Genomic DNA, 144,179 nt, shown 5'->3' with positions numbered 1-144,179 from the left:
TTGAAATTGGCCCTCCATTGAGGGGGAGGGTTGGTACAGATAAGCACCACCAGTCCCTTCCAACCTCAATTATTCTATAGTTCTATGACACGAAGTAACTTTCCTACAGACATATTTTTCACTACACAGCTAAATTAAAGACAAGGTTTCAGCACCCCAGTTCTGTGCCCTCTCTACTGCACCAGTGGTATGCCAACACCACGGGGCCGAGGAGTGAGCAAACCCACATTTGGCGTCAGGCAAGGGTTGCACATTTCTTCTCCATATATAACACAACAGATGTGCAGCAGCATCTACATTTCCCATGTACTTCCTGGGAAGACCTGGAATTTCTGAAGAAGGGGAAAATTACTGTAGGTATGTGATAGTGTGTCACAGACAAAATCCCTACGTGGGCCTGTGCAGCTGTGGAGGTTATGTAAAGGTTGTTGGCAAAACAAACATCTTTGCAAACTGAAGCCAGGCATGCTCAATATCCTTGCCCTAAACCTTCAACTGGAATGCAAAATACATTTTGCCTTTGAATATGTCTTTTTCAAGATCATCAGCCTTGCAATATTTTTGCTTTTCATCTCCCCTCTGTTTTAAAAATGCCCATCTGCTCATCTCCCAAGTATAAGCATGAGAACATTCAAACACAGCATTTGGGGGAGATTGTAATAGTCCCAAAGCATTTCTGACACCTCATCCAAAGCATTAACATTTTCTTTTGGCTGATGTGCTCAATGTTAAAAAAAATCCAAAGTCCTCTTTCCTGGTGTGCACAGCAAAATTGTTTTTATGCTTTCTTCTTTTGTATTTGATGTTTTCATAAACATGTGGAAATGCCAATCTTCCACCTCCTGTTTAGGTAAATTTGTCAAATAAGAAAAATCTATGTGGCTTGTAACTTTTCACATTTTCATTTGTTTATTCATTTATTTTCTTTTCTTTTATTTTAACTTTCATGTATGTTCTGTGTCTCAAACCGTACTTTTCAGGACCTCACTCAAATTATGGTCGCTTCTGATATCACATAGCTCTGCTTCTATCCAGTAGTATTCATAATTGGAGGTACAAAATTTAAACGGAGAACTCCCTCTGATATGTAAAAGAACAGCAAGGCTTCTACTGAATCTTTCAGCCATGTAGAATCTGGGATAGTGTCCAATATCCAGGTTCCCTTCATATGAGATTAGACATGTTGATTACATGTGACCAAGCGCAGATTACCAGTGACAACAGTTTTAGCACCTCCAACCACTGTTTTAGGTTTTTTGGCCTTATAGTCTACTAAGCTGATCCCCCAGACGTTTTCCAAGAAGCTCTAGTAGCTTTACTGTTGAGGCTATTTTTCATGCAAGAATCCTGAGTGGTGAAAATATGCTGGGATGTGAAATAAGCAGTACTTTGTGTAAGTCTGGTTCAGCATATAAGTTACTGAAATCATGATTTGGAGAGGAAACTGCAAACCAGTGAGAACTGATTTAGTGATGGATGATGTCAGACTGCAATGAAGGGAACACTGCACATCATCAATCGTTATTGATCAGACCATGTTCAATGGTCTCCATCTTCTTACAAACTCAGCTGTTTCATCAACAGACAAGAATTGCAGTCCTAACCCCACTGTCTGTCTGTCTGTGAACTCCTGGATTTATGAAATGAAGAGAAGGGATAGTAGCAGCAGTGCTATTTGAACAACCCCTGTTGTAACCATTTAATGTGCAGTGTTCATTGGAACTGCTGATACTGGTGAGACGTGTAGCAACGGCGAGTAACGAAGTGCCAACATTATCATTGCGGCCCTCATAAAGCTATAAAATGCTGAACTAGTAGGTAGAGACAGCCTTCAGTAAACTTTTTGTCACTGTAAAGAGCTGCTCATCCTAAATGAGGTACCTTAAAAATTGTCCACTTATTTTCCTAGGGATTACAGTTTCTACAAAGACACCTTCCTGAGTCAAAGGCAAGCATTAAATAAATCAGTCACCTCCTAAAATGTCCATACTCTAATGATTAACCCAGATGCCGACTGTTACATATGATGGAGATCAGTGGTTGCTAGAGGTCCAACTACAAAACTGGCACAGTTTCACCACCAAAAACTCTGCTAACTAAAGGAACATTTAATGAGCAACAGAGGAAATTCATGATGGCCTTGAGCTTTTTGCAAGATAAACACTGTTCTGGTAATGTTATTCAGTAGAAGAGTGTTTCCTTTCTGACGCTGGCTGTGCAACATGAAACTGTGTTGTTACTCAACTGGACAACCTAGAAAGGGATAGATAGAAACAGCTGTTTGATGGTCAGGGAGCTTCTATGAACTAAAGAGAAGAAAGAGGAAGCATGACTGCCCAATATAAGACTTTGAGGCCACACTAAAAGTACACTTGATGAGTACAATTTTCTGTCTTTTGAAACCTTGGCTATCATTATGGCAGCAATGAATCAGAAAGATGAAGGAACGAATAAGTTTCCTGAGAAAGAAAGAACAGGTCATTGAGCAGGAGATTCATGCTAGGCAAACGATGCAACAGTGAGTGCTGGGGGTGCTATGAAGAGTGTGATTTAAGGTATTGATCATGCACAAAACTTAACAGCCACTTGCACACACACTGATCCTGACTCATTCATCCCAATGGGGAACTGGCATCCTCACCAAGGATTCATATCTGATAAAAGACCAGTATTAAAACAGAGACATCTCTATATATTAAACTATTGCACCCCACAACTCATCGCTTCCCCAAAGCCTCCTTGCTCCTTTCTGCTCTTTTCATTACCAGGCATCACACATTTCCCAAGTTCCTACTACTCAGAGACTCCCAATTTTGCAAGATTCCCACATAGTTTCCTGACCTTCCACTGTTTATCAGCACAGAGTTCCCTAGATAGAGGAAAGAGGAATAATTCTACTACTAAAAATGAGATTTTAGGAAAAAGGTAGAGCTAGGAGAATGGAGAGAGCAGCTATAGCAAAGCCCCTGCAGAGAAAAGGAGATATGGAGAGAGGCAGTGCTGGGACGGTTATTTCTGCTGGTGGGAGTGAATAATTGTAGTGGAGTAAATGCTAACTGTTGCAATTGGACCCCAAGCAGTTGTTGATTTCTGGTGTTTATTTTCGAAAAAGAGAGACATAAAATGGCAAGATTGCAAGGAGATGAGGAGCAGCTATCAGCATGTGATGTTATTTATATACTATAATGATGACAGAGAAAACATGGTAATGGGTACACCCACACTGGAGCGTGGGTTGGTCATTCAGTTTCATAATCTAATCTTTGCACAGTGCATGTTGATTCTCATTTCATGATATCCACCTACTACCTTGGGTGTATACCTCAGTGGAGAACACAGACTGTGATAATTTATTAGCATAGGCAATTCTGACAATCCCTTGCTCTTTCCAGAGATTCACAGATCTGCAGTCCAGAAGGGAAAATTACAAACACCTAATCTGACCAGATACATGACATGGACCATAGAATTTCCCATGCCAGTTTCTGGCTTTCAAATGCCACTCCGAGCTGACTTACAGATTTTGAGTGAAAGAAAAATCTACATCCCGAGATGTTTTGTTGCAAGCCCTCAGGGGTAAAAAGTACCTAGTTTCAAGTTTAAATGTGTCTAGTTTCTGTATCAAGGAATTTAATTCTGTTGTTTTGCCTTTGTCTTTTCTTTCTACCATCAGAAATCTCCCCATGAAGGTATTTCTAGACCTTAATCAAGCTATCTCTTGGCCAGTTCTCTCAGATAAATCAAATGGATTCCTTTATTTAATATCTCATTGTACAGCAGATTTTCCCAACCTAGAGTCATTCTTGAGCCACATATCCTTCGGCTCTGTCAGCACAAAGTTTTAGTCAATCACATGTCATATTCTTGAAAGTTTTGTCAAGCAAAGAACACTTTGACACGAAGAAGGGAAACTTCGCTATAGCTATGTGAGGTCCATTCAAACGTCTGCAGGTGAAGACAGAACACTCCTCCCCTCCATCTTTATTCAGCAGTAGAGCTGCTTGTTTTTCTCTTCTGGGACATGGCACATGTGCAGTCCCTGCTGTAATGCAAATGCACAGATGCTCCTGTCTGCCACTACCTTTCCCGCAATAAGCAACTGAGAAAGGACAACTCTACAGTCCTGCTACAGCCAGTAGCCTTGGCTGGACATCAAGGGAGGAAGAGGATGATGCCAAGTTCACACCTGGAATCTCTTGGAAAGTTTTTCTCTCCAGAGCCGACCTTGGAGTAGCACAGCTCTGCAGCAGCCCAAATCCATGGTAGCCATAGACTGTTGGAGGGAGGATAAGGTGGGATGAGAGCCTGACTACACTCCACTATGAGTTATTATCACATGCTGCAGACAACATGTGGTGGTTTTTTCCCTGCCTACTCCTAGTGGGCCTAAGACCTTATTCTGTTAATTTTGGTGGGAAATGTGATGAGTAGGTGAATATGTCCTTTGAATTGGTATTTCAGGCAGAAAAGATTAATTTATGTATATTTGAAAATTGTTGATGCATTTCTTGATTTGATTTCTTTTGGATGATTTCCTACATACCCACACATACACCAAAAAAAAAAGGACAAAAAGTCTTTTTTGGCTGCTATACTTTATATTTATCATTATTATGGCACAAGGCGTTTTTTTGCAACATAAACGAGATCTGCTAAAAGCTATCAAACAAACTCCTTTTGAAACTGAAGTTTCCTGTGTAAGTCTGGGAAAAGTATTGCCCAGGCAATAGCAGTACTAGATATCCCCAGTTCACACCATAAAGTTGTGTCATCAGCCTTTATTTATAGAGAAGACCATATCTCAGTTATCATTCTCTTTCAGTCTTTCCATCCTCTGTTGCAACTCTGAAAAGATGAACTGCCCTGGTATTTTTGTGATGAGGTTGTCTGCCCGTTTGTAACTCTGTTGAGTCATCTTGTCAATGTTGTCAAATTTCAGTGCAGACATATAGGAAGTCACTGAAAGGGAGTAAGTCGAGAACTGATTTGAGCTATTCTTTCTGTTTCTAAACCAAATATCCTCAGGGCTTGAAAATGTACTTCCCTGAAAATCCTCACCAGTAAAATAGTATTTCAAATGGCTGCAGAGGTTCACATTAGAGCCACAGGAAGTCAGATTTAGACAATGAACGAACCAAAAATCCAAAATTTAAATATCCAGACTTTGGGAGTGTTTGGGTTTAGTTCTCACAATTTCCCTGTAATCACTTACTTTAATCCTTGTTTCAAATTAGTTCCTACCATTTCTCTTCCTTCTGCTCAGTCCCTATTATTTCTCTTTCCTCTTCAGTATACAAAAGTGTATATTTGGCAGGAATTGCAGTCATTGTATATGAGGTTTGGGAAATGTGCAAAGGGCAATTCACTTCTACTTCCTGTCTCACTACACTAATTAACAAAATAAGAGCTAGAACTTCAGTTTGAACTCGAAGTTGATTGAATTTTTTATGGCAATGACAAAGAAGCAGCTATAAGACTAGAAAAAATATTTCCAAAGAATATCGGAAGGCTAGAACAAATATTGCCAAAGATCAGCATGGAATTTGCACTATCAAAAAACAGAAAGATTGTCAGAAAACAAGCTTAAGGGGAAGATATCAATTGTCCTGAAAATATAGTCAAAGCTCCACATTTATATCTGTTGTACTTAAATCAACTTTCTGGTATCTACTGTTAACTATCAAATTATAATTAAGTCTAAAGAGAAAGTTAATAGTTGTGCCACATAAACTCACTGCAGTCTGCTAAAATTAGGGACCTGCTCATTTACCCCAAGACACTCATCCCAGGACTGATCTCAAGCCTTTGACAAGAAACATTCTGGCAGGGGAATGTGCTATGCAACTAAACAGAGCAGCTCCATCGCGCACTTTGGGTTGTATGATTTCCTTTTCCTTGGGTGCACTCCTAATTTTCAGTCTCACCAGGCAAGTCCATCATTACTTTTGGAGGCATGATTTCAGCCTAACATTTATTTAGTTCAGTCTCATCTAGTCACTAGTATGAACACTTTCTTGTACACATATAATTAGTTACCTTTGGAGTATATTAATAAAATGTGTCATGAAGTAAGAGAAATAGCCTCTTCTCTAGTGCAAGTACACATTCTAGTGGTGAGCTTATGTCTGCATTACCAGTAAGCATTGCTTCTTAGCAATGTACCTTGTAACTCTTCTTTCTTCTACCTCTGAAAGACTTCTTTTTTCTTTTGGCTCAGGAGACTTCAAATCACTCCCCATGATGTCCTCTTGACATCTCCATGATGTCACTTAGATCAGGATAAGCACTTTAGATTGCCTTAGGAGTTGCTAGTATTGTTAATTTGGTCTCTTCTCAAGACTGTCTCTGAACTCTGACTGTCCTTTCTCTCTGCCCTTTCCTTCCTCTCTAGCTACAACTCACAATGTTACAAGACGACAGTAATGATGATAAGACTGTGCAGCAGATGGGAGACCCCTGCCACATGACCTGACCACCTGTGCCACACTGGGCAAAGCTAATAAAGTTAAATGACAGCCTTCTTCACTCCCACAAGTGAATTTGACCCAACAAAAAATGTCATGTTTTTCAAATTTGTCATGCACCTGGATAAGGGTGAGTCCACACACTTCAGAAATGTTCATCTGTGTCATCTATGATCACATGGGACAGCTCTTACCTTGGGGACAGATCCATCTCCATCAGAATTTATATTGCTCTCTTAAACATCCGTTGTGTTATATGTATATACACACACACACGCACACTCCTTTCTATTCAGATCCCCATCATCTAAAAAGCAGTAAAGACACTGCTGACTACTCTAAGCTTTCCTTGGTGCAAGCAAAGGTGAGGACATTAGCACAGTTTTGGCTAGGACCAAGAGTCACTCTCTGATTAGTAAGAGCAGTGCCACTGCCACTACGTGTGCCATGTTCTTGCATCTGAGGCCACAGCACAGTGACAGATAAAGTCTGTCCAGAGGCTATTCCCTTCCATTTGGCAGTGGCAGACTGGGTTTGGAAGGAGACATTTAAAATTCTACTCTGCTTTCACTGCTTTTGTGTTTTTCTTAACCTCTTTTTGAACTCTTGGATAAAAAGCTGTGAACTGAAGCACAGAGAGCTCAATTTCTGTCTTTTCCACAAAGATTTTTGCTCTGCAGGAAATAACTCTTTTCTACAAAGAGAATAAACATATGAACTACTCAGACCTAACAATGGTCATATATCAAAAGGGACAGTGTGAAGAGGGCATGAGGGACTTATTATATGAATGAGTTTGTTCATCCTGAATAAAAGCTGGCATCTTCTAATAGACCAAATTTTCTTTTCCAGAACACAGTCCAACTAAATTGACACACTTTTGAATACAGCCTCCTAAACAAACATCTTTGTCTCTTTCTTCTAGAAAAGTTGCAATTATTATAACTATTGTAGATGGGAAAACGATTTGAAGGGAAGCTGGCAGGTTCCAGGAAGCAGGAGGAGCTGGGTGTGTGTATCTTGATTCATAGGAAGGTTGCCTTTATGATAAAAATGAAGTATGTAAGTCTTTATGATCACTTCTGTTTCTGAAAGAACTGCTATAATATAGATTATATTTTGTTATCAAGATTATCTATGACTAAAAATTTAAATAATCTAGATCTTACACAAATCAGTTTTTAGAAAAGTATGCAATAATGCATATTTTACTCAGCAGATATACTGGGTTTTTTCAGTCTGAGACAATTCAAAGCAAGAAAATAATCCTGGGTTTTCCTGGATACCATGCTGCATTAGCCTACAATTTGTCCTCCATACTTCTGGGACAAAAGACCTTTCAAGCCCCAAGATGTAAAAGAAACAATGCTAGTTCCTTTAGGTATAGTTTGGTCTTAGTGATTTAGGAAGCCATTAGTACAACAGCAAGCTAGTCCTAGAATGGACTGCGTGCCAGCTGTATGACAGATATTTGCAGGGAGATCTGCCCAGATCTAAAAGCAACTGTACTCCCGACTGTTCCCTGTGCACGTCTTTAAGAGCAACAGAAACACCCATACAGTCAAACAATATAAATAAATATGTTTTTTAATGCTGTCATTAAATCAGTCTGCTTTTGTCTCCTGCCTTTAGTTCTAAGATTTTTTTCTCTGCTAAATCCAATGTTTCCACCATTTTGTTAGAATAATACTTTTTATCTCTGTTCTTCCCCTCTGCCCTTTGTGCAAATGTTTAGATTCACAGACTTGGGAAAGGAAAGTCACAAAGGTGGGGAAGACTGTGCTAGAGACTATCCTGTCTGATTTGGTATGCCTCAATTTGGTGGGAGGCAGCTCCTCTCTCTCCTCCCCCGCTGCTCAGATTCAGACATGGACTGACCCCCTGTGATCCCTGTCAGGGAGAACAAGTCTCATTCTTCTCAGGTCTCTCTGCTTCCACTTTCTGGTGGCCTGCCCCATGCTTTCAGGCCCTCTTCGGAAATCCATTGGCATACTTCTTAGGCACCATGGAGGGAGAAATCACCATCCTCAACTTTGTGAGCACTCAAGGAGCCAGTGGACTGAAAGGTTGTTCTCATTAAGCACTTCAGAACCTAGGCCTAGGAAAATCAATGATTTATCTCTTCACCTTCGTATGTTTGGTTTTCCCACTTTTTTCTGCTGTATTTTTACTTTCTCCATTACTATTTTGCTATATATAAAAAAAATGCAGCATAAATGAAGCAATTGATCAACTGATCTATCTTCATAGCATTTTTTCCACAATTCTCTCCAGTGGAGAAGTTTACTGTGTTTGTTAACAACCCAAAGTTTTTAAGATACAAGACCTCTGTGTTAATGAAATCTGTATTAATAAATACTAGCAATGTATCCATTTCAAAGTTAACTGAATACATGAATAAATAACAAAATCTACTAGTACTACTGGAAAGCCAAGAGGAGAAATAAGATATTATAAATTATATAGTCACTGTCCTTCTTGCCCTTACCTGTCTCTCTGATATTGACCTACTGACTGTAAAGGTGTTATCAGATTCCTGATCTGTTTCTTATCTGTTGTTGTACTTTTACCATTACATCTGGCATTGTATGTCAGTCTTAAGCATCCATACTGCTTAGGATCCTGGGAAAAGCTACTATAATTGAAGAACCAAGGTGGTGCTATATAAGAAGTGATCCTGAACAACAGGAGGCCACAGGGCAAGGTAGCAAGTCTCTGCCACCTTGGGATTCTCTTGCTTGCTGTGCAGTTTCCATATTTCCATCGCACTCTACTTTTTTAGCCATCATAGTTACTGCTTTCAGTTTTTTATTATACTTATTGTCATAGCAGAGTGTTTACTACCTGCCTTATTAATCTTGTCCTCCTGTCAATCTCCTTCCCTTGAACTTCTACCCAGTCCCATGATTGAACTCTGAACCTCCAACCTTGACAATATCAATTCATTTTGCAGATAACTGCCACGTTGCCTTGCTTTGCCGTTTTCATGTGGTCAGATGAAGGAACCGCTTTTATGGTACCTGAGCATGAAGTTGCTGAAGCACTTTTAGTTCTACAATTTCTGAGCAGTGGGATTCCACTGCTAGTCCTTTGTGGAAAGATGAGATCCTAAAAAGATGGCAGACAGGAAGTATGGCTGAAAAGTTTAAACTCTTAGGTGTAACACTGTGCAAAACACAAAGAGCAATGAGAACAAGAAAATTTTACCAGAGAAATAGGAATATTTCACCTACAGGTTTTGCCATCAAATTCTGCAATTATATAATGATACACAGGAACATAAATGTTGCTTTACTGAACCAGAGTAACAGCCCATCTAGTAAGAAATTCTGTCCCTGAAATTAGGTCCTATCAGATGCTTCTGAGGAAAGCGTCAATCTGCCCCATTAGAATAAAACTTTTTTCTTCTGTAACCACAGGGCACGAGGAGTTAAGTTGTCCATAAAGATTATATCCCTCATCCATTGCTATTCTCCTAGCACGGTTGTTTTGCATATCCTTGTGATCCATGGCACACTCTTTGAACCCTACATTCACATTTTTTCCCCTACTATGAAAAGGCACTTCCTATATCCTACAATTAGTTTCAAGTTGGTTGTCATTTCTGAAAACTGCTTGATTCATGAAGACTCCTACAACAGGGCAGAAAACACTTGGAAATAATTTTTTTTCACAGGCCTAGTACTGAACAGTAGTAGTAAGTAAGATCATCAGCTCATTTCACATAACCCTTGGAACAGCTATGAGAAACATGTAATCGTTTTCCTTCGTACATTAAATAGGTGACTTAAAAGATTTGCACTCCATTAATAGAGCAATAAACAATAGGTTTCCATGGAACAATATCTAATTTATACCTTTCCTGTTTGCAAGCCAAAACTTCCAAAAATGCTTTTCAAACTTCAGATTTTCTCTCTTTTTAAATTCTCATTTCTATAATCTCTTCCTATCTCAGTGAGATAAATATCAGTCTGAAAAGCAGTGTTCAAGTAGCTAAATAGACAGAAGAACCAAATTAAAAATTTGCTTCTTCCTTTAATTCATACACTCTGCGATGAGGCCATCCATCAAGAGTGAACTATCTCAGGATTGATCACTAGTCTGGCACAATGTAATTACTGAACCAGAAGCATTGTATTATACAGCATGAAATGAAATTGCAACTTTGCCTTCCACATTATGAACCAGTTGACTAATGACAGAGCGTTACAATTAGAAAATATGGATGTAACAAGGCAGGGTACTCCACAGTCTCCTAATGTGTGGAATAAAACTACTGATAGTGTGAAGTAGGGAAATTAAAAACAGTAAAACTGTAATAGAAAATAGCAGTGGTATTCTTAATAAACTGTAAAAGGAGGGGATGGAAGTGTCCTCTAAAGTAGGACAAGTTAAAAAGGTTTATGGGTAGTACATGAAAAGGGCTTCTTCTAGTCTTATATCAGCAGATGTATTTTTTTCTAATGTGTTTTATGAAATCTGAGAACTGATGCATTAATTGGCAATAGTAACTGTGACCCAAATCCGGACATTTTCCTTTAAGAGTCTAGGAAGGAAAAACAAAGAGTCCAGGACTAAGAGCTGCTACAGGCACAGGGCCCGGCTCTCTGTTCCCTGATTCCAATTTCATGCTGTGTGAGTGACAAATGGCTAGATCACAGTGTCATCGCAAGATCATCCAGTGACAAAGAGCCATGGTGGCATAACTAATGGTTTGAAAAATCATCTTTCTGGTATAATTTACCCCTCCCCCCAAAAAAAGAACGAAAGGAAATGATGAGGTACTATAACTTGCTCCAGGTCAGTATTGAAAGCGTTCTTCCACACCTTCCTCCTTTTATTGCCTAGAACATTCTTCTTCAAATTAGTTGACTATCTAGGAAAAAAAAAAAAGATGTGCATTTATTTTAAAATAACTCTTTTTTTAGCCTTGATAAAAATCCTTTTGTAATCATATCCGTTACAAACATTCTGAACCACTGATGAAAAATAAAAGAGCTAACATATGGAAGAATCTGACCCATTTATATTTTAGCTTAATCTTATCTAAAAACTTCAACAGTGCTTTAGTGATGCAGGGATTTAGACTTTCAGTGAAATCTAGGTTTGTAGGAAGCCATAGTTGCTGTTGTTCTCACTCTGCTAGCTTCTTAAATCACAGTTATTTACCTCATAGCTATTTGCCTCCTTAGCACTTCGGACTCTTCAAAAGCTCTTCCTCTGATTTCTGGATAATCTGTTTACCAGATAATGAAGCTCTTCACAAGCCACTTAGCCAATGGGCTAATCTTAAGTAAGAGATCCATGAAGATAACTATACATATAAAGCAAGCAGCTCTGGTCTTTTTTCTTGTCACAGCACTGTGCCCATTAAGCCCTGCTACCAATTGCTGTCAGAGTACTCTGAGGGTAAATCTGTGCTGCAGCCAAAGCTGTGACAGCAGCTTGTGTAGCTTCAAGTTAGATAGGTGAGGTATCAAGAGCAGTAGCTGGAAACTCAAACACAAGCTGGAAAACTCAGTCAGCACTTTGAAGTAAATATGTAGCCAGTTTACCTATGTTGGTTTTCACTGTGCTATGGCTGATTACTGGCATCCGATTGCACTGACATAGTTCACGGTGCCTAGCCTGGATTCACTGAGCTAGATTTTGGCATCTGAAGTTAGGTGAGATGATTCTACACATTGTACTTGTTTCAAGTCCTGAGTTAGAAAACTTGGGCATATTTCTGTGAGTTGTAGTCATACCTTTCACTACAGTGTAGACATGCATCAGAGGGTCTGCTTTTCCATGAATTTTAGCCTCTTTGAAAGAATATTGTTACAAAGGGCACAACATTTAGACAGTGTACTAACAAAGGTGGTGGAAAAGATGAGCAAAAAGTAGGATGCCAGACCATGACCTGCAGCATCATATGCTACTTCAACCCCAAAAGCAAAATTTTGCAATGCATTTTATCTGACTGATCATCTGACTGATTGTCATTTTCCAGTAGGAAAAGCTGGAACACTTTGTCTCCAGCAAGGAAGGACACAACTCATTCTAATACGTCTGTCCAATATGATTTTAATGTGTTCTTATTACTCCTAGAGAATGCTGTCTTTCTAAGGTGCTGTCAGTGCCTGAAGGCACCAATAGGCCCTAATGGTCCTGACCAGCTTCACCTGGGACCTCCCTGCACACCCCTATCTATAGGCTCTGCTCAGAGCTCAGCTCTCCCATAGGAGTGCTGGTCTCCAGTCTGTCTCTGGCCTTGCCTCCTGGATAGACCTTGGACCTGTGCTGTACGTAGCTTGTCTCCTGGATGATCCCCTCGGACCTATGTTGCACCTTTATCTCCAGCCTTGTCTCCTTTTGCTCCTGACTTCACTCTCTGGATGGACTCTGGAGCTGGTTCACCATTTGCTATGTCGAGGGCTGTAATCGATGGACTCTGTTAGCAGCCCCTGGCTCTGCCCACCCTGCTCCACCCCTGTGGGACAGCACCCCACTGGGTGAGGGCATTGCCTACACTGGGTCACCCTCAGCTCTCGGATTGCTGTCCCCTGAGGAGCAGCCAGCACTGCTGCTCCCTGACAGGTGCCTGTTTAGCAAAGCTCATTAACATGTGCAATGTTAAGTGCAGGACAAATGTCATAGATGCAACTGCATAACAGAGTCTGAAAACAATGAAGGTAGAAAGCCTGAATGAGAAGTTAATTGTGCCACTCTGATGACATGAAAATGTAAAGGAAGGAGCAAAAGGAAATGAGAATAAAGATAGAGGAAAACCTAGGCTGTATTTCACTCCTTACCAACACTTTAATAATGATGACTGCCCACTTTCCTATTTTAACTGTTTATAGTTGTGCTAAAACACAAAGTTCTCTTATTCTAAAATATCTTATAAAAAAGGAAAATATACTACAAAGGGTTTTTTTTTCCTAATTACAATTCCTCTTTGTTTGATTTTTTTTTTTCATTTTGGTCCCAATAAAATTCTGCAAGATCTTCTCTAGGAAAGAGTAGATAGGTAAAAACTGTTTACTTCCTCATAAATCTCTCTCTCTGACACTTCCTTTTATAAAAGTCCATGATTAATTGCCAGTGAATTGCTGGCTTCTTTTTGCCTGTCCTTGCATATGTGACTGCTTGTGCTATTGGCAAGACAGGTTTTAGAATCTAAAAGTTTTTGAGATGCATTCATGCAAGAGGAAATAATTTTGACGGAGAAATTCTGAACTGTAAAATAGCTATTGGATGTTTTCTGATGCCAGAAGCTTTCTGGGAGGGCAGCTTCAGATTGTGAAGCTGATCTGACAACCTGGCAGGGCTACCTGTGCTGTACAAATGACACTGAGCAGCAGAATGGTTCACAGTGCAAAACAGCAGAGTCCTGAGCAGGATGGCTAAGCTGCTTCCTCCATGGCTTCCTGGGAACAGACAGTAAAGGGGAATGAACTCCCCATGCACAGGGATGCACTGAACTAATGTGCTGGGGTGGGGTCTAGTAAATAAAAGTAGGTCAAAAAAGCAAAGGCAGCATCTCACGTTTACACTATGTAGTTTACATGTCTTTTCCCAAGACACAAAATGTAAAGGTAAGTCAGCTAGCAAACTGGTAACACCGATGTGGAGAAATAGGAAAGATAAATGGGAAAAGAAGTGAATACTCTCGTTTCTCCTCTTTGTGGAATCATAGAAAATATAGCTGGAGGGCCAGATCTATGTCACTCTTAACATGTTTGCCAAATGTATTTTTAAAATTGCTGACTGACGAAGACTGCACAGCTTCCCCAGGTGATCTATTCCATTCCTTCCCGTCCTTACCAGCATTTTCCCTCACAGCTAGTCCAAACACTCATGGCTGCAATTTAAGTTTATTCTTTTGTGTCTTGTTGGCAGCACTCACAAAGCATAGACTATTCCCTGCAGGTTTTTACATATTTGAAGGCTGTCATGTCTCCCCTCAGTCTCTCTTTTCTAAACTGAGTAACCCCAGTTTTTCAATCATTCCTTGTGGGTGATAAATTTTAATACCTGTGATTCTTCTTGCCCAGATTAGGTAGGAAAGCAGAGCGCTCCACCTTTTCTCCCCCACAAAAGGAGAAGAAGGGAGAATATATCACCATGAGGTCTCTCTGGAAAATGAGCAGCGTGCCCCACCGCCCCTGCCCCGGCAGCTGCCGTTTTGTCAGGCATCACCACCACGTGCCCGAAGGATGCGAGTCCCTTCCCCGGCAAACTCCAGGCTGCCATTTTGCTTCAGCCGCCATTTTATGGCACCGGTGAAGCGTGTTCAGCCCGCTCTGACCCATCACACCCAGGTGCTCTCAGGCAGCCCCGCGATTGGCTGCCCGGCCAGCCCCGCCTCCCCAGCTCCACGGGAAGGCCTCAGAGCAGGGAGGGCCTCAGAGTAAGTGGAGGGGTGGCTGCCATGTTTCAGCTGCCCTTTCCCGGCATGGAGTCGCCATTCTCGACGAGGTCACGACCAGGATGTTTCCCTGCAGCCCCATGACTAGCTGTCAGGACCAGCTGCCCCTTCCGGTTTACCCAGCAGTGCCACAGAACAGGAAGCCCCTGCCCTCTGCACGGGCAGAGGCTGCCATTTCTGTCCACGTCACACCCCACCTGTTTTCATACTGCTCCGTGTCTGGCATGTGGCTCCTAGTCACGTGCAAAAGCCCCCGACGTAGCAAAAGCCAAGAACTCATTGTTAGTATGCTGGCATCCCCCGGAGCCTCGCTCTGCTCTGCTCTGCTCTGGGAGAGCAGTCGCAGCTCTCTCAGCCTCTGGCAGGCAGCAACCTAGCCTCCAGTTGCTGCATTGCCACGCATCAGTCCCTTTTCTCCTCAACACAGAGACTAGCTGGTGAGTGCCGGGGCCACCGCGGGAATTAAGGGCTTTCGTGCCCTGGGTAGCCAGTGTGCATAGCGCAGCTCTACAGCAATCTTAACTCTCGGACGAAGTTGGCTTTCATCAGCGTGTCTACTTGTAACTTCAAGAATGCTCTGGCCGCAAGACTAGAATACAGTTGTCTTTACTGTGAGGCAGACACAGCATGGTTCCCCGTGGCTGGAAGATGGTGTCCCTGCCGCGTGAGGCCGTGTGTACCGGGACCGGTGGCCGCAAGGCCGCAAGGCCCCACCTGCAGAGCTGCCGAGAAGGCAGGTGGTTGGGCTGGGGCAGCGCTGGCTCTTCAGGGCCGGCTGTAAGGGTGTTGTGAGCGGCGCTGTGACTGCGAGCGGCCTGGCCTTTGCTCCGGCCCAGTCTGACCTGCCCAGCTGCTGCTCTCAGGAGCCGCGGAGCTGGGGGACGATGCTGGCTGGCTGCTGCTGCTGGAGCTGGCTGTCTCCAACTGTGCACAGGAGGCTGTAAGGAGAGGCAGGAAGGTCAGGAGCATGGTCCCACAGCCCCAGGACAGGGGAGGCCAGAACAGTGCCCCCCGGGAGGAGAGAGGCTCTGCCAAGTGCCCCCTGAGCCCCACAGGCAGGCCTTGCATGGCCCCTGGCTGTGGCATGGGGGAAGCTGTGGGGGGGACAGTGGGGGGGGTCCTGTTTCTGCTGTTACCAGTGCCCAGGCCTGCGTAGTCGTCACACTCCCAGGTGGCTGTGGTGACCCTCAAGGGTAGCGTTGGTGGGTGCCCCGGCAGCACAGGAGAAGCAGAGGAGCAGGTGCCAGGGCCTGGGAAAGCAAATGCATTGGTGGCAGGGGCAGCCCAGGCTGGCAGTGACATCAGTGAGGCAGCCTGGCAACTGTGACCTGAGCAAGAGGGTGCCCGGCAGAGCGCCCCAAGCAGGCCCCAAGAGTGAGTGCCAAGAGTGCTGCCTCCCAGAGCCCTTGGAGAGGTGAAGAGCCTGGGCACAGCCCCAGGCAAACGCTCAGCTGCTTGGAGGACCACGTGGTGTGTGCCAGCAGGGCATTCCTCCTGCCCTGGCAGCTCAGCATCCCCATAGCAAAGGGCTATGCCTTTCTCTGTCCCTCCTCCACAGAAGGCAAGCCACCCACCTCGCTAAGACCTTGACACCTCTGCCGAGAGTGGGACTAAAGCACCTGCCCCCACGTGGGAAGCCAGGAAATTGCTGCTGTGGTGACTTACCCTGCTGCTTCAGCCTGTTCTCTGCCTCCTGCACAAAGGCACCAGCTTGCATTGCATTGGTTGTGCCTCTGATACAGTTCTGCAAAGGCACCGTCTGCCTCCCATGTGGGTTGTCTGCAGGTGAAGGAAAGGAAGGTCTTGAGCCTCCCCTGCCCCTAGGCAAAGGAGCTGCTGGATGTTGCTGGCCTGGCCTGCTACCTCTTTGCTCTCATGCCCTTCTCCTGTCTTGTGGGCACCAGGCAAGGGCAGCGGAGAGTCAACCTGATGGGGACTCGGATCCCCAGGGAAGACATTTCCAGCAGGAATTTCTCACTGTCTTTACACTGGGGGCACTGGAAGGAGAACAGCCCAGCGCGCAGAGCCTGTTGCTGCAAGAGAGGCCCAAGCAGTGTGAGCGGGACACTGCTCCCAGCTGGGCACCTGCCAGGCCAAAGGGGCACGGAGGGGGCCTTCTACCTGGATGCAGCCCCGGTGGAACCACGCGTGCGAACACGTGGGACACACCATCATGTGGTAGGACAGCTTGTCCTCCACAGGCTCCAGACAGATGAGACAGGAGGTTTCCCCATCCTGCTGTGCCTGCACGGTTTGTTCTGGCCGATGTTCCCGGCAGAAGGACCTGGGCGGAAGATTTTGGAAGAGGGGGGGCCTGGTCAGGATGTGCAGAGTCCATCCATGTTTCTGGACAAGACAACCCCAAAGGCTGCAGAGGCTGGCTGCTCCCCCGGCAGGGTGCGCATGTCTCTCTTCCCACTGCCGCCTTCCCCCGGAGACTCTCCCACCCACGGGCCCCAGCATCAGGTTCTGTCTGAGGCCTGAGCATCAGGTGTCTGAGATGGGCCCTGGCGCGCTCACGCCGACCCAGAGGGGGACGTTGCCTGCAGAGAGGAGGCTGGCAAAGACAGTGGTTTTCCAGCGTGGTGCCAGGAAGGCATCCCCGCCCGCAGGGGCCCGAGAACAAGGGATTGCCAGGGTCTTGCTGAGAGCAGACCTTCCCACTCTGCTCCAGCAGCCGGAGCAGAGGCAAAGGGACGTCCAGGAGACCTGCACGCCCTGCCTGTGGCTGCGGCAGGGCTCTTCAAGGGTCACTGCGGGGCACAGCAAGCAGTTGCCTCTCCTGCTTGGCCAGTGCTAGCCGGAGGGTGAAGGAGGTCTGCAGGGAAGAAGAAAGTCTGCAGGGAGGTGGGCACCGCTGGCTCACATGCTGCAGAGCCACCTCAAGGCCTGAGGTTTCTGCTTCTGCCAGAGCCTCGCTGCAGCTCCTGAGATTTGCGGGAGTGTTGCCTAAAGCTGCCGGGAAACCCCAGGATTTCCTTCCTGGAAACACAGGCTGAACTCGCACAAACCCGTCCCAGCACAAACCTCCCCACACCCCTGCTAGGTCTTCACCTTCTGAGTTGCCCGCTTCACTGTCCGCCTGATATCTGCGGGAAGGAACTCCTCGGCTCCCGTGTCCTTGGGGCATCTCACAGGGAGCCCGCTAGCAAGATACTGAAAAACAGAGAAGTCCCAGAGCTTGCTAGGTCAGGGAGACATGGCGCGTTGCTGGTGGATGGTGCTGAGACCCTGGCGAGAGTGCTGGGGCAGGCCATGCTCAGTTCCCTGGCGCTGGGTGAGCTGCAGTGCTGCTGGACCTTCAAGCTGCTCCGCAAGAAGCAGCACAGAGGTCTGGCAAGGTGGGAGCATGGGCTGTGCTGTGGGCTGGGGAGGCACTGGCGGAGAGTGCCCTGGCAAGGGGCTGGGGGACCCTGCTGCAAGCAGCGCTGGCCTGCTGGGCCTTGCTGAGCAGGGCACACATGGGCCATGGTGGGGTGGACGAGGAGAGCCCAAGCAGAGCGCAGCCAAGGGACTGCAGGAGGTGTTGAGGCGGAGTCAACACCCCCAGAGCTCTTGGGATGGGATTTCCTGCAGCCCCAGACCCAGGCGCACCCCCATGCCCCCATCCTGCCTGTCTGGCCATGGAGATCGCAGGCTGCTGGGCTGGGACAGCAGGGGGAAGCTGAAGGTAGCCCCAGGGAGACTCACCAGGCAGTTCTTATGGGTGCAGAGACCATCCCTGTGGCTCTTCTGCCCATAGATGTCCGGGTCAGAATCAGCCTGGCCACACAGCACACAGGCTGTGGAGGGGAGAGCAAAGGCCACAACCCCTGAGCGCCTCGCAGGGGCCTGGCAGAGGGTCCTGGAGGGCTTACCCCGCCAGGACCTGCTCTGTCCCAGCTGCCCAAATGCCCTCCTGGTGCTGATTGCTGCCCCACCGCTGCCCGACAGCCCCACGCTGTCCCAAAGCAGGGTCCTGCCCCGGCCTCTGGGGCTGCCCCGCGCGACCTGCAGTCGCCTTCCCCTTGCCTCTGCCAGCCCCTCTTGCCCCTTCCCAAGGCCCCTTGCTCCCGGCCAGCCCTGGCCTTGGCTCCCTGCACAGCCCTCCCTCCCTGCACAGCCCTCCCCGCACCCCAGTCCTGGTGTGCAGCAGAGGACGGGCCCTGCCGCAGGACCGCTGCATAGCTTCTGCCTTCCTGCCATCGCACCGCTCGCAGCTGTCCACGGGCTGCCCCACAAGGCCTTCACCCAGCGGCAGGCTGCAGGGAGCTGGGGGTGGCTCTGCTCTTACCCTCCTCGAGTCGGGGGCCTTGCGCTTCATGGCACACACAAGGTGGGTCACCGGCGAGTGCTCCGGAAAAGCCCTGGCCCAGCCTCGCCGGGATCTCTGCTCCAGACACTGCTGCACCGACCCTGGGGAGCAGCGGGGCCGGGCTGGTGCTTTTTGTACCGCCTGGGCCACCTGCGTCACCCACCGCCACTGTGACACACCGCCGCTGCCGGGGTGACACCAGCCACCACTGGGACACTGCCACCGATGAGAGGGCTTCACTGGCTGCCAGTGTGACAAGCCACTGCTGCCGAGTTGACACAGGCTGCCACTTTGACATAGCGACAGTCCCTGGGGTGGCACAGGCTGCCACTCTAACCTGCTACAGCCACTAGTTTCATGGAGCACCACTGTGACAAGCCACCACCTGGGTGTTGCATGGTGCCGCTGTTGCGCCACTGTCACTGCCACTCCAGAACAAGGCTGTCATGACAGAAAGGTTTGACTGTGTCTGCTATGCATAGATGTCTCAAATACCTCATGAACTCTAAACTGGCGCTGGACATTTGTCTGTAGAAAACTGAATGCTCTCTGTACAGAATAATTCAAGTCTTTAAGGGAGATGTCTCCTGGAGTTTTAGATATCTTAGCATATCTTGCCTGGTACAAAGATGCCTATTTACAGGTCTCCCCGAGATCCTGTGTCATGTATGTCAGCTCTATGTTCATGTCTCAGGTATGCTAGGGCATCTAAAATGGCTTTTTTTAAAAAAAAGTTTAGGTATTTTAGTTTTTTCCTACATTTAGACATCTAAATTTAGTTGTGTATGATCTGTTACTGAAAGGACTGTGGGGAATACAGTTCTTGATCTAGTGGTTACAATTAATCTGAACTATTTTAACACTCTTTGTCAGCATGGGATGAACACAGTCCTAGAAATGCTGGTTTTCATTGCAGTTTAGCACTAGAGATGATCCTGTAATTATATAAATAGAGTATTTCATCTCACAAGTTGTAATTATATGAATAAATGTTGAATTGCTTATTGCAGTATACATATCCTTGAGAAACTCCTGAAAACATAATGACTGCCAGATTGCCCTGTAGGAAATAATGTTGCAACACTGTACCAACAATGTAGCTCAATGCTATATCTCATAGGAAAGAAAAACACATTTATTTTGAAACACAACTTATTTCAGTCTGTCACACTTGTACTCTAATACCCGCAAGCACCAAGATGTGTCTAAGCAGTCCACTGAGCATTCAGGCACTAAGACACCTGTATCCAGGTAGTCTGTCCAGGATTGCTTGCAATAGCATGGAGGACAAGGGCCATGAATTTTCAAGCCCTTCTCCGCACTTCTTATGTTCTTTGTTTTTAGGAGTGTGCTGGTTTGGGATGTGTCTCATCTTACCTTCCAGGAGCTGGTAGTGATGAATCTCTCTATCCTGTCCCACATATGTGAGTCATCAAGATTTAGTAACAGTTACCATTTCAGATCTTGTTGTCCTGAGAAACTGCAGATAGATGCGTGCTAGGATCTTGATGATCAGCTACTCTAGGTGTCAGCAACATATGCAATTTTTATAGCCCTTCTCCTACTGGTATTTTACACCCATGCATTCACATTCACTCTCCATTCATATCAACATAAACATTTTTATTACAATTTTCCACAGTCCTAGAAGATTTCTGGGCTTCCATTTCTTTATACATTGTAGGCACTTTGGTACCTGCTGGCAAAAAATGACAGCTAACTTTTATGATTCATAAGTTTTCTTCTCAAAAGTCTCCTAAGCTTCTGGTGTTGCCTCTTGGTAACAGTGGTAACTGATACCTGGAATATGCAGAGGTAGAAGACACAACTCTGGAGTAATGTTATTACATGTTTATTACCTTGAAATCCCCAAACCGCAGGGGTAACCCCAGGAACCTTGTGGGGAAGTGACTGGGCTGTCCCAGGCACCACAGAGCATTGGCCCATGGCAAGGTTCAGGAGTGTGTGGGTGTAAGGCGAGCTAATAGGTTACAATATGGGGTACTGTGCATGTGTTACAGATAACAAGGGGAGTAGTGATTATTTAGGAATACACAAGTCCAGATTGATGCCTATGTCGAAGGGTCACGACCTGCCATTCGTTATGGGTTCTGTACATCAGGTGTTTTGGCAACTGGAATGATTGACTGGTCAACATGCTCCTGTCTCCTTGCCAACCTTCCACTGTTTACCTGCTACACCCATCAATATCTCAGCAATACATTAAGGTAAACTTTTCATTTTCCTGTCCCAGGATTACCAACAAAGATTAGAATTCACTCCTTTCCATGCAATCATTTCAATCAATTCTAATCTGATTCAGGCTTCATATTCTCCCTCTCTTTTTTATGGTGACCTTTATGGTATGCCTTCCCACTTTCTCACCCTCCATTATTCACCTTACATTATCCATTTTTGTCCAAGACAAATTGGAAAAAAGTTTGAGAGAAAGGGGAAGAGACACTTGCCATTGGTAGGATGAACAGAAAGAAATCTATTGAGCTATGGAAAAAAGTATTTCCTCCACTTTTAAATAATATTCTAAATACTCCTTCTGTGAGTTGTCATAATACTCTTGTATTGGTTAGGATTGTCTTCCATAGCAGCCCTAGCACGATAACCAGTTTCAGATACTGTGGTTCACACAAAGGTAAAATAAATAGATAGTTAAAATGTGTCCTGTATGATTCTGCTTGTCCCTAGTACATCTCTTGTATCTTTACAGACTAGAAGAAAGCCTAAGAACAAAGATATCTGCTAGACTAATAACAGAATTCTATTTTACAAAATTGTTGCAGCTTAGTGGAATCTTATGACTCAAGTACACTGGTAAAGGAAAATGCTGTCCCAAGGCAGACACACCAGTGTGGAAAAATTAATGAAAAGCTTCTTACTTCCATCATGTCTTCAGTCACAGACGTGTCTTCTGCCAGGTATTTCCTGGTTCACTGAGGAAGGAATTAGTACATGACTGCTTCCTGCAGGAGACAAAATTCTAAGAAGGAAAAAAAATACTTAACGGTAAACTGCATAGCAACTGAAATATCACATAGGAAGTTCAATAGTCTAAAAGTTCATTCACATATTGTGTACTTCTGAAGTCAACACTATGACAATAATCTATAATCTATACTTGTTTGAGGAACAACAGGCTCTCATAACTATTTCAGTAGAATCATAAAGTACAAGGTTCATCATCAATGTTCCAGACCAAAATCACTTTCAATAAATCTTATTTTTCCATCTTAAGACAAGATAAAAATATTCACTGATAATCTTTAACCATGTCAACATTGACATTTTTATGTGACTATTACAATGTGAAAAAAAAGGAAACAGGAGGGAATCATATTATTTAAACAAATTATTTCAATAGTTCTAAATACATGAAAAACATCAATATTTCCCAGGGAGAATAATTCAATCTTCATTCAGCTCTAGTCCTTGTTTCTTTTAAAGTGCTTTGTTGCTGCCTGGTGTAAGCTGCAGCTTCAAAAGGGGATTTATACTCCAAAAGCTTCCCACCTCCCCAGGAGCATAGGAAATGACTTTTAACAGAAGTAGTGGCATAGAAATGTCTACTGGCATGCTCCTGCTACACATATATAAGAAATGAAACATTGGCCGATCAACAGAGAAACTTTACTAACAGGGTATGAGGGGAGTTGGTTGCTAGTCAGGCTCCTCCAGCATTTTTCCACTCTTTTTCTTTTTTTTTTTTTTTTCCCCCTCAAACACTGCTAACACATCTATGCCCCTTCTCCTTTCTTTGACTGCTGCAGACCTGGACAGGAACACAAACAGATCACAGAACACTTCTGTTCTCCCCCTTCTCAGTCAGTCTTTTTGAAGCTTTCTATAAGGTCATCGAGCTAAGGCCAAGGCAGCACACAGAGCAGCAGCTTGCTCCCTGTAATGGTCTGACAGGTAGCTAGCTGTAAGATCCCCCACAGCTGTGTGACACTTACCTCAAAATACAGTTTCTGATTCACAGGCCCATCAACCAGTTCTTCAGGTTCACACGGTCTTTTCTGAGAATCCCTCTGGGGCTTTTCCTCACTGTCCCCATGCACATGCTCTCCTGAAGCTGGCATTGCGTTCTGGTTTCCCATTTCTGCAGGCAGTGCTGCCTGTGTCTCGCAGCACTGTGCAAAGCCTGGAGTCCACCCCAGTAATGCTGCATGGTCACCCCACCAGGCTGGGGCCCTTGGTGGCCTTCCAGGACAGACCCGTAGTCCTCAGGCTGTGTCCCTAGCTGTTCCTACCCCCCACCATTTAGATGCCCCCTGCCCCTGTGAACTTCTCCCCAACCCAGACAAGGTAGGGCTTATTAAGCAGCCTTGGGGGGAGGGGGGGGGTGGGACAGTGCCATGATTTAGTTTAATTATTTTAATTACTTTCTATTCATATTTAATTTAAATGGACTGAACACATTACACTGATGCCATAAAATGGCAGCTGAAGCAAAATGGCAGCCCAGAGTTTGCTGGGGAAGGGACTCCTGTCCTGACACGCTCCTGGGTTGTGGGAAGGGGCGGCTGCTGCTGCCAGCCAGGCCCAGGGCAGCCCCTAAGCATGTGGGGTGATAACTGTTGTCCTTGTGCCACTGGTCCCTGCAGTGAGTCCACTGGCCAGGCTGCCTCTCGCCCTTCCACTCCAAGCGGGTCAGGCTGGCCTGGGTCAAGTTTCAAAGCACTTTGCCCGCGGGAGCAACAGGAGGCATGCTGGGTAGCGCTAACGGGGACAGGGGGCATGCTGGGTAGCGCTAACGGGGACAGGGGGCATGCTGGGCATTACTAATTCCTCTAAGAAGATGTGGGGCCCATCTCCTGAGTCAATAAAGGAGAAATGGCAGCCTGTGAAATGAGAACCTACACTGGGCCTTAAGCTGTCACCTGTGTCAAAAGTCTAGATGTTTTCATTTATCCCAGATTTCAAGGTTATTACGTTCAACTCAGGGGCGGGGGGGTGAAAGCCATTGCATTTGATGGCAATTGTCTCACACTCTCTGCCTTAAATTCACTATTTGATTTCAGCAACAATGGAGAAGAAGTATTTCCTCCTCCCTCTTCTCCCACCCATAACCCCTGTCAAGCTCCTGATTGACATCAAGTAGGATTTTCAAGAGTATTTTTGTGTTTGCAGAGTATCAGCCCTGGATCTGATACTGTCTTCTTGGAGTGCTCTGCCTTTCTGAGAGGGACTTCTGGGGGAGTGTGAGTTGGAGAGGCAGGTGACATCGCTAATGCTCATTTGTGGCAAATGAGCCTGTAAAGTTCTATGAAAAGGCAAAGAAATGTGAGTTGTCAGCCTGTGTTCCTACTTGCAAAGAGGGATTTTATCTGACAGATTTAAAAATTCCTCTTTTGGAGGAGGAGGGGCAAAATATGAACATGGCCAAAGCAGTGAATATAATTCATCTGGATTTTGAAAGGTAGATTATTTTGATAGATTGTTGTCCAGTTCAAGATTAGTATATACAAATCAGGTGCAGTCCTAGATTATTGGAAGAACTAGTTTAGTAGCAGTATTTGGGGCAACTTTTACCACTAGGCAACTGGAAAATAGTGTGATTTAAATGAAAGTCTGTTCTCATATCTGCCTGAATTCTACTTTAGAAAATTCAGAAGGCAAAACTTACTTTTCTTTCCTTCTTGGGCCCATCATCCTATTCCACAGAGCTACCTGTGAGACTGAGAGAGACTTTTCCAGCACCCAGAGACAGCTGGAAGAAAGTTTTGCACAGTCTTGCTGTTGTCCTGGAAATAGCAACAGGAGTAACATAAAGGACACCTTTATCCAGTCACACAGTTCCTCTGCAAGTAAGTGTTGGAGAACTGCTACATGCTCTAGAGGTTGGTCTGTCTAGTGCTACCACTATCCAAGACCTCCTGGACTACGACTACTGAGATTGGGTGGGTCCCATCAACTGTCCTGGTCAATGTGTAGCCTCTCCATTGCAGGTGTTCAGCTGTAACCCAGGCCCAGCACTGATAACAGCCCAGCTGCCTAACCTTGGCTCAGACTGATGAGAAAATTTGCAAGTTATGAGAAAAAGCTGAGAAAGTTTCTGGAGAAAAGTCAAGCAAGATAAGAAAGGTAAAACTACAGACAGAACTAAGATTTTTGAGATAGGTATCAGTAGCGATTTGAGAATTTAAGGAGAAAAAAAAACTATGAACATGGAAAAGTTAAAAAATCCTAAAGGAAAAAACAAGGAGTCAGAAGATGGCAACTCAGGACCATCAAAGCACCATTCCAGGTAGCCCTGAAGGCCAACCCTTCTTCTCCTGACTGATGCCTGCCTGGTTAGCAGAGGCTGTTTGGATGCCCTGTCAGAGGTGATGAGGATACTAATGCTTAGCCTGACAGCTTTTTAAATCCTAACTATTGTTCGCATTAGACAATACATATTTTCTACTTGAAGTTGTGTATATGCTGCTTGCAGAGTCTCTTTGTGCATGCTGAAAGTTGCTCAAAGTAGCCCAGAGAGAAATAACACATGACCCCTTATACTCAAGGAAATGAAGTCCATGTTGAATCATACCGTGCTTTCTCAGGTGTGTCCTATTGGAGTATGGCTGCTGCTCATCCCAGGCTGTCCAGTGGTCAGGTTCACAACTGTGCCCTGTGAGCCTCTCTGGCTGTTTTTAGTATACCGTTTAAGCATTAGCAAGTCTGTCTGCAAATTGTGTTGTGAAAACACCTGGATGCACTTTGCTCCTCTTCATCAATGTCTTAACCTTGCACAAATTGATGAGACACACCACCAAAAACAGGTGATGAGAAACTCAGTGGGGTAGCCTTTATTTAACCTTCATAATTCAGCCTGCTGGCCTTAGAATTACTGGCTAGAAAACCCTTTAAGGAGTAGCGGGCATAATGACATTTATTAAGGTTTGAGTAGATTTTCTCCCTGCAGTGAGGGAAAGCATCCTAGCACACACTGAATGAACAAGCTTGTCACTATGGATCTTCCTGCTGAATCTCAGGCTGCACTTTTCCCCTCACCTTTTTCATGTATACATTCCCATGAGGCTTCACAGAGCCATGAGACTGGACATCAATGCATCAGAAATAAGCTCAATAAGAAAGCTCCCAATAACCACTGGGGATATTTAAAGTACTTTGTTTCATTACTTGTCTTGGCAAAACACCACTGGGCTGCATCTAACTGCTATGACTGGCTTTACCCACCTTCGCTTTTACTAAATGTTTGATCTTCACTTCTCTCCTTTTTTTTCCAGATATTTGCCCCTTCCTCCATATGTATGTGGTTTCCTCCATGTCACTTAGCTTACATATACTCAAAGACCCTTCTTTTACGCAGGAATCCAAAATCTCTCTCTCCCCTTGACATAGGAATGGAGTTCAAGTGTATGTCCTGACTTTGGTGATGTTTAGATGGTCTAAATCTTGCCCTTAGACTTTGCTATCAGGATTCCGAATTGGTAAATCAAGCAATTAAGGTTTAAGATATTGCAGATTAGTATTTGAAAGAATGACATTTAAATTTAAATTACCATAAAATGACTGCAATTTTGATATGAAAAAAGTGAGCTATAAAATTGTTGTATTAAACTCTGTAATTTGCTCTAAATTTTATGTTGGAACTGTATTTTCAATTATTTATGACCATACTTAATTTCACCATTTAATATTTTCAAAGTGGTTTTGTATAACCAAAGGATGCATCACTTCCCTAGGAGGCTGAATAGATAGTTAGGAGGCTGACTAGATAGTTGTTAGAAAAAATAATTGCTTGCTTGTTGCTCTATTCACATTTGGAGAAGTGTTCAAATTTCTGAAATAAAAACCAAATCTTTCAGATTTATCTCAGCTAATTTTTTTTCCAAATCTTCAATGTCCAATGTAAGATGCAAACCTTCATCCTAATGGTTAAGTCCTTCAACTGAAATAAAAGATGAAGATATAGGTGCTCGTGTAAACTAGCACCATAACTACATCTCAGAACAGGAGCCAGGCTCCACACCTGCTCCTTCCTGGACAAGTATTTTGTATGCAAAGGACTACAGAAGCATTCTCTGGCCTGACACGGTCCTTCTGGTCACTAATTTTTGCATTCCAGGTTACATTGACACTCAGTCATTCCTACCCAGCCATAGTTCGGCACTCAGAACAGTCTTCTAGAAAGTGGGTCACCTCAGGATAAGGCAATTACAAAATCCATGTTAGCATCTGGGCAAATTCCAGTACCTCTATGCATTAGGCAATTGCAACAAACATTCTGAATTGTCTCTTCCATGTTTAAAAAGGGAAAGAAAAGTCATTTCTCCAAATGAAGAGAATGACTTAGACATGCAAAGTAAGCTACTTCCGGTGTAAACATGTTTGACACACATAAGGTAGTCACTTACTTTGAGGAAAAAAAAGAAAGAATTTCAGATACACTTCCCTCTAGGGCATTTCTATCCAGCTGGTTTGTCTCCTCTTTTCCTTTCCCAAGTACTGGTTGTTTTGAATCTTATTTTGAGGTGCCTTGTCTCTCCAGTTTACTACACAGGGAATGTAGGCACTAGCAACTTTGGGCTGTTAAAATGTGGAGCATCCAGGTTCCCCTACATATGTAGCCCTTTGGTTTTCTCTCTGAAGAAACATCGTCTCAGGAGCAATTTTCGGTTGTAGCAGTCAAATTTATTTCCACTATAGAAGCACACTTGTTTCAGTAATAAAAAAATAACATTTTCTTTGCAGAATAAAAGTAATCCTGTAGTGGTATAAATATATTTACTTGCACAAGAATCCATGCAAGTCACACAACACACACTCAGATTTAGTCTTCTGATAATCTTAAGTTTCAAGTGGAGTTAACAAAAGCTAGCTGTTCATAGAAAGATGAGATATCTAAAGTTTGGCTCAGTTGGGATTTAAACAGATATGTATATGAAATCATAGAAAGTTTCCTTGTTCTTTATTTTAAATGAATACATCACTTACGAAAAAAACTGACAGCCTTCAACAATGATCATTTCTGTTTACCTAATTTAACACATACTGTATGGTGTCAGCCATTCAAGCTTCTTTATGGTGCCTTATTGAGATGATCTTAGTCCTGGCCAGGAAGAACTAACATCAAGAGTAAGCAGCTCAGTGTTCCTTAACACGAGCTCTGCCTTTGACTTCACTCCCAAGACTCCCATCATGAGCTACTTCTTTCAAGGAACAGACTGGGTCTAGCAATTTACTTCAGGGGGTCATCACAGATTGATCTGACAGCAACTATTTCCTGCTACGAGGTCCCCGTGCTATATTCAAACAGGCAATCCAGATGTAAAATACTCTATATAGCATTATTAATGACCTGATACATCCAACAGTCAAGCTTATAGTAGGTATTATTGATGTGCAGCTTTGTCTAGTATGAATACTTCATGCAAATGAAAGGATACACTATCTTCTGCACTCCTACTCAATTCAGGTCATGGAACAACAGGAGACACCACTGTAGGGAATTTAACCTGTACTTCACTAACTCTTAGATAATTCCTGAACTCTTCTTTCAATTATGGGGATAGAAAACTCTGAAAGGGGGAAATTAAGTATAATGAATCAATCACATCATAGCTCTGTGTTACTGTGTTCAGTTTACATTATACATATTTAGTGTGTGGGCTATCTTCAGCACCATGCCCTCACAACATATGCTGATTTATTTTGTGGTTCCTATAATTTCAGGGAATTACTGTTATTGCAGTTAAAAAAAAAAAAAAAAAAAAAAAAAAAAAAAAAAACCTTTGATTTTCAATGTGTCTGTGGGAAGAGGACACCAAAGTATACAATACAATACTGAAGACAAGTGAACATAACATTTTGCTCTGATATACTAAAAAGCAATTTCATACACAAATTCCATTTATATAGGCACACTGACTTATTGAGCACTATTCCATTTTCAAAAGTTCAACATCAACATTCAATTCTGGACAGAAGAACATTAAGCCCCTAGGACAGTTTCAGTATTAAGAAAAGAACTACCTCTATTTACAAACATCAAAACACTAATTTTATGCTTAATTAAGTTAAGTTTACTGCAAGTGACCCTCTCTCTGAATTCTAAGACGCTCTTTTTCCACTTGCAAGCGTTCCTTCTCAATCTGCAGCTTCTCTGACTCAAACTTTAAGAATTGCAACCTCTCTTTCTCTAACTGCAAACGTTCTTTCTCAAGTTTTAACTTTTCAGTTTCTAGATCCAGAGGCTGCATGATGGGTTTCTCTATTTGAGCAAGGTCATTTTCTAGGGCAGGTTTTTCAGCATGCAGAGTCGCTAGCCTCAGTTTCTCTCGTTCAATCTGAAGTCGCTCCTTCTCAAGCTGAAGTCTCTCATGCTCCAAGTCAACATGCCGTAACCGTTCTTTTTCTATCTGCAGGCGCTCCTTTTCCACCTGCAGCCTTTCAGCTTCAATGTCCAGTCGCTGTTTCTCCAGCTCTACCTTCTGCTTCTCTAGATTTATAAGCAAGTGAGAATCTTCGTAGACTAGCCTAGCTTGAGCAGAGCTTAGATTTCCAAATTCTTCAATGTGACTGAAATCTGGTAGGTCATTTTCTTTTTTCGAATCTGGTAAAACTGATGACAAAATTTCCTCTTCTTCCTCAATAGGAAACTGCAGAGAGGAATGCAATATGCAAGAATTATATTCAAGTCTCTATACCATAATAAATCTGTTACAACCAACCTCAATGAAAACAGCGGGGGTTTTTTTGTTTTTTTTTTTTTACCATCTTAAAAATTAATCCAGAATTGTTTTCTTACATTCTGTGGAATAACCATGCTAGACCAAAGACTGTTTTATGCTATTTTACAGGCAGAGAAATATGCCAGATTTACAAGTTACTTTTGGTAACCAAAAATGTAAAACCAGTTCTTCAGTGGACATGTAAGAAAAGTATAGGGGAAAACAGTTTTTCTTTTTCATAATTTTATCTTTAAACAAAACAATGCATGATAGATACTATAGATTATACAGAGCCACTGAAAGAAAACTGGATTTAAAAAGCATACGTTGTTCTAATTTTTCATATAGCTCCATGACAGTTCAGTGAGCCACTAAGCACTTGTTGTGACCAATCATTTATCAAAGCAGCTGGATCTGCAGGCTATTTGGTTATGTAAATTAACCCAGCCTTCATTAAGATGAGGATTTCATTTCTAAAAACATTTAACATCGTTCTATATTTGAATTCATCTGACTTATTTTGCATGCTCCTTTCAGATTGCATTAATTGATCCATAAACACGACTTGTTAAGCCAATTTTGTATTGACTTGTTCTTCTCAAAACCATTTTTGACACAGGCAACTTAGAGGCTAGCACCATTGTTCTTGCCAAACTGTAACAATTCATGCAGAATTACAGCCCTTAATGGGCTATAAATTCAGAGTGCATCAGGGATCATCATGTCCCACTGAGTATGGTACAAAGGAAAGACAAACTGAGGAAGATAAGGGTTCAGAAAATCTTAAGACAATGAGATCCACTGCCAGTCCTCTGGTATTACAGAAAACAGACACATTTCTTCAGCAGTGGTCATACAGCAGTCTCACTACCATTAAACAGCTTACGCTGATAAGTACAACCAACATTCCAGTACTCATCCCAAATGAGCAAAGATAGGATTTGCTCCCAAATCAAAAAAAAGTTCATGTACCAGTTTTTAAAACAAGCAGTATATATTTGTAGAGGCAGACCAAAACTACCATAATTTAATTCCAGCTGGCTGCCTCACCCAGGACAGTCATGGTACTACCAATAGCACTAACCTTTGTCTGCTGGTTTCATAGCTGCTTGTCAGAATTAACACTAAAATTCTGATAGACAGGAATGGCTGGTTGACTTATTCAGGTTAAAGTTTCATCTCCAGTGGGTTCATTTTAAGAAATGCAAACAGCATTCCATCGTTCTGTATCTCCAGGTTACAAATATTTTCATTTGTGAAAAAGATGCATTTCTCTCCTCCATTCATCCATAAAGACACCCTGAATATTAAAATAACCACCGTTTCCTTCAATACATGTGTATCTTCATCCTACTGACTGCACTAATTCCTATCTATGGCACACAGAATTGGAAAATATATGTGCAAATACATATTCAAAGTTGTGTGGTATTAGTTTAATAACCAACATCCAAGACCGTACACATAACAACAAGTTCCTGGATTTGAATGCCATCTCTCTGATACATGCTTGTTTCTACAGATTCCTTAATTCACACATTCAGACAAAACCAGAAACAGATGCTATCAAGAACAGCAAAAAGCCCCATGCTGAAGTGTAAAGAAGGCCATACTGAATACAGCTAGTGTCTCCTAATCACTTACTTCAAAACTCTGTGGATCCTCCTCTTCCTCTTCTACTTTGATTTCTGTTAAAGATCCACCTGCTTCTCTGAAGTCAGTGATATTTTGCCATTCAAAACTACATTCATTTGCAAATCCCATTTTCTCATCCATATCTTCATTGAGAGAGTCATCTAAATCAGATGAAGGAAAGTGAAACCCAGCACCTACTACTTTGATGTTTGCGTTCAGACGTTTTCTCTTCATGAGTGCTCTCCAATCAAGGTACCGTCTTTTCACTTCTGTCCCTGTTCTTTGCTCTCCTTCACCTACAGCATTCACACATTCTGCTATTTCCTCCCAAGCTTTCCGTTTCATCTCATTAATTGTTGTATTAAGTTGCTTGGAAAAGAGTACTTCTTTCCTTTTTCTGATTTCCTTAAGGAGAGTTTGCGTTTCCTGAACACTAAAATTGCTTTTCCTTTTTCTTTTTAATTGTTTCATTTTTTCCAGCTTTAAGCTAATAATTTTACCACAACAGATTAAAAAAAGTTTTGACACTAATCAGTTATTAATACAAATAAAATTTCAAAAGCAATTAAAGTAGTTCACTCAGTTCTTGTGAAGTAAATTTTCTCTTCACTTGGTAGTATTTTCTATTTGTCAGACTTCCTAAGAGAAAAAGAGCAAACAATATAAATCTCAAAGATATGCAGCGTATATTTTCATTTAATGAACTTGACTCCTAAGTCAACCAGTTTAAGAATACGTATTCTCAACTGATCATTCATCTAATAAAAGAAAACAATTTTGTCAAATTCTGAATATAAAGTAGCTATAGATGAGCTTCTCTAATCTCATATGAATTATAAATCCATTAATATATCCGTGTCACAAACTGTTAAGGTTGAGTTGATATTTCCATTATAAAAATATGGCTATTTTCCTTTGGCTCGTACAGTTTTGCCAGTCGAGATCTGCTTAAGGTTAAATTTTGTCATACACATCTTAGTTTGAATGTTAAATTATTTCTAAAAGAAGCTAAATTGTTATATCATTAGTTCAGAAACATAAAATGTTTGAGTGACTGAAATTTCTTAGACACTTTTTAAAGCTATTTCTATGTTGTTGTTGTTTTTTTTAAGTAGATTGATATGAAAGGTTGAAGTTTTAGATGCACTTCTGATTTACTTTAATCACAAAAGAAAAACTGGAACAATTCTGTTGAATGACAGAAAACAACTAGTACTACATATTCAAACAATGCCATACATCAGAGGTGTTTTAACAGGAAACAGATTTAGGAATAAGTCATTACAAGACAATGTTAAAGCCCTCCTTCATCCATCTCTCACTGCATAACCACCTCAACCCATGTCAGATGTGATCACAACCTGAAAGCTAAGCCAGTCCTCTATCTTCTGCAGTAGCTAATCCTGCGCCTGATTCTGAAGGGAAAGCTAAACCCCATAATACACTTGACAGATTGTGAACAACTCTACAGAGACAGTGGAAAGTTTGAGTGGGAGAAACATATGGGAATATTAATGCAGTGATTAATACATCATGTACTGCATTACAAAAGAAAAAAAAAAGAGACTGAAGAAAAAAAAAAATTCTTAGCTGGATTGCTTAGTAGAAGTCCACCTTAGGATTTGTTTGGAACCTTCTTTTGAAGCACCTGCTAACCACCACTGTTAGCAAAAGGCTTTAAACCAAGGAGGCCAATGTTTCACTATTAATCAATACAGCATTTACAGTTTCAAGCTGTTATGATTCTTCGTTATTTAATCCAACGTGATTTTTTGTCCTCGTGAAGCATATGTCTCACAAATTATATATTTGATTGCTATTGACTAATGGCTACTGGATTTAATCATTAAACAACAAATGCTTTTTTCCCCCAACCTATCCAGGCTGTTTATGTTGCTAAGTTTTGCTTTTTCCTCCTGTTATTTTCCTAAGGTTGGTTAAAACTTACACATCAGCACATTACACAAAAACTCTCCATACTGTGGATAATACATATACTATGTTATACATTGCTCTCCATCTGGTTCCCTTACAAAGTTTTCTATATCAAATAACATCCTTTTGCACTTCAGCATCTAAGCAGAATGGCATCAAATATTTTATAAAATGCTGCCTTTAAAAAAACTATTTCCCTGTTTTTCCTGGTTAAAATATTGCCCTATTGCTCCCTACTGTAAATTCACTGACTTCTGATGCTTGCTACCTAGCAATTATGCAAAAGCCAGCCCCAAGAAGAAACCAATTTCACAGAACATAAGCACGTATCTACATAGACTACAGTACAGTGCTATCATGCGGTTACTCAACAATTTTGAATCTTCAAACTCAAGCTGGAAACTACATGTTACTGTTTCAGATGCATAAAACTTCCTGCCTTTCTGAAAACAAAGTACCAATCTATTTTAAGGAAAGCGAAGAATTTAAAAAACAGCATCACCTACTGATTTTTTAACACAGACTCTTAGCTTGACATGACCAGTAATAATAATAAATTTTGCAGTTTTAAAAAAAGTCATATTTATAGCCACAACAGAATTTTATCTGCTGGTCTAAGATAAAATTTTTCTGAGACCTTTTATCTGATCATTAAGCTTCTCCCTTAGCCTTCAATTATTATGAGCTTACCTTGAAAAGATACTAGGCAGCATAATATTTACTTCAATCTGGAAGAAAATCAATTTATTTGGGACTTGCTGTTGCTTTTTTTAACCCAAATTACAGTGTTACTGCTTTTCTTCTGTTATTATAGCAATTGAACTTCTTGACCTATCTATCAAACTCTAAGTTCAGCTTGTTAAAGTTTTTTAACTTTTAAAAAGTCATTGAGCAGCTTAATCTTTCAGTAAAGTTACCAGTGCACTGACTGGAGTGAAAGAATTGAGACTGCTTTGGGAAGCATCCAGAGTAACTGCCTTATTAACAGTGACTGATGGATAGACATGTCTCCTCTTCTACACTGATTAAAAACCATTTAATTCACTAGAATTGGAGAAAAACACATGCTTAGAGATACAACCAAATGCTATCAAATTATTATTAGTTTCAAGTTAAGTTCAAAATGATCACATTGAGTTTATATAGCTACATGATGGCTTTAGTAACAGTTCTTCCAATACACAGAACATTTGCATCTGTCTGATTTCAGGGTCTGTGTGTGAGTGTGAGAAATATTCAGAAGTATCAATTTTGAGTTTGTCTTCTAGGTAAAAAGAATTATATAGGATTTCTACATACCACATAGTTTTCAGAATAATTAATTTTGGATATGTCGCTACCAAGACATTGAACTTTTGCCTAAGACTTAGTTCTACTTACTGACATCAGCAGAATTACACATGCTTGATTTTTAAGCATGTTCTTAAGTAAACATTTAAGTACTTTGCTGAATATGGGGCAAAGGGTCAGATTTATCAAAGTATTTGGGAATTGGGTATGTCTCTTGGGGTACCTAAATATCAGGCTTGACATGAATAAAGCTGCTTTCATCTCAAGAGGCATACTTCACGAACCCTTTACTTAGCCCTGGCTGGGATCAACACTGCAATGGTTATTCCCCGGTGGCAGGGAAATCACAGGATTTGAGAGACTGATATGGCCTCTCTCCTCACCTCTGCTCTTACAAAATTTCTCAGTGCTACCCCAGCAGGGGAGAACAGGCACAATCACAGGCAAAAAAAAATTAGGTCTTCACATCAATTTTTCATCAACATTATTTTCTAACTGTAATTCTACAGAAATGTGGAAGACACAAATAACTAACCTCTCATCTTGGCTGCAGGGAAGGTTACAAGTTAAAATGCACCAATGTCCAGCTGTCCTGTGGGTCAACCTCCTTGCACAGCTTGCAGGTGTTCTGAATCACCTGTCTGATCTCCCCATCCTCTGTGGAAATGAAGCGCCTAATCTTCGGTTTTGGATTTTACTCCACAAGTCAACCAAATGACTGACCTTTAAGCACTGCAATACCTAACTTGGAAACTCTTGGCATCCATTGTCCTTATTATGCAAAATGTTCTTTCAGACTTTTTTTTTCTTGAGCATGTCTAATACAAGCCCTTAAATTTGTAAGTAAAACTCCTGCGAGCCTTATTTACCTATTTTTAAAAATAAAGTAGAAGCTAGTAGTCCTGAGAAGTACATCTTACCTTTACCACTGGTCTTTCTTCTGTGAGAACATACTGACCCATTAAAGACATTTCCCATCTTATTAATCTAAGTCGGTGTTAATAAATTTTCTTAACAGTATATTCACTTCCACAGTTGGATCAACCCAATTGTGGGATTATTTACCTTTTTAATGTATTAGATAGAAAGCAATATTATCTAATGAAAGCCAAGGTTTGGTATATTCTTGTTTCTGACATTGCTAGTTGCTTTCTGGGAGATTACTTTTTAATGCAGAAAAATGAAATGTCATGTCCTCAAAGTATTTAAGGGACAAGAATGGTAACAAGACAGGATTTGTACATATTCTAGATACTTACAGAAAAAATGTATCAGCCACTAATTTGAAAGGCATAATTTACAGAGACATGACATAGAGCATGTATAAATTTTGCTTTGATACAAAGTCTAAGATATTAAGTTAATGCATTTGGAAATAATCGTAGACAAATATTACAGTCTTTGAAAATCAGTACTATAACTGGTCTACATTTTAGTGTCTTTGGTAGAGGATTCCACAGCAAATAAAGCTTGTTGAGTGAATCAACTTGCGAAAAAGGGCAGTCCACTTGGAAAAAGGATGTGGAGATAAGAGCAGAGGTGGGAAAAAAAGCTTTCACTCAGATCAAGCCACTTAGACCACTATGAAGGCAAAGGACCTCTGCAAGCAAAAAATCCTCCTCAGGTGTACGACCAAGAATACTTCTGATGTGTGACCAAACTCTCAGTCTCCTCACATGGAATAGCTGCAGCGTGGTCGTGTGAGAGAGGAATTGCTAGGGATATAACAGAGGATGCAAGCAGCTCCCATTACGTGATTAGCCATGTACCCATCACATGGCAAAGCACTTCTGCATGACAGGTGCAAATGTAAAATGCACATTGGTGCAATTTGGGTATAAATGTGAAGTGCTGGCTAGAAAAACAGAAATGATTCTGATCATGTGGTAACGTAGAGTTCTCAAGCGGCTCTCAGGAAAGAGCGCAACAAGAAGCGGCAAGCGAGGTGGAACTCTCCCGGGCTAGACCCAACATATGGCTGGGGGAGATCTCATCTCTGCACTGAAGAAACTGACTGTCAGTGTTGAAATAAGGTAAGTATTGCAAAACTGTATGGAACACTCCCAAAATACATGAAACAAACACATACAGAATAACTTTGAAGTACTTAATGGCAGAGGCATCCGCACTCTGCTCCCTGTGGCTCCTGTCTCCTTGGCTCACGACACACTGCTGCATGAGCACCACCTGGAACGGAGCATCAAAAAACCACCACCACCACCAAAAAACAAACAAAAACAGAACAAAGAACTACCCATGGATAAAAACATTCACCAGGACTGAAGCAGAATTGGTTAGCATTAAGCTTGCATTATCCTTCAGAAATCTTGACTTTTTTTCTTTTCTTTAATGTGGTATTCCCTGTCTTCGGCTTTTTCCACTCTTAGAGGTTACAGTTGAAGAAATAAGCTTTACCCCAGGACTCACAACCTGCTTTCCTAAAACCGTATCTGACACTCTGAGGCCTTTGTGCGATGCGACTAAAGCCGAAGGCTCGTACGACTCCCGACGGACGGCTGCGCTGTTTGGGGGCGAGCTGTGTTTCGGTACGGACAGAGGCTCCGGCAGAGGCGGCGCCGGGTGCTGCTGCGCACGTACAGCCCAACCGCAGCTCGCAGAGACACCGCGGCCGGCAGCGAGGCCAGGCCCAGCGCGGCGCCGCCCGCTCCGCTCGGTCCCACGCAGGCGACAAAGAGAGGCGGGCGCCGGGGCCCGCACCGCCTGCGCCCCGCGGGCGGCGGCCCTCCGGGGACGGGGGGGAGGGGGGCAGCGCGCCCCCCCACCGCTCGCGTGGGTCCCCGGGGAGCAGCGCGAAGCACTCACCTGCGCCCAACTCCCCACCGGGTCGCCTGCCCTGTAGCGGTCGCCGCGCTCTCATTGGGCCAGCCGCCTGCCTGTCAGACCTCTCCGCACAACTATTGGCGGGGTGAGACTGTCATTTCTCTTCCGCCCCCGCCTCCTCGCCGCCGCGACTGGCCCAGGTGGGCCGGAATCACCCAAGCAAGCGTCGAGCCCCGCAGGTCCCTCCGCGACGGGACTTCTGCCGCGCCCCCACCCTCCGCCACCATTGGCTAGAGCTGCTGCTTGTCCGCCCGAAGCCTGGCGGTGAGTGGCTAGACCCAGCAACGCCCGCCTTCTCCCTACAGTGGGCTTCCGGCGGCGGGGAGTTGGTGGGGCTATTGCGGCGCTGGATGGGGCCGCGGGGGTCGGTCGTCGCCTCGCCGCTTTGTCTGAGGGAGCGGCGGAGGCTCTGCGGGCGCATTCGTTCTTCCCCAGCCCAAGCCCTGGTGGGGGGTGCCCGCAGTAGCCCCCGGGGGCTGGTAGGGGGCGGGAAAGCTGTCACAGGAGGCGGGCCGCGAGCGGAGCGGGGCCTCCGTCCCCGCGTGCGGTGGCGCGTGGCCGTTGCTGGTGGCCGTTAAAAGGCGCCTGGGAAGGGGGAGCCCGGGCTGCGTTTCTGCGCTGCGCCCCGGGCCGGTCGCTGGCAGCTAACGGGCCGGTCGGGCCGGCGTTGCCTGGCGCTGCCCCCGGGCCCTCGGCCGCCTGGTTTCCTTCTGTGGTGGTTGGTGCGGGCACAAGCTACCAGCGCGCTGGATTGTCTGTGCTGGCGCGGGAACCTGCTGCTGTCCAGGGTCTTCAGAGGTCCAGCGTCCTGCCTTGGGCCTTTCCGCTGCTGCCGGGGAGCAACAAATAAAAGAAGCGATGAAGCCCGTTATGGCCAGGGGGTTGTGATGGCTAAGCTAGTGCCTAGCAGTGGCTCAATTCACGTTTCTTCCTACCCTGGGGGGGTTGGGTGTTTTCTGGGTTTTGTGTTTAAAATAGTTAAATAACATACTGATGTTTTGAAAAGTGCTGCTTACCTAAGCCGCAGTGTCGTTACTGCCCATATGGGCAAAACGTTTTTGTGGAGCTTCCTATTGGGCTTCTCCCTTTTGTCTCCACAGCCATGCAGGAAGGGTCTGGCATTTGCTCTTTGCATTAGATCTTGTTGCCTTGGTAACGTAACCTTTGTGCAGAGACAAGGCACTGCTTGCAGGCAAATAGTTCAAAATATATTTTGGTGAAATTTGCCACCTTAATTCGGCCCAACCTGACCCATACATTTATTTGTTTGCATATATATTAACAGAATTACTTGCTGAATGCTTTTAAATCAAAGTCATATTCAGCATTTGCAGTTACACATTTTGACTGCACAGATAGATTATTTGATTAATACAGCTTCTGATGCTTGTAGTTGTGATGATGAAATTAAAATTTAATTTAAGAGGGTATTTTACTGTTTCACTGAACAATTTTGGCAGTAAACTCCTTTAAATATTTACAGAAGTTAAGTGTGAAAAACCTTATTTACATACATGATCAGTTTGGCTGCCATACTTGCACATTGTGTATTTACTATCATAAAAATTTTAAAAAGCAAAATAGCAAAGATTAAGGTACCAAGACTATGCCACATTGCTGATAATGTATTACATGGTGATACTTCCTACCAAGAATCATGCATGAACTAGGCTTTAATTTACATTATTAACTGTATTTTGACAGTGACCAGATATAAGATGTAAGTCTGTCTAAAGGTCTTGCAGAGCTAGTTAAAACTGGATTTAGGTGCAAGCAATAGAAATAGGTGGAAAAATGATAGAGACTGAAAATCATTACAGTCTGAACCTCTGCCCATCTGCAAAAATGATTACTGCTAGTTATACCTAATTGAGTATGCCTTTTTATTGTGAAGCACAAGAATACTAATTATTATTAGTGTCTATTAAAATCATTTGAACTAGATATATAGGATTTTGTATGGTAGTTGTGCACATAATTCTGAATAGCTCCCTTTCCCCCCCATTGTTATTCCATTATTACAGAGCCTATTAATCACAGACGAAAAATGTTGGTATGGCTTCCCCCATCAAAAGTTCTTGGACCTCCTTTGTTCACATGAGCCCTCTTGAAAATACTATTATAATAGTAGAATCTGTTGGTTTTGTAAGTTCCTAGCAATTGTGGGAATTCATGTTTGTACTTAAATGTAGTGATGATAATAGCAGAAGATTAAAGACAGGAGAAAATAATCTGAAATTTATGCTGTCCAACCATAAACTTACATATGATTCCAAAGGGGTTTAAAGACAAAGATCAGTGTGTGCTTGTCAAGGTAGATGGATTAGGTCTTTCACAATGAGAAAGTTCTGTGAATATGCCCTCTAATAATAAGTATTTAACTCATTCACAAGGTCATAAAATCGTTGTTGTTAAGGAATAGCAAACTGAAACTGTCTAGAGGTAGCCGCTTAGCACAACTTACATAAAACTTGCTTAGCATGAGTAGCTAAATTTGCTGAAGCCTTAGGCTGCACTTAGATAAAATAATGAACTTTTACTTAGTCCAGTAAGAAGAGGGCCTCAGAGCTGGTTCAAGCTGGGAAGATAAGGAAGTTACAAGCAGTCTGCATTCCTGCGTCTCACACTCCGAAAGGGAGGGTGTCAAGGCTTTGAAATAAGACCAGTGCAGGGCATTAGGACCTTGAGGAACAAAGCTTTAGCTCACTGCTGGGGTAGTGTTAATTGTTATGATTTAGAATCACCTCCTCCTCCTTCTCAGGACCTTGGGAGACAACAGTAAGACCCAACAAGAAATGAAGGTACAACCGTCAGCAGAAACTGCAAGAGTAAAGATAAGGGAGAAAAACAGCCTGCCTAGGAACAACGATGAGACCCAATAAGGAGCAGGAGACCCCAGACCTAAAAATTACTATTGGTCTGAACTACTGCGTGAGGGGTGGGAAACTTAATTTGAAAAAGCTATAATTGCCCAGGGATTTCTTTGTTCGGGGTCCCTCTTCGGAGGCACTCAGCTCGAGCTGTAATTACTGCACGCGTGTCATTAAAGTTTAATTATTTAATTTGCTTTGATTGGCTCTGAACTTTTCTGCGGGAACCTAGGGTCGGGCCCTGTTATGATGGCCGACAAGCCTAATTTCTGTAACAGTTGTGTACAAGTTAAGCAATTTTTTAGGATATAATATTCTTTATCAGGAAATGCTTAATAAGAAAAAATATACTTGGTTTCTTCTAGAACACTGAATTCTCTAAGTAGCAATTTATATTAAAATTTTAAATTGAGATTACGTATTTTCAGTGTTGTAAATGGTACCTGATAACATTTTCTAGATATTACTTAGACTATGCCCTCTTAAATTTGACAAACATCTACAAATCTTATGTAGTTCTGGAATACGCAGAGAAGTAATCTTATAATAAGCAGATGCTAACCTACATTACATTTTTTTTGTGGATTTATTTTAACAAGGAAATCATTTCTTCTGGCCTGTGATTCAGAACAGTAGTTAAGCCTGTATTTTAGTCTGTCAGTAGTCTTGAAGTAAATGGGAATATTTATCTGCTTAAATTTAGGCATGGAACACAAATTAGGTACTGTATGTGTAATATACAGGCATAGGTCTTGATTCTGCAAACATATGTATATTGTGATTGTCTCCCTTATTTCAGATAAATCAGTAAGATTAGTCACTTAGCTCACGTTTGCATTATAATACCTTACTGGTCAAGAATCTCTGTTTAGATAAACTAATGTTTACACATCTGTTTACACTGGCAGATGATCTGGTGCGAAGCACTTAGAACTGATATGCCTGGTTAGAGCCAGTCTGGTGATGTTAGGAAAATGGAAGTTCTGCAGGAAGTCTTGGAGCGGAAATGATCATCCTTGCAAAGGCTCTTCACAAAGCTTGTCAGAGCAGGAGTGCAGAGGTGGGACTTGTAGGAGGAGCTGCTGGGAGTGGAAGTAGAGCTTTCTTCTCTAGGCCATAGGTAGAGTGACCTCAAGTCATTGTTTGGCTTTTCATTATGAACTGGGCCATTGACCTGGAGCATCCCAGAATAATTTAGCACCTAAAGATTGCCTAAAGTGTGCCAAACAGGCCTGTGTCCCACAGGTGGCAACTCTGCCAAGAGTTTTTGCATTCCCTTCCAGCCTTACACTCCCTCTGCATGCAGTATATTTTGGAACACTCCACTAAATCCAGACTCCACTTCCTTGCTTCTGATCACCACAATAAATCCCATGATGCACTCTACTTTGGATACAAACTATGCAAGTCCATGGTGGGTTAAGGGATTTTGGATTTGTCACACACATATATGCCCTGTTTTCTTTTGATTATGCACAGGGGGGCACAAGTGCAGCTTTCAAATATGGCAGTTACTCTTTCACTGTTTGATGTGAGGTTCTAACATGGTGAACATTGCTGGAGTGCTTTGTACATGTCTCCAAATGGCTTCTGCTAGTTCTGGGGCACAGGCTTTGGAACATGGGAAGGTTAATTTTTCCGGCTTTAACTCGTTTTCTCTATAGAGAGGTTTGAAGGTCACTGAATTACAGGACTCCCTCACTTTGTATTAATGACATTTTTGCATTCTTTGTACATGAATTTTAGAGTAAGTGGCTTATATCGCCTTTTATGTAAAGCAACTTCTAAGTAATATAGAAGCCCATTTCAGTGAGAATAAATACGTAATTATTTGCAACAGTTAAATTGTTAAAAATACTGCACACCAATCTCATCTAGACACATCCAATAAAAAGAAAACAATTTAAGTGAGTCTTTAAAATGGTAAACTTATCACCTTTCAGCAGACTAAATCAATTCAAAGTCACCCATTTAGCTTGGTAGGAGCAAATTGAAATACAAAGGATATACAAAGGATATACAAAGTCCAAAGATAATTTTAAAAATCTCACTGCAGTTTTTATGCATGCTAATTCCATTCTTGGTCATAATATAACATACAAAATGTTCTCCAGCTAACAAAAATATTTAGTAAGGAGATAACCTAATTAAAAATGATGTAAAGCCTCTGTATTTTGAAATTCACTGTGAACAAAATCAGACCTGAGAAGGATTCAGTTGCTCAGTGCTTTTATTTCACAAAGGAATGAACATCTCAACAAACATATAGTATCATATTTTCCATGTATCAGCAGAGCCCAGGCAGCAGCAAAATGTTACTGATCTGTATTCTTTATTGGATGTTAGAGGGGGAAAAAGGTAAATTAAACATAATGTTCAGATACAGATATTGTCAAATATATTCCTGGTTTAAATCTCTTTTAATTAAAATAGATCTTATGCTGCCTCTTGTTGGTCACATACAAATAGAACCATCTAAAATTAGAGTCAACATTGCAAAATGTAGATAGCATATCCTATACCCTATTCCAGCCCCCTTACCTAATACCTAATAGTCAGAAGAGGTATACAATTTTCTTCGTGGAGTAATACCAGGAATAAATCTGACCCAGTAAGCATACTCCATTTTGTAAATATAATGAATTTTTAACTGCAGTAAACTGACTTACTACTAATACATTTAGAATATAGAAAATAAATTAGTGCATAAATAATAATCATTAGGGCTGTGCAAACATAATATTCCAGTATATGAGAATTATTGATATTTATTTTAACAACTTAAGCAGTATGATAACATTACCAAAATGCCATAATATTTTGATAGCATTCTTTAAAAATTATTATCCAATAAAATAATTACTGGATATTAAAACCCCACATACGATATATTATCTTCATGTATACTATACTAGTCATGCTGCATAATTTTTTTTTTACATGTAATAGACTATTAGAAATGTTTTGGTTACATCATTTAAGTGCAAATATTAGCATATACCTTTACATGCAATTTATATGTTTTAAACATCTTACTATTTCAGTGAAAACATAGGTAACAGTTAAGCTTAGTCATTATGGACTATTTTTAGAGAAATGTACTTTTGCATAAAGTACTGTGAGCTTTGAAAAATCAGAAAAGATATAGAAAAACTTGATTTGCACTTTTTTATATTTAATTGCATAACTTTTGTGTAAAGTAGACTAAAAATATATTTGATGCAGACCTACTGCAGTAACTCATGCAAGTAATCCCTTTTGAGTGGTCTAGTTGACTTCACTGAGATGTCTTATATCATTAAGGATTAATCACAGGATTTGGAACATATGACCTTAATTATATTATGAAGCCTTGCTTTTAACTGTGACTTTCTAATACAGCTTCTTCTGCACCCAGTTCAGCTATCAGACTTAACCCTCCGTATGTGGAATTGTGGCAGATGATCTTTTCTCTTGCACGAGAGGCATAATACAGGCTTACCTACATAACTGAAGAAATACATATTATTTCACAGTAACTTTCCTTTAAGCAATAGTATAAACTGACATTACTACATTATTTCCTGATCACTGAATAAAAGAGCTAAACTCCACTTGAAATGCATGAATGATTTGTCGGACTGGGAACTGTGACTAGTTCCTGTGCAAATGTAGCATAACTTTAGAGTATTAAAGGAGCACATCTTTTTTCTAAATGAAGCTTCATTCAGTTTTCACTATATGTATTAATAGTGATGAGTAACTTACCACATATGTCATTGCTCTATCCAATGTCATACACCAGAGACATATACATATAGCACGTAGCTGCTAGATGGAAGACTGCCAAATAAAATTTAATGTAAGGAAAAACGTGGAGGAAAGAGCATCACCTGAATCACTGACTTAGTGCTGATTATATAACCCAGCAGTGTGGTCATGACAGTGGCAATTAAAAGTAATCTTGTGATTCTGTAGTCTCTTCCAATTTGCATAGCTATTTATACCCATATACAGTGGGCAACGTATGTGACTTTGTTCATCTTTTAGTATTTTTCATGAATTGCATACTTAAATTACTCAGGAATAAAAACAACAACAAAGCACAAGCAAAGGAGAATCAGGCCCTCTATTTCTGATGAAAAGTGACAAGTTGCAATAATTAATGGTCAAAGAAGTCTCTGTTAAATTTTTAAGAGCAAGAGCAACAATGTTACTTTGAATAGCTTTCTTAAAACTAAAACTACTGTTCTACTATATAACTACTTGCATGTCCTGCTGTTTCAGTGGGAGGGAATAGTATTCTCTCTCTCTCCCAAACTATTCAATACATTTGCTATGCACTAACAAAAATTATTTGTGTTTTGGTATAAAAATGCTTGCATTTCAGGGTGATGATTGTGAAAGTTACCTGTCTAAATATAGTTATAATATGATTTGAAGATTCACTATGAAAATAGCAAAATAAATGTAGAGGTTCCCTAGAATCCTACAACAAGTTGTTTACTTCTACAGAACTAACACATCTTAATACAAATTACTAGGGGTGTTGAAGGGTTCCACTCTATTAACATGTTCCTCAAATGTGCATAATTTTCACATACATCTTTGTGAAAATCTTTATGGTGAATGTTTAAATTTATAAAGATATCTGATGGCAAATTATAAATGAGTCACAGGATCAGAGCCTTCCATTGTTTACTGTTTGAAACAGAAATATGTCACTACAAGATACTAAGCTTTAAGTTTCAGTACTGAGCTTGACTTTTGCAAAAATATATGCAGTGGTGATGTGATGATGAAATTACCATGGTTGTCTTACACTATGTGAAAGATGTTTGAGACATCTCACTAAAGTCTGTTCATTTTTTAAACTACTTGGAAATGACATGCTCAGATATTTAGTATCATTCTGTCTGGCATAAGATAACTTTACTGTTTTAAAGATATTTTATATTGAACATAACGGCTCTCAAAATTTTATTCAAATAGCTGGAAAGAAAGAAAATTCTCAGGCTGTGGAAGATTACTAAATGAATTTATGAAACCTAGCTAATTCCAGTATCCTTCCATCAGACACAGGTCCCACTTTGTATGCATGAGCTCAAGTTTACTTTATGGCATATGCCTAGAGGAATATTAATACTAAAAGTCCGTGACAATTTAAACATTATAATAGAAGACTACTGAAAGTTTTCTCAAGAAATATATTGTGTAGTATTTACCATGTAATATTTTTACACTTAAAATTACCATGAAGTACAAGATGAAAGTGTTTTAATTAATTTAAACCACTATGTACATTAAAGGAATTATTTCACTTCAGAAATCCTATTTACTTTGACTTAAAATATGGGGCGTTATTTTTGTAACTTAGTATTTTATACGCAACAAAATGCAAACTTTTCCTGTAGTTAACTGAAGCAACAACTAAAATTGGTATTACTGCAATAAGCAGCCTAGTGGCTTTAGTAGATAGCACTGTAGACTTAAGAGATGGAAGACTTCTGCTAGAAAACAGCCTGAAATGTTTTGTTCTTTCAGCCTAGCTGTAGTTAACAGCATGACGGAGGTGACCATCTGTACAGTGAAGTTACCGTATGAATCATTCACCCTGTAGAAATCCTGTCCACCCTGCAAAAATGTTGTCAGAGGTTGTCTTGCCACAGCTATGGGATGAAAACAAAGTACAGCTACTACTAAGGCACAAGGATGGAGAACAACTGGTCAAACTGAAAAGCTGAAATAAGGTATAGCAATTATCAGTCTCTTCAAGTTAGATGCCTAGATTTAATGCTGTCAAGGTCTCTTTGGCTTTTGCCCCTGCTAAGGTTGTTCTAATAAGATAAAACTGACAATGAATTCCTCTAACAGGTTTATGATATAAAAAACCTAGAGAAAACAACAATAATTCAGATTTCCTTTAAACTTCAGTTACATAGAGAAAACAGTATCACAATCAGTTTTCTTGCTCAGCAATTTTTCTACTGGGACACCTGTGAAGACTACAGAAATACCAGGGCACATATTAAAAAACAAATTCCTTATGACTCTGCTTTTCTGAAAGTAACACCATTTTGCCAATTATTCAGATAATTACAGAAAAGACTTTCACATGAAACTAATACTTTATATACAATGACTAGCATGAATGACAATTTTATGGACCCTTTCAAAAACAGTTCTATAGCATAAAATTTAAACTGAATATTTAAAAGAAAAAAAAGTTTTTCCTGCAAATTAATAGCTAAAAGTCTCTTCTAAAACTTGTGCACTTAAATAGATTCTTTTGACTCAGGAGTTTCAAAACTCTCCAGAGCAAATTGTCATTACAGATGACCAGGGGTCCCTATATTTATTAAACTGAATGACCTGACAGTAAAACTCAGTTAAGGCTCTTGGCATTGGTGATACTTCTTCCCATTCAGACCTACTACTGTGGTAGACTTGAACTTCATCTGTAATTTCTTCTGGAGCATAATCACCACCTAATATATAAATTTTATCTTCTGTTCCAACTGCCCCTGCATTAAAGCCAGCACATTCAAAAGATCCTTCCCCTTTCCAAACACAGGTTTCTGGGCAAAAACTGTATACCTTGTAGGTGGAAAGATCACATATATACAATGTACAATTCACTGGAACAGCTTTGATTAAAGTTGCATGGAAAAATTGTCCAAATTCTGCTACAAGCTCAGACCACTGATCAGTCATAGCATTATACTTAAAGAAACAATCAAGAGACGGATTAAAGGCATCAGTAATCTCTACTTCTGAGCCAAGGACATAAATTATATTCTGACATGCACTTGCTTCTGGATAGTAGATACCTCTTGGTAACTGGCTTACAGATTTCCAGTCTTTGGAAAGAGGATTATAAGATTCTACATCCAAAAGACTTCGGGTTTCTTGAGCTCCTCTGGTCTTTCCACCTATTACAAACAACTGATTTAAGGTTACAACAGATGTGTGCATTGTCCTTGGGTTTTTCATAGCTGACACTATGGAGAATTCATTGTTGACTGGACAGTAGCACCAGGTTTGGTCAGTGGCATCGTGGAATGGTTCAGCAATATGAAGCCTGACTGTCCTGTAACAATTCCCTTTGCATCCTCCGGTTATAAATATTTTTTCTCCATAACTAGATAAACTTGACCCTGGAAGATCAATCATATGTGTATGTGGTAGTTCTTTCCATTTATCTGTTTTGATGTTGTAGCAAAACGTATGTCTGTTTTCTCCATCTTCGTCAGTTTTATGAACAAATATATATTTTTCTGTTGTTGAAGGACGTGCATCTGGAAACAGTCCACTAAAGTTTTGTACACTTTTAACTGCATCACTGATTATTACTGAGCAATTAGCACTCTTGAGTAACTGTTCTTCAGAGTGCAGAAAGTCCTGTAAAGTCTTTTCAGGTAATTGATGTAGTCTCACATTTTTAATCAAATGAGCCAGATACTTCTGTCGTGTTTCTAAGTTATGTTTGGTCCATTGAAGGACAGCTTTCAACACGGATTCTTCCTCAGGAACATTTAGTTCATCAGCCTCAAGACATTTTTGTAATATCTCGAAATTCATCTCCAAAAAATCACTTGATCTGAGTAGCAAGGAAAAGTGATGCTGTGCAAAATCTAGTGCATGATCAAATAAGCGGATGGAACCGTAACTTTCTGATAGAGAAAGCAACTGTAAACAATTCACAAGATCAATACTTTTTATTAGAAAGTCACTGCAAGCTTTGGAAAGGAGTGAAACTTGAAGAAATGATGACAGCTGGAAGAGCATTTCCACATTATCATTTGTTATCTCTGTTTTTCCTGTATAAGCGTAATCAAGAAAGGCTTTCACTGCCTTGGCTGATAGATTACTAATAGTAACATTGCCATCATCTCGTTCTTTCATATTAACTTCAAACATGGCTCTGTGAATAAAATATAGAAGATATACACACAAATTAAAGAATATATGCAGTTTATCTAGCAAACAAGAGGAAAAAACTGATGTGAGAGGGAGGAGAAAATCAGGGTGGTATAAGAAGACACTGTGGTGGACAGGATTTATAGGGCTACAATGTTAAGACTCTCAAAGTTAAGAACAATACATTTGGTTGATATGGCAGATAAAAAAAAGAAATGGTAATAAGAGCATATTCAAAGTGATGGCTCATAAAAATTATATTGGCAGCAGTGTTTTCGATGGATTTTCAGGGAGGGAGATGAAGCCTACAGCTTTCAAGATGAAAGAAAATGTGAAATTGTTAGGGGCAGCATAAGTTTCAACAGTTTGAAAAAGAGAGACTGATAAAAAATATATAGTAAAAAACCCTCATGATGTAGATCATGCATTGTGGATGAATACGGAAAGTTAAGTTAAAAAAAAGGTCTTCCAAATTACAGGCGGGAACAACTGGTAGGATGCATGGTGGGTACATTCTCCAGATATAAAAATGGGGGAGGGAAGTGAAGGAGAAGGGGGGGAAAAAAAAAAAAGAGGAAACGATTCTTGGTTTAGAGTTGACAGAGATGTGTACTGGCAAATATCAGAAAAAAATGAGGTTTTGACATAGGATTGGATGATATAATGAATCTTGCACAGAAAGTAAATTGTGACTGAATACAGAGATGATGGTTGAAATTGTGGAACAAACATCATTAAACCAATAGATTTGTGCAAATTTTATTGCAACTTTGACTGGTTTATTACTAAATAATATTTAACTTTTGCACACAATCTAACATGGTGACCATAAGATAATTAAGGGTTTGCAAGCTGGTAAGTGCTGGCAATAGAATAGTGCTGCTATTTCAGTTTCCCTAACTTCCAAAGCCTAACTGTCATGCTGTGACAGCAACAGCTCCTGAATTTGACAAAAGATGATAGTGGAGAAAGACGTAGGCAAATGATTCCAAATACTGAGTATATAATCTGGCTTTTTAATATATCACAGGTAGTTCCTATTAAAGACAGTATTATATCACAGTTCTGTTATACAATTAGTATCTGTATAGTATGTGATTTTTAAAGTCCCATACTTTTATGAAGTCAAGGAAAAAGTTCACTGTGTATAGCATGCTCTTTGAGAAGTAAGCATCAGGAAAACTAGGAATTCCTCTGACCTCTTGCACAAGCAGGTAAAATGATGGTAAGAAATTTACATCCCAAAGACCTCTTTGCATATTAAACTACTTGATCCTTAGAAAAAAAATAGTTTTTTATTTTTCCCTTTAATAAAAATCTCTGAATGATAGAATGAAATGGAAAGGATGCTGGGTGCTTAGGAAATGCGCTGAAGCTTCATTTACATGCAATAGCAACAAAACAGTAGGAGAGCAAGCTAGGAAAGGGCTTTGATTCTGAAAGGTAACAAGTACAAAGCAAAATGTTGCTGAATCATGGGTTTACGCAATCAAACTAAAACTAAGAAAAGCCCAAAGCCAAGAAAGAAAACAAGTATTTTTTGTTTTAAAATTTATCTAGTGGACCTAGGTGCTTTTTCTTCCCTTAAGATAATAAATACGCCTTGTATTCCAGTACAACTTAGGAATTTGATGGCTGTTATTAGCAACTGTTCGATGCAGAGAGAGGTCTCTCCTGGCAAACTTAACCTGGAGAGGTGGTGAAAATGCCACATATGTTACCATGTGCTTAACTTCATTCTAAAATATTACCACAGGAACCTATTTCATACTAATATTCCTTTCTACCACAGTGTCTTCTTCTGAAAGGTGGCTTTATGGTGTCAAACAGTAAATGCTTGAAATTCAAGTAGTTCTGCATGTAGGAACAAAACCAAATCTGCTGCTACAATGAAGAAATAGTTTATCTCATTTGCATTTCTCCTTTCGTCAGTGGTCCTTAAAAAGAGAGAATTCAAAATGATTATGAGAAAAAAAATATAGTAAGTCAGACAGAGGATTTCATTTCGGTTATGAGAAAGGCACCAAATTCTCTCAGCTTCCAGTATTCTCCCTTATTAAGGAAGTAATACCTATTTATATTTGCTTCCCAGTAGCTTGAATGCTGCAGATTGCATGTACAATTGTCCTAAAAGCTGCTGCAGAAAGACGAAGCACAAAAAGTGATAGATGTAATCTTCCTAAAGCAGTTGCTCCAATTAATGTTCTGATGCACTTTTTTTCTGAAGAAAGTTGCAGTAAGAACTTGTTTTCAGTTAAAGCAAAAAGCCAGGAGAGGCATCAAGCTTCAAGCATCACAACATGTACTCACTGGGGATCTCAGGATTTCAGTTCATGCCAGGTACTAAGCCAATCACTTACGTTTTCAAAGACCAAAAGAGAATCAAAATACTGGGCTCAATACAGTTGACCAAACAGGTATGTCATGCTGTTTTAGATAGCAGACAGCATCCTGTCTGGCCTATAGCAACCTCTCCAAAAGGATATGCTTCTAGCATGTGTCCTGTGTCATATATGCCAAACTCTTGCAGGTAGCTTGCAGGATACACACCTGAGCATAGCACCTGACACCTACGTATCAGCAACCGAATCAAGTTCACTTATTCATATCCAGAAGCCCAATTTTTCATTGCTAGAGCATCTTACCTTTGTGTTTCAGTAAAGAGTGTACTTAGAAACAGACTTGCAGTCTGGATTTGCAAATCTGAGCCTTACTAAAGAAACAGTTAGCAAGGTTCTTCATAAACTAACATGAAATGACAAAATCCTATATGCGAATGATCTGTCTGTCCCTTAAGAATGAATAGGTTCAAGTACTCGAAGGGAAGATCACAGATCTATTTCATGTGCTCTTAAGACAAACTGCACTATACTGATCACTTATCTCAGACAAACAAAAACTGGTTCCCTCCAAAAACATGTATAATGGTTCAGAATAACATAACCATGCAAGACGTATTCCTAATCAACCTGTTAACATTTCATAATATAAATGTGTCAGAGTACACAGGTCACCCCACAGAAAATCAAACAATATTCTTGTAGGCCCTCAAGTAAAAATACAGGCAACAGAGAAAGTCTTGAAGATACATAATTTGTGTCAATTCTACCTAAGAATGGACTCACACAGTTATGATTTTACATTCGTATTTCAGAGTAACAGACTGTTGTTTGAATCTCAAATTCATAGGGTCCTCATGTCACTTTAGAACTGCAAACAGGTGTGTCTGGGATATGATTAGGCATCTAACGCTGCATGTTTGCTTTTTTACTGTCCCTAATATGATGTTTGACCACTTTGCTCAAAACTCTGAGGGCATACATAATTACAAAAATTATAAAATAAATTACCACAACTTATATTCCTTCCCTCCCTCCCAGAGGGCTTACAACCCATTTCCCGCAAATTTATGCCAAAAGTAGGTTTACCTGAAAAAATCACTGCATGCTGCCAGTACACAACGATGACAAGGAATTATTTCATCTTTCACAAGAATTTTAAAGTCAAAAAATATATTTTGTTCTCTGAACTTTTGTAATACTTTTAGAATTTGTTGTCCATGACCTTCAGCCACTAAGGAATTGATTTTATTTTCAGAAACAGAAATTCCATTGCAAATAGGTCTGCTAATGTAATCCCGTTGATTGGCCATGTTTTCTTCAGTCTATTCCTGAAATGGAAATGGAAAAATAAGTAATTGATTTTACAGTCTTATTACATTGAAAAAAAAATCAATATGCCATAAAACAAACAAATTCCTAGCACTGAATTTGGTTTGTAAATCCTAGGCACAGTTCTAAATTTGTTTTATTCAGTGACTTTTACACTGAATTTAATTTGCTTTTAATACTTTGCAAATACTTTGTATATACTTTGCAAAGTATATACACACCGCATACTTTTGAAAAGTAAAATAGGTGATATGTATCAGAGTAGCTCTACAAATAGTACCCACCTGTAGGAGCTGTTTTTTTTTCAAGAGTCAATAGGAAGCACACCAAGGAGTGTGTTACAGATTTTAATGGTCATTTAAAAGGAAGACTAGTCCTAGGCTTACACCCCCAAAAAGCCCAAATTCTTCCAATTTGACATAAAATGAAGATAGAAAACAAAAATTTGATTACATATTTTTAAATTTCAAATGGCTCATCTGCATATTACAAACCACTAAACCCAAAGCAGACCTGTGGTCTTTCTAAAGCGTACAGTCCAAGGGAAATATAAATTTTATGAACTGGTCTAGACTTTTTGCTAACTTGATTCTCATTCTGCAGTCCACACTAAAAATATGGAATACAAACAAACACCAACAGCCTGGCCTAATCACAGAGTTGCTACGGTTTGCCAAGTGGGGTCATTTAAAGACAGTTTAGTTACAGTGCAACTTTGAGTGCTTAGTCAATTGATACTGATTCTACCCTGCACCTCTGATCTTGCAGGTGAAGCCCTATGTTTGCTTATGGCTTATGCTGCACACTATAAGCTTTGTTTACAATGGCTTAAATTAATTGGCTTTGGAACTGATTTAAATTTAAGAGTGGAGTGTCTCTTTCTGTAGATAAGTTTTTCCAGTCAAAATCTCCATACTTAAGTGCATGGTTTGAAAAGTAAGTTGGGCTTGACTATTTTTTGAATTAAAAATACTTTACTCCATTTTGACAGCATAAAGAAGCTTTAAATATGTTTTATTTACACCTGTTTTAAGATCTATTTATACTGCTACAGATGTATACACTGGCCTTACTGCAAGTTTGACTCAAACTTGTCTATTTTAAAGCTTAAGGAAACATGGTAAGATTTTTCTTTTGCAGGATTATGTGTGAGGCTTCCACAATTCCAATTCCAATTAGCAACAGATAATGGCCCAACTGAACTGACAAAAGAGGGACAAAAAATTCCAAGCCAAACCTGGAAACAAAAATAATTGATTTTGTTTTTCAGTTTGGTTAAAAGGCTTATCTGGTAAGGTGATATATTCAGAGCAAGCTAAGCCATCAGGCAGTCTTCTTCATGGGAGGTACTTTCATAGCAGACTGATCTATATTTTGATCTAGTCAGGTAGCTCCAACCACAAATAGACCTCCATGTCTCCTGGAATAGAAGAGATCCATTGATCTTGCTCCCAGCACTGGCACCCTTGGAGCAGGCATCTTCTCCTTTCCATGGCCAGACAATCTCACGTATTCACTCTTTCCATTCTAAGCCTGAGGAACTAGGAAAATACAGAAGAACAAGACCACCATTTATTCTGATAATGTATGGCCTCATAAACCCCATTTTCCATAAATCATAGAACCTTTTTTATGCCAGTTTTCTAAATACCCTTTTTTTTCTGAACTTAAAAGTCTGTTCCTCAAAAGACTGAATCCTCAAAAGCAGAGGTGTTTCAATAAAATTATATTTTCCACATTTGCAGGTGAATTTCAAGGTTTATTTAGCACCAAGTAAAGTAAAACTTCTTCTAAAGGAAATGTAAACCTTTTCATAAAATTCTGAATTGAAAATAGATACTAGAAGTGTTCCTCCTATTATATGTAATTGTTACAGCAAGCTCTGACCTACTTTCTGTAGGATACAAAGATAAGTATTACTGAAATCAGTAATAAGGAATGCACACATCTCATGTCATCAAGTCCATCTCTGCTATTTTAGGCAAAGTAATCATGTAATAGCTTTCATAAAAGCAAACTAGGTCTAATAAAGTTAGTTTTTTTACCACCGCTATTTCTACCGAAAGACTATCCCAATAATTGGTGCCAAGACTGCAGGCATTCTTACAGTTGCACATAAAATTTATTAATGCTTATATGTATCTGCTGTATATGTATCTGTATCTCTATCTCCTTTGTGTTTATTCACTCTTGATTATTAACAGTGATCATATCCTCTCCCAGCTTTTATCACAAAGAGTTACAACTGTCAACCTTCTTAAGCTCCATTTATAAGACTGACTGTTTTCCTGCTTACTTCTCAGTTTTCTCTTCATCCATTCCAGTTTGAGCTCATCTCCCTTCCCCTGATGTCTGATTTATTGTATAGTATTATGGCTAAGATCTTGTCTGTGTCACAAAGTGGTGTAGCTCCTTTTCTGCCTTCACTGAAAACCTTTTTCATGGTATTTCCATGAAAATGACTCTAAATTTTGCCTCTCACTCATCCAGCGGTCAACTACTACATTTCTGTCCTTTTTTCAGTTATTTCCAGCCATAACTCTGACTTACCATAGAATTTTATTTGCTATTATTTTTAAAAGCCAAGATTCATCCCACCAACTCATCTCCTGTAAGCTTCTACTAGTAGTGAGAGAGAAAGAGAGAGGCACACCTTCTTGTAGGAAAAATTATCATAGCTGGGAACAAAGACCTCATCTAGGAATCTCTCAATTGATAAGTGAATGTGCATAGCACAACAAGGTTCTTCCTATTTTTGCTGCAAGTAGCAGCTTAAATTGGATGTGATGAATCCAAGCCTAAGTGCCTAATATTATATTTCCCATCTTTACTGTTCCAATTCATGGGTCATCCAGCGCAGAAAAAAATCCTCATCTCCCTTTTAGCTGCCTTACCTGAAAATTTTGATACTAATTTTCCAGCGTGCTGGATCTGTTAATCAGTTTAGAGCCCACCAAAATGCCTTAACAATTCAGCTAAAAATTAATATATTAAAACAAGGCCAACTAGCATTTATAATTATTTCATGCACACTTCTATAAAGCCATATGAATTAGTCAATAGCTATAATTAAATTTATAAATATTTGATTAAGTTACTGACAAAACCATAAAAATCATAGGTGGTACAGACATATGTTGCTTAGGTCTAGCGTTCAGAAAAACTGGGCAATGAGCCTCCTCATATTTGCTCAATTTATTCCCACAGGATTCCAATAACAAAGCGTACCTTTATTTGGAATATTGAGAACCAAACCCCAGTAGATGGTTCGTTAGGTTTGGGATGTTTCTTATCTTATGGCTGTATAATTATGTTATACTGCATAGTAATGATGCTTAGTCTTTGGGCTGGAGTGTGCCACACAACCGCTTATCAAGGCACACAAAAGCTACATACTGAAGCCCTTTTCCATCGTGTGACATGCTGGTCACTTGTCACGTAGCTCATCTCCCAACATCTCCTGTCATGTGACACACCAGATCAGGAGCACTGGCATATGTGACTGGGCATTGCCTGCTGTGAGATCAAATGTGCTCTCTGATGTGACCAATTTCAGGTACCCCATCACTTGACAAAGCTCGTGTCTGTTCACGTACTGAACATTTACATATGCCTTATACTGACAAATGCCTGCATTTTGGTCATATGGTATGTGCAAAATTGGTCACAGGAATGGAAAGACTCACAGCATCCTAACGAAAGAGAACAGCAGGGACAGACTGCAGGCTACTGGAGTAATTCAGCTAGCTGCCATATGGTCTTCTTCCTCAAGACCCCACTGACCCAAGAAAGAATGGGGTTGCTGTCTAGGTTCACACTAGTGGGCTCTACGTGGCCACTGGCTGATGGTATGCCATTCTTCCTGTGAAACTATCTCCTTCATTCTTACTCTGCCTTGTCTGCGGGCATCTAATTTATTTTTTGCAATTCAGAGTTCCATACACAGCCTTTAAGTATTAGCCTGGTTTTCTTAAAAAAAACAAAAAAAACCAAAAAAAAACCCCAAAAAACAGAATCCAAAGTTAATACATTTTTGTCTGCTTGAAAGTCATATCAAATAAGCAGTCCACTGGCCAGTTGGATGAAATTTGATAAAGATTACAAAGTTACTAAGGTTGACAACAACCCCACATAACACGTGCATAGAGAGATACATGTACCTCTCAAAACTATCTGTTCCGCTCTCCAGTTGAGGGGCAAGGCATTCTGCACACCTTACAGTTAAGTGGCACCAAACGGGCAGCTGACATATGGCCGCAAAGCAGTCAAAGCAGTTCACAGTCAAACAAAAGCAGGTTGGGGGACATACAGGAATTGCGGTCAGTAGGGTGGAAAAACTAAGGGTTCATCTGGGAGATCCGAGGGTAACAGCCTTCTTATGGTACGTGACAACGCCTACTACTGAGGACCCACACCTCGTTTGTTCTGCTGTTCACAAGTCCTCTCAGTCTTAACTTGGTCCTTTTCCTAAGAGGATAAGGGATGGAGCAGTCTAGAGCGTAGTGAGCTCCTTGACGCACACGTCAGGTATCCATACAGAAAGAAGCGATCTGCCCATAGTCAAAACATGGTATGTACGCACACCCATTCCTATCGGTAAAAAACTACAAGAGAATGCCCAATTGTCCTTAATGCTTGTACTCCAAGCAAATAGTTGGAAAAAAACTCATTGAACTTCTAGAGGAATTCTTTTATTTTGCTGATGCTAATGTTCTCTTTTCTAAAGATAGTTATACCATAAAAGATAAAAGATTTCTGTTATTTGGCGCCACTGACAATCCTTCTTAGATGCACTTATAACTTTGTATTCTGAAGAAACTGAAATGTGTTATTTATCTATTTATACTTTTCTCTGGAAAGCTCACCTGACCTTTTGAGTAGCAATTTCATATCCTCGATATTCATAGAATCCTAGATATTATGCTAAAAGAATGTAAACAGAGTATACCATTAAACTTTCATAGGAAGGAAGCTCCAAAAACATCTAAGACAGCTACCTTCAGAATATATACACCAGCCATACACTACAGTCACAAGTACTGCAATAGGCCTCCTAGAAACGGTGTTAGCATCCTTTCCACCAGGTTTTAAACAGAAAAGAAATAAACAGAGCTGCTGAGTAAACTTTGAGCAGAGATGAACTTTTGTGTGCAGGGCCTAGTGTAGGTCTCAACAGAGCACTGATCAGAATATACTCTCTATAAAGCATATAAATTCCTATGTATTTATGCTGAAAAGGTTTTGCTAAACCAATGACATCTTATAGACTCTTAAATGCTGTGACTGACAAACTAAATGGTTACAGCAGCTTAGGTGTGCTAATGAAGTTGAGAATCATGTAAGATGTGCAATTCCAAGTGAATAAGAAAAGAAAGTTTATCAATCAAGGGAGGGCCAAGTGCTAGTATGATAAGAATGGAACATGAACACCCAGACTCAAGGTACAGAATGACACTGGAGTAGACTTGCACCAAACTGTTTTGATCACTGTATAATACTAAGATAAAATACATATTTTTATTTGTGACTTCGTAATAGCTTAGGGGATGTTTTGTGAAAGTACCTTGGCATGGGCATACATAAGTAAACACCTTGTCAGAAAAAGCGTGTTAGTGCTGGGCCTGCCTGATGATAAACATGACTGAATCTTTGTCATTGAACTGAACCCTAGATTGTTCCTAGTACAATGGACATCAATCTTACTTGAATTATTTACATATTTGCACATTACAGATAATATTCTATGTGTATGTAGAGTATCTTTTACAAATGCAGCTGTCAAAAAAGTCTAAAACAACCTTTATTTGGTACTTTACTATTAACAAAGAATTGTAAAGGAATCTTTATTTGCGTTATCTCAAAGTACAATATAGCTGTGCATCTGCACTCTCAGTGCAGCACTCTCACCAACAAAAAAAAGAATATTAATTCTTAATAGTTTTCAGCAGTTATCTGAAAACACCATTATTCAGAGAGCAATATTTTTTTTTAAAAAGAAATCTTAAATGCTGATATTTTATAGCATACATTATGTACCTAGGAAGAAAGAATTAAGACCAAAGAAGATAGAGAAATTTTATACATTGCTCTAGGAAGATTTTATTCTTTTTTAATACAAAACTTTACTGTACAGTAGATGTAAGTTTTTAAAAACTATTCTCTCATTAACTGCAACTGTTTTATTGCAGTAAGAATTAGAAAGCTATAAAATCCTGGGAGGTTCAGCTCGTCTACTCCACCATTTTAAAATCTAACATTAAAAACAGTATTATATATTAAGTGTACTATATACCTATCAAGATGGTTTGTTATTTTTCACTATGTATAATCTATTCAAAGGGGGAGAAATTAGTAATTTTTTGTGAATTTTTAAAAACACAGTAAATTAACACTAAAAATTTAAAATCTGCTTTTGGTAAACTTTTGCCATAAAAAAATGGCTGATTCACATCCACTCGAGTTTTACAGAATTATGTTCCACACCCTCAAGGACTTATGCATGACAAATTCCATATGCACGGTCTGCAATCAGACAACTCATTTGTATAATGGTAGGCATGTGTTTAAGTTCTCACAAAACTAGAAGTAAATGAAACACTAAAGTAAGTGCGAATTTTAACCATCATGATGTCAGCTTCTTCACCTGTAAATTGCGTGGGACAAAGAGAATCTTTCTCTCATATTTCATGAGGGCCAAGCTCATTTCTGTTACAATGAAAACAACTGAAAAAGAATTATATGTTTGAGTTCCTCATTACACCTCTAATTTAACAGCTTTTAATTTAACATTTAGCATGATGAAGATGAGTGGAACATGCATCTAAAGCATTAGGTGTCACTTTTGACTGCAGACTCAAAAGGCAAGAGTGAATTGAAATGTAATTTAAGTACAAATAAAGAAGAAAAACTATTAGAAGGTTCTGTATTTTTATACTGTATTATTGCTTTGCTTCTGTTGTCCTAATCTTAAAACTCAGCTGGAATCCCTAGAAAAGTGTTCTTGGTCCAGATTTACCTGTGATTACTTTACAAAAATGCAGAGATTTAAGTGGATGTCTAGTATCACAAAGAGAGCAACAGGGAATTATAGGTTCCTTTCTGGAAAATACAATGCAACTCAATCTCACAACCTTTTCATAAATAACTGAACTTCATAGAAAATTAATCTTCAGTCAATCATTTTCATTCAATCAAAAAAGATACATGTGACATTCTGAGACACTTAATCCAGAAATCTGGCATTTATCAATAATACATGTTGAAACAGTATTATCAGAAGGAAGGGTGACACAGATACTTGGAAGCTTTAGGTTCTTTAGGAGTTATTGAAAAGAACAGCATGGTATCAGTATGAAGCAGTGAAATGGCACTGACTCCTGGAGGCATTCCAATACTGGAAGATTCCCCCTGTGCAAGCAGTGATCTTTAATTGCATATCCTCTCACAATCAATTAAGACAAAATAATCAGTTAGAACTCAGATTGACTGGATTTTATCCTAAAGCTAAATTTCTCAAATTCATCAGTCTTTTTTGGAAATTGTTTTCTTAGGTAAAAAGTTCCAAGAATTTTAATTTTCATTCTCACAACACAATTGGAATTGAAATGCCATACTCTACTTCTAGTTCTTATTCTAGACAGAAAGACAACAGTTCTGGCCTGTGGGGAAACAGCACTTCTTCACATTAACAGGGATTTGGAGTGCTAAAACAACAAAAAAAGGGGCACATTCTAAGAAATGCCTGAAATGTTACAAAAAAAAAAATTTGAAAATTACACTATTTGTATGTGATCAATATAGAAAAGTTAAACAGCATATATTTCTAAGGCAACAAATAGGAACATAGCTCATAAGTTTCCAAATAGATGCTAAACGTTTAGCCATGGCCTAAGTTCCAATTCAAAGGGAAAATAATATCATTACCTATGTTTTTCAGATGGCCTATAATTGAGGGAGCAAGGGAATCCAGTACCAACAATAAACACTAAAAATCTTATTACAACAGACAGCAAAGGATAGAAAGACGCTGTTACTTGGACATAATCTTTAGATGTCAGAATCAAACTAGAGTAATATAACACTTTGTATGAATACCGCAACGGAGGGGGGACACGGGGCCACCCCCCACGAGACGGGCCCAGGCGGCCACCACGAGTCCTCAGGAACCTTCAGGAACACGGACGCGCTAAGGGCAAGGATGGGGCCGCAGACGCTGGCGGATCACCTGCCGCTAATAAATAACGGCACCACGAAAAACCCCAGGGGCAACGAGTGCCTCCGGTACAAACTCGCCCCTTTCTCAAACACAGCAGGAAGCAGACGTACGTAAAAAATTACGCCCGTTCTGCCAGGGCCGCGCTTACCATCCAGCCACCGCACTGCCTGCGCACTGCGGCCGCGCGTCCCCACCCGCCCCGGCTGCCGAGCAGCGCAGGCCCCGCACGCCGCGGCTGTGGCGACCACCAAACACCGCGGCAGCCGCCATCTTCCCACCCTTCCGCGCGCCCCGCCGGGCAAGCAGCACCGGGCACGGGCGTCAACGCCCACTATTGCGCATGCCCAAGCGCCCGCGCATGCGCCCCACGCACCCTGCGTTCATTCTAAGGGGAGACTAAGTCTGATGCGGACATCGCGGAGCGCTTCCCCTCCCCTCTCAGCCCAGCCTCCGGTCCAGCCACGGGATGTGGCGGTCTCCAGCACTGCTGCCCCTCTGCAACTGGCGAAGCGCTAGTCTCCCCGTTAACGCTCTCTCCGGACAGCGCGCACCCACCTGCACCCAACACCAACAGCTCGCCGAACCGTCTGTCCCACCCTCTGCAGAGGCACCGCCAGCGGATTGGCTTCTTCCGGTGTCAGTCTCTCGATCCTTGTGCTTCGGATGGCCCCCCGCGCTGTCAATCCGGATGAAGTCCCGCCCATCCTCCGGAGCGGGTTCCTCTCCGCCCGCCCCTCTTCGCGCCCGCTGTCCGTAGCTCAGCCGCAGACACCGCCTTTCCTCTGATAGGTCGGCACCTGGCGCATTCGTCTGTCACTCACGCCGCTCTCTGATATCGGATTGGTCCCCGCCGTTCGAGAGGCGGCTCACACCAAGCCGGAGGGGTGCGAGCGAGCGGGTCACGGCCGCGCCGGGAGAGGGCGGCGATGAGCGCGCGCCAGTAGCTCAGCGGTGCCAACATGCCGCTGCCGTCGGAAGGCGCCTGGGCAGCGCCCGACGCTGCCTGAGGAGCGGCCCATGGGGAGCGTGCGCTGGGCCTTCCCCTGCGCCGCCTGGCGCCCCCGCCGCGAGGAGTGGCTGCTGGCGGCGCGCCTGGTGCAGCCCGAGGAGAAGGACCGCATCGGCCAGTTTGTCTTTGCCCGCGATGCCAAAGCCGCCTTGGTACCTGCCGGCGGGGGGGCCGCGCGGGCCGCTGGCGGAGCCTCCCCTCCCCTCCCGTCGGGGGCGGGAGCGCTCACCGCAGGCGGGAAGCGAGGCGTGGAGGACCGGGTTGGCTAGAGCGGCGCTCGCCCTTCCCGCCCGGTGTGGGCGTGCCCGAAGCGGTGCTGGGGGCCTGGCACCCCCCCGCCCCTCTGCGCCGAGGTGGCTCCGTTAACGAGCCTCCCGAGGCCCCTATGGAAGCTGCCCCTCGTCACGCTGTGAGGCGTTGCCCCGGCTGGGTAGCGGCGTCCGGGGCGCGCTCGTCCAGCCACTGATTCAGACTGTCCAAATTGCTGACCCCCCCCCCCCCCCAAAAAAAAAAAAAAAAAAAAAAGGCCTTGCGGGAGCGTTTCAGGGCAGTAAATGCACTACACTGACAGCGTTACTTGTTCTAGTTTCCACTAACTTGGGGGAAGAGAGATGTTTGTGATCTGCTGTTGGTGGTTGTCCTGAAAGACTTGTCAGTTTTGTGGTGTGAAATTACGACACGGAAGCAACGTACTCTAGATTATCCCAGAGTAACGTAAGGTGTAAGAGAGCAATGCTGATTCATCCAGCACATTTTGCATAATTAATGCAGGTTTTAAGTCTTACATAACAATGTGGTAGTAATACTGGTTTCTGCTAATAAGTTTGTTAACTGTTGTTCATCATTTTTAGCTATTCTTCAGTATTTTGTCTAGCATCAAAGTAACTGAGTTACTGAAAAGCTCTTAGGGGAGTTTTACTGTTCAGTATAGTGTAAAAAATATTTGATGTTGGACTACTGTGCCATAAAGTATCCTAGGTGAATGAATAAGATGGGGAAGGGAACTACTTTTTATGGCTCTTGTAGGCTGAGACTTTTTTTTTCATTGGGTCTTGTGCTGAATCTGTTGCTAGTAGTGATTACAAATGTAATCAGGTCCGGTAAACTGTTTTGGGTTTTAGTTAGTTTTACTTGATGATAACTTTTATAAAAGAGAGAAATCTAAAGCATTTACTTAAATATAGTCCTACTTTGTCTTGGCAATAATAACAGCTAACAATTTTTAGGCAGGTGGTTTTCTAGCAACTACAAATATTTCTTTGTCCGTAGCATAATGGTTCTTTATGAATCCCTTTTATTCCATAGGCTGGTCGTCTGCTGATAAGGAAACTAATTGCAGAAAAGTTGCATATACCATGGAATGAAATACGCTTGCAGAGGACATCAAAAGGAAAACCTTTCCTGGCAAATAACATATCCAGTACCTATTCAAACTACAACTTCAATGTCTCTCATCAAGGGGATTATGCAGTTCTTGCAGCTGAGCCAGAACTTCAAGTTGGCATTGATATTATGAAGACTAGTGTACCAGGTAATACTATTACCAAAGCAAATTATGTAGTGTTTAAGTGCAGAACACTTTAAAATTTCCCAAAGAGCCAATCTGTGTCCTGGTAATTTAGTGCTACTGGAATAGATCATACGAATACATTGTATATTTGCTTTTATTGCCATACAGACTTTTCAATGTATATTTGCGGTTTTCTGTGATGTCAAATATGGATATATTTGCAATTTAGAAAATCAGAACCATGGAAAAGTAAGGTCATGAATCTTTCTATGAAACTGGCAAGGCTGGCATCTGCAGATATTTTAACTACGTGTTTGCTTACCTGTTAAGACAGGTAAAAGCAGGGACAGCTTTACATCTAGGGACAGTGGAATTCATCCCTATGGGAACTTTATAGCCTCTGACTTTGAATCTTTTTTCTTCATCCCGTCAATGTGGGCAGTGTGTGTCAGCACCAGGCCCAGCACTGTAGCAAACTGGAATCAGAGGTACGCTATGCTTGTGCAATAGTCTTCAGTGAGAGGAGATCCCCAACAGCTGAAAAGCATTAGAGGTGCCCAGTGGTAAAAGACTAAACTTCACAGACATTAGTTGTTGGCTTATTTATTTGTATGAAATTAAAGCTAACCTGATTATATTAGTGAATTTCAATAGTAGATTAGAATGGTAGTAAGAAGTATTCTAAATACAGTTTTATGAACATTATTTTTGTTCACAAATATTCATTGATGCATGACTGGATTAAAGGAGAAACATACTGGGATTTGCAGTTTACTAGATTTTTTTACAAATAGTTTTTGAGAATCTTCATCAAATGTTTAAGCAGACAGGACAGTAACAGATATGTTCTCAGAAAATCTCTTCACAATCTTCAGTTTGTCCTGTATTTTGTGCTACAAAATGTTTTTATGTAATAAGATAAAGACTCAAAAGGAAACCCTAGCTGGATGACTTTCTCATCTTGTTATACTTTTTTTTTAAACAATTATTACAGTGTTACATTTTTGCATTGGCCTATTTAGCTATGATGCACAGAAACTTTGCTACAATCCAGAACTAAGTTCTTTATGACTCACTTCCATCTTCTGTAGACCTAAGTGTAAAGTGGTGGTCAACATGTGGTGTACTCACTCCAGTAGAAAGACTCTGCAGCTTGGAAACATGTAGGCTCAGTCAGCAGTATGGAGGGCTCCCTAATTCATTTTAAAAAGCTTTCCTGTTTCAGGAGATAGTTAGATACTGAAGGGCAAAACATTCCTGTTTGGATTTTAAACTTTTATTCCTTGGGAACTGAAAAGTTGAGTCAGTTGTACATGTTCATGAGTAGTATATACATCCTCTGCTGGCTTTTATGCAGCTGCAGAAAATAATTGGCATTTTAAATACACACAGTACTGAAGTTCAGCTACCTACTCTTAGGAAACTCATTAAACAGTTTCCTTCTGAGAGCAGCAAACAACTGTGAAGAGCAGAGGTTTAATTTTACATTTATCTTTTGAAACGTATTTGAAATATTTCCCCATTTTGAAATACAATGCATTCATCTTGTAAGAGAATATTTTCTTAGTTCTTCTTCAGTCATTAGAAAAAAATATTTTATGTTAACTGCAGTATTATCTGTCTTAAAAAAAAATAATAACTCATCTCCACCACTTCCTTTCTTTTGTATTTTATCCTGATTTCTCCCTTATTCCTCTCTTGTTACCCTCACATTAAAACACTGAAATAGTGGATGACCCAATATACATTGATCTGTTGCTCACTCTGCAGGCAGTTTCAGAACAACTTGAGGTTCTTTTACCTTGTAACTGAGTGTATTCTTCCTTTGGTGTCTAATCCTTGATGTCCTAAGAGGTTTGGAACCAGAGTCACACAGTCACTACATATTGTTACTTAGTCTTTCGTTATGTCTACTTTAGCAGGCTAAACTTAGGAAAAAATATTTTGTATTCATCTTAACAATGATGTTTTGGTTGCCTTTCTGCTACAGTCGCATCACTCTCTGGTTAGGTGTCCTAGGGTTTCTGAATAACAATATGAAGCTGTTCGAAGGAGATTTTGGCATCAAGGAAAGTTTAATCTCAACCATAGGAAAAGAGGTGAAACCGAACTCATTTTTTAGCTTATGAAAGCAAAGATGCAACATTCAAATACTAAGTTCTTGACTAGCAAGGGAGGCTTCTGACAGCATTTCCTAGAATTGTTGATGGCAGCAGTCATGAACTCTAACCATAGAGGAAATGATGCCAGATCACCCTGTGAACAGTTGCACTCAGCAGCTATGTGGATTTAATTTGGGAATATGAGCTGATGAGACAAAATAGAGCTTTCACATCTGTGACAAACTGACTTCAGTGTTTTCACCCATAGAAAAATAATGATGATTATCCTGGAGATGTTAATGACTCCAAAGACTGAGTGATAGAATTAAATTGAGGCTTCTATAGTGAAGCAATACTGTGAAAGTATGTATCCAGATGACCAGTCTAAAACAGGCCAGTGACAGATACAGGCTGCTAGGATTCCTGAACGTGAGTCCTTTCTAATGCTACTTTACCCACCTCTGCCTCTTCCCTTTTCACAGAGACCAAAGAATATGTTAACAGAAAATAGGGCTATTAGGGCAAGGCATTGCATCCACAATCTGCATTCATGGTGGCAAGGTTCTCAGTATATACAGAGAAGTGCACAGGATGAAAAATGTAATTCCAGAATTTCTCAGTTTCATTTCCAATTCATAAAGTTCTGTAGTTAGCATAGTCTATCCTTCTGACATAATTTAGCTGTCAATAGCTTGTATACAGCATATCTTTTTCATCTTTTGCTAACCAGAGGAAGGAATTTTAATGCTTGCCATTATATAGGTAAGAAATAAGCTTGTTGTAAGTGTGTCAGCACCTGTTGCATTTTTTGTCCACATTACATAACTCCTTTATACAAATGTTTGTGAATTCTAATGTAGTTAGATGCCATTATGGTACAGATCAAAAAATACCATCTTTCAAACTTCAAACATTTTTTGTTTATGGCTCTACTGCTTCCTTTTTGAAAAAATAATTTGTAATTTTGGAAAAGACATGCAATAATAATGAAAATATAATAATTGTATGTGGAAAAGTAATCCAGTTAATAAGCAATATTAAGAATAGAAATTGAATTTAGTCTTTTTTTGAACTTACAGTCTCTATACAGTTTCTGTATTATGAACTACTACTAGCAGTTTTTTCTGCATTAATTTTTTTTCTGAAAAAGTTTTATCATACTAGAATTGCCTGGAGCTGTTATTACTGCTGTGCTATTAATATATGATAACTTTGCCTTTACAAGTATTGCTTTTTATGAAAGTTCCACTGAGTGGTGCTGTTGCTCTGCAATTGTTTCATGTATCGTAGTTTGAAAAGTAGAGGTTTGCATAAATCCATTCTAATCTCTTTCTCTAGAATAGTTGCAAGGACAAAGAGTTCAATATAAACAGAGTTTATTACAGTATTTTTTAAACACTATATGTGTATTTAAATACAAAGTACTTCATTATTATACTGTGATGCTATCCAACAGAATCTTGAACATGGTCTTCAATATTCTAATTCTTACATTCCTTTGTTGTTCAACTAGTCTTGTGTACTCGGATCATATATTTTGTCGAAAGCATCATGCAACTGCAAGTCTTGTAAAATGTTATTAAATTGTGAGCAAGTGTATGCACAAGGAGATCTAGTGCACACATATCACTTCTTAATCTGTACTATTTTTGTTTTACTTATGTCCAATAAGAAGCCTGTTTTCCATATTACTTTTGCTGCATTATTAAAATCTGAAAAACAAAACTACTGCAAGAAGTAGCCTTTTTAGAAGGTGAAAGCAGGCCACACAAGAAGCTATTATTAACAATGCAGACAGACAGCTCTGCAAAAGTTCCAGAGGTATGCAACAGTTTTATCACCTTTTTGCTTCTATTCAGATACTGAACTAAAACAATAATGTAATGATAGCGGAACAGAAAGATCTCTTCGTTAGGTATTGTATGTTACTGTTACTTGGATTTTTTTTTTTAGTTATCCATCAGGTTATTGTTGTGATAGCTTCATCTATTCTAGACTGATAAAATGTTTAATTTTCTTACATAGATTATTTTGATTTAAATCACGCTTGAAGAGTCACTGAGGTCAAGGGCTAGTTTGAGATGAACTCTTAAATTATTTCTGAGAAGACATACTATTTTGTAAATCTGTTAATGGATGGAAGGAATTGCAGACATTATTTTGCAAGAGAGGTAATACATGTGAAATTATTTTAACCCTTTGACAAGAGAAATGAGAAGGATTCTCACAGTAGTACTAACTTGCATGGAAAAGTTAGCTTGTGACACATATTTGCTTTTTAACCTAGCAGCAAGACCTTTTGCAACAAGTGTCACCTCAATTTAAGTAGTGTGGAGGATGTTGATTTACCAGTCACTTAAACCCTGTAATGTGACTCATTTGCAGAGATTTAAGAAATAATAAGATAAAAAAGATTGTGCTGAGTATTATGGAAAATTAGATCTTAAGTTCTAGAGCCTTCCTGCTGTACTGGTGAACTTCCTAACAGTAACGCAGTATTTTAGCTTAGATGGAATTACAAAGGTAGATAAATTAACAGTTCATTTCTAATCTTTCGTACTCAGTCTGCCATCTTTCTTACCTATTGTGTAATTCTTTAATCCTGAAATCTGTAATCTCAATATAATTCCAGAGTTGGGTATCTGACAAGCCGGGAAATTAGCTTTTCTCATGAATCTTTCAGGTTTATGTTAGCTTAGCTTACTAAAAGACATGAATGGTAGTTTTTCTGTATGTGAACTTTACAGAAATTTAATTTGATCAAAAAATACCTCCCCAAATGCTTTTTTAACTAACTAAGCTACTAGGTGGGATTAACTAATTGTTTGAAACTATTTTTCCCTGACACCTCTGGATTGAAAATAAAGGTACCCAGAACTTAACTCATGTTTCTGGTTTTTTGGGTTTTTTTTTCCTCTATATTTCATCATAACCCAATGACAGGATACAAATTTTTAAATGATGTATGTCCCACATGAATCAGAATATCTAAATCCCATATGAAGAAGGAAAATACCATACTTCAGCCTGGTTAGTGGAGGACAGCTCTCTCCAGCCAGTTCCAAACTTTATAAAGTTTTTTTCTTTTTTGGCAATCACAGCCTAAGTTCAGAGTAAAGCAGTTAAGCACACCTACATCCTAGTTAAGCTGTATGGCATGAATCCTTTATTTAGCAACTATGTTCAAGTTTTTGAACTTGTAATTCTTTTTTAATTAATGCTTTTCAGTTTTTGCCATAGAGATTTCTTGATTTAGGAAGAAATGTCAAAGCAGATTGTTCTTCAGAATACTCTCAACTTTCTCACAATGTCTTAACTTTACCTTAAGCAAGGTTTCAATTGTTTTAGGTTTCATTGTTGTATTTCAGTGACTCTTGTTGCAGCAATTGGCATCTAATCTTTTGCTAAAAGAAACAAGTGCGAAATTATTAACTTATGTTACAAGTATAGATATACCGATGCATTGGTTGGCCTGAAGAAATTAACTAATGATTTGGGTTGTGTTACTTTTCATTGATTAAGGAAATTAGAATTTGTAAATAGGAGAACAGATCAATTTTAGATTTACAATAGTGGTGTTAGAACAGCTAACTAATATCCTTTTGAACTAAAGAATCGTACCGGTTATATGCCTTCCAGTGAGTAAACAGGGAGGAATTTCTTTGTTCTTGTTCTATTTGAGGGTGGGAAGAAGCAGCCATCTTAAACATGCACATACTGAAAACGTATTGCAGTATTTATCACTCTGCTTTACTTATTCACATGTCTAACACTACTTTAACCTGGAATTATATCACGTTTGAAAAACAAACAAAAAAACCCTTTCACATTATAGCAAAAGACTAAGCACTAATGTTTGATAAAGGGTTTATTTAACCAAATGTGAAAAGAAAACTGAATATCCTGATCACATGTTTTCTTTGAGAAGAAATTATTTCCTTCTAAAAGGCCTATCTGAGTCCCTCTTTATGATGTTTTTTTTTTTGAAGGACAACGCAAGCACTTGGATTAAAATGGAAAATTATTGTAAAAATATAGAATAGTGAAAAGGAACTTGTGGAGAAAGGATATGTTTAAAATGAGAGATTAATAATTAAGAAAACAAAGTTAAAACACTTTTTAGGAAAAGTAAGAGGTAGAACAAAGAAATTATAAGGATGCTTGTCTAGGTTATTAGGTTTCCTTCCATAGGCTGAATTTGTAATAATCACAATTTATTCCTTAATTAAGCTATAAATGCAAAATGAGAAGCTACAGAGAATTGAATAAAACTTTTTTTTTTTTTTTTTTTTTTTTTTTGGTAACAACGCTTAGGAATTATTTTCCCTCACCCACACTAATAATAGTCATCTTTGGCTTTCCTAATTAAGAAAGTCTAGCAGAGGGATATAAGAGGAGGACCAAGGTTAAGTAATTATTTTGTATGTATTAGTAGTTTGATTTTTTTAGGGTTTTTTGGTAACACTGGCTTCAACTCTACAGCTTTATATTTGTTGCAAAAGTTTGAAAATAGAGAAGCTGTCTTTATTCTGTGTTGTCAAAAGCTTCCTTTGGATGTTTTCTGTGCAAGGATTACAGTTCAGAGCACTGGTTTATCAATTTAAAAGTTGGGAGACAATGTCTTAGAGACAGACTTTCATATTTTTAGGCTGACTTGTGAAGTAGTAAAAACATACCATAAATATTTAACATCTTTCCTCAGAAACATGAAAAAAAAAAAACCCAGCTTCAGCTGATTCCCCTGACATATTTCCTTTTGAAAGGAAATTTTGATTTTTAACAAGGCAAATATTGTAATAGTGCCTTAGTAAAAATGGCAGGTTGTTGCTCTCAGGACAGGTTTTCACGAAAGTTTAGGACCGAGAAATATTTCCTATTTGTATTGTATTTGTCTACTCTTGTCTTGCCATATATCAAGTTGGTACTGTACGTTCTAGGCATCCAGCCCATTAGGTAGAATATCCAATTTTGTAATGCATAAATGAAATTATTTGCTCTGTATATTTTTCAGATCTGTCAATTGAAATTACTTGTTGTAGTATGAAATACAGTGATTTTTTTTTTCCTAGCAAAAAACAATTTAATTTTAAAAAGCGAACACTTGGAGATAGTGTCTACAAGAGTATTACCCCGCTGGGTTCTATTTTCCCTTGTGTTAGTGATAACCATTCTGGAAAGTTCATCAGTTTTTCAGTGCTGGGCCATGCTCTCACCTTATGATACTTTTATCTTCATTTCCCATCTTTCCTTGTGCAGCCTGCTGCCTGGGTAAGAGGCAGGCCCTGTGGGGGCTGGTCCGGACCTGTGCATACACTCATCGATCTGTGTATTTGGGGCTGGGGACGGATGCTGGGGGCGGGGGGGGGGGAGTCAACGTGCTGAATGACTAGTTGATTGCTGTCTCTTTTTTGTGGGAAGGCCAAACAAAACATGCTAATTTTCGGCTGTCAAGTGGGCCAAACAGTCTTTCAGCTGGTGGCAAGCCAAACAAATGTCTTTGAAAGTTATTTTTTTAAGCAGGTCCTTGCATGGTTACTTTTCCTTTAGCGTAGGAGAACTTGCTTCCGAAGTTTAAAACAATAGTACTTCTCCCTGTCATCTCACATTTTCTTTCAGACTTCATTTTGAAAGAGGAGAGGGGAAAGGAGGGTGTGTACATGGAAGTGGGGCTGTTCTAAATGTAAAAAGGATAATGGACGTTTTTATGCCATCTGACTGTGGGATTCATATTCTGGGACAGGCAATGTTCTGAATTCTGCCGTCACAAGGAGCTCCATTTAGCGGTTTTGCTATGGCAGTAGAACGTCATGAGGTAAAAGGACATAGTCCTAGAGTCTGTCTCTTGATGTGAGGACCAGAAGTTTGAATTTAGAGCAGCAGTCTTTTATTGGACTCTTTCGTATGAACCAGCTCAATCGGAGTCAGCTTGTGCTAAGGTCGCAGAGCTTCGTAAGGAAAAAAAAAATGCAGTAGTCAGATCAAAGAGGTGTTAGGAAGTGTGAATCATGTAGTCAAATTCACATGGAAGATGACTTAGGTACCGGGAATGGGCTTTTCCCCCTCTTTTTTTTTTTTTTTTTTTTTCTTTTTTTTCCCACCAACATAGCATTTTTATACCAAGTACCAAGCAGAACTCAGAGCATCCCCAAGTTCTGTAGTGATACTAGTTTTCTGGAGATAGGATTCTCTCCCAGCAGTCATACTTTCACCAAAGTACCTACCCCTTCATGCTAGCATCATCCCAATAATTTTTGGTTCAGTAGCAAGCTTTAGAGCTATCTTTGAAATGATGCTGTTTAACGGTATGTCTGACTCAATGGAGATATAAAACTCAGTGTCATCCCCATCTTGGTGGAATTTCTATCTCACAGCAACACTGCATATATTGTATAGTGTGAGAGTTAATTTCATTTTTCTTTATTGATGGGTTAGGAAGTAATCTGGTTTGGGCATTGGATGGTAGTTCTCATGGCAGTGTTTTTCTGAGATGTGTTAGATCTTGCTTTGCTGTTTTCTGGGAATAGGAAATGCTGTTAAGTGGTAGCTTTTCTTTAAAATGCTCATTTTCAAGCCAAATGTAACTGGCAAAGTGTTCAGCCTGTGTAATCTTTCTGCATGTGTAGAAGGGCCCCATAGTACACTATATCATCAGAAGTAATAAAATGTTTGAGACATTCTCATTACATGGCAGTTCTACTGTAGTGTAACACAGGCAAATATGATTGCTAGCAACCCCCACTTAAAGAAATCTCAGGTTATTTCACATTTTTTTCATCTGTAGTTGTGTCCTCGCCTGTCATAACTATAATATCTTTATAAAAAACAAAAGATTACTTTTGGGTTTATTTAGACTTTGAGGGGGATTGGTTTTTTTTAGTATGATGCTCATAGGAACTTATAAATTTTGAAAGCCAGCAGAGCACTCTCCATTCTGAAAAAAATGGGAAGATTGCTTTAAGTGTTTGATACCTTTTCCTTCAATGGAAAATTGATTAGAATGCAGTTTTCATGGGATAATTTGCCTTTTTGCTGAAATACTATGGCTACCTGGAGCTCTGTGAGTAATAGTCATACAAGCGCTTGGAGAAAGCTTAAGCAAGTAAAAGGTTCAGCTTCTTATGTAGACAAGTTAAGGGCTTCCTGTTATTGCTTTTTTTTTTTTTTTGCTGTTATTATTTAGTGATAAATTTTATGAAAAGAAGGTTGGGTTCCTGATTTATTTGATGGAATGAAGACCTGTGTTTTAACTAGTTTGCTTTTCTCTACTTGAAAGCAAACTAAAACTATGCATTTGCGCTCAGGTACGATTATGTCAGCAAGCTCTTCAGCAAGTATATATTACGGATATCTATTTGGCATAGAAAGAACATGTAGAAATATGTTGGACTGCAACTGAAATCTTAGACGACTTGGCATTTTTAAATTTTTATGTTAAGAACTAATGACAAAAACTTATACCTACAATACACTACCTGTCTGTGAATTTATGGGGAATCAGATGTGATATTGTATCAAGTTAACAGCTTGTGACTTGCCTTTAGTTTTTCAGCTGGGCAACATCTGTGTCAAAATTGCTATTGCTCCAGTGTTGTTTTGGAGGTAGAACTACTTAATCTGTTAGGATTCCTTACTTTCGTTTTAACATTGGCTGTCAGGTCAGCTGACTTAAAGATCGATTACCGCTGTTAGACCTGAGCATTACTGTTGAAACCTCAACAGTTTCTCTGATAATGTAAGGATTTAGCAGTTGATACAGATGAAAAATTAAACATTATCAATTTATGTCTTTTTTACAATCTGGGAAAAGTTGAGTGATTCAAAGGAGGCAACCTCAAGGTTTCTAACCTTTTCTAAAGTTAATGCTGCTTTGCTGAGGTACATGAAGATAAAACATATCATCAGTAGCTGCAAGACAAGAATGGATGTTTAACATACATATCACTGGGAGAATTGCAGGATAATGGCAGGAAGTGGAGGGGTCACAGAATGCAAGTACAATTTCCAATTCACACTAAAGCTGTGCGAGCTAATAGATTTAAAAGCCATGGTTTGTTAATTTTCTGTCTGTTTTTTCTGAGTTTGTCACTTATCTAGCTAGTTATTTGTCCTATGTTGAAAGTTTCTAAACATCTGTATAAGGATTAGTTTGTATTAATAAACAACTAGAACGTGAGCATCTGTTGCAGAAGGAATGTTTTTCCTGTATCAATTTGCACTGATTTTCTTTAGAGATAACAAAACATGTCAAATGTGGGTTGCATCTGACACCAAAAGGGTTGCTGGCCCTTAATGACTCATAAGGTATTTCTCCTGTACAGTTGATTAGTTTGCAGGATTTATAGGTAGGTTATATTTCGCATTGAGGGCGTTGACCCCTTCATACTTCAGTCACTCATTTTGCTAGCCAGTACACTTCACATTGTCATTGGGCCCACTTGCCACCTGAAAGTGAACTGATGTGTCTTGATTAGATGTTAGTTCTTGGTGACTGATCTGTTCCTTTCATGTAGTTGAAGGCAGTTAAGACACTAAATTCTGTTCATGTATTTTTTTCCTTCTTTTTTTTCCCAGGGATTAAATGGTCAGTGAGCTGACAATAGTAGCTTTTAACCTCCATCTTCCATAGTTTTGAATATAGACCATGATATAAGCTAGTTATCTGACCAAAACCAGGTAATTTGAAGAATGTAAACTGAATTGAGGAAAGCCAGTCATCTAATCTTCTCAGTGTTTTGGGGGAGGTGTGTCACTGTTTTAATAACTTCGGACACAATGAGACTCAAATTTTAATTACTGCCCTTATAAGTGTACATTGTAGTACCTAAACTAGTTTATGATTGACCTGGTGGTTCTTGTAGTGTAAACATAAAAGACCAGTCTGAGGATTTCTCTATTAGTTCTATGGATAGTATTCTTCCCTCTTGGTAGCATCATAGTTTACATAGACCTTAAATCTGGTTGTCTTTTATTTTCCTATAAATACAGCTTGCTGGGCTTTTTTTATCAAGTAGAAAAAAACCTTGCATTTAACTACTATTTTTAAAGCATTTTATCAAATAGGACTAGGGAATAAAGCATGTTTTCTTGTTCTTTACTCTCTCCTATAGCTATTTAAAATCAGTCTTTCATGGCTGCTCTGAGTTTCTGCTGTCCTACAGGGAAAATGCAGTACCACTAAAGATTCTGAATTGTTAACAGACAAGGATAACATTAGTTGGAATATGAAAGAATGTTTTGGCTTGATGCTCACAAGAGAAGCTAGAGGTTTTATCCTTGAGACCAGGATATATATTCATTGTTTTTTCTTTAGTCTACAGACACTTAAGTCTCCTTCCCTGGCCACACAATGCTGCAGATTTGAATCCAGAGTAATTCACAGAGGAAACTAAATGAAAAATTAGCACAGTTGTGAAAACAATCAGTTTATTTTATGTATGTGCGCATGCACACACACACACACGTGTGTGTGCCATGGTAATAAAATTTAAAGCATATTAAATCCTTAAAAATATAACCTTCAAGTAATTTTTCAAAAATTCTCTGTCCTATTTCCATTTTTTAAAAATCTACTACAAAAGTTAAGTTTCCTTACTACATTTGCTTACTTACTGCCCAGGCAGTTCTTAACAGAGGCATGTCTCACTACCAAATAAGCTATGTGTATATGTGCAGGGGGGTACTTGGGATTTTCTTTTTTTGCAGATTTAACAAATTAATTAGCTGCATTTTGAGTATTCTGTTATATCCATCTTTATTCTTTGATTGGATCAACATTAGTAATCATACCTGCCTAAGAACTGACTGGGCTCAGGCTGGGATTGTATGAATCTTCCAAATTTTGACACCAAGTGGATGAACAGATCAGAGACATCGGTCTGTACCTCCCTCTCTTGGTTACTCTTCCTTAAGAAGCAGGTTAAAGAGTGTTATGGGAAGGCAGCAGAGCTACGCATGTTCTAGGGGAAAAGCGTTTGCGTTGGTACATCAAAGAGCTAAACCATCCAGTCCGTTTTGTTCTAGTACGATTGAATGTATATCTTTGTATTCCTTTAGACAGTCAGATATTTGAGTAAATTGTTCAAATAGCTTTGTCGTTTGATTGGATATTATGAAAAGAAGTTACAATAAGTTTTGGTTAAGTTTACTAGAGATTTCTTGTAGAATCTCTCCCTTCCAGTAAGAAGTTTAATGTAAAAACAAAAAATACTTCAATATTTAGATGATGATATGCTCTGTAACAAAAAGCATAATTTTTCAAGTACAGAGTTTACAAAATAGATTAAAAATTCTGGAAACATTTTTCTATTATGAGTGAATACGAAAAAGAAAAAAATGTGCAACAGTTTGTGTAAAGGTGAGAAAAGGAGCAAATTATGAAAATATCTACAAAATATAAATGAGAGAGGAAAATATTATTCTGCTTGAATATTAAAAAGAAAATTGAAGTTTTTTTATTTCAAAATTTATCTTAAAAAGTAAGTCATGTAAATGTTTGGACAGCATATTAATTGTAAGTTAGGAAATCAAGTGGCAAAGATGAGTCAGAAGTATGCATGCCTGCCCTTGGAAATAGTTCTAAAGTTTAAATTGTTAGATTTTTGACAACTTTTCCAGTAACTGGTGGGATGAATTTCAGAGTGAGAGGACTCTAAATTACAGTTTTATCTTGTTTCATCATTCCCTTTGATTCAGGCAAGTCTGGTTTCATTTTTAGTTCTAAAATCTCATCCCCCCTCCTCCCACTCCGGTGCCATCTAAGTAGCTTTTGTGCCACAGGCTCGGTTTTGTATCTGCTGAAATCCACACTCTGAATTCCCCATAGGATTTAAATCAGCATTTCCCCCCCCCCTTTTTTTTTAAGAAACCTTGTCCAGCATTTTCACAGCTCTACTCCTGCCACCATTACTTTTCTTGTCTTAGAGGAAATGGCAAAAGGTGAGTGTCTTGTCATTCGTGGAGTTTTAGTAGTTGATGGGGTAAATATGTTTTACCACTAATCACTAGCCATCTGTGGAGCAAGCTTCCTGTTTTTCTCTGCTTCTAATCCCACTTATTTTTCAAATCTCGTATGAAAATTTGTCTCATCTCTCTTACCTATGCCTAAAATCACAAAATAGAGTTTATCCTGTTTCAGTGATGATCCCTAGTTAAATGCCTGAACAATCAAATAAATATCATGCAATTTCCTGAGGCTCAGCAATTTAAATAAGTGATTTACATACATAAATATCTTTTCTGAAGTGCATAGTGTATATTATAGGAAAAGAACTGCACTTGTCCATTGAGTTAGAAAAGATTAAGTATACTGGATTTGTTGGAATCAGAATCTAAATTTGGATTTTTGAGCAGCTGTAAATATGGCTTGCAAAAAGAAATATTTGAAAAGCAGTTTTGAGCATTTTGGTGAAGTTTTTCCACATAATTGCATCTTCAACTAATATTGCAGCTCACTATTTATTTATTTATTTATTTGATTTAAGCCTGAACTATGGGAAAGCAGTGTTGAACTGTATTAGGTAGAGCTTACTGCTGTGTAAACCCAGCTGTCTGGCTTCTGCTCTGCAGCTTGTTACCATGTGGATGTTTAGAAGTACAGCCAGATCAGATGTGCAGTTTTCTACACCCTGCATAAGCATATCCTAAAGAAATCTTTTTTCTCTACTTCTTTAAGTTAAATAAGGAACAGTATTACAGGTACATTAAGTCCGAGTGAGAACCTGGCCTTATTATTCATTGAATCCATGAAGGCATAAATCCTGAAATTATTTGTATTACATGTGTGCATTACAGTTAAAACATTGTTCCTTCAGAGGGTCTATTTTTGAAATTTATTGTCAGTTCTTCTGTATTGTGCTGTTCCAGTTCATAGATCTTTTGTAAAGAGAGTTTTCTTAGAATTTAAGAAAATCAGAATTTTACATGCATAAGTATATACATGTGCACTGCAGCCAGATTACTTTTAGAGCATTGATATCATCTTATAAAGGAGAAGAAATCACAGCATGGTGAAATACAGATACTAAAGTCACATTTTTACTTTGTTAGCAAAAGTCAAAAGGTAAAGATTGTCACAGCCGAAATCTGACACGTTCATGAGAATGTGTGTTCTTCATGTTATGTGATTTCTACAGTGAACACTTTGCACGCTAATCTTTTCATAATCTTGTGTGAGGGAGGATCCTCTGAAACTTTTTAAAGGTACTTTTAGGAATAATTTCTTATGTCTGGACAATAACCCATGTAAATACTACTTTGTCATGCCTTTTTTTCCCTCAAGGAAGGTGTTATCAAAGTTCCAGCTTATGTTCTAATTTCTTTCTAATTCTGTTACTTGGTCTTAATGTTTTCCATATAGAAGATACTGTGGATTCACAAAGATAATCAAAATATTGGGGCATGTTTTGTTAACTTCACCTAAATTTTACAGAGTAGGCTTTGAGATTAGCAGATATGTTTAGCACTTTTTTATAGACTTCTCTCAAGGGAAAGGAAAAAAAAAAAGAAAAGAAAAACCCAAAGAAGGGAAAATAGTTAGGTCTTAGTTACCAACAGGCTAGAAAATTAGTTGTTCAGTGAAGGGCCCTGCTCCAAGGTGAGTAACCAATAGCTTGTCTTTCATTATTTGTCTAATGATCAGCTCTAGAAACTATACTGTATATAATGAAATATCGAAAATAACTACTAGCTCTAAAATATGCATACAGGAATAACTAAAACTCTCTTTATTTTTAACGATGCAATTTAATTACTTTGAAACTAGCCTTTGGATTATTAATGAATTAATGAATTGCAGTGTTCTCAAAAGTAAGATTTAATTTTTTTGTCAACGGCAGAAAGCTAATCTTAACAGAGAGAGTTCCTATATTTAAATTAACATTTTTTGGCCAATTTAAGGAAAAAGATAACTTTGAATAAATTAATCCTGGATTGATCATTTTTCTCACCTTCTACAGTATATGGTTTCTTACAGCATAGGTGAAATTAAACCTAACTTTCCTATTTTTCTAAACACTCTTTTAAAGTCCTTAATTTCCTTTGCTGCTTTCTAGAAGAAAATTACATTATGCCTGTAAGACAAGCATTTTTGCTGCATATATTTTGTTAATTTGTTTTAAAATAATGAGAGGATTAATTTAAATGTGTAGATTGCTTTGTAATGAAGCTGATGTATTATTACAGTTTAGAGACCTATTCAGACTCTTTCTAGCAGTGTGTTTAACTAGATACATTAATAATTTTTAGTAACTGAAAGTAGTAGTTGAAAAGTCCAAGTATTTGTATAATTGCTTTAAAAAAAAAAGTTTATTTCTGAAACAGGTTAGCACGTTGGAGTTAATTTAGAAATGCAGATTTAAAACTAACTGAATAATTACTATATGGGAATTGTTCCCATTCTTTGAGAAGGCGCTTTTGTAAATCATGGAGGTGAGTGGGTTTGAGGCTTTTTATCTCAGAATAAAAGCAAAGAAGGTGGTATCTAAAAGAAAACCTTGTACTGTTTCTAGTTTTGACACTTCCACCAGTTTATGTGAGACATTTAAAATTTGAAGAAGCTTTAGTGAAAGGTCACCAAGATAGTTTAGAGAGTTGGAGAACTTGATATATGAAGATACATTGATGGGATTGGGTTTATTGAGCCTAGAGAGGGAAAGGCTTGGAGGGGAGAATCTAATCACAGTCTTCCTGTAGCTAGGAGGTAGCTGTAGGTGACAGGTGAAGGTGATGTGACTTTTCTGAAGGGTGCACAGTGACAGAGCAAGAGGCAACAGGAACAAGCTGCTTCAGGGGAAATCCTGTCCAGATAGAAGAAGCAATTTCTTCACTGTGAGAACAACTGAACACGGGAATAGATTGCCCAGAGAAGTGGTGGCATCTTCCTCACTAGAAATATTCAAGACTGCTTGACAGGGCCATTTGCTCCTGAGAGCAAAACAACTGAGCAATATTAAGAGGGAGACTGGGGGGAGGGTAGTTCAGGAGAAAGCACTTCCTGAGCTTTTCAGAGTAAGGAAGTGGTAGACAGTTGTAGGGAAGAAGAAAGTAGTGTGGAAATTTGAAAATGAGTGTCAAGGAACATATCAGAGAAGGGCAGCTGGACAGGTGAAGAAAGCTAGGACAAAAAAAGAGTGAGAAGGCAGTGAGTGGTGCATAGGTTTGGTATACACTTAGTATATTAAATAGTTCAGTAAGTATGCAGTGTACTTACTATAGAGTGATAAGGTTTGGTTGGAGGAAGGACTGACAAGACGAGGCATTACAAGCCTCCAGGTGCTGGAAGTTGTCTCTGGTGGTGTGGATAGCCATGGGTTACTGAAAGAAAAGAACAGGAGAACTCTGGGAGCGGCAGGACTCTGAGGAGGAAGGATACGCCGAGTTGTTCTTGACTGTTTCAAGGTTAGGTTTCCAGGCCTGTAATTTGAATTACCTAGGAAGGCTGTTGCCCTGCCACTCTTTCCTTAAATAGCTGAGAGAAAAAAACAACTTTCAGTGGGGTGTTAGGAGCAGGTGTTAATACAGTTATTTAATCATAAAATGGGCTGTATGAATTCGGCCAGTTAAAAGACAGTAGTCTTTCCTCCAGGTTGAACAATGTGGGGTGCTTTTCCCATTGTTTTAAGGAAGTTGAAGCATCTAAGCAGATGGATATTTCACCTACTAGGTCATCCGTCAAAACACTCTTGACATTACAGTTGCTTTTCTTTTCTGGTATCATCATTTTCTCCTGAAAGGAGAATCAGTTCTGTCCTGATTGTTCCAGGTCATTCCATTAGCTGACTACTGTGACTGTCAGCAAAATTTCTGTCTTAAGATGTTTCCTTCACTGTAATCTGTAACTGAAATTGAGGGCATCACCAAAGTGTCACTGCCATGTATTGTATGATGTGTACAGCATGTCAGATTACATTTTGTAATATGATCTGGAAAGGAAAAAGAAATTGTCAGAAAGCCTGAACGTGTGCTTTATAGTGCAACCTTAATTCATTCAGATCAATTATTACTGCTGCCAGTGCCTGTTTTTTAATATAATACTTTGATACCTGTAGAAGGAAACCACTTTATAGTTAAGAGGAGTTAGTATCCTTATCCCTGCTGTAACATGGGGGACACAAATATGGAGAAAGGAAATGACTTGCCCTGGCCACTGAGAACCAGTGGCAGAACTAGAAACGGAGTCAGTATCTTAATGAAGCAGTAATGTACTGATGAGTTGCTGAGACATTGTAGTATTGGGAGGGGAGAAGATGTGTCGGATTGAAGGTGGCTGCTGTTGTTTTAATGAGAACACTGCACAACCTATCAAAAAATTTCTCTTGATGTGTGCAATTGTTTCTATCCAGATTTTGGTCATCCCCACTAAGGAAAACAGGCTGCTTTCAGCCGTTGTCTGTTTAGTAGCTGTAAGCTGTACTGGATAGATTGCGTGGTATGCTGATTAATGATACAAGCGGTAGGTGGTTAGTCAAATATGTAATGAGGTCCATAGTTTCCAGTGTGTTGTAGAAATACCATTGATCAGTATATTCACAAAATTTGTTGCGTCTTCTGCAAAGTAATTTGAGACTGGTGGTAAAAAGTGGTATTGCCCATAAAGAGCTGCTGCAGAAATACACCACTGTGCTTATTCTTAGGGGAAGTTTAAAGTTAACCTAAGGATTTGAGGGTTTTTTTTTTTTCCTGAATATTTTATGTGATCATGGACATCTCCCTCCTCCCATTTTTCTTGTGGAATAAGTCCAAAAGACTTACTGTGCACATAATAAATTTGGGAGATTGTATTGCTACATGTGCTTAAAAAATCGTATCCCCAGCACGCAAAGGCAGGAGGCAGAATAGCTTGATGAATTCTGACAGACAGCATGCTGTTTTATAAAATGTTATTAGATCAAGCAGTCAAATGTGGAAGACTGTATAAGTTACTTTTTATAGCTGGCTGTGATCATAAAGTCAGCACTGGTTAAATACTGACTCTTTAGAGAATGCTGAAAATATGAAATATCTTTGACTTCCATTTTTACATTTTTTTATGTTGTACTTCTGCTGTAGGAATGGTTTTTTAATATTTACTTTGTCCCGAACTGTCATCAACGTCTGCTCCCTGCTTTCAAGCTATATAGTGTAAGTTTATATTTTAGAACAGAGCTGGTTCATAATCTTTTTTCTTACGAGTCAGTTATTTCTTGGAGAAACAACATGAGGTGATTCATTTGCTTATTATTATTATGCCATTAAAATTTATGTAAATATCTTCTTCTAATTTATAGGTAGTAACTCAATACCAAATTTCTTTCGCATTATGAAGCGACAGTTCACTGAGACAGAATGGGGTGTAATCAAGTCTATGAATAATGAATGGATGCAGCTGGATATGTTTCATCGGCATTGGGTAATACATTTTTTTTTTATTTTAAGACTGCAAAACTATAACTTGCTAATGGTGCTTTGCTATATTGTTATTATTTTCATGATGGTAGAATTGTATACTTTTATAGTCATCTGGTCAAGTGGAGTTTATCTTTTTAATGTCAGAATATCTTTAAATTGACCATACTACAGCTGAAGTTTCTAGAAGGATTTATGACTAGTTTTAGATGCATAGCAGAACAAATCAAGAAGGTACATAACTGTATGTGCCATTTAGTAATTCCAGTTGCGTGTTCGTTATAACACAACAAGTTACGTATTAGCAATGCTGATACTTTTTCCTCTCGATAATTACACCAGTTTACCCTCACATTTACAAAGGAATAAGTCTTAAATTTATTTGGCCTACAGTCTCTGCTCAGAAGTAAAGTTTATAGATCAGTTTGATTAGAAACAGTCAGTATGACTAAAACATATTTTTTTTCTCTCTTACAGGCCCTAAAGGAGAGCTTCTTAAAAGCTATTGGAGTTGGAATTGGCTTCAACTTGCAAAGAATTGAATTTAATGTATCCCCATTGCAACTGGAAATAGGGAAGGTATATCAGGAGACAAAAATGCTGCTGGATGGGGATGAAGAAGAAGAATGGACTTTTGAGGTAAGAAATCTTTAAGCTAAACTTTTAAAAAGTGATGACTAGTCTCAATCTGAACCTTATAGTTGCATTGCACATTTCATTTTTTAACTGCAGCTTACACCTTTATTCTGTATAACCTATAGAAAAGGCAAAAATCAAAACAGAATATAAATTTGTAGCATTTTAAAATATTCTTGATACTTGATCACAAAGAAAAACCCCTAGAGAGTACATTCATTACAATAACTTTTTTTTTTTCCATTCTTGGAATATGTCTTTTTTGAACTCAGTGAAATTCATCCTAGGGAGCACAGGAAATTCACTGAAGCAGTTTCAGGGTTGATTTCTGAATGGTGTCTGAAATTTTAAAGTTCTTCATCAGATGGCTTAGATACTAAATCAGCCCTCTTACTTATATTGCCATACTCTCTAGGAACTGAGCATATCATGAAATTCACTAATTAGATTTACAGACTGGTGAAAAAATCTTAGAAAAGACTGTGACAGGTCTTGTAATAGAATGTCTTCCACATTAATATTAATATTATATCATTGTCAAGGAGGCAGCTACCTCTCTTAATTGACTGCTGGAATGCCTAATTTCAGTCTTCAAAATCTTGCCTGTGGTAGGTTGACTAAAATAGCCTGAAGATGATGCAAATAGTTCCCTGTATTATTTAAATGCTTTATAATTATTTTATTTTTCCTTATTACTCAGTAATTGCTCCTAGAAGCTTAATTTAATTTTTGTCTGAGGAATGTCTCCTCTCCCATGCTCACCCCCTACTTCCGAACAGCACACCCTTACAAACAGACAGATTACAGTATTTCAGAGAGAGGATTTATTATCAAGTTTCATTTTAATACTAGCTCAGTTGGGTATAAATTAATTTAAATATTGGCATTAATTAAAATGAAATTGAAACAATAATTAATTTTTCAATTATCAGTCTCCAGCCTAAAATTAACTGTTGCTTTACTTTTTTCATCTCCTTCTTACGTGTGTGTGTGTATATATGCATATAAATAAAATACTCTTCATTTCTCCCAAGTTTGTTTTAATTTTATGCCCCATTTTCTTACCTACAGAAGTCGTATTTTTGTTTGATTGGAGGAAGCATTCCTAATTATTTGCACATGGACAAACTCTTGAAATGACTTGTTAACTGCAAACAGTAATTTTGAGAAATCTGAGAGTCACCAGGGAGAAATCATTGAGAATCACCTGCACATTACTGATATATTTTCCTTGTATTTCTCATTTTACTGAGTTCACTTGAGCGAACTTTTTCTATCAAATGAAAAATGTCATGGTTTGGCAGTCTTATTTTTCAGATTTATTTATATCTTTGTGATAGGAAATGATCAAAGAGAGAGAAAAGTTCATTAAAATCCAATTATCTTAGATTTTGGAAGTTTTTTTTCAATTTTAAAGAGCGCCTGCTTTATCAAAAACACAGGAGAGCAGTAATTCTTTATTTTTAACCCATTTAGATTCCATAAAATATTCTGAAATATCCTTCAGAGAATACTGTGCAATGTGATAAAAGCAGCTTACTAGCATAAAGGCTAAAAGGAGATTTACCACCTCATTCTGCCAGAAAAAGTCAAGAGAAAAATACTAGTGAACTGACGCAAGTCAAAGTTGACACTGTTCAGACATGTTGAAATTGTTCACAATGAGAGTGAAGCTTGTTCATATTGGAGGTAGAATTTTCTGTGAATAAATCTTGCTGTTTATTTCATTGTAAATACTGAGTGAATATATGATTTGCCTCAGTAATAAAAGTCATTGTGTACTGAATACTTTTGGGGATATCTCCTATAATTTGTTATTAAGACAAACAGCAGAACTTCCTTAGGTCATACCTAGTCCCTATATCTAGAACATCTTAGTCATAGAGCTTTATATTAAAGTAGGCTTCCAGATGATCATTTGATTTGACAACAACTATTGAAATTTCAAAAAAATTTTTCACTACAAATTGTGAACAAAAACAAAATAATGTGAATGTGAAAAGTGCAATTGTGCTTAAGCATCTGTTTTCAGATTTCAAGCCTGTCGTTATGAATTGATCATTCTGTTTTCTTTCTACTATATAATATTTATATGGGAATAAATTAGATCTTGTAACAACTGTAAAATAGGCTTTGTATATTAAATCCTATCAAATTGCTATTTGTTATACTGTACATCAAATACAATAGCAGCTGTGATGGCCTAAGGTACAGGACACAGTTTGTAGAAAACATGTAGTATTTTTTTATTACACCAACTGTTACAGTTGAAAACTGAAGACTTTATCTTGCTTTATTTTTGTCAGGTTATTAGTCAACATGTAGAAATGTCTTAGAAAATTTTTCTTAATTGTTTTTTAATGATATGTATTTGAACAGAGATTTTAAGAGTAAGGTGCATCTCTGTGAAAAAAGCTGACCAAATAAACACCATGTTTTCAAACACATGTTTTTATTAATTGCTTCTATTAATAAAATCCAGTTTATACAACTCAATCCTACTTTAATTATATGCCAAATGTGAAAATAAATTTTAATATGACGTGAAATACACAGATAAAAATTTAAAGTTCTTCTTAAATTTCAATTTGGAATTAGAATATTATTACAAAAACATTTAAAAAACATCAGTAAAATGCATGCAATTTTTTTGAGGATTTTGCTCTGAGTAGCAGCTTTTAGGTTACTTATCAGTAGAACCTTTACAGCTATGATGGAGAAACTTTATATAATGTATTTTGTCATAGTTTGTGCTAAAGATAGAAGGATTCTACTAAGTCAACAACATTTGACTGTTCGATCATACTGTAGTAGAACTTCCTCTCCTCTTCCACCAGTGAGGAGGGTTGTGGGGCTTGTTTGAAGGTGGTGCATTATGTGTATATGCTGAGGTTTCTTAAGCTTCATGGCACAGTCAGGCACTGCGGGTGGTTGCATTGCCTGTCTTGGCAATAGAGTTCTTCGTAAAACAAATCATATTTGGTTGCTGTTATCTTCAGGGTAGAACGGGAACAACCATTACTTTGTTTATGCAGCTCGGGTTCATGAATATGTTTGTACCTCAGAACAGCTCTGCCTTCTAGGATTTTATGACTATTGTGGGAAAAGAAAGATGTCCATTTTAGAATTTGTTAGTGTAATGACTTACTCTTATTTGGTTTTGGCAAATACTGTGATTATTAGGGCTAGTATCTGGATACCAGTTTCAGTTGAAGTTAGTTATCCACAGAGATCTGTTGTGCTGTCCCATCTGTTGGATTCTTCTCTTTCACTGTGGCCATCTACAGTTTCGAATTTTGCCCAAGTAGCCTGTTGTCCGTAGAAAGAACTCTGTGGATGTTGAATAACTCTTAGGGAGCTTCTCTCTTGCCGGATGGAAGGAAGAATCTAGACTACTCGCTAGTTTGAAGTAAGTTTTAGATGGCTGTGTTGAGATCGCTGCTGCCCAAGGGGGTGGTTACATTTTGGATGCGCGTGTCAGATCGACCTTGTTGTATAGGTTTTTTTGCTGTCTCCTTACCAAGGGTTTGGTTCTGTTTGAATTCTCTTCTCTCTCCTCACTGCTGATATGTTTTTCACCTTAGGTAGAAGGCAGTAGCTCGGGGGTAGCCTCTCGTCCATGGTGGATCTGTTTATGAAAACAAGTGCCTAAAGCTGTAGTTCGCTAGAGCTTTCTACCCGTATTCCCTCTAACTTTTAGAATAGTCAGTTCAACAGAGATGATATCTTTTTTCAGGCCATTTTTTCCACAGTAAATAGCTGTTCTTTTATTAGTTATTTACAATTATTTTTAGTATATTTCTTTTCAGTTAACTTTTCTAGGGTGTTTGGAGGGAGTGGAAAAAGAAAGTTTAAGTACTTGTAAGCTTTGAGAAGTCATACTTCTGATTCTTCTTTCAAACTCAAATACAGAGGAGGGATTACCAGGCAGCCGGCAAAGATGGGAAATCATAGCACCACTTAAATCTCCTTTTGAATTGAGCACTCAGTTTGCGATAGGTTGCAAACATTATTTTGAATTAGAAACTACAAAAAACCATTAACAAGTAGCAGAAAAGAGGATTTCTCTTCTTAGAGGATGATGATAAATTTTTCCATGTTTTTTTTTGTCAAATAGCTACTTTTCCTGCATGATTTATGCCATTATTTTCGTTAGGAGAATTTTTGTTAGAGATTAATTGCACCGAGAGCTCCACTAAACTTCTGAAAGCTTCATACTAATTATGCAGTGACCATTCTGGTTTGGTATTGTGTATGTAATATTGAATTCTCAGTTTTGAGTTATGCTTAGCAATAAATTAGAAATTTCTTATAAAAACCTTTGGAACGCAAGTAATGTAAATATAGACATTTAGAGTTTTTTTTTTTTATGACTTACAGCAACAAGTAGTTAAAAGTAGGACAAAATGTAAAGAAACTTTATTTAGAAACATATAAGTTTAATTTTAAATAATAGATATGGCTGCTATATGTGTTAAATATGCTTTGTTCTCATAGGCATTGCACAATTTGCTCATTTTAGAAAGGATTTGTTTAGTAGTAATTAAAGTTATTAACCAGGTAAAGAGTGATATAGTATTTATGTCAGGGTTTTAATTTAGAGGGGAGTCATTACTCCCTCTCTTTTTATTATTATTATATTGAATAATGCTATACGATTCATGTACTACTTTGAAGAAAATAAATTTACGGAATAAAGTACTGGTTAACTTTAATAAAACTGAAGTGTGCTTATAACAATTATGGCAACTTTTATATATATAGTTTATAGAGACAAAGTTACGTACATAATATATGTTTGTAGGAGATCTGATTTATGGAACATAGCCTGATTACTGATGTGCAAAAGGTTAAAAGTATATTGCTGGCTTTTTCTTATTATTGCCAGCTTTGCGTAGCTGATCGGGAAGAATAGTTAAGCAGCGCTTATTAGATCTACTTTTAAAGGCAGACACCTTTGTTTTGGTGACTACATCAGTTTTAATACAGCCGGGTTATAAAGCAAGCAGTCTCATTTATTCTAAACGTCACTCAGTGTTTGAAAATCAAGTTGGCATCGCTGCTGCTATGCAAAGAATTGTTGGCATTTTTTCGGAGTAAGGTTTTGTTTGGGTCATCTATCCACAAACACATTACTTCCAGAATATGTATTTCAAAGAGGGATTACCTGGGTCAATTTGAAACATACTCAGTAATTGTTGCTGGAGTACAACAAAGTAATGGAATCGCTCATCCTCAGTAAGTGAAGATCATTCTGTTGTACTGTAAGGAATAAATTGGAATCAAAACTTTTGTTGCAAAGACCAACTAAGCAAGCAGTTCTGCTGACTGGGAAAGTATGTTTTTTTTAAGCTGTCTGATGAGTGAGTCTAGAATGATTTGGATCTAATACATGTCATTCTGCTGTACCTTTGAAATGAGGTCATTACAGATTTCAGCATGCCTATAGCTGGAACAGTTCAAGTGATGTTTTGGTTCTGCTCAGGGAAAAAAAAAATCCATTATATGCTTTCTGTTTTATAGAGAGGAATCTTTTTTAAAAATTAAAATTAAAAAAGCCCTGTACCTCAGAGGGATTCCTGTACAGTTGCCCTTCTTCTCCTTTTGCTTAATCATCTATTTCCATGTAATAAGTTGGATTTAATTTATTAGCCGTTGTACCAATATCTCCAGATGAATATGGAAGCAGGCTGAGTTGGTGGGTTTTATGGTTTATTTATGTTGTGTAAACACTATACCCTAATGTATTGCTGGCCACAAGCAGGAGCCAGGAAGGATCTCCTACCCTTCTGTATTTTGGGGGGCTCCACCTTTCTCTGAAGTACTGAAGGTAAGATGAAGGGCATAGTTTGTTTATCATAAGATTCTGAGAGTTGTTTTATGACGTCTAACACACTGGGGATGCATAAAGCAAACGAAGTGGAACTTTCTGAATTAATTGTCTATTGGATGGGGTCTCTGTTTGCAGGGAAACAGTCCTGGTTATCCAAGGGGTCACTTCCTGTTAAATGCAACTTTGAGCTGACAAAATGATTCTGTTAGCAATATATAAGAGATTTTAAGTTATCTGTACTATGTTCATCAGTCAGTTGCACAGACAAGATGTAATGCGTACATTCACTTCACAAACATAAATTTATGTGTATTTAGTTTAAAACTGTAACACAGTCCTTTTCAGATTTCTAGCTACAAATGTAGGCCCATGCTGAATGTGCTCTGCTGTGTGCTTTAGTATCATCAGTCTTTCACCTCTAGGAAATGTCAAAAGTGAAAGGAGGGGGGGGAAACAAAGTGATTGAAAACTATATCTAGTTATTTGACAGTACAGACAAGCACAAAAATCTGCTACTCCAGAACTATGTAAATTGTTTAGCAACAGTTGATCAAATAGCTAATTTTCATAGAAAGTCTTTTTTTTCTTTTCTAGGAAGTCATAGAAATGTATATGATGTGTACAAATGATTAGCTTTCATCCGGCTTGAGGTCAAAGTCCTTCCGCTTGACTTCTGTTCAGTGTCGTGCCATAGTAAGGGAATAGAAAGCTTGGTAAAATACTTCATAGTAAGTAAACTTATAGCTCTTGCAGTGATATGAAATACAGCTTATACTTTAGGTTTGTTTTTCTTATGTGTATGAAATATTTCTCCCAATCTAGACAGAACTGAAATAGTCATTTTCTTTCTAGCACTTTGCAGAAAGGTAAAACAACATAAACTCCCATATTTTGTTTTTGTTTTGAAGGAGATGAGGGAGATAAAGATTACTGCTAAATCTGTCACATAGGCATAATTTACATGCTGAAGAGATCAAAGTAAAAGACCCCTCCACTCCCACCCCAACACCTATCTGCCAAGACACATCTTTGCTGCTAAGGTCCCCCAAATTTATAGTTGTCTTGATATATGGACCCAGAACAGCTGCTGTCTTGGCTGGACTGGGTTGAGTGGGCCTGAGTGAGCATCTTGGCACCTGTTTCACACAGGGCTGTTTGGGATTCACAAAAATGGCATCCTTGCAACTGAAATCTTTGAAAATCCTATGTGGTAGATGAACTGTAGAGAATCCTAATGCAGATAGACAACATTGTTTTAAAAGACATGTTGCTTAGATTAAAAGAAAAAGAAAAAGGCATTCTTTTCGGAGGAAGTGGGAGTACATCATAAAGCTTTCTTTGTAGAATAATGCAGGGAGATCAGGGTATTTCCGAAGTGAAAATTGGAGTTTCTCTCCCAGGAGAGAATCCAGACTAGTTGATGGTATATCTAGTATCTAAGTAGCTGATTTTCAGATTTGATGACATCTGAATGCTTCATTTTTCTAGTTAAAGTTCTAGCTATTCTTGAGTTCACAAGGAAATGATGTGAACATTTTTGGATAAGGAAATAAAGAAAACATTTTTCTTTTTATTAAAAGATAGAGTTGATAAGTATGATTTGACTTTAGAATAAACATTATTCAGAAGCAGTACATAAAATGAATTTCTTCTGAAAGGAGTTACTTAAGATGAATTCTTAGCCTTTCTAGGGGTAGGGCAGGAGAAACACTTTTAAACTTATAATTAAGTATATATTTGTGGAAAACTGCTCCATATTCACACGGAGCTGTGCTCAGACTGCTGCATCAGAAATTTGAAGTTATGATCTTACATGATGTCTGAAGCTGAGAGTGAGAGCACCATTGTTTTAAGTTTATACTTGCTCTTCAGAAAACTTTCCATCAGAAGTTCACAATTAGCCTGATCTGAAAATAGGTAAGATAGGTAAAGGAAAACTAAGGTGGTAAACTTGCATATAAATGTCTACAATTAGGTGGGATGATGGTGACTTATAGTACCCAATTCAGTCCTGACAACTTGTTGAAGACATCAAGGATGCACGTACAGGAACAAATCTGCTGTTTCTTTGTGAATATGATTATTTTAAAGTCCATTTGGGTTCTGGTTCTGAACCACATTCTAACCATGTCTTTGCTGGAAACAAAGAATATACATTTACATTGCTGTTTTTCATCTTTACTAGGAAACCCGGTTAGATGACAATCATCATGTTGCAGTGGCTCTTGGGAAGCAGGAGGGATATGGACAGAAGCATTCCCATGTAAGGAGTTATGAAACTTTTGCAGGTCTTGGTAACTAATCACTTGGACATAATCTTGCAGTGTGATGCTGTAGCTGAAACTGTATGTTATCTTCGATATAGGCACAAGGATAAGAGGGATTATCTGAAGCACAGTATTAATCAGATTTAGTGAACTGTTAGCTTTTATTCTGTTATGCCTGTTTCAGAAAAGGTCTTGGAATGAGATGGTTTCAGAGGACAGTAACAGATAATGTCAAATCTAGAATGTATGTGTTACAGTGTTCAGTCTGTTTATTCAAGAGAAGATTAAGTGATTTTTATCACAGTCTGCTAGTACTCACACGGGAAAGATAGTTTTGTGAGGGAAATGGAGACAGTCAACCAATCTGGGCTGCTAAGCTGGTATGCCAAATCATCATGTTCATTTTAACGGAAGATTGTCAGTGCATGTATCCCAGAGCAGAACCATCTCTCAAAAGTCATTATGACAAGATCAGCCCTAGAGACAAGCAATAATAACCAAGAGACAGGAAAAACAGCAATGTTGTTCATTCTTCGTTTTTTATTCCATGTGGTCTCTTTATCAAGTGAAGCAATGGTGCTACTTAAAAGCTTTCCAGGAGTTTCTGTGTTTAACAAAGACCTGGGTCGTGAAAATAGCAAAACCGTAGAAGTCAAATTTGAGGCAAGTTGGCAACTCATAGCCCAAGTAGCCAGACAATTAGCAAAGAAAGTGTGGAAAAAGTGCCAGGTTTGTCAGTGGCATTAGTTGCTCACAAGAGAACGAGTTTTTGTTTTCTGTTATTTAGCTAGAAAGGTTCTGCTGGGAACTAGAAGAAAAAAAAAAGAGCAAAATATGATTGGATACAAGGATGTGAGTGGTCATGTACGCATCTATCATGTTGATGAAATCTGAGTGTTCACAGAAAAGATGGGCAGACCTTTTAGGTAGTATTGGTTAGATTTAAAAAGAAAAAAAGGAGAGAAAAAAAAAGGTTCAAAGTACCTTTGAGGGTTTACTCTGACATATCAGTGTTCAAGCATTCCTTATGAAAGTATGTGCATTCTGTTTGACAGAATACCTAAGTTCCCAGTGGGGCTGTGTATCATCTTCCTACTGGAATCCTGATAAATGTCAGTCTGAGCTGAAAAGAAGGCCAGTACCTCTGAAGGCAGCTACCTAAATAGTCTAAAAAAGAACAGGTTTTTATGTACTGGCTTTCACCATCACCGTACCTTAATCATCATAGAAGGAATAGGCATGTTATTTATTCAGAGTTATGGTGGAGCTACATAAAAGCCTTTGAATCAAGAAATAGCTCGAAGGTTTACTCGTCCACAGGCCCAAATCTGTGATGAATTCATTAGCTCAGTTCACTGGAAAAAGAGCATTTAAGATGGGACAAGTGGGCATTTTGTGGTTCCCCAGTATGGAAATGAAATAAAAGTTCATCTGCTTTTACCGTGTGCCTCTTCAGGACTCTCTAACAGTAAGGTACATGAAATGAAAGTGGCCTTCTGGCTCTATATGAGAACCGTAAAAAGGATTCTGCCTTTTGCTAGATAGGTTGAGAGATAAAGGTGTTCTTCATCTTACTTTAAAAAGACTGAGTGTGTAGACATTATGCTATTGCTTCAGGATGTCAGCGCTTGTCTCTGTTCCCTCCCTGCCATTATGTTCCGTTTGCAGAATGTGTTTTCACAGAACTTTCCTCTGAATCTGATAGCAAGTATTTGTAATTCACAGGAAGGCCCAATTGTTTCTATAAAGTATGATTTAAATTCTCCACAATGTTAGGAATCTTAACAAAATGTCCTCTAATCATTGCTATAGGCTTGAGCAGAAAGAGTGTTTATTTGTGCTCTTACCTAGATCTAGGCGGTTATCTGACCTGAGGCAGGTCTCAACAAAAGATCGTGAGTTTGTAACAGCGATTGTCTTCAGGCAAGCATATACTCAAGTTCAAACCAGATTCGATAACAGTATACATGCTTACCTCAGAGCCTTAGTTCACTTTTGGTATGTATACATTATGTCACTTCCATGGCTTCAGACAGTGTCTGCAGCTTTGGCTCATTTCTAAAATGCCAGATGAACAGGAATGTCTCAACACCATGCCACTTGTGTAAGGATATCAAGTGGCAGGCAGCTCAATTCATTTTTGCTTTCAATCTACGTTTGGACAACTTCCAGAGTTTTGCCATGGAGTTAGGACAAACACAAACCATTTTATTGTCTTGCCAGGTATTCCTAGGTGTAGTTTACTGCTCAAACAGTGAAGCAGAGAGAGCAGAGGTTTTTGCTGTTTTATCCACTTACTCACCTACCTTCATTAGAAGACATCAATATTCACATCCCCAGAGGTTAACAGTACCTTCAACCTACATCAAAAAAAGTTTGTGAGATGCACAAAATAACTGTAGAATAACTCTGACTTTTAGCAAATATTAAACATTAAGAGTATGTTTCTTGCGCAAATGCCAAATTTGGAAGAATCAGTTGATGTCTCTGATTCATGCAGCTATACTATTTGCTTTGCTATTTGGAAAGAATTACACTTGCCAATCACATGCAGCAAAATGCACCCTGATGCGTGCTCAGAAAAGCAAACCTTTTTTTCTTTCAAATATAAATTTCTTTGAAGTGATGAAACTAATGCAGAGACCTTGACATACACATCTCTGATATCCTGGTCTGCACTTAATCTGGATTTAAAACAGAATTGTAGGTTTGCTGTGACCACTTTCATCCTTTATGTGCTTCTATGAGAAGACCAAGTACATGCACAACCCCAGTGATTGCTCATGTTCAAAAGAATATGAAGAGACATGCCTCTAGTGGAATAAATCCTGACAGTATCATCTCAAATAATCATGTCCGCTGTGGAATGAAGTACATTTCTTTTTCCCCCCTCATTTTTCCGGCTTTAAACACTGATTCTGCAGCATTTCTAGAATCCTCTATCCTTTGTTCTCTCAATTTTCTGAATTGTGTCTCAAAGAAAAGTTTTGTTTCAGCTGTGTGCACTGTTACGTGCTTCTGTTAGTTACCTCCTAGCCTAAATTAGGGACTTTGACATTGGTCTGGATCAGAATGCTTTCTTTTCTTCAGTAAGTAATATGTAGTTTAAACTGGACAGGAAAAGCTGTGGGGAGAAAATTGAGGCTTATCTATTCATGTAATACTATTTTGTATTTTCTTTAGGTATATTCCATGGAGTCTAATCAACCACAGTTTATGTTACTGACTTTTGAAGACTTAGTTGCATCTGGTATTCCAGTCACACCCGAGGATTCTGCATATTGGCATAACTTTTGTTCTAAGCAGGAGAGTCCAACAAAACAGAATTCACATTCAAGATAAGAATACATTGTTCAACAATAAAAGATTCAACCAAAGATTGTTGAAGATCCCATGATATTCCTCCACATAATTCAGGTTGTGGGAATATGTGTACATGTTTAGATGAGAAATATTTTTCTTCATTTAATCCAACAGTAGGATTCCCGCCTTTTCAAAACTGACATTCTTTATATTATGAAAGATGTATATTTTCTTGCTGAAAGAGTTAAGCTTTTGCCTCTCCTTGCCAGTGCTTCTCACATCTCAGTGATTAGGAAGGAAGCAGGTCTTGCCCCTAAATCCCTGCTGGGCCCCCTTATCTCTCCACCTCCTCTGGATGCTCATCCACCTCTTAACTAACATGACTGTATATTCAACACAAAATATGGCTATTCATTTTAATCTCTTAATTTTGTTCTTTACTGAACAGTTTGCTAGAAGTAGATAAATGTGTTTAGCTTGGACATATTCCCATGTTTTAAACCTTTATGTATTTTGCATAGAAAAGATGTTAGAGTTGACTGCAAGATTTAATTGGCAAATATGCTTTTCAGTACAATTTCCAGCTACATGACAAGAGACTGGTGACATTCAACATGAAAATGTGTAGCTTTGAAAAGTGTATACATTCAGTACTCCTTCAGCATTTCCATAAGTCTGTAAAGCGATGGATAGTATACCTTGTTACAGTATTGTGGAATCAAATGCATTCATCTTAATCAAATGCACTGAATTTAGTCAAGCAAGAAATAGTAGATATAGTGGCAAAAGTAATGTAAACATGGTTGTAATTCATAGGTTGTTTGAAACATCCAGGCAACACACCTTTAAAAAAAATCATCTTTACCTTAGACATTGCAGTAGAACTGATATGCAAAGAAAAGCAAGTTAGGAGGAGGAGAGGGTTCTTCAAATGAACATAGACTCTCTCTTTATTGGAGCATTCTAATGCCATAGCACTACGTTCAGTAAAGAAGATAAGCAGTATGTGGGCTTGATACAATCAAGTCTAAAACAGTGATTAAAACTTCCCTGCTTAACCTTTGCCTAAATCTGCAGGTGCCTAAACGTGCTAGTTGCCTGTATTTGTGCTTCTCGGCATGTTCCTCCAGAATACAGATATTTCAGATTGTTGCACACTGTATGGAAAATGTAGGCATGAAACTCCACTCTGGATTCTTCTCAAGGGAGCTATTATTAAAAAACTTCTTGTGACTTTTTGTAACATGTCAGCTTATTGTGTTGTGTGGACTGCTTGTTTATGGTCAGATAGTATATATAACTCCTATTTCTGCTATGATTTAATTTTAATTTCTACTGAAATAAAAAGTTTGTTAATTTGTGTTTGTATGTGTTCTGGTTTTGTAAATATGATTATTTTTTGTAGGTCTATCTTACTGAGGTTTTTTTTTGATCTTAATATTATTTAGATCCAGAGATAATGGGATTACTGAATCACTAATCTAAGCACAATGTTATTTTTTGAAACAATTTATGGGAACATGTCAGTATGGTCCTGGAGATATCCTTTAGATGAAACAGCAAATGAAGTTCCAGAACAACTGTCCATTCTGTAACATTCTTGAAAGATGTTCTTGCCTTTCTTCCAGAAATTAATGGACACTAAGATACTCCTTGATTTCCTCTTGCAAGTGTAATTTAATGAAGTGCAATGTAATTTCTTGGCACAAACTTTAACATAATAATGTTTTGTTTTGACTTAGAGTGAATGTCCCATTTGGTCTAAAATGCAAGAATATTGTGAGGTTCAGTGCTTGTAGGAAGGTATCTATTTTTAAACAACAGAGGCTACAGTGTTGCATAGTGGTACTTATTATATGTAAGGAACTTTCTGAAGAATTTTGTTTGAAGCTATGTTGTAGAACAAAAAGGCTCTTCATATTATAGTAGAAGCTCATTAACACAACAAGAAGTAAAACAAACCCCTTAAGGTTATCTTGGATTTATAAGCAATGTAAAGAGTTGGGGGAGGGGAAGCATATTTTGATTGAAATTCATCTTCGATCGTCCAACAGCTAGAGGTACCTACATACCTCTCTTACAAAGCAGTAAAGCTGCATCATGGTATAATAAGGTATGAGAGAACCTGCCTATAGCCACTTTATAAAGATTAGTACTTGCTCATACCATGACTACCATTAGTATATGGGATGAATGTGTATGTTAGGAAATAATTTGCATCACTACTAACAACTGAATAATTTAATACATTTTAATACAGTATAGGCTGATACTGAAAGGATTACTATGCAATAAGATTGATAGCAGCCAAGTAGCAATAAATGAAAGTCTGAAATTGGCACCTAAATAAGACCTTTCCGATGGAAGAAAAAGTTCTTCATTTGGTGCCCTGCTACTGTGACTGCTTGTGTGCTTTTTAATAGTCATTGAATAATACATACAATTATTAGGAGCTAGAAGGAATGGATTTGAGCACAGTGGAACTAAGCATCATCACATCCAACTCCCTACACTCAGAATTAATGAACTGCCAAGGTTAAGTAGTAGTATTCATCTTGCACACTTTCGAAGTTTCTGTTAGATTTTCAAACTACCTAGTGAGTTTCTGTTGTCACAGTAGTTTAAGTTTTCAAGCCTTGGTTTGCCATTTTAACAAATCCATTTCCTTTAATCTTGAAATAGGTGAATTTCACTCAAGTATCCAGTCACATCCAGTTTATCTATGGTACACTCTGACAAGAATAAGCAAGCAGAAACTTGGACTGCCCCTGAATTCACATGTAGGTCAGTCGTTTCCCCTTCTGTCTGATGATGTCCTGTGTGTTTAGGATCTCCTGTGCATATGGAAGTTATTAGCTGCCCGGTTAGGACATATTTATAGCATTGTGACAGCAGTGCTAATGGATGATAGCAAAGGGTGGAGTCAGCCACCATGTCTCAGATGTTCTCATAAAAATGCAACAGCAGAACCAAGAGCTTGATGAAATGCAGATCTTCATGCCAACCTGCTGCTGTTGGAACAACTAGCAGTTACTCAGTTGTTCAATATGATCCCATTTTGCTAAGAGGTGGAGAGTACGTGTTTCTGTTGTAATGTCTCTTAACTTGCCTGATTATTTCTGGAACTGCATAACTCATTGAACTTAGAGATATGGTGAATATTAAAGTGTGCATCATATCCTTAATCTTGCATTCTGCTATTTGTATCACGTAAAATGCATCTTTCTTAGCCTTTTAGAAGGGCGTTGAAAACAAAGTGCATCTGTGGCATCATCACAAAGCATATATGTACTGTATCCAATGAGTTTCTTACAGAAATTTTGCTTCTAAAAATTATGCTGGATTTTGTGTTTTTAACTATTTGTCCTTCAGACAGTGTAAATTAGCCTGGCTTTAAGTTCGTTTTTTTTTTTTTTTTTGTGCAGCTACACAGATTTACAACAGCTAAGGACTTGACCTAAGATAGTAAACTGAGTGTGAGACTTGCATCATAATCATACTGTTGCTGGTGGTTTTCTTATTGAGAAAAATACATCATTCTGCTCAGTACAAAGTAGAAGCGAGTACTGATCCATGTCATAAACTTCTTGGCATTAGCATGGTTTAGGTAAATGCTGGAGAGGTTTGTTTAAAGCCTTGAGCGGAAGAAGCACCTCAGAATACTTTAATCATTACGACTGCAACAGAATTGGAAGTCATTTTTATGTCATATAGCTTTGGATATTTTAGGGTTTTTAAAACCATTATGAATTTCTAAAATATCTGAGCCATTTTGCAAGACCACAGAATTCAAAGATAACTCCTTCCTGATCTGGACTTGCTCTGAAGAAATATTAAAGGAGGAAGCTCAGCTTGTGACAGCAGTGTGAAGCTGGACCTCCCAGGAGAAAAATTGTGTTCAAGGTGACAGAGCATTCCACCAAATTATTGCTGTTACCAGACATCCTGAGCCATCTTCAGCTAATTAAATCTCTTTGATCCTTCTAATGTTTCTACACCATGAATTTACTGATGATTGCTCTCATACAAGTTTGTAGTTTTAGGCATAATATCAAATGTGCTGCTGCGTTTGACTTTCAGGTATGGTAGGCAGCCATCTTAATAACCAGTGCAGAAGTAATTGCAGTGTAGGTGAAGTGCAAAAAGATTAACAAAAAATATAAATGATCTTTATAAATTTAATGCATACTATGTGTATATGTAACATATTAGAACAATGTATTATATACATATGCATGTATTTTATAAGTTATATCGTATAAATATCTGTAGTACTCTAAGTATTTTATTTTTCAGTTAAGGATAGGCCTGTGTTTTTCTTTTCAGTTTGTATAGGCATAAGTATCTATACATAGTTTAAAAAAAAGTTTTAGTTATTCTTCATCAGGGTAATTTTTGATCTTCTTAAATGACTACCTAATAAAATTGCTTTGAGTTTGTTGAAACAGTACACAAGCAAAAATCTGAAATTACTGCCTTGAAAATATTTTCCTTTTGAAGTGAATATCCTGTATTTCGTCGACTTCAGCAGAACAGCTTTCTGTAATCTATCAATACTGACTTCAGGTGACTGGATTCTCAGCCCATATATCAGCTGATTGTTCAGTGTACTCTCTGTCCTCACTGAAAGCTTTTCTGAAAGGTGCAGTGAACTGTCTATTCAATGAGGTCACTGGTCTCTTTGTGAGAGAACTGAAAATTTCCTGCATACATAACACTGTATACTGAATAGATTAATATTCTGAGTAAGCAGTGTTTACTACCTACATAAAAGCATTTCATTAGTATTGTGATAGTTATGTGATCTACAATTAATTAACTACTTGTACAACATTAGGAAAATATTTTGGAATAATTTTGTTTATTAAAATTGTATATGGATAAGGGTTGTACTTCAGTTGTGTACTTGGTTATACCATAATTAAAATTCTCATGTGAGTGAAAACAATGTATTACAAAGGGGTGATCTTTCTGATATTGTTTCAGCCTAATTGCTTATTAGGACCTTTAAATAATTGCCTTGTTGATTTAAAATGTATTCCCTAAAGTACAATTTGATGTTTATTTGCATTTAAATCATGACAGTGAGGCAGCTCCTACATGCAGAAATTGTTATTTTTTGGTTACCTTTCAGGATAGCAAGAGACAATAGCTAGCAAACTGTTTATTGCAGTGGAAGCACATAGGTTCCAACTGACTTGCGTAAAGTCAGATATGATTGTTATAGAGTTGTATATCACTGGTCACTCTTCTGAGGTGAATCTTCATAGAGAAGAGTGAAGGAAATAGTGTTAGGTGAAGGCAATAATTTGTCCCATAGTAAAGAGCTGAAATAATGAAGAAAATTTGTATATGCCAGGAATTTTTAAATATATAAGATTAATTTCTGAAAGTCAATGTCAGGACTTCAGAAACAAGGTGATAGAATGATTAGGGATTTGGTGTCGGGTTTTTTGGTGTGACACCAGTTTGAGTGCAGGCTTTATTAAATTACTGAGTTTGTACAACCAGCTTTTAGAAAGAGAATAAAGTGCAGCTGCATTAAAATTTTAATGTATTTGTGCAAATATATCTGTTTTGGTCACACAATGTGTTTTAACTCATTTGTTCTCAGGCTACAGTCAGTTCATCACTGGCAGATGTATCAAGGAGTTGCTGCAGATATGTAGATATATACAGATAATCAGCTTTAAAAGAACTAGAAACTAACACCAACTTTATTAATTCAATAACCAGGAAGTATAAGAAAAGAGCTTCAAAGACATGTAATAAAAATGACACAAAAACGTTTGTCAGATGCAAGAGGCAATTTAATGCCTGACAGTGGGGAAAATTAAAAACAGTACCTTGAACAAATTAGGGAAAGGAGCAGGTTAAGAAATAAAATGTTGGTCTGTTGGTGGCTTTTTATTAAAAATATATGAATTAAAAATATGAAAAAGGGTGAATATAGTTAAATATCAAGGGGGGGGGGGGTTGTCATTTTATGATTGGTACTTTATATGAAGCAAGTTTAGTAACAGAAAGCCCCGGAAAAAATACTGCATCGAATCAATTTCGCTTTAGCCCGTAAGTCTTAAGTGCTTTTCTAGTACAATATCCAGTGTGACAGAGGAAAATCAGTGATATCGTTACAGTGCATGCTTGAAATATATGTAAGTTTCTAACAGTTCTGGAAAAGAAGAATCCAGATGCAAATGTTTCTAAAACCAAATGTTCCTGAAAAAGATTTCTGGCATTGTGGGTTAGCAGGTAGCAAAACACCCATTAATTACAGAATCACGTTAGAAAATCTTGCACACATATCACAGCCAAATAACTATGAAGGGGTGATTTCACTGTTAAAGAATAGTGAATTGAAACTGTCTAGAGATAGCTACTTAGCACAACTTATATAAAACTTGCTTAGCATGAGTAGCTAAATTTGCTGAAGCCTTAGGCTGCCCTTGGATAAAGTAGTGAACCTTTACCTAGTTTAGTAAAAAATAGTTCCTCAGAGCTCATTCAGGCTGGGAAGATAAGGAAGCCACACGCAGTCTGCGTTCCTGTGTCACCCACTCCGAAAGGGAAGACGTCAAAACTCTGAAAAATAAGACCTTGGGAGACAGCCGCAAGACCCAACAAAAACAAAGATACAACTGTCAGCAGAGACCCCAAAAAAACAAGGAGAAAAACAGCTTACCTAGGAACAACGATGAGATCCAATGAGAGGCAGGAGACCCCAGACCTAAAAATTACTATTGGTCTAACTACCGTGTGAGGGGTGGGAAATTTAAGTTGAAAAAACTATAGTTGCCCAGGATTTGTTTTTGTTAGGGTCCCTCTTTGGAGGCACCCAGCTCGAGCTGTAATTACGGCACGCGCGTGATTAAAATTTAATTATTTAATTTGCTTTGATTTTGATTGGCTCTGAACTTTACTTGCGGGAACCTGGGGTTGAGCCCAGTTATGGTGGCCAACAAGCCTAATTTCCATAACATCACAGTCTTATTTTAAGACACGATATCAAAAATACCGCTTGCGTCTTCTCTACCACTTAGCAGTGCAGGTCCTGTAGGGCATGCACAAACATACTTGGAATGTCTGTAGAAGAACATTATTGGTAACAGAATGATCAAGAGCAAAAGTTTTAACAAAAATCTGGATCTAAACTCTGAACTCTTCCATCCTGAGGTGCTGAGGATTGAAAGCCTTTAGACCTTGTACATTTGCTGGAGAAGATTCCCCCGCTCTCAGGAATCTCTTGATTTCTACTGGAGGACACTGATTCAGATGTTTGGCTGTTGCAGTATACAGGATTTTCTCCTGAGCTTCAGAAAGGTCTCTGAGAGCTCTGGGTTAGCCTGGGAAAACTGGTAAGAGAAGTAAGGCAGGCCAAGGACTACAAACCAGTTTAGCGCCTGACTTGGTATTAACCAAGACTTCAGAGGTAGAAAGTCTACTTGTTAAGGTAGGTATGAGGGCAGCTGAAACTTGATTTGATAGAAAGGGGTTTATAATGTAATTTTTATGGTGAGAAAAATCATTCTAAGGATTTTAGATTCTAAAACAAAGATGCTATCCTGTATATCTGCTACCAAGGAAAATATTTCTTTGATGGAAAGCAAAGCATGCAGTTTGTGAACATTCTGTTAAAAGCAATAAAAGACTAAAATGCATTATCAGAAGGTAAGAATTAGGAAGTCCTTGGATTCAGGAGCTAAAATATTTTTCTCCTTCCAGCTTCCTAAGTGTGGCACTTCTGTATCTGTAACATAAATTTTCTCATCATTTTGTGTGTGTGTATACATATATATATATATATAAAAATGTCATAGGTCTAAAATGACTGTGCTTCTGTCTTAATCAAGAAATGGCATATGGTCACGTTTTAAGTGGACACTTGCTAATACGAAAGGGCCGTGCCAAAAATTTCTCTGGCTATTGGCTGTACTGCTGTGCAACCTTAATGAAATCAGTTCTTGATGCCTCTCTTTCACCTCTATCTGCAGAACAGAAACTGCAAGCCCCTTTTGAGAAAGAAACTGTCTCCCAGTACTTACAGGAGATGCCTGGTCTCAGCTGGAGCCTCTTTGCATTACTCTTGCACAAATAATACAGAAATAATTGAATCCCACCAATGACAAACCTAATAATCCAACAGCAGCTCCTTCAAGCTCAGATGATGCTTTTCTATTACATGGGAGATGATCACAGGTCATTGTGCTGATACAAGACAGACTTAGTTGTTTGACTGTTAATACCCTAAAAGGACAAGCATAGACCTTGGACAGCTCCTGTGCATGGAGACATTGCTGTTAGACTCTTTTACAGTGATACGCTGTGCTTCTCTATGTCACCTATAGGTGGTTTTCAGTTGAAATGCCTAAGTACTTTCATGCCTGCCCGCTCCTCCATTTGCATTAATAAGTCTGTAATAGAATTTTAGAATATCTATGCCAAAAATGTTTATAAAGCAGGCAGCGTCCCAAAGGCTTGACAATATCATAACTTCATTAAATGTGAGTGTATGTATAAATGAAAAGATAATTCAGTTGTGCTTAGGGATATGGCCTCTGCTTACCATGCTTTCCTGCTTAACTTGCAACCTCTTGGTCAGAACATTTTTCTCTTCTGCTGGCCAAAGTCTCCTTTTTGAGGCTAATTACATCCCAAACAAGTTCGAAATTACTGTACAATCACAGCACATTCTTTCAGTATTCTCCTCTTCCTGTTCATGTTCTTTTACCCCTTGCAGTTCAGTTTGCCTCTATGAGGGACTGATTTGCCTCCATCTTGCATGGAGGTTGTCCTTCCCTTGTTTGCAAAGCCACTTAGTGCAGTGGACTCCCATTTTGCACAAGTGTAATTGAATACCTGCAGTGTCAGTCTCTGGATATCTTTTTTTTTTTAAACTTTTCTCAACTGCCATTTCTCCTTTTCAGTTCCTCTTTTCTCCTAGTACAATTTTCACATTCCTATTCTATAATCTAATACTCCTAATTCTCCTGCTAAAATAAATCCACATTTTACTTCCCCCACTTAGTCATGCCTCCTTTTCTTTGGTCCTACATAGCCCTTAAATCTCTCCTCAAATTATGTGCTCTGTCTGAGGGAGGGGTTTTTTTTGTCCTTCATGCCCATATTTTTCCTCATCTCTCCCTTTGTGGTCATCAATTTCAGAAAAGGTTTCCATGTGCTAGCACAGAGGTGAGGAAGGTATATCTGGTTAGACTGTCTCAAACCACAATATGACAGTTTTCAGGCATGAGTACTTATGCAGGTTCTTGCAGAGATGATGCCCATTCCTTTATGAACAGTTGAGTTGCACTATGGTCAGGTTGTCACTTTGGCTTATTAAAGATCTTCACTGTATCCTTATGAAGCTGGAAGTGACATTATAATGAGAACAGAAGAAAAGTGCCTTTTTTGTGCCACATGTGTCTCATTGGCATTGTTTTCATTGTAGAACTGAAGTCTTAGCATGGACACTTCAGCAAGTTATCAATGTGTTTAAGTGTCCTCACCTGTAAAATGGGATGATACCTTTCTATTATTCAGTGGTTTGTTTTGTTTAGTGTCCAAAGCCCTCAGATTCAAGCATTTACAGAGATGAAAAGTAATGAAAAAATCTTCCTCCAATTGGATTTGTGGGTTTTTGAAAGACATCAGTGGGTTATGGAGGCTTTATTAGCTTTAACACTCGAAGTGTTCTATGGGGGAGGTCAGTATTGCAGTCAGGCAGAAATCAGCATAACCAGCCGTCACATTTTTCGAGTGTGTCCATCCATACTTGCTGCTTTTGCCAGTAGAATAGCTTTTAGCTACAGACTATGCCTGAATTGGTTTAGATGCCAGCCTACCACTTTCTTGATATCTAGCAGTCCAAGTAGAGCTCAAGAGTCAACTGCACAGCCAGCATAAGCCATTTGTGGTACATTACAGCTCCGGCCTTTCTTTGGACCTTCCATTGCACACAGGTCTCTCCACACCCAGAGCTTCTATTAGTTGTGAATAAGGCAGTTCCAGGGTTCAATAAACTTTTATGCCTCTAACTTTTGTCATTGAGTAACATTGAAGTTAGTCTTGTGCTGAGTCAATTTAAACAGAAATGTTCAAATCATTTGGTGAGTTAAATGAAAACAGTGAGATTATGCACAAGGCAGTTATGCTTCCTTGTTGAGATGGTTGATACTAGCTAAAAGATTTCAAAAAACAGGTTTCAATAGTGTGGTAAGTTGAAAAAGAGAGCTGCATTCCAAGGTATTGTTGAACAGTCTGATTGTAACTGAAATCTGCGATGAGATCATTCAGTCTTAGGGGTACATAAAGTGTAATTTTTCTTAATAAGGTAATTTGAGATTTGTCAGGATAGAATAGTTTCTCAGAGGCATTAAAATATAGTGGATGGCTAAAGGCCACCACTACTAAGCTGTAGTACTTGGGTAAATGTTCATTTAATATAATAAATGAATAGTTTATGTTACCTTGATGCTTTTGAAAGGCTGTTTTTTATTGTTATTGCTCATGAATGATTTATGTTATATACCAGAAGAATGAAAACAATGACTAGCTTAATTATGCATAAAAAGGAAAATGCTTATGATTTTATTACTTTCTGTGGTAAAGAATAAGTTGATATTTTCCCATGAGAGTATTGCTCTCCAATAAACATAAACTGATCTGTTGTGTCTCTCACTTCAATATTCATCTAACAGAATTACTAGGTCTTAATCACTTATTATTTAATCTGTGATAGGGGATTTTATTATCTGGATACTGACCTTCAGGCAACTGACTCACACATTGGGCAATGAACAAAACAGTAATCAAAGATGAATTTAAAAGATTACTTCTAATTTTAAAAGCCACATTCTATTACCAGTGTTTTGAGTGTTCTAGTCTCTTGACATTTGACCTTATTCATATAATCTGAGAAAAGTATATTACTACTTTTCATGGGATATGTAGAATCTGAGTGGAAGCCACAAGCAATGAAAGAATTAAAAACATGGGAATGGGTATGAAATAGTCCGGAAGAATGTCTTTGACGTGATTCATTACTACTGACTTCAATGAGTAGAAATGGAGTATAAAATGAGTAGAGATACAGGAAGGATGAACCCTAAGATAGTCAGCAGAAAATGTTGAGAAAAGGAGTGTGTTGGAAGAGCTCACTCTCCAAGAATTAGGAAACTTAACCTGCGTTGCTCTTCATCTTCTTTGCATGATAGCCTTCTGGTTCAAGCACTCACCCCTTCTGCTGAAGTTTAGATACTAAAGAATCAGGAAGGCAGGATTCACACAGACAGATATATGGGTTAACATTAATGTAGTTGAGTGTTTTAAGCATTTGGGTTTTGGTTCCCACCTGAACTTTCAGCTGATCATTGATCATTGGAGTCATGCAGATCTTTCATGTGACAGATAAAATAAAATCTAAACTTGAAATGAGTTCATGTTGGGTCATAAAATAAGCTGTCATTCTTTCTTGAAAAGAATGTCATGCACTTTAAGAATTCTAAATCTTGATCACAAATAGGAATGGTAAATTCAGGGTCAAATAGGGTTGGGTTCCTGCTAAAGATAGGCATAAACAGTGAAGGAAGAAGTAATATCTTCTCCTGATCCCTGAATCATGAAGAAAAGGGCAATGTACCAACTAGAATTCCTGGGGACATTTCAGGCACAAAAAGCCCAGCAGGCAGAGACCCTAGAATATGGGATGATGAGAACTCATATGCCTACTGCTGTTTGACAAATAGTAGCAGTGGAGGCAAGACAGAACACCTCAGGGCATGCTGGGCACCCACTGAATCTTGTTAACTGTTTTAGTTAATGTAATGCTAATATGTCTTAGAAACTCTGTATTATGTTAATTTCATATGTTAATTGCTAATGTTTTGTTCAGCTGGGGAAGGAAGATGTAATAAATCCTGCCTTCACTTGACTCTGGTAAAAGCTTGACAGTGTTATGGAGAGACCAACATTATGCAGCAGTAACCAGTGATAAACAGACCTCAGTCTCCTTGAAATGTCTCAAGGTTTCTCCAGTGATGTAGGCAAAATTTAATTTTGCAGCACAGAGGAAGAAAACAAAATAATTGCAATACACTGGCTCTGCAAGACAAAACAGCATTGCTAGCTAGGGAAGGTGAGAATTAGGGAATATGATTATCCTCTGCTTCCCTCCCTTCAGTCCACTTTCTACTATGAAGATGCTTCTCTGCCTTCAGATCTCCCTCAGTTTCAAGGGTGGGACATGGGCAGAGGCTGGAAGAGGGCCAGACTGGATATGCAGCAGCGTGGTCACCCCGACCCGTCATTGGGGCTGTGGAGGTCATTCAGACAGGGTGCCTTGAACCACACCAGGGGAATGGTGCCTAGCCCTGTCTAGTAAAGCTAGCTGACAGGTGCCTGCATCTGAAGCCAGCTCTGTCCTTGGGTGAGCACTGAGCCGTGCAGCACCTGGGCAGGCAAGAACATCTGGAAAACTTGATATGCACACAGGATCAAGAGCCTGTGCAGATAATTGATGCTGGGACATTTCTAAAAATGCTTTAACTTGCTGCATTAAAGAATCACCATCCAGGTTAGTCTGTGGCTGTTTTTTACTCCTACCTGGAGAAAGGAAAGGAGGGAATTGTATGGAGCAGGCAGAGGGATGTGGGATATGGAAAAGAGTCTTTGTAAGCAGTGCCTAGCAGGTGTTGTGTTGTCTTTTACACAACTGCATCTGACTGACAGAGGGACCAGAAAAATGGCAGACCACCTCACTAACACAACTGTGTGAGCTGCAGGATTGCATGGGAGCAGATGAGACTTTCTCCCTTTTGATTCCAGGCACAGAAAAACACCAACAAAGAATCAGAAACCAGAGTTTACTCATAAGCTTCTTTTTTCATTATTTCTGTGACTAGTCTCAGCTGCAAAAGGGAGAAATACAATTTTAAAACTGAACCTAGGCTTCTACTTTAAGTTTTATTTTAAACTCACAAGGGCTTTTCCTCTCCCTGATGTCAGATATAATCATAAAAATGTTAGTGAAGTTTAAATAGAGTTCTTCATCTCAGGAATGCTCTCTGGAGGAAAGCCATTCCAAATTTTTGTTTATTTCATATCCTACATTTCTGATTACTTTTTAATTTATTTTTTGTCCTTTTTTATTAAAAATATTAATCATTTAAGTTTGAACAGATCAGTTAGCTTCTCTAACTTTCAGTATGCAATATCACATATTTTACTGTCAATTTTGGAATGAATTACAGGATATGATAAAGACATAGGAAGAGCTGTTCAGCCTGGGCAGGATAGCCTTTAAAATAACTCTAAATGCCAGTATAGATGTATCCTTAAATTATTTCTATAATGTATGTCTTACTCAAATTCTTGTGCGAGAACATGTTTGTAATGCTCTTTGCAGTCAGCCTGCAAATTTTGATGGATGTAAATGAACACTGATTTACCTTGACTCAGCAAAGACAGCCGTGTAGGTAGACTTCTTTCTGTAGATAAGGTCCACCAGGACTAGTGGTTGTCTGTATGAGGACTCAGATCTGCCAGTTTCCAAAGGAAGGGGAGTTAAATATAAGGATAATAGGGACCATACCCACTCACTATTCTGAGCTCTGGATAGGTCTGTAAGTGGTTGTAAACTGTATTTAACTCATTGCTTGTGACTTTATGTTTAAGTCAGAGCTTTTGTACAATTGTGCCAAAATCTTCCAGTCTATTTCCATCAGCCCAGAACAGGAGAAAGCTCAGGAGCTGTGCTGCTAGAATGAGCTTACTAAACCATGAGTTCGTTGTTGCTCATTTCTATGCCATAGGTATAAACTTACTAATTTCTGAAGCTACTTTTTTCATTCTTCCTTTAAAAAAAATCTTGATAATTATTGGGAATAAATAATAACAACCGTCAAAGCATCAGTTTAAAAGTTTTGTATTTTTCTTCTGCCCTTGCCATCAGGTAACATTTAATACTCACTGTTTTCTGGTGCGATCAGGTATTCTGCTTTGTGTTTGAAGGCTGTTCCGCTGGTTTGCGGGCTTGTTGTAAACTCATTTGATTTTATTTTTCTTTTCCAAATAAACACTATGGACCACACCGTTAGCAGGCCCAAATCAATCTAATTCTACTGAAGTGGAAGGAACAGTGCCGAGTAAAGCCAGTTTATAATCTGGCTCAGTATTCTTAAAATAATGATTTCCTTCAAAATCAACTCCCTGCCTGACGTTTTCAAGGCTGGCCTTGTTCTGAATGTAAAATTACAAGACATCTATCACAAATTTAACAGTGCATAGAAAATAACTATTTCGGGAACATTGTTTTTACTGTTTGAAGCCATTTAGGGATTCTGAGAACCCTTACTACTTAAGTTATATTCGTACTGTTTATCTAAATGCAAATGAGAACGTTGCTGTTCGTATATATGCTTGTCATTTTGTTCCAGAAAATTGGCCAGGCAAAAACCATGATAACTTTCTAATAAAATACTTAGCACTTTCTAAAATAAAACTTTAAGATATGTAAGAAGCAGATTATGGTGTTTTATTAAAAAATATTTGTTTAAAAAAATCTTCTGAAGGTTTGAGTATGTTTCGTCTCTATTAGATGTTCAGAACAGGTTTGGTACTTTGATGTGTCATGAAATAACATGGCAGTGGTGAATTTTGGCTCTGCGAAGCGTGTCTGGTTGCTTCTGCTATCTAAGTGAAAGCTGCAACAGCGTGAGCAGGCGGCCAGCTAGGCTCTCGTGAGGGTGGCAGTGTGCGGTTCGGGCTGTCGGAGGTGTCTGTCAGGGTGGCTGTGGAGATACAACAGGCAGCTGGGCAGTGGGCAACCATGGGGGGAGAGGCCCTGCTGGCAGCATCGTGTGCCCGTTCCTGCTGCCGCCCTGTGCTCCTGGGCGAGGAGGTGTCCTCCTGGGCAAGGAGGTGTCCTGCGTGTCGCTCCCTTGGCGGATGTGCATGTCTCCGTGCCTGTTTCAGCCAACCTCGGCAAGGGCAGCTTTAGATCTTGCTCTGCAGTGGCATTAGATCGCAAAGCTTGCTCCCACTTCCCTATGACAGAGCAATGTCTTCTCCAGTTACTTCTGAGCTTGCATCTCTTTGGCTGAAGATATTCCTTCCGAGGACTTTTAACTGACCTGAGGGGAACAGTTTTAATCATAGCTACTAGTTCTTCCTCATTTATCTTGTGCAGGTTTCCATATAGCAAAAGGGCCTGTTTTTAGATCCCGGTGTTTATTTCAGCACTTAGCGTTACTGCGATATCTCTGTCTAACAGCTGGCCACATACTACTGCATCACTTCCATCTTTGCATGTTATGACAGAAATACTTGTGGAAACCAGAGTTCACATTAATGCTGCCTGGTTGATATGGGGTGGGATCAGTACTCTGCTCTCCGCACAAATGACAAAAACCATTCCCAAGCTCCAGAGTGTGACGGAGATGTAGCGTTCAGAGATGTACTCTGAGGGGCTGGGCGGCGAGGATGTGCATGCACCGTCGAGCTCAGAAACAGGATCTCAAATGCCATGCCACTGATATGCACTTTAGTTTGTGGGAAGTAGCCAATTACAGGTGTAAACTTTGGTGATTAAACCCGTATTTTTGAAACATCCATGTTGTCACTGTTATTAGTTGTACTGCAGAACTAAGAGATACTTTTCTGCTTTTCTTCATTCTATACAAACTCCAAAGAGAAGGAAGATTTTAACCATGCATTGGTAAGGTAAGTAACATATCCTAATTTTCAAAGATACTGAAAACCTCTTTACATGGCACTCTTGGGGAAGAACCCACATTGTTGCTCAGCACTGGGAAACCTAAGCAGAGTTGAGATTTAGATGCTTGAACTTTTGATATCCAATGTGATAAAGGTGGCTATAACTTCCTATCTGGTTTCATCATAAACACAGTGAAAATAAAAATAAGTTTAATTATTTGGCCTGCACTATGAATATTTGGGGCTGGATGAATACTCAGGAGTTTCTTAATTCTGTTAGTTTACATAAGATAGGCACCAAGTCCTCTTTCCATCAGCAATATCTGGCAATTTCCTCTGAGTGTTTTCCATTCTCCACAACCCACCCACCCACTTCTCCACCCAAAAAGCACGCACACTCCCTTTGCTCTCAGCTGTTAGTCAGCACCAGAGCTACCAATATCTCCAGGTTATCCTTGGCTGTCTTCCTCTATGTCTGCTCTTCTACAAGAGTGTGTCACAAAACACATTTTCCTGCTGCTCAGTTTCTGACCACATTAACATGCAATGCATGTTTTGGACAAAGTCTCCTCCCACTTCACTGAGACATTTAGCTGTTCTTTATATTTATTCTGAATAAGGGTGAACAGTTATCTCTTTGGCTTCAACAATTTTCATTGCCCTATCTTAAATAATAGTGATTTGCATAAATGGGTATTGGCTACCCTTCTGAGCAATTAATGAATAAAAGCTGGTACAATGTTTTGAATATGTAAAAGCCTTAACATTCGTAATAAATGGGGAAAATAACTATTTTAAAATCCATTTTATATGAAAGCCATCTAAGAGGCTTTCAAAACATTTAAATCTATCACATCGTATTATGCATCATCTATCTGTCTATAATATGATGCATAATATGCACGTCATTACGCATCATCTATCACACTATATTATCCAAAACCTCAGAAATAGTCTGAGCAATGGACGTAAGTTTACTGTATTGTCACTGGTATTTTGAGAGGCAATATATTATTTTTGCTTTGCACAGCGTCATGTTTGCAAAGTCCTTATGAGGAACTAGGAGAGGCGGTAGTTGAGAAGTGTAAGAAACTGTGCTTTGAGCTTCACACCGTCGCTGCAGCAAATGGCAGGAGGATGACTAGTATTTCTTTGCCTAGTTCTGTGTGAATAATCACACCACCTGTGTAAGCTGCTTTAGTGAGAGCTCAGAGGATTATTTCTAGGATGTGAGTAATTATGCTGATTTCAATAACAAGCACTTCAGAAAAGTGTGCACTGATTTCAGCGGGAAAACCAGCTTGCATCCAGCTAGGCACGGACGCGACATTGGTGCAAGCATGCGATTCAGCTGTTGGCGGTCTGTCCCTAGGGCAGACGCCACGCGGGAGACGGGCATACGCACTGCTCTGCTGCTGCAGGGGACTGCAGCTGAGGAGTCTTCTGTCTTACGTGGAGAAATTGCAGCACTTCTCTTGTTTACTTCAGCAACCTAGGGGTATTTCAGAAGTGCGTCTAAAATGGGAGGAGAGCAGAACAGTGACTTGGTTTCACTCAGACTAACACTCGTCAAGAGCAAGGGAACAGGACAAAAAGTAATTACTAACATTGACTGGAAAGCTGCTTGTTTAAATAGCTCAAACTATTGAAAGTCACTATTAAACCCAGCAACCAAGTGTTGCCATGGAGATACTATTTCATAAAAATCTTACTTAGCTGCTTTTCACTCACTTTTAAACCATCATAGGTAATTACTGTCATTTTGCAGACCCATGCTACAGGGAGAACTTGGAAGCTCATTGCTTTACACTGGCCAGTGCTTATGGAGCTAAACCTATAGTTTAAAAAACATGTATGAATGTACATTGTAGATGTGGGGTGATTATTTCTTCCTAATAAAGTTTGAGAAATTTTTATAGTAAACCACTCTAACTCAACTTTTTGCATTTTTAGATTAAATTGCAGAGGTTAATAAGGACTGTTACAATAAAGATTGCAATAAAATTGTTTCTTGATGATTATTTGGAAGCTGTTAGGTACAACCTGCACCATCCAAAATATATGTTATTGTATGTAATTTTAATTTGCCATTTCTTCAAAATTATTGACAACTTCTAACAGTCTGTAAAAAAATAATTAATGTTAGAGAATGTCAGCAACAGAAGCCAAAAAGAAGAATGAAGACAGTCCAGAATTTTGCATGTCATTTGGAAATAATTGCTCTTCCTCTACTGATTAAGCAAAAGTCAATTCAAAAAGTGTGAGATATTACAATAAGGGAAGCAAATATGTAATTTTAAAATAAGTAAGTTATGTAATATTATGAAAAATGATATCTAAGCTGGAAACCAATTGAATTTGCTGATTTATAAACAGTTTTCCATCTTCCAACATGACAAATGAGTTGCTGTGCCCTTGAATCAGCACAGAAATTCTGCAGCACTTTCTGCCAGGTCTGAAATCAGACAGCTCTCTGTACCGTTTCAAAATTGCAGAAAAAAATGCAGTGACATATTCAAAATAAATCCCCAATATGAAAAGCTGAGCATTTGGGTGTGAATTTTGCCATCTGGAGTGGAACTGCTGTCAGTAGGGAGACGGTGCCTTAATGATGAGCCAGAGGACGCTGTCTTGCTGTTGTTTGAGTTCAGTGGCAATTTGAAATTGAACGTGTGGCTCTAGTGCATCAGCCAGGAGTTGATCACCTTACAATGTTTTTGCAGCTTCTGATGGAAAAGCTGCTTATACTAGTTAATACCAAGTAATTAAATACTATACACACAGAGAAGAAAAAGACCAGCGCCCTCCAAAAGTATTTACAATCTAAGCATTAGGCAAAGGACAGAAGGTGGAAAAGGGCAGAGGGGTGGAGATGTCAAAGGATATGGTGATTTCATATCTACTAGCAGTGACTGTGTGTAGCATTTAATTACTTGATATTCATTAGTATAAGCAGTGTTTTCATCAGAAGTTGCAAAGGCTTTGGCTACGCAGGGCTGGCCCCATGTACTGTTAACACAATACGAATGTGTACAACCTTTTCCAGCTTCCAATGGGAGAATTCCCTTCTGCTTTCATGGGAGGTCAGATACCTCTCGTCCTGGGGGTGTTGGAGAGCTGCAGGCTGGGCTTGCAAAAGTTGTGTAAATTTGTTTGAGGCATAGCAGCAAATTCAGCTTCATTGTATGGTTTTCTCTTCATGATTTTCACTCTTTGGAATCATGAATGGATCTGTGAAAGACAGAAGAAAATGAATCTCAAAAGGAGGCCAGCAGGATCCTGCTGTTAAAATTAATAGAAACAACATCATTCCCTCAGTAGAGGTTGCTGCCTTTTTTTTTTCTTTTCTTTTTTTTTTTTTTTTTTCTCACAGAAATGCCAGGGATCTTGTTTTGCATTGTTTTAATGTCAATAATGCAGTCTGGTTAGTAAAACATTTACAATTTCCCATAAAATCTAAGATAGTCTATTTAAAAATAAACATAAAACAGTCAGGTTATAGCCCTGAAAGTAAATGAAAACTGGTGTCTCAGTTACTTGTCATACGAGCAGGCAAGCTTCTGTTCATTCGTTGAAATATTACGCTGATGTACTGTTCACTAACTTAGAAGGAGCTAACAATGACTAGTTGCACACAATCAGATTATCTTTGATTTTAAGGAGACAAAATCTGTTTATCAGAGGGGAATAGTACTGCGTAACTTTTTACTATCAGGTAATCAGCTATAGGATGATGACAGTTAAATACTCTTTTTGTCATTGATTGGAAAAAACACTCTAGTTTATAAGTCTTACCTGCCCATCATGAATGAGTTTGAAACACAACTTTTTGTGTATAAACCAGATCTCTGTAACTGCAAAATGCAAAAGACTTGCAGAAGCAATGCTGGGCCTGTTCTATTTAGTCATCTAATCCAGCCACAGATGCAGATACATGACAGCCTGCCAGAGCTAGAAATGTATAAATGATCTAAGACAAACAAATACAGTTTTCTCCCCACTGAAGTTTGTTTCAGGGTCTAAATCACTGCATCACAGAATAGTTGAGGTTGGAATGGACCTCTGGAGGTTGGCATCTAGACCAAACTGCCCGCTCAAGCAGGATAAACTAGAACAGGTTGTTCAGGACCGTGTCCAGTCAGGCGTTGAATAGCTCCAAGGATGGAGACTCCACAAATATAGAATATTTTTTTATAACTATAAAATACTATATCTTAGTACAATATGAGTACTATAGCTATATGAGTACTACAGCTGTCCTCATTCCCAGGGAATTAAATGCTACAGTCTGGGGCTGTTCATTTCCAGTGCCAAGTAGCGTTACCTGTGAGGTATAGTTTTGTCAGGCTATGAAACAGAATTGTCGAAGTTTTAGACCTCAGTCTAGATCCTAAGTTTAGGAAATGCCATTTATCAAGGAACTCTCAAAAAAGTGACTATGGTACAATTGGGGTGCAGGGGTCAGGGGAGAAGGCAAATGAAAATTGATTGCTTTCTGGTTTCTTGCCTTATATTGACAAGGCACTCTGTTGAATTGGAAATCAGTCATATCCTCTTCAGGATGCTTCATCTGTTCTGGGGAAACAGGAGCCTACAGTGAGCGCCTTTGAGATCACCAGAAACAGCGAAAAACCCCATATGAGTGACACTGAACTGTGAGGTTCCTTCACAGTTTGGAGAACATGGAATCGCAAGATAATTCAGTTTGGAAGGGACCTCAGGGGGTCTCCGGTCCAAGCTCCAACTCACAGCAGACTCACCTGTCAGACCTGGTTGCTCAGGGCCTTGTCAGGTCGTCGAGGCTTGGAAAACCTCTTTTGATCTCTTTTGAAGATGGGTGCAATGTTTGCCTTTTTTGACTTATTTGCATTCTTGACTGAAGGGACAAGTGAAAAGGGATTCATGCCTACACATTTTGATGCCTGCAACAGACTTCATCTTCTACATCTCTTTTATCTGGAGGGATATGCTTTTCTATGGCATGATTCTTATTAGCTTATTAAAAGTGTTTAAAATACTGAGATGAACTGCAGGCTTAAAATGCCCACTTGCCTCCACTGACTAATGATGGCAGCCTGGGGGAATAGCTCCACTGTGGACATATATACTGAAGTGAAATGAGCCTCAGCACTTCAGTCAAGCTTTCCTTTCTTCTGTTACACCTGACTGTCTTGATACAGGCTGGCATGGAGGCAAGTGAATAACAGCAGTGTTATTCTGTGTTGTGAACACTAGACATTGCACCGTGAAACCACTGCATGTAAGCCTCATTTCTCCCATGAGCTGCAAGTAAACGATGACTAGGATGGCAGAACTGTGGTAATCCAGGGGCAAGCATCATCCTTGGAGGTGAAGTTTCTCAACCCCTTCCCTGCAGAGGGCTTTACTATTTCAGGGAATCCCTCTTCACACCCATAATGAGAAGAAGAAAACACTTGTTAAAAAGTCAGAGAATAAAATGATCATTTACCCTGGAGGCTTTTGTCATAGAGGGAGCACACAGTAGCCTCTGGATCATGTTTATTTTGATTCTCCTCTTTAATTGGGGAATATATAATTTCTAAGCGGTGGCATCTGCAGCACAACCCAGAAACTGTAAGCCTAGAAAAAGGATTAGAATTTGTTTGTTTGTTTCCCCCTATGCTACTGAGAAATACAACTCTTTATCAAATCTACTGTGTCTGAGACATTTAGACTGAGGATCTTTTTTGGCACTGCTGCCATTAGGAAATCATCTAAACATTATTTTTCTCCTAGGGCGTTGAGGAAATAATTGAATATCTCAAAATAAATATCCATAGGTGATATAGGAGGCCACAGACCATAATCATATTGTGCTATAGCAGGAATTCCATGAATTGCCTATGGTTCAGCTGTATAGAAATCCCCTTAAGGGTTCTTCTCACAACTAATTTTTTCAGATAAATACATTTTGTTAAAGAAACAATTAAACCTTCCAGAAACTTTATACAAATAAACAGCTCCTTCCAGCAACAGTTTGAGGATCAGAGTTTTAAAACCACTCGTGGGTGTAGGGACTGTGCATAGAACAGCTCTTTTGGAGCAGCTCCATCTTGTACTAAGGTCACACATGTTGACAATAATCCAGCAACCTTTGACCTTCCACTAGTATTATCATCCACATATCCTTTGTGAAAGATAGCATTTAATTTTCTACTCAAGTCTTGAGGAAATCAACATGCCCACATCAGGCATTTCAGGCCATTTTATTGGATAGCATGCAATATGCAGTCCCATCACCTTACTGTTAGTTATTATTTTTTGAAGATTAAGATCTGAGTAAATAGTCATTTTATAGATAAAGGTTTTCAAATCTACGATTTTATTATATCCTCCATTTTCTTGCTTACTCTCAAGGTTGTTGTGAGCATTGATTAAATAATATTTAAAGTGCTGCTACACAATATGATTATAGAAACTGCTGATTCACATGCAAAATTAGCAGAAGGGATAAAACCATGAATAGTTAAAACTAATTCACTTTAGCAAATCTAATTTAAACATTTCAGATATATGCTTTAGCGAATCATAATGTACTATGCTCAGTGTTCCGTGTATGTTTTAACATTTTTCTTTAATATTAAACAGTGTTTAATTTTCAATTTTCTGAACAGAAAACTTGGGCAGGTTTTATCATGGATTTTCAAGATGACTAAGGAACTCATCTCTCCTATCCTCGAAAGCAGTTGCCACTTCCTTGTTGGTGCAGATTCTCTCCATATACAGAATTGTAAATACCTTTGATAAAAAGACAGACTTTTGCAGTATGCAATATTTGCTTATAGAACTGGAACAGAATCAGCCATTCAAACTTTGCATGTGAAATTCTCTGTGGAAACTGCATAGTGACTAAAAACCATGTTTTGCAACTTGATCTGATCCTGTAACCAGATTACATACAATTTGAATGGAGGGAGAATAAATAATATAATTGAAATTGAGCTGAACTCTGCAGAAATGTGAATATTTACTCAAAGCAGCTAGGCTAGTGAGGAATTTTGTAACATATAGTTCCATATTTTTGCCATCTGGCACTTTTATATCCAGTGGCTTTGAGTATGAATGCTTTATGAGCACCCTGCAACTCTGGGAAGTCCCTGGTTGACTTCTCTGCTGGCACCAAAGCGCTTGGGGCCGACTGGCCTTCTGGGCCATAGTGGCTAAGAAAAGGGAGCACTGTTAGTGCTTCTCTAAGCCTTGTGACTTTAAATGGTTCATTGGCGTTGCTAGCAGGTGGCCTAGGACAGAGCAAATCTCAGCCTAGCCTTGTCCTAAACAATTCTTATTGCATAATGATTTTTGTTCCATCCCACCTGCAGTAGGCGAGTGTGCTCCTCCCTCTCCCCCTCCCTCTAGTGCCTCACTGTCTCAGTTCAGGAGCCAACTCACTGTCTTTTCAAGGACTGTTGGGAAACATTAACCTTTTATCTCTGTGTAGTAGAGTATGCCGAGTGTCAACCTCAGGAGTAAAACCTCTCAGATGCAAGCTTGGTGATGGTGCTTCCATTCCACAGCACGATCCAAGGCATTTTGATTTTCTTAAAGCTTTTCCTCCCTGTAATAGCTCCCATTGCCCTCATGCAGTGAATAGCCTTCCACAGGCTGACGACCAGCTTCAGGTACCCTTTTCATAGTTTGTTAAAATGAAGCTTGGATAATCTGGAGTTTCGTGGGAATATGTGTGCGCGTGATGCACGTGACAACTATCCTCCCTCCTTACTTCTTCTGCAGAACTAATGTCTGAGCCTGAGAGCACAAGGCTACTAGAGATACCAGCTTCTAGGTGAGTTACAACATTAAAGCCATTAAAATCCAATGAGTTTGTACTTTATGTTCCTTCACAAAGGCAGGGTACTTGTTCAGTCCCTTCTCCTACCAAAGGTCTCCTGAAGCTCAACTTTTTGCCTTGAACCAGGATGGAGGATGGTCTAGACTGCAGCAGGGGGAGATGACTCACATTTGTTTGGCCTGAGCCCTCAGCTCCTTGTGTGGATACCTACAATCCACATGACGAAGCCACCCTCAGATCCATTTCCAATAGCAGAATCCTCTAGGGGAGCCTTATTGAAATACTGCAAAGAATCTATACTTTCTTATTTCACCTACAGCAGGATTTTGGTGTCAATCTTGAGGTCATGTGAGCTCCCATCCTGCTGAGAGGAATCCTCCTTTTAATTCACTTCCCCTCCCAGCCCCTCCTATTTAGGGTGGAATAGACAACCAGAGGAGTTAGGCACACCTCCGACCTCTTCCCTCAGCAACCTGGTGCTGCTCTTACAGCAAGGGAGAAAGAGAAAAGTAGCTCAATTCCATTTCTTCCCTCCCTTCCTGTGACTAAAGAGACAGCTTTAAAATCTCTAAATATAGAGATAGTATAAATGGATTCACAGGTCCTTTTGCATGTAATAGATCAAAAAATTAAAAGTGAAGTTTGGAATGGAACTGCCAACCTTAATTTGCTTTTGTTGAATTATTGCATAGCAGTCTGGATGAAAGATTTCTTTTAAGATTATGTTTCAGTGGAAAATTTGGTTTTCAAATTCCTCATGAAAAGCATGCTTTTTCACTTTCTGAGTAACTGTTGTTTTCACCTCCCCATTTCTGTAACAGTGCATCATGACACCCTGTCTTGGTGAAGGGACACTGCAGCTCAGAGTTTTGTCTGCAGTAGGATATCGGAGATTTGGCTCAGTCAGAGGTTAGAATGGGAAAAAGAAGAACAAATTAAAATTCTCATGAGGTAAAACAACTTCAGTCATTTTACCACCTCAGTTTTGTATAAAGATGACACAAGTGTAAGTTAAAAACACCCAGACAGTCCTTCTCCTCCTGAGTGCTTGACTTCACCCCCATGAGACTGTTCTTCCAGCCCAGCTTCTTGTGCATACCATATATGTGCTTATTCATATATAGCCTGCTTATCTACCTACAAAAACTAGCTGCTGTTTTAAAAATTTTAGGTAATAGGAGGAAAAAGGACTTTTCAAAAGCCTGACCTAAACATGACACAGTGCAGGAGGGAGGTAAATCGAAAGGTAAAATAGCAATGTAAGAATATTGACAGTCGCAAGCTGTAATGCAGACCCTTTGAGCCAGCAGCCTGGCGCGCGCTGCCAGTCTGACATTAGCATTGCCACAAGAGAGGCCTCAGTTTGGTTGACCTTAAGATTCTTGTGCTTGGAATAAATAGAAAATGGGATAATACCGAGGCAATACTTTCCCTCCAGAGGAAGGTTCAGTTTATTAGCAGTCTTTACATGTTGTTATTTTGTTTATCATGGAAAATAGCTTTGGAAGGAGCTGGCTGCCTCATTTCCTTGGACACAAAGCAGTTATATGTTAGGGGGCTGTGGGAGCAGGAAGCTAAGAGAAACTGACTTCTAAAATAAGGGAAAGATTGTTCTATTAAGGCCAAAGCTGATACTAAGCTCAATCAGAGCCTCTGCAAACATATTCAGGCAAAGAGCGAGGCCTGTCTCCCTGACATGCCCCAGCAGCCCCCTTCCTGATCCCCCGCCAGGACGGTGCCAGCACCATTGCGTTGATCGCTCCAACTCTGCCTCAAGACCAGAGACGGACAAGGATTTTCTGGTTAAACAGTTCTCTCTTGGAAAATGCCACTTCCCTAAAACTGTTTAGGCAATTTTGACACAATTTTGTTCTGAAAAACTTCAACAGAAGACATTTTAGTAATGGCATTTTGTTTTACCATTTTTGGGAGAGGTTTTTTTTTTTCATAACAGCTTCTTGTTTCCAAATTTATTATCTCAAGGTTCTACGTAAAAATAAATCAGAGGTGAGACATGGTGACTGATCATTTAAAAGAAAACATTTAACAGAAGTTTTCACAGAATTTAAATTTAACAAGGAACCGTTGTACCCATCTAGAACCCAATTCCATCAAGATGGACTGCAGATTTTCCTCTGTATTTACCTGCTTTAAATCCAGTGCTTGAAATAGAAAACATCTTTTACAAAAACATCTATACACATCAATACTAGCAGCACTGACTTTATAGTATAGAAGTAGTCGACAAGTGGGCAGATATTCTGAACTACTGCAATACAATTACTTGATAAATATATCCAGAAATGAAAGTTTAGATAATACAGTGCAGATAACCCAGTTAAACAAGCATTGAGTGATTTTCTCAGTACATTGGTACAGTAATTTCCCATATAGAAGCAAGCAATTTGCTTTCTTTACAGGCAAAAATCTAATATCACGATACCAAGTAGGCATACTTAGAATGGCTTTTTCAAAGGAATCTGCCAGTTAACCATCTATCTTCCAAGTAAAATGTGATCTGAGTGTCTGGTTTTCTTATATTTGTATCAAAATCCCAGGGATAATGCATCTAATTTGATGATATAACATATACAAACATGCTCAGGATAATTAAGTTAGTCGATTATGGAGATTATCCAATATGGCATGAGAAAATGTGTTCCAGTCCCTACCCTGCCCCAGTCCTGACGAGTAACACCTCAGTGCAGAACTGCGCATGCATGCAGAGGCTGCCACCGGGTTCAGCACTGCCCGAAAGAGGAATCCTCCTGGCAGCACGCTTTGTTCCACTGCCAGTTCTGCAGCATGGGTCAGTACTGGGAAGTTAAGCCAGTAAAGTGATGTTTTCGAAGTAAGCCTGAAATAAAGTTTTATGTTAGTATAGGAAGAGTCTCATGTGCTTCCAAACTGGAAAGCAACTGGTGAAAAAATTACTGAGCAGAGGTCCCTACCCTTGGGCAGAAGTATCTGGATTACACTGGCATAGCATTTACAAATTTATGTAATGATGTACACAACACATCTTCCTAATACACTTTTGCTCATTAGTTTATGCAGACTATCAGGGTTTAACTATAATTTATTCATGCTTCAGTCAAGCCGGAACATATAAATTGGAGAATTCACCTCTCCAAGGGTTCAAACCATGCTGAAATATTTTCTGCCCTTCAATCATGTGGAAAATACATGTTTCACATACTTGAGAACTACCTCATTCCTACTCCAGTCCTGCACTTCCCAGTTCAAGGGAAAAGAGGGCAGGAGAAAGGGCTAAAAATATATATTTTTAAAAGAAAAGCTCATTTTCCATTTATATAGTGTGTAGAGGGCAAACATGAAGGCAGTGTTATCTAGTCATTCCAGCACTTATCCTTTGATTTCTACTATTCAGCAATTCGAGTTGTAGTCTTGCAAGTTCCTTAAGGAAAGTCCTTTGACAGGCCATCACATCAGTACACAGACTTGCGGAAGGTGAATTGTGCTCTCCACACATATGTTATTATATGGAATAAAAACAAAAATTATGTTTTAAGGTAAGATGAACGGTCAGAGAGAGTAGCAATACCAGTGGAAGGGCTTGTTGTTTCATTATTACTCAGTGAAGGAATAAGCATGAAGCTCAGTTATGTGCACAGTGAAGTGCATGAAGACTTTAAGTACTTTGTCAATTCCTGTGGATTCTTAAGGTTAACATACCACTGAGTGCTGTGGTACACCAAAGACTGGTCCCACTGCCTAGACCAGGAACATGTGAAGCGTGCTGGATCTCCCTTTGCTCTGCATGCACAGATTTCTTTTCTTTGGAAAGGAGGACGGGGAACAAAAGGAGACTCTGAAACACACATTGGTGCCACCCCATTGTGTAACCAATCTGCACACCCAGACTCAGGGGCTCCAAAGCGCTCCTCCATTTAGATTCTGCTGTAAAGGTATGAAGGGCTGAAGCAGCCAAATACTCTTGAAATTCTGGGCTAGGAGAAGGTATTAGCCTTGATGTTTTAAGCAACTCATGGTGTATCAGAAAAATTATACAAAACATGGTAGCATATTGCTAGCACAATAAATTCAGTTTTCAACTCCTTCTGACAGTTTTCAATAGTTAAAGCACAGACAAGATTTAACCTCCCATAAATCTTGGGGTATTTCCTTTAATTTTATCCACTTACCTCCATCTTGAGCAAGTAACTAACCTTTGACTAAAGCCTGACTTGTTTGGCTATGGCATATATCCTCAAAAGACATAAAAGTCTTCATTTGAAGAGAAATGAAATCTTTGGTTGAGGACATCAAAAGATTGACAGCACACGACCATCCCAGGTGCTTTTTTAGTCACTGCTGTTCATACCTCATTTTTAATTGATCTGTGTGATTTCATGGTCCTCATCAGGCTTCACCATTTCTTGTCTGCATGTTCTCTCCAGCAGATATTTGACACCAACTTCAAGATTATTGGTAAAAATGTTGAATAGTGTTGGCCTTAGCTGTGATTCCTGTGAGCCTCCAATGGGAATGCTCATATATGGTGAGCAGTTTTGGTGATCTTGTTGTTATTTTAGTTCTCTAGTCAAATCTAACAAGATTTTTTTTCTGCTTTCAAATTTCTCTTTGTTGTTGGCTTGGAAAAGCAACATACATTCTTTCTGTGCTAGCAGTTCAGCTTCTTTCAACCCTTTATATAAAGGCATATATTCTGTGCTTGGCCATAAATGTCTGTTATTCATTTTTATTCATTAAATGTTGTACCTCTTTGGAAATCACATTATTCAGATAATAATAAATTTGGTGAAATAGTTATTTCCTGCCTCTGATCCAAAAAAATCCATAACAGATGTTTTAGAGCTGGCCACTTATACTGATGTACTATATACTATACTTTAGATGTACTATATACATCTAAAATTAGTAATAACAGAAGAAGATTAGGATCATTTATAATTTGATTTGGAGGGCATCACATCAGTACACAGACCTGAAGTAGGTGAATTGTGCTCTCCATTTATAGTTTTTAAATGAAGAGGCCTATTAACTTGTATTTACAAGACTTTCAAAATATGAATTAAACACACCTAAAGAGTGACAGTAGGCATTTGCCTCAGCTGTAATTCATAAGAGTACCACAAAAAACTCTTTAAATGTCTAACATTGCAAATAGCAAGTTTTAAAGTAAGTAAGTAAAATGATGATTAAGTTTGACCTCCAGATGACGAATTGTGCTTTTGAACAGCTGGATTTCAATGATTAAATCCTGTCTGTCAAAGCTGCTCAGAATTGCCATATTTCTGATCAAAACGTTTGAGCAGACTGGCAGTCTTGGGTGCCAGGATATCGTTCAGTTTTTAGAAATATTTGGACAGTATGATTTGGATATGCCTTATATTGGCAGACCCCCAAATAACAAGCTTAAATTCCAATATAGAGGTGTTAGCTTGAAAAGGACTGCATGTGCAGCAAACAGGTAAAATAACTAGGAAACAAACTACTAGCCGTGTTCTCACAACTGCGCAATAGTACAATATTGATTACAAATGTAAGCAGTTTTGGTATGTAGAACAGTCATGGGGAAAATGTATGTCTGCCTATTGGAGGCAATTCAGATAAAATGGGGACAGTACAAATCTCTGTAGCAAACTGTTTTGGAAGTCAAAGATATTATCTGAACTTTACAGTCATAAAGAGCACCGTGGATGATAATGTTCATTCTTCAGCTTTAGTACAGAAAATACAGAGGCAATAGAAATGTTAATTTCTGAATGTTTTATATATTGGAATCAAAAATCTTCAGTTGTCCTTGAAACAGGCTGGACCATCTGTTTGCCAGAGAGCAGTAGAAGTGGGCTGCTCTGCAGAGGAAGGTGAGCTGGGAGCCAAGGGTGACAGCAAGGCTGACAGGGCAGTTACCTCACCAACGCAGGCACAGTCCCACAGGACTAGAACAAAACGAGCAGAGCAGGTCCCATGACAGAAACCAGGGTCAGCCACAATGCAATGATTGCCAGACAAGTCTGAAGTGATGAGGCAAGTCCAAGGTCAAGCCAAGATGTCAAGTCAGCAAGCCGGGGTCAGGATCAGCATGAAACAACACCGGGTGCAGGTATACCTACAACCTTGCTCAGGCAAGGACCAAGTTCATTGATACAGGTGCCAAGTGAAGAGGAGAGGCCCCAGAGTCTTCCTACTGCTCTTCTTCACACAAGTCTGATCCAAGGTTACACGGCTGCACCATATCAGAACTGACTTTGAGCAGAGGCAGCCAAACCCATAGGAGTGGGGAAGTGGTTACAGACCCTTTTGGTGCTATCAGGGCCCTGACTGATCATCCTTGGATAACCCAGTTGAAGACTTGGATTAACAGAGACTGCAAAACTTTTAGAGATCTGGAAACTTTCAAAGATCACTGCCAATCTGTTTTCACCACCCTACAAGGCCTATGCAATGAGTCAAATTATTTTCTGATATTGCCCCTGTCTGTAGGCTTTGAACATTGCAGCAAGTTATCCTCCAACACATATGACAGAGGTGGGGATCATTTTGGCAACCAACCCAGCTTGGTTTCAGTGCAGAGATAGAATCTATAAACAAACTCTGATGATTATTTGTACTGTTCAGGAAAAGTTATTTATCCCAATTTGACAGCAGTAGTGATCTCATTTGTTGCACTGGTGTTTTGGCTAAAGTGTCCAGGCTTTTACAAAGGCAGTGCTACAGAGCTACTTATTCATAACAGGCCATTTTGGATATGCACAACAAATGGCTGTTAGAAGATGGCAAGTCAGCAGCATCTTAGTGGGCTCTGTGCTGCTATTCATGTTATCCTGCTGTTCTTTGATTAGCTCTTACCCTTTCCCTCACAGAAGTTCATTAACAGAGCCAAAAGGTGCCTTAGTCTCTCAGCATAGTCCCTGACCTGTATGCTACTTTAAATTTTTACATGACAAAGAAGGTTGAATATGCAGTAAGTGTTATCTTCTAATGAGTGCAAGTAAACCAGTGTCAAGGACTTTCCCCTTGCAGTCAGCACAAACATTATTTAAATTAAATGTCCTTCCAAAATGTGAGCTGCACCTGGTTTTACTTGCTAGATCAAATGCTGACCTTTTAGAAATACTTGCTAAAATTAAAACTTTCAGTGCTCTCTTTTATTGATTAGCTGGCTCAGCCTGGGTTGCATATGCTGCCATGCTTCTCCAGTCTGCAACTCAGACGCAGACTTCTGTTCATTTGTCAGTGCCATTTGTCATACAGAGAGCTGACTGATGGGCAGCTGTGTGTCACTGTGTGTATCATACCAAAAAAATTCTGTCTTAACTTGTTTACATAGTTGCTGGTGTTAAGCATATGTATTCACTACACAGAGGCAACTCATTACTATTAGACAAGATCCAGGCCAGTGTCCTTCTGCCATTATATACCAATCTTTTACATTTGCTTGTAGTTTAGCAGTCTTTGGAATAATCCCTGGGGTCTAAGGGACTGAGCAAGGATAGCATAGAATCGGGCTGGTGAGGAAAGTGTTCCTCATTAGGAACAGGAAGATTCCTCCATCACAAGTCCTACAAAGTGATTTTGAAACTCCTTCAGCAGGCCTGCTGAACAGATTAAAAACTGGCCAACTTGCAATCAACATGCAACCAGTCTTCACAGGTGTGGCCAACATATCTCACAGGGATTGGGAAAAAGGTGTGAATAAAGAAGATAGACAGGAGAGCTACTATCTGGACTGATGGCAGTTCCTCAATATGAATTAGCGCATGGGAAGCTGCTGCTGATTGGCTTGACAAGGGGAACGTGTTTGTTAGATAGTAGACTCCCTAGGTTGACAGAATTTTGCAATTCTTTATCTGCAGTTCTTCATTCTTGCAAAACTTGTGAGGAAGCCACAGAATGTGTTTAAGTAGGCAATGATCAGTGAGTCTGTCACCACTGTTACCAGTGTGACCATCATCGGTGCATTCTTTAAGTGCCTTCTGCCTTGGATGGATTCAAATGAGATCAGTACTTAATCATATATACACTATTAACAACTTCCTGTTTGTAAACACTTCCAGCCGTTCCAGAAGCCAAATCCTTTTTGAAGTTCACACACTTCAGCTGACTTCCTCTCTTCTTCCATTTGCATTTGACTCTGTACAGTCTAGCTATTGGTATTATCCCATTTGACCTGTGTAACAGAGCCATGGAGCAAAGGGGGGTGATCCCTGTCCCAGCTCCCCAAGGTGTCCGCACCACCATGGCACCACCACCATGGTGCACCACCACCATGGTGGTGTCCCACCACCCCTGGCTCCACTGCACTGCTGCCTGCCTGCTCCCAAGGGATGCCCAGGAGAGAGGATGGCAAGGGGTAGATTGTGTGAACTCTTCTGCCAATGGCAGCTTTGTTTTTAGGGGCAACTCAGTGATGGATAGGGACATATCTGCACACATGTTGAGTAGTACATGAACAACAAGCTCATTGCTTCCCAGCAGTGACAGATCTGCATCATTAAAAAGATGAAATGTATTATGCATGCACTGTATATCTGATCTCCCTGCCACAAGAATATTTTCTTTTTACGTGACCAGTAATTTAACACATTTAAAACATGTTTTTCAGGAAAATGATCCATTCTTGACTGAAAGGCTTGGAGGAAATTTTCAATTTTTTAAAAATAAATTTCATAGTTTTCTCTTTTCTCTCTATAATTTTAGGATTTTATATAGTTAATAAGTGATAATCTGATCAAAAGATATTATGTTCACTATTAAAAATGTTCATTGTGTTCCAGTTTAAATTTTGTTTACTTCGGCTTCAAGTCATTTGATATTGTTATGCTTTTTTCTTACAGATTAAAGATTCCACTAATATACTTACGTACTATATTGTAAAAACAGCAAGAGAACCAATCTGAAGGTCAAAAAAGGTTAAATAGATACATCTGCTTAATTCAACCATTTGAGTTTGTTTATCATTAAAACACATATTGGTTGGGCATAGCTACAGAACATGCTGTTTTAACTGCTGGTGATTTTCAACTCCTAGAATTAAATGTGATCAGGTATTTCTACCTTAGAGAATGATGCCTTATTTAGAATAAAAAGCAATATCAGAAATATTAAGAGTAAATTTTGTACGAAGAAGTAAGTTTACTTTCAGAGAACAGAAAACCCTCTAGGCTGTCATAATTTTCTGTTACACAGAAAAGTTAGTTGTTTACAGAGCATGCTTCAGGGAGAACCTGTGAATGAGTTGTAACACCAAGAGACATTCTTTCCATTAAAAATAACATCTCGCTGCTGCAGTAGCTTGATGGTAGCACATGACATAGCACTGTGAGATCTTACAGTTACCTTTTGATGGAACATGCCAAAAAGCTAATCCATGTTCACAAAAATCTAATGATGGGGGAAAAAAATCAGTGCTACCAAGTAAGTCTCTGGGTAATGTCAGAAGTTCAGTTGGATAATTGGCTGAATTATTATTTGTGCTTGATTACCTCTTGAGTGTGTTAAAATGCACTGCCTTTTATCACAAGAGAATGAATACTTTTCCCATTTCTGGTGGTAAGATTCACACTGACCATAAAAAGGGTAACTAGCACAATCGGACAAGGCCACAAAGGTTTTTGCTCACTCAACTCCAAGCAAAAAAATCGGACACTGAAGTGCAAACACAGACAGAATCCCTTGGCATTAACAGGCAGAGGGAACATGGAAGTACACTTAACCACCTAAGAGTAGTCAAAGATCAAGACAGACAAAAGGTGCATTGGATAATGATGGTCCCACATCCATGCAATCTTAAAGACACTGCAAGAACAAGATAAAAGAACTTAAATAACCACAGGAGAAAACCACCTGGTCTGTCACGCCCTTGCCCTTTGCCCCCAGAGCCATTGTAGTCATACTTGATACTTTCCAGGTCTCCTCTGACAGTATCGCTGGTGCCCACACAGATGAACAGCATAGGACAATAGTCCAAGGGCTGGATGAGCCGTGGCAGCCTTTCTCCTGGCCTGTAGACCTTACCTAGGCTCTTCCCCAGGTCTGGCTGGCGAAGTGGTGACCTCTTTCTCACAAGAAAAATGACCCTGAGGAAGGTCATCTGTCGAATGACTCTCCTAGGACTCACATCTTATCTGCACTTTTTTTTGTGTTGCATAACCTACCAGTGTCATCTTCCATGCTCCAAAAATACTAAGAATAAAGATTTTCTTATTTTTTTTCTGTAAGATGATTTTACACAGCCTGAGTTACTGTTGTTCAGGGAACAATAACAATACCATGTGATCTGGATGACTGATTTTTTTTATTTCAAACTTGTAGCCATACTTCACAGCTCCCCATAAATCCAGTACATTCATTGAATAAATAGAAATAAACAAACCTGAAAAAATTGAAGACACCATCTGCTCAGAGCCATTCAGCAAAGAGAAAAATCAGCTAAATTCAACAAAATGAAACACAACAAATAATTCAAACAGCTCTGTGATGGAGAGCACCACGCCATTTGCTCTGCTCTTATATCTAACTCGTTTGGTGGTCTGTCTTCAAGAGTGAGCTGTGCTGCCTCGTTTCCTTGTCTCAAGGAATTTGCCAAAAATGAATTTGAATAAGATCATTAAGAGAAGATCTTTTTGTTTTTACTACAAAAACATCTCCCGTTGATCACAAGCTGCAAAATTTTCCTCAGGAAGTTAAGTCAACAACAAAAGGAGATTATTTCTTACCCAGGTAAGAAATGTACCCATATACCCTGGATATGCTTCTTAATCTTAACAATGGTAATTTTTTCTCTCTTAAATGATTGATACTCAGAGCTGCTAAGCATGTCTTTTGAGGAAAGCAGTATAGCCACCCTCTGTGACTGAAACCACGTATCAGGTGTTTAATATAAGTCTATTCCTTTCTATTCAAGTCAACGGCAAAACACTCAACACCTTCCTTAGGGCTGAACTGGTCAGCTGAGCATCCGATTTGCGCAGGTGACAGGACTGAAACTGGTGTTAGTCAGGCAAATGGGCTCGCCTTGTTCCTGGGACTGCTGGAGGCCAATTTGTTTCTGGAACAGCCTCGGTCTGTTGTGAGAGTTAGCTTCACTCACTTGTACTCCAGCCTCCTTCTGTGCCACTGCAGCAGCATGGACTCACCAGGGCAGAAAAATCCCAGCAATTCCTCCTCCTGCTCTTCTTTTTCTTAACCCTGAATTGCTCCAGAAGTAGCAAGTCATCTTTTAAGATTGCAAAAATCTGTCTGAGTCAGCGCTGAACCTGGAGCAGATGCCCCTGCACTGGATGGGAAAGGTAAACTTAGTCGCACAGTCTCTCTGCAGCACCTAAAAGCTCCAACAGAGAACTGCCAGTTTGACCTTATCACCTGTTTCTGCCTTCATTAAAGCTAATGATCTCAAGACAGCACAGGGGCATTGGAAATTTAGTATGTAAATTGTAAACGATTGCAATCATAATTAAGCATGTTGAACAAAAGGTGAATATTTAAATAGAGCCTTTCAGTCAGAACCAAACCCTGCAGGGAGCTGCAGGATCTTACAAAGCTTGCTGGCAGTGCTTACCAGGGCTATGGTAAGGCAGGGAATAAGACAGTAGCTGGGAAGTATTCCTCAAACAGAGGCCTCACTACAAAATTCTCTGTGAAGAGCTGTAAACCACAATGACCTCAGCCACCCTCTTTTGTACATTTTTTTTCTTTATTGTGAAAGATTTGTGGCAAGTAAAAATAGTAACCCACCAACGATAGCTACTTTACACCGAAGTCAAGTCACTGGTTTCACAGCCACATTCAGCTGAGAGCCCAATTATTCCTTATCACAGGGAAAGGATGTTGCCTCAGTTCATGTATAATCGTATATAATCAAAAAGAGAAATCAGGTGCAGAAACATATTGCTGCTGGGAAAGTACCAGGCCGAAGTGAAGGGGACACCCCAGTATGCATTAAGAGTTTGCACTTGTTTGATCCTTCTTTAAAGGAATGAGATCCCTAGGAGCGTCTAGTACTAAGCTTCCATATCTGCAGATGGGCACAACAGTATTTTTTGTCTGCCTTTTACCTAAGTATGCTCAGCTTGGGCAACGTGAGAAGGAAGGAAAGCTCACAAATTGAGGAATTCCTCAGCACCCATTGCACAGAGACAGAGTCTGATTCTGGTTTTGCTCTGACTTTTATAATGTGCCACTGTGAACACTACTGGATTAAATCAGGAGTTGAGTGGGATTACTCTTGATTTACCCCAGAGGATGTCAGAGCAAGCCCACTTGCTGCTTACTGTACTGCTTCTCTTTATTTTTTTTAATGATTGTTAATGCTTTGAAATCTTTGTTTACAGTACCTCACACATGCCTTGAAGCAAGGCCCAAGGTACAGGGCATCAAGCACCCTCCATAAGCAAAGTCCTTAATGAACTTTCTGAAATCCCTCCTGCTTTCCCAAGGGTACTCTGCTTATTTGGGGTAGAGTTATTGTCTTATGTATACATTGTTTTTATTTTTGGTTGGGTGCTTTGGTAGTTTCAGGTCTTTTGCTGCAGTGTTAATATTTCTTTTGGTCAGCATGTCTGGATGCCCTCTGCCTGCGAGTGCTCGTACAGAGTTAGGGGCTGCCCAGTGACAGCATTTCCGTGTGAAAACAAAAGCTGGTGGCAACTGAGGCTGTTTGTCATCCTTGGGGATGTGCTAAATTCCTTTCTGACCACAAATACACAGTAATGGGCCCACGAATATTCGTATTGAGCTCCATCTAGAGTCACTGACAAACCTATTTTGTGAGAGCAAAACAGAGCCCTGCTGGGTACCTGCACTGGCTTCACCTGGGTTCTCAGCACTGGTCCAGACTGTATGCACCTTGAAGAACAGAAGATGCAGACAACTCCCAGTAGGTCACAGTGAGCATGTTAGCATTTCAATTATATTAAACCTGATCTGAAAAGGAAGAGGTATTTTTTGCTTTATTTTTTGGAGCTTTTTGCAGAGGGTGGCTACAGGTGTTCTTAAGTAACAGAATCAGTAGAATGAACACTCTTTTTAGGAGTCTGGTGATATTCACCATAATAAGATAAAATGGAAGGGCTAGGTCATAGAAAAAGGACTAAAAAGGACTTGATAACACTTTAAAGAGGGAACACTTTTCCACTCAGAAAAGGAAGGCTTTAAAATTTAGATCTGACCTTTAAGTGCCTTTGGACAATGTTATTATGCACAATATTTCATTCTCTACCCTTATGCTGCAGTCAGAGCTTTTTCTGACAGAATACATCCCTGTTCCAGTACAGTCTCTACAGTTTCAAAGTTCATTGGCACATTAACATTTACAGAATTTTTTTTTCATTACTGTAGGAAAAATTTGAATGCCAGGATCACTGTAGGATTAACTAATTAATATTTGGAAAGCACTTTGAAGAAGAAAAGTGCAAAGAGAAAATATACATTTCTATTTTTGATCAAAATTAGGACTCCACTGTGTAGATATGCAAATTAACTTAATGCCATAAGGCCCAAATACAAGACACAGCTTTGTCATTTCCTTGCATTCAAACCTGTTCATTACAGTGCTTAAACATAACTGCATACTCTCCTGAATGAATGCTATTCGAGGTAAAGAGCGAACAATGTACAGAAATTCTCCTTGGTAAAGAGTGAACAACGTACAGAAATTCTCCTGCTGGACCAGTAAAGCCAGTGGCAACAAAACAGGCAATATTTAACCATAATAACAAAGCTTTTATAAATGGATTGACTCAGCTCTTAACATTCTGCTCCTTATTTCAGAAGGAACTAAACTATCTCAGAAGCTGTGTTTATGCAGTGCTCCAGGACAGGGCAGGACAACTAGGAAGCCATAGGCAGCAGCATGCTGGTAGGACCCCAATATGCAGCATGTCTCCAGAAGAGATCAGACTAAGTTTAGCCTTTGTACTTAGATCAATAAGGAAACAGAATTTTTGGCTTTTTGTGTGTTTTTTCTTTTTCTTCCTCTCCAAGAAGATTTAGCCATTAGTTTTTGAATTTGTTTTAGATTTGATAATAAAAGGTTTTCGGTCATGTATTGCAGAAAAAGTTAGATCCAGATTAAGTCAGAAGCTCGGAATTAAACACTGCAATACTTACAAGTGAGGGTCTGGGGACTGAAAGTCTTCAGAAGGCAATTTAGACCAAGTGAGTAAGCAGCTACCTTTCTTTGTGGACTGTGTAGGAAAGTCAGGCTGCTCTGTGCTGCTACAGAGACTAGGAAGTCCTCCAAAGCAAAGCCAGCAGCAAACATCATCTGCAAAGGAAGGTACTCACCCAAGATAAGGACAAGCTCAGATTTGAGATCTTGTTTCTTATGAAGTACTTGTGCATTATTAGAGAGGAGAAAGCCATGATCCTGCGAACAAAATCCACCGGCTTTGCTCCTTCCTGACTGGATGAATGAGCTATTGGTGAAGTCAGTCTTCCTTCTGAGTTCTGTGCTGTAATACACATGCAACAGAAGAGGAGGACAGCGGATTAACTATGCTGTTATCATGAAAAAGGAAGGGAGTAGGATGATGTTTTTGGGTGAACTCAGTACAGTCCTATGAAGTTAGTGTGTCTAAATTCTCTGGCCTCCCTGAGAACTCCTATGGAAATTATGTAACTTTCTATCCACAGCCAAATAAGAGGGGATGTTATCACCCTAAATCTGGGTGCTTCTCAGCAAATATGTGCAGGAACTTCAAAGCATCAAGGGTAAACCAGTGAATTCTTCATGTTCCTTGAGAGAGAGCTGGTGCTATAAAGTAGGATCTACACTGAGGGCTGGGAATATTTTTATCCCTTTATATCCCAGTGACTTTGGACTTTTTTAGAGAGGTATAAAGCCACACAAATCCGATGTTTGCTCACACACTGAATCTGATGTTTGCCTAGACCATCTTGTTCTGTGTTTCTGTGTTAGAGTCCAGGCCAGCTATTAGTCTTCTCCCACTTTAAGTTTTGCTTCATCCATATCTTCTTTTGGGGGTAATGCTAATCCTTAGTGTCCTGTTGAGCTGTATGCAATACTCTTCTCTGAGGTGGAACACATTGTTTTCCGATTTGTTTCATTTCATACCAATGAGATAGAGAAAAGAGAACAGGAATTAAAGTACATGGATAAAAGCTCTGATAATGGGCATGCCAAACGGTACAAACCCAGAGACTAATCAGTTCCATACGATCAAGTAGATAAGTATTAAATGTAACTCTGAAACTGTTATATATGCTTAATAGGGGGTTTCATGTATCTCTGTGGACGGATTGGATTCTGTCGCAGTGGAGGAGTTAAAGTTTCTTGCATGGAATAAAAAAACTCAGAGATAATTAATTCAAAGAGCTGATCAGAAAAAAACATTCTTGAGAAGCCACAGTTCCATGTCTGCATTGCTTAGTCTGGATGGGCTGAAGAACATTTCCTGTCAAAGCCCTGATGGTGGTGGTGAGTGACCAGCCTGTAACAGGGGAGAGGAAGCAGCCCTGAAACCAAGGATTATCCTCTGCTGTAGGATAAAGGAATACTGGTTGAACTGGGCATATCTAGGCAGACTGCTCATTGTGTTTAAAGCTTTTGTCCCAGATAAACAGCCATTTGCTTTAGGGAGCCCAGTTAACTAACACAGTCACTCAGAGAGAGCGGGAACCAGCCCCTACCTCAGACTTACTACAGCGATTCCAGTAATCGATAGGAAGAACCTCAAACAGCTGAGGTGGGAGGGACGGGCTGCAGGATCCTGTCCCTTGGGAAGTCAGGGCTGGCGGAGGAAGATTTGTGCAGAGGCTTCGGAAAGCTTCCCTGAAGTCACCGTTTCAATTTTCTCTTGGGCTGCGACAACAGCTCTTTAATCTAGTAAATGGAGCATAACAAGATCTGGTGACTGGAAACTGAAATTAGATAAATTCAGGCTATAAATAAGGTGCAGTTTCCCAGAGGGAGGGTTATACTCCCAGAAGCAGCTCACCAAGGCATATCATTCAGTCTCCATCACTGATGAGAGGATTTGTCTGGAAGCTTCAGATCCACAGTAACGAATTCAGAGGTCTCCACTCTACACAGTGTCACACTAAGCAATCTGTCCTTTCAGTAGCCAGAACTGCAATTCCTGTTTTTCCACATCTCCACAAAACATTATTAGTAATGCCTCAATCAGATCAGCTCTATATAACTTCCTTTCATTTCTGATCACACACCACCTGAGAAGTAATTTGTAAAGTAAGCTCTGTGGTGGAGGTTTTTGAATCTCCCCCAGGAGTATAAATCCTAGCAATTTTTTAAAAAATAGACTTTCCAAAATGCTCTGTCACATTCAAAGTTCTCCACATTTATCCTGAAGCGCCACGGAGACTGTAAAGACCAGAGGTTCACTTACTAGGAAGTGCCTCCTCCCCACCACCACTATCTAGAGACAAAACTGGATTACTAGAGAAACTTTTAGTTTACCTTTTGACTTTTCTTTCTTTCTCTTTAATCAGATCTCTATTCTTCTCTTAAATCTCTAATTTAATCTAAATAATCTTTAATTGTCTTTTAAGAATTTTTCAAGAAACTGTTACTAGCTACAACAATAAGGCACGTAAAACTGTTGCAATTTAAGAGTGGCCAATAAAGAATGAGCAGGTTCAATGTATTGTTAACACACTGGTATTGTCCTTAACCTCTAGAAGAATCTAGCTACCTGCAATTATGCAGAGCAAGTCATGTAAATCTGCAGAACTAGACTAATGATTTGCCTACCGAGGGATCTCTAAACGAATCTATATGCTTGCTCTCAGCCTCTGATGCAGTACATTAAATACTGAATTACTTCCTTATGGCCATTAACTCATAGATAGGTTTTCATTCATGCAAGTCATCTCCCTGAAATAGAAAATGTGAAGTTTGAGGGGAAAAAAAAAAAAGGAGAGAGAAGCCAGTTTCATACCAGCACAATAAGTAAGCATGACTAACAGAGTTTTCAAGAATGCCTTATGCATTGCAGTGCATTGACATGACTGTTAAAGCTGAGTTTGTCAGAAGACACTCCATAAAATTAATAAACACGAAGGGACTCAAAAAATTGGGTAGATGCTCTTTAAAGGAGATGTTTGGGGAAATGAGTTTGAGATTAAGGTTTCTTAATTTGTGTCTAAATCTCCATATTTACAAGTTCCTAACATAAGCGATGAAGATCTAGTCAACAGAGTCACAGCAGCCAAACTTGCTGCTACATTTTACTAGCATAAATATCATATCAGAGCTTGACATTTACCTTCTGTCTTTTCTCCAGCAAAGCTCTATTTAAGCATTAAACCTTTTATTCTGCTTGGCTGGAACAACGGCCACCATCTTGTATGCAACGTGGATGCTACAATGGGAGCTTTTTCAGTCTGCACTTCCTGAACCTCAGCATGGAGTGTTCTCACCGTCATGAGTCCACCACGCAGAGACTGAGTTGTAACCTGGAAGAGACTGCCCTACAACCCAGTCGACTAGTAGCTGAATTTGGAGTTCTATAAACTGTTCTAATAAAAACCAGGAGTATTACAGAGCTGCTTCTATTTTGGGTCATTTTTTTCATTTTTGAATTATGCATACAGAAGAATATAAGCATAGGAATTCATTATGATCAATGCCTGAGACTAAGCCAGACTAAAAATGAAGAGATGTAATAGTGAATAGGTCTACTTGACAGTCCTGTGGTGATTCCCTGAGTTGCAGCTAAAATAACTGCCTCGGAGGTTGCTTTGTGGATTTTGAAAGTCAAAACAGGAAACTCAGCTCTGTAGAAAATCTTTCTCAAGGGAGGAAAAACAAGCACAAAAACTTATTTCTGAGAAACCTTAGATTGAACTATGGGAGATACTTTGTGAGAAAAACAGGGGAAAGCAGAACTTGGATAGACTGTTTAAATACTCAAATACTTGGCAGTCAAGAGAAAAGCTGTTTGACCTACATCTTTATCTCACTTTCCAACTTAGTGTTTGACTTCTCTTATTGGCTTAGATTGCAGTGGTCTTTTAATATTTGTGAGTTACCAAATGATGAATATTCCTCAAGCTTTGATAAAATAAGAAGACCCTGAAAAAAAGGTACTTGATGTAACAGGCATTACCACCCCACTTTTGGGCATCTTTAGCTGTGCATAGGAAAAAGGATGTGCACAACTTAAAAGTATGAAACAATTATTTGTTGGCTGAAAAATACAGAAGATAGCTGGGATTTAATGCTAATGCCTAATGCTGCCCATCACCCCCCCATAAGGCACCCCACAGCCATTGCAGGCAGAGCAGGCATCAGCCAAGAGAAGGGTCAGCCCCACAACTCCAGTTGGGTCCTCAGTCACGCTGAGCCTCCATCTCCCGTTGATGCCCGGACAATGCTGATAACTGGACGAACAGACCATTCAGCCTGGAGATGCAGCTGGCTGAGCCCCTCGATGGTGGGGGGCTGCAGAGGCGCTTGCAGAGAGGGACCTACCTGTGGAGTAAGTAGCAACAACAAGAAGGCTACAGACCCACTGTCCTCACCTGCTTTCCCAGTCCTTTTTGCTAGATAAGTCTACACATAATATTTCTTGCAGAGGAGATAATATGAACTTTGTTGTTAAACTACTATAATTCACCTTTGCTGATTATAACATGGCTGTAGCATTAATATGCACAATAAAATGTTTATTTAAATGTAAACATTCTTGTGGAATCTGTTTTCCCGAACTGTGAGATCAGACAGAGGCACGTTGAACCTGGCAGGAGACGGCAGAAAAGGTGTTAGAGTTACCTTTTATTACATTTTTTCTGATCACAGGAAGAAAAACCTTTCCCTTACAAGCATAGTTGCAGATTTATGATTTTCTGGCATTTATATGAAGAAATGGAGTGCTGCTTGCACTTGGGACCTGACTTTAAAAAACATTGGCAGCCTCCTACAGAAGTCACTGCTATATTCCATTCCATTACCATAGTTTCTCCCACTGCAACTCCCTAAAACATTTTATTATGGCTGTAGGGACACCACATGAAGCTGCCAGAAATTAGGCTCAAAACTGTCCAAAGACAGCTTTTTTTGAGAGGCAGAATTCTTCACCACAGGATGCTGTAGATGGTAAAAGTTTACATGACTTCAGGAAGAGGCTGGATATGTTCACAGAAGAGAAATCCATCAAGGATTGCTAGTACATAAAACCCACACTCAGCTCAGGAGGTGCCTGAGCTGCAAATAGTAGTGGGTTGGGAGAGTCCTCAGGAAAATATCATATATGCTTGTCCTGCTCTTACACGTCTTTCTCTACACTTTTGACTGCTACTGGAAAGAGGATAGTCCTAGAATTCCTGGTTTGACCCACTATAGCCATTCTTATGCATCTTCTTCAGATGCGTGTGTCTGATTATAGCAAAGTACCAATCGTATCAGTTCTGCTTCTTTTCTCTGAATGTTTTAATAATGGCAAAATAAGTAAGACTGAAACATTTACATGAAGCACAGAGTAAGCTCTTATCCGGTTGAAGGTACAGACCATTAGGACATTTGACTGTTCTTTCTCTGTGGATATTGTGAAGAATTGTGATGGCTTATTCTACTTCTTTCTTTTTTCCGTGCTAGGCCATTATGTCAGCTCAGCTTCTTGTTTAATTGTGGATAAAGTTGATGCCCAGTCTGATTTAGCTCAAACTGCACAAATAAAAGAAATAAGGAGTCTCAGATCTGGGTCTGTCATTTCTAGGCATCTCTGCTGTTTTCTGGCTGCCTGCACCCCCTGCAGCCTGCAGAGGCACCAGGAAGCAGTCAGCATGCCACTTATCGGCTCTCTGCTAGCCTGTCTCCCAGAATATGACCTTGACAGAGAGAGAAAGGGGAAACTAAAAATTCTGCCAGTTACCAAACCTGGGCTAACATGAATCAAAACACACAGATATGAGAGACTCCAAAATATAAGAAACTCCCAGCATAGCTAGAATTTACAAAAAGGCAGGGAGCAAAGTTGACAAAAGCTATTAAAACAACAATTCTGAACCAGGTGCTTCTACTGTATGCAGCAGATGATGACAAAAATGAGTATAGAAATCCTGTGAACTGTCCTCAGGTGTCTGTCAAAAATGAATCTTCACAAATTAAAAAGAAAGTGCTTAAAAATAGACTTAAGTGAAAAGAATGGAATGTTTGGAAATTTATTTAATGATGCAGTTTTTAAAGTACAGCACAAAACAAAGATTATATAATGGGTGTCAAGATAACAAACCACACTCAAATTCATCTTATGCTTATGAGTCATTTAGCCTGCTGTCCTTTTGAGCTGTCACTTGAACAAAAGCATCTGAAATGAACTAATTCTGTAGTTTACTTCCATCTTTCATAGGGAAACATTCCTTTTCTCCAGGAGTCTCATAACAATGGGCAGAAAGGAGAGACAACTGTAACTGAAATGCCAATAACAAAGACAATTAAATTTATCCATGAGCTGAAACCTTGAGGTATCTATTCCTGGCACAGTTACTGCATGCACCACATGCCTCTGATACTCAGTTCAGAGTTTAAATTAAAAATCATATTCTCTCTTTTATTGGAGCGTAGGTCTACAAGGCACAACTACAATGTTATGAAAAAATATCCAGCTGGCTTGGATACCAGAAGCCATAAAGTTGCCTTACTGTGACTCTTCCTTGAAGCATCTTACTCTGCTTACAGCATTTGTCCTTCTTCCAGTACCAAGACTACCAGTCAAGGCTGAATAACTGAAACAAAGAACTGAAAACAATTTAAAACTTTGGACTCAAAATACTGTCGGGAAGAAGGACTTTCTTATTGGTAGATCAGCGCTTCCTAAGCAATGATTCAAACCTGGGGTCTACCACAGATATTGTTGCCGAACCACAGGGTAAATTATTTTGTCTTCAGGTGCCACTGTTCCCCGCACACAGCGTGAGAACTGCATTTCTTCTGTTCCCCCTGGAAATGTTTTGAGACTAGCAGCACTCTCTTTCTATGAGCTTATGTAATGCTGAGCACAATGGTACTGAAATGTCAGCCAGATGGTCTAGGTGCTATGTAACACAAATAGGACATAATAACTAACATCTCTAATGAGAGGCCTCTTCAAAAGAGTAAGGAGCCTGCCACATTGATCCATCCATGTATCTGTCTGAATGAATGTCTGTCTATTGACCTACCTGTCAGGTTGTTTTTCTTTTATGTTTGTAAAGAACCCATGATTGTATTGCATTTTCCCAATGATTTTTTGTTACTCTGGAAGATTTCCTTTCTTGTCAATTACCTAGATTAAAGCAGACAGTTGAAAGGAATTCAGTAAAACTTCCTTCATTATCTAGGCTAGAGATTGTCATGCTTCCAGCATTTTGAAAAAGTATGTATTGAATTGAGCTATGTATTAAAATTGTATGAAGTGTTGAACTTGAATGGGATTTTCAGGAGGGTTGTCAGTGCGTTAAACTCACTGGCAGACAAGTAGGTTTGAAGCTCAAGACAATATATTTATTTTAGAAAAGAAACAAAAAAAGGATTATTTGTGGGCAAAAAGCTAGCAGCTGGACTGAGGTGCTCTTAAGCATAGTATACTATAAACCAAGCAAAATGTGGTCAAAGGAGATTTTAAAAACTCCCAGAAATATTTAGGGGCTTCTTTGAAAATATTTTCATCCACAAAAAGAGCTAGGGGAAGTTAAGGAATTAAGAAGTAACATTATTATGATACAATGCTGCAGTCATTGTTTTAACATGAACCATGAGATCTAAAGCTTTAGCTCTGGGAGTCAAATGATTCTGTAGTAGCTCAGCTGTCTTCTTCTTCTTCTTTTTTTTTTTTTTTGGCATTTTGTAAATATTTGACATTCTCTAGTAGGCTGTGCAGAAAGCTCATTAAAATGCAATTCTTAAAGATTTATAAGAACCACAAGGCAAATAAGTCTCAAAATACGTATTTGTTAATATTTTCAATTTGAATGGAAACTAGTTGATTTTTTTGATCTTGGCTTATGATTTTTGAATCTTGGTACTGCTTTTCTGTTGACTTGACCTTTTCATTAAACCTGGCAGAAACAACAACTGCAGCCATGGAGTACAGCTGGAATTTGCTAAACCATTCAGATTTGCTTGAGCACAATTAATACAAATTTGTACAAATCTATTTGCAAAGAAAAAGGAAAGTTGGCCAAAGAAGTGAACAAAGGGAGAGCCAGTATGAACTGGGATAGATGAATATGTGTTCTAATATTATGGACTTATTTTATCATTATCAACAGTAATCAAAAGCAGAAGTAAAAAAGAACATCTAATTGGATAGTAGTAAATAGGATAATGATATGACAAAAAGAAAAAAAAAGGATATTAACTGACCTGGAATGCACTTAGGTCAAAAATAATAATAATGAAAATTTCTAATCATTATTCTATGCAATTAATGAGCCTTTCAATAGAAAACATCCAACTAGCTTTACGATGGAGCTTAATGGTCTTCTGAAAAAGATGGTATGATAAGGAGATTCAATCAGGGGACTGGACACAGTGATTTAGGAATTTCCTTCCAGTTCTCTGTTACGGACAAATACACAGCTCATAGAAAATGTTGCAGAACAACCTATTTTGGAGTAATGCACTCTTTTCTAGCACTTTTCATTAGGAGATTTTAAAGGATTCTGTAAAGGAGGGGAAGACAATCTTTATTCCCATTAATGGAGGAATAGACTGAGGCACATGGACAAAAAAATGCCTTTCCTTAGTCACCTATCAGGCTTGTAGCTTAGCAGAAGAAAGAAAAAGGTTCTTTAACTCCTGTTCAGTGGGTTATCTGCCACATTACAATGACTCCCCATGGTTGGGAGTGAGGTTTAAAAGGAGCTAAAATAACTGTCTATAAGTGACAAGCTTATAATTAGATGCATGCCACAGCAATTTTCCTATTGGAGATTACTGCAAAACTGTAGGACAGTTTGCCTGAGAATTATGGAAGATGGATTTGGATATTTCCTTCTGCATTTCCGGTATGTCTACAGGTATGAAATGGAGCATGGCTTGGAGAGTGAGTCTTGCAGCTCATCTGCTTTCAAACTTGAGCTAGTGTTTCCTCAGTGTGGTCCTGCCCATGAGCCAACCAGGTTACTCAGCATCTTGCCCCAAGCTGGCTCCCACCCAGTGCTGGGGTGTCGCACCGGGCACCGCTGCATGGCTGGTCCTAGAGCCAGGATGGATGGGGCCATATGCAGTCACAGCCTTCAAATCATCCACAAACATGGAGACACTTCCTTTGCCAGCCTGGCTTTGAATTTTTGAAGGATGAATTTGGATTATTCAAACAATCTGTTGTAATATTAATTTTCCAAAAGTTTGCCGTAGCATAATAGCTTGACAGTGGGAAATTAAACTTTAGTCACAAGCTGAGCATAAGTTATTTACAAAGGCAAGCCTATAATGCTGAATTTTTTGTGTAGATGTATTGCCTATTGAGATTGGTTGTATTGTAATTGCCTCTAATTCAGTTTCATTCATGTTTGGAAAATTGCATTCATTCCAATAGACTATTTCATCAGTTTCAGTGACAGACTCGCATAAAAATATTTTTGCTCACTTAAACAAATGGGACATCCCTATAAATTACTTTATTACTATGTTAAAAAGAAAATAACAACTACCAAGGAGATTATCCAGCAGGGTAATATATTAGATGCTGCAGAATGATTCTCATCCTTGATAAATTTGCAGAGCAAGGAATTAATGCATTTTCCTGAATATCAGCAAAATGTTTACAAACATAAAGAAGCTTCAGTCTGTAGCCTGAAGTGTTAAGCTTTATGGCTATGAGACATAAAATATAAACTGCTTATGTCGTTGACATAGAAAGTTTGGATGAGATCACAAAAACTCCTGCATTTTTTTACAGTATTAATTCTTTGGCATAAATAAAACAAACAAAGTAATAATAGAGTCCTTTCAGTGATGTTGTTGCTTAATTCTCCAGTGATCATATCTGAATGATCTTATCCGGTTATTCAGTTGCCTTGATTATCCATTTCTTTGGCTTTTTGAGGAGTGGCACATAGCTTGCAAAGGAAGGAAGACTACTTAAAAAAAATCATGCCTAAGAAAAAAAAAGACAATCCATCCTCTACTTAAATCATGGCATATCAAATATCCCACAACTAGCCACTTGAATTTCTAGACTTAACCTTACAGTATCTGTAAATCCCTAGAATCAAAAGAATCCAGTGCTGCCATAAAAGGCCACTGAACAGCTTGTAAAGAAATAAACCCCGTCCCCCTTTTCACCTAGAGGAGGCATCTAATATTCTCACGGCAAGCTTCCAACTTAGCTTCCCTGGCATGAGAGTTAGGGCTGAAGAACAGCAGTCCAGACAGAGAGTGGCTTGTGGTACATTAATTACCTCCTCAGACAGAAAGAGGCTTTTTTTTCTGTGTGTTATATTGCCTTCTACAGTACAGAATGATCCTCTAGGTTTTGGGGCATGCTGGGTTACTAGCACTATAACTAACGCTATAGTTATGGTTTAGGAATCTGGACATCAGATGGCTCTTATGGTGTTCACATGGCAGTCCATGATCTTTTACAGCAGTGCTGTATTCATTGCGGGAAGTTCATAGCTCAGAGTTAGGGTTAAAGAATGTATCAGTTCAGGCAGGTGCTGGATTGTGGCACTGAAGATGCCTCACTGACACAGGAAGTAGCCAGAGCCTCTTTCGTTCCTTCCACCTTACATGTTCTTTCACAATGCCAGAAGTCCTCCAGGTTTCAGAGCACAGTGGGGTTAGTGCCAGCCCTGTGGTTATGGTTGAGAAGTTTCATCGTGGAAGCTAGTTGTTACAACCCAGGGTCCCCAGGGTCTTAGAGATCCAGGTTTCGTGATTCCCTTGGGCTAAATTAAGGTGAAATGACACAAAATGATCAGTTACCTGCTTTATTCATTAACACGAAGTTAGCAACAACATTAACTTGGAAGCAACCTGAACCTGGAAAGCGTAAATGGTTGGTGATGGGTTCTATTGAAATGTTTATAAGAAGAAACAAAAGCAACAAAAAGGAGTGAAAGAGAAAGAGACAGTCACCATCCTTGGATCCCACAGTGTCAACAACACACACAGCAGTCCTCCAGTGGTGGCCGCACACGTGCTTTACAGAGTCTGCATTTTTTATAGGCTCTTGCCAGGCCTCCAAGAAGGTGCTTCCTCGCTTCTCATGCAAATCAGCTGTCATGCGCAGTCCAGCCTCCTGGAACCTTCCAGAAATCGTCAAGGGGCTTCCCGGGGTCTCTGGTGGTCTCCACCCCCGCCGTTGTGATGTCAGGGCCAATCAGAAAGCAGGACTGTGTGCCCTCCGGCTCACCGCCCCCCCCCCCGTCCTGTGTTGCCCAACGGCACCATGCCACCAGGTCACCAGGTTCCAGAAGCTTCTCCCAGGCGGGGGCAGCCCGGTTTTTTGCTGGGTGCCATGGTTTTTTGAACGCTTCCTTTATGGTTTGCCTTTGCCATGCAGAACTTGTTTGCAAAAATTCGCCTTGTGACAATGTTTGAGACATTAACAACTGGCATGTCCTTAATGGTCTCTTACACTAGTACGTTGCCTAGCCAAGAATGAAAAAAACTAACACTTGTAAAAGGCCATGGAATACGAATTAAGAAGAGCAGTTCCTACCCCTAAGAGCCAACCAATATCTTCAATTCACTGGCTTCCTAGCCCATTGCACTCTTCATGGTATTGAATGTATCTCACTTTTGTGAAAGAATATCTAGATATTGTGTCAGAATTTTTGCTTTTTTAAAAAATATTGGCTTTTAATTGGTTGCATCTAAATTGCATCGTATCTGTTGTTAATGCATGGCACAAGCCAGATTATTTCGTTTTCAAAATCTGATCAGAAATAGTGAACTGAATGTGCAATAATTTGTGAAAGAAATGGTGGGCCAAAATTGAAAGATATTTGAATGCAGCCTAGAAAGACCCAATCAATTATAGCAATACTTACAGAAAAAGCAGATATCTTGGATTTTTGTATGCAAATACTGTCAGTACTCTGAGCTCCTTCTCATAAATATACAATAGCAATCTGCGGCTGTGAACATCTTGCATCTCACTCATATTCCCAAAAGGAAAATCTCAGCAGTCAGGAAAACTATGTGAATTTATAACTCTGCCTATAAAACTGCAGGTCCATGAACAAATAAAGGGAGCTTGTGTGTGCATCTCAGAATTTTGCTGAAGGATTTTTCTTGGAATGTAGATTTTTATGCATTTTCCTGAGGTACCTTTAAAAAGAAGATCAGTCTTCTTGCTTCTTTGACTCTAAAAATCATACCCTTCCCCCTGCTTGGCTTCATGATCCCACGAAAATAACAAATAATCTTCATGTAGCTACTTATTCTTTAAGGAATTAATGTACCTGGTAGTGTTTAATATAAGGCAACCTGTCTAAAATATAAGGCAACCTGTCTAAAATAAAGTAGAGATTTTTGATCATATGGATGTTCTGGATCCAGGTACTGTGTTTAGATTAGAAAATAGGAAAGGCCAGTCTCATTCTTAGCACACCATGCCTTGCATCTGCAGAGCTTACATCACTCGCATCTCCTCCCAGGATGGGGTGGCTTCATTGGCACTCTGGTCAGGAGCAGCCCCTGTCTGGTGCTATGCCCTCATCTGTCCCAGGGCACTGTCTAGGAGAGCACCAGTTCACCTGAACCAAAGGCATCCTAAAATTAATCTGCATGAATCATCATGCACCAGCACCTGAGCCTGTGTCCTGGCCCTGTTTAGTTTACTACCTAGATTTCCAGTTTATAGGTATAGAAAAAGCTATTAGGCCAAGGCCAAACCTACCCAAACCCATTAAGGAGGAGAACATAATCTTTTCAGGAATTCACAGAAGCTACACTTGTACAGCTAAACAAAAGAGAGCAAGTCCTGTACGGCAGGGACTGGCTCCTGTCCACAAGGCTTAGAGCTGGTGTTTTCTGGAGCAGACTGGTTATATCCACAGGCTTGGCCATGAGTCTTCTAGGTCCAGATAGTGCCCCTGCGGCCTTAAAACTTCATCAGTAGTTTTTGAGCTGCATCAGTTCAACGGGCCTGATGTAAATTGAAGGACATGTTAGGGCTCGTTAGAATGGTATTTTCATAGTTTTAAATCCTGAAGCATGGCATAAAGGTAGGTGGTGGGTCCTAGTTAGGAGCCCTTTAATCCAAGGAAGCCAGGTCTCAGCCAGAAGTGTGGCCTCAGATGTACTTCCAATATGAAGGGATCCTTGTGTGGGGGCAATCACCAGGGAGTGCCAGGCTTTGTCCTGGGAAATGTTAGCTGAGCCTGCGATTGAATTAATAGCTAAGTGGTGTGGTTAAGTGGTGTGCAAACCTGAGCCCTGGTCTTTTATTTAGTGGATGTCACAAAGTCTGTCTCCTTACTCTGTCTTACTGCT

General features: G+C 39.3%; 3 protein-coding genes and 1 long non-coding RNA gene across 17 annotated transcripts; 2 read left to right on the top strand and 2 right to left on the bottom strand.

Moving 5' to 3' along the window:
• Nucleotides 1-27,804: 27,804 nt before the first annotated feature.
• MSANTD4 (Myb/SANT DNA binding domain containing 4 with coiled-coils) lies at nucleotides 27,805-37,685 on the bottom strand. 7 transcript variants are annotated; one of them, XM_064505077.1, is made up of 4 exons: nucleotides 37,549-37,568; nucleotides 35,261-35,382; nucleotides 31,510-31,661; nucleotides 27,805-29,793 (listed from the first exon to the last, which is right to left on the bottom strand). In XM_064505077.1, the coding sequence occupies exons 2-4, from the start codon at nucleotides 35,265-35,267 to the stop codon at nucleotides 29,218-29,220; spliced, it is 735 nt and encodes a 244-aa protein (XP_064361147.1). In that variant the 5' UTR covers nucleotides 35,268-35,382; nucleotides 37,549-37,568; the 3' UTR covers nucleotides 27,805-29,217. The 7 variants fall into 7 exon arrangements, with proteins under 7 accessions (XP_064361147.1, XP_064361144.1, XP_064361146.1 ...); XM_064505074.1 differs by having other exon boundaries at nucleotides 31,510-32,139; nucleotides 37,549-37,566; XM_064505076.1 differs by lacking the exon at nucleotides 35,261-35,382 and having other exon boundaries at nucleotides 37,549-37,685.
• Nucleotides 37,686-37,711: 26 nt separating this feature from the next.
• On the top strand, nucleotides 37,712-40,633 carry LOC135327173 (uncharacterized). The gene is made up of 2 exons (XR_010387322.1): nucleotides 37,712-37,830; nucleotides 40,328-40,633. It is a non-coding gene; the product is annotated as an uncharacterized LOC135327173 (long non-coding RNA).
• A 2,015-nt stretch (nucleotides 40,634-42,648) lies between these two features.
• Nucleotides 42,649-60,929, bottom strand: KBTBD3 (kelch repeat and BTB domain containing 3). Of its 8 annotated transcripts, none has more exons than XM_026100214.2 (4): nucleotides 60,777-60,929; nucleotides 53,244-53,547; nucleotides 51,764-52,005; nucleotides 42,649-48,339 (listed from the first exon to the last, which is right to left on the bottom strand). In XM_026100214.2, the coding sequence occupies exons 3-4, from the start codon at nucleotides 51,985-51,987 to the stop codon at nucleotides 46,719-46,721; spliced, it is 1,845 nt and encodes a 614-aa protein (XP_025955999.1). In that variant the 5' UTR covers nucleotides 51,988-52,005; nucleotides 53,244-53,547; nucleotides 60,777-60,929; the 3' UTR covers nucleotides 42,649-46,718. The 8 variants fall into 8 exon arrangements, with proteins under 8 accessions (XP_025955999.1, XP_064361143.1, XP_025956002.1 ...); XM_064505073.1 differs by lacking the exon at nucleotides 60,777-60,929 and adding an exon at nucleotides 60,370-60,553; XM_026100217.2 differs by lacking the exon at nucleotides 53,244-53,547.
• Nucleotides 60,930-61,095: 166 nt separating this feature from the next.
• Nucleotides 61,096-94,621, top strand: AASDHPPT (aminoadipate-semialdehyde dehydrogenase-phosphopantetheinyl transferase). Its single transcript, XM_026100221.2, has 6 exons — nucleotides 61,096-61,382; nucleotides 62,536-62,761; nucleotides 81,105-81,226; nucleotides 81,700-81,861; nucleotides 89,877-89,954; nucleotides 93,142-94,621. The coding sequence occupies exons 1-6, from the start codon at nucleotides 61,239-61,241 to the stop codon at nucleotides 93,298-93,300; spliced, it is 891 nt and encodes a 296-aa protein (XP_025956006.1). The 5' UTR covers nucleotides 61,096-61,238; the 3' UTR covers nucleotides 93,301-94,621.
• The last annotated feature ends 49,558 nt before the right edge of the window (nucleotides 94,622-144,179 follow it).

This window comes from Dromaius novaehollandiae, chromosome 1 (assembly GCF_036370855.1).
Source record: "Dromaius novaehollandiae isolate bDroNov1 chromosome 1, bDroNov1.hap1, whole genome shotgun sequence".
NCBI lineage: Eukaryota > Metazoa > Chordata > Aves > Casuariiformes > Dromaiidae > Dromaius > Dromaius novaehollandiae.
This window is presented reverse-complemented; position numbering and strand designations above follow the sequence as displayed.

What these genes read in the sequence shown, in the direction of transcription:
- MSANTD4 (XM_026100181.2), bottom strand. Translation starts at nt 31,971, where the DNA reads ATGAAACAATTAAAAAGAAAAAGGAAAAGCAATTTTAGTGTTCAGGAA. An exon ending in AGGATCCACAGAGTTTTGAA is followed by an intron (nt 29,794 to 31,509) that starts GTAAGTGATTAG and finishes TCCTCTCTGCAG; the next exon opens with TTTCCTATTGAGGAAGAAGA.
- KBTBD3 (XM_026100214.2), bottom strand. Translation starts at nt 51,987, where the DNA reads ATGGCCAATCAACGGGATTACATTAGCAGACCTATTTGCAATGGAATT. An exon ending in GCATGCAGTGATTTTTTCAG is followed by an intron (nt 48,340 to 51,763) that starts GTAAACCTACTT and finishes TTTTATTCACAG; the next exon opens with AGCCATGTTTGAAGTTAATA.
- AASDHPPT (XM_026100221.2), top strand. Translation starts at nt 61,239, where the DNA reads ATGGGGAGCGTGCGCTGGGCCTTCCCCTGCGCCGCCTGGCGCCCCCGC. An exon ending in ATATGTTTCATCGGCATTGG is followed by an intron (nt 81,227 to 81,699) that starts GTAATACATTTT and finishes TCTCTCTTACAG; the next exon opens with GCCCTAAAGGAGAGCTTCTT. An exon ending in AAGAAGAATGGACTTTTGAG is followed by an intron (nt 81,862 to 89,876) that starts GTAAGAAATCTT and finishes CATCTTTACTAG; the next exon opens with GAAACCCGGTTAGATGACAA.